The sequence below is a fragment of the Cololabis saira genome, chromosome 16, assembly GCF_033807715.1.
Source record: "Cololabis saira isolate AMF1-May2022 chromosome 16, fColSai1.1, whole genome shotgun sequence".
NCBI lineage: Eukaryota > Metazoa > Chordata > Actinopteri > Beloniformes > Belonidae > Cololabis > Cololabis saira.
The window spans coordinates 35,549,806-35,693,984 of NC_084602.1; the positions used below are offsets into that span (position 1 = coordinate 35,549,806).

General features: G+C 42.2%; 4 protein-coding genes and 1 long non-coding RNA gene across 5 annotated transcripts in view; 3 read left to right on the plus strand and 2 right to left on the minus strand.

The window, feature by feature from the left end:
• Positions 1–10,729, plus strand: part of rdh12 (retinol dehydrogenase 12) — a 17,669-nt gene extending 6,940 nt beyond the window's left edge. Inside the window, exons 3-7 of the mRNA XM_061742942.1 lie at positions 4,688–4,843; positions 4,930–5,034; positions 7,208–7,417; positions 8,557–8,746; positions 10,511–10,729. Of these exons, the coding sequence (XP_061598926.1) occupies positions 4,688–4,843; positions 4,930–5,034; positions 7,208–7,417; positions 8,557–8,746; positions 10,511–10,613 (764 nt within the window). The 3' untranslated portion in view covers positions 10,614–10,729. The remainder of the gene's footprint in view (positions 1–4,687; positions 4,844–4,929; positions 5,035–7,207; positions 7,418–8,556; positions 8,747–10,510) is intronic.
• A 497-nt stretch (positions 10,730–11,226) lies between these two features.
• LOC133462548 (uncharacterized) lies at positions 11,227–11,868 on the plus strand. The gene is made up of 2 exons (XR_009784258.1): positions 11,227–11,308; positions 11,339–11,868. It is a non-coding gene; the product is annotated as an uncharacterized LOC133462548 (long non-coding RNA).
• A 7,563-nt stretch (positions 11,869–19,431) lies between these two features.
• zfyve26 (zinc finger, FYVE domain containing 26) lies at positions 19,432–108,980 on the minus strand. Its single transcript, XM_061743328.1, has 42 exons — positions 108,896–108,980; positions 104,961–105,246; positions 104,746–104,821; positions 104,113–104,199; positions 103,900–104,031; positions 100,557–100,890; positions 87,302–87,426; positions 85,369–85,533; positions 85,197–85,285; positions 84,223–84,377; positions 82,517–82,711; positions 81,319–81,474; positions 67,022–67,333; positions 64,518–64,682; positions 62,324–62,475; positions 61,091–61,388; positions 60,308–60,571; positions 59,106–59,381; positions 55,541–55,774; positions 50,176–50,281; positions 46,514–47,433; positions 44,457–44,656; positions 42,659–42,763; positions 42,165–42,287; positions 40,251–40,427; positions 38,647–38,896; positions 38,465–38,563; positions 36,637–36,824; positions 36,301–36,437; positions 35,698–35,726; positions 33,009–33,366; positions 31,679–31,826; positions 29,970–30,179; positions 29,045–29,269; positions 28,142–28,339; positions 27,080–27,160; positions 25,122–25,249; positions 24,853–25,039; positions 23,318–23,377; positions 23,045–23,227; positions 21,636–21,686; positions 19,432–19,786 (listed from the first exon to the last, which is right to left on the minus strand). The coding sequence occupies exons 2-42, from the start codon at positions 105,191–105,193 to the stop codon at positions 19,592–19,594; spliced, it is 7,806 nt and encodes a 2,601-aa protein (XP_061599312.1). The 5' UTR covers positions 105,194–105,246; positions 108,896–108,980; the 3' UTR covers positions 19,432–19,591.
• A 5,713-nt stretch (positions 108,981–114,693) lies between these two features.
• On the plus strand, positions 114,694–120,430 carry si:ch211-10a23.2 (Galectin-related protein A-like). The gene is made up of 4 exons (XM_061743741.1): positions 114,694–114,845; positions 115,127–115,212; positions 117,073–117,253; positions 119,695–120,430. Exons 1-4 carry the CDS (start codon positions 114,819–114,821, stop codon positions 119,836–119,838), a joined length of 438 nt encoding a protein of 145 aa, XP_061599725.1. The 5' UTR covers positions 114,694–114,818; the 3' UTR covers positions 119,839–120,430.
• Positions 120,431–122,258: 1,828 nt separating this feature from the next.
• Positions 122,259–137,768, minus strand: plek2 (pleckstrin 2). Its single transcript, XM_061743704.1, has 9 exons — positions 137,681–137,768; positions 137,439–137,603; positions 132,331–132,515; positions 130,842–130,933; positions 130,573–130,760; positions 128,323–128,424; positions 128,147–128,230; positions 127,098–127,176; positions 122,259–122,681 (listed from the first exon to the last, which is right to left on the minus strand). The coding sequence occupies exons 1-9, from the start codon at positions 137,729–137,731 to the stop codon at positions 122,554–122,556; spliced, it is 1,074 nt and encodes a 357-aa protein (XP_061599688.1). The 5' UTR covers positions 137,732–137,768; the 3' UTR covers positions 122,259–122,553.
• Positions 137,769–144,179: the final 6,411 nt, after the last annotated feature.

Below are 144,179 nucleotides of genomic sequence, written 5' to 3' on the forward strand. Positions count from 1 at the left end.
TATATGTTAACAAGAGCTGTCATTTGTCTATTTACTGGACAGTGAGAGAAAATAACCGAGTCAAATTCCCTGTCTTGTTTGACCTGACTTGGCCAAATAAACACGATTCTGATAATAATAATAATAATAATAATTAAAGCTGCAAGCAGCGATGAACGGGCCCTCGCACTCACGGCCACCGCCCCCCCCATAAGCATATCAGAAACGACACCACCCACGACTTCCTATGTCAAACCATTCAAAAGATATAGCAGAAAAAGGGACAACCAATCAGAAGAAGGGGCGGGGCTAATTCAGGCCAATGAAGGCCAAGGACTCCATACAGAATCTGATGACACCACCCATGACTCTCTATGTCAAACCATTCAAAAGTTACAGCAGAAAATCGGGACAACCAATCAGAAGAAGGGGCGGGGTTAATTTTCACCAATTATGGTAAAGGACTCAATACCGAGTCCCATGACACCACCTACGACTCTCTATGTCAAAACATTCAAATGTTATAGCAGGAAATAGGGACAACCAATCGGAAGAAGGGGCGGGGTTAATTTTCACCAATTATGGTAAAGGACTCAATACCGAGTCCCATGACACCACCCACGACTCTTTATGTCAAACCATTCAAAAGTTATGGCAGATAAAAGTGTTCTAGGGGGCGCTGTTGAGCCGTTAGGCCACGCCCATTAATGCAAACCATGAAATATCAAATTTATCGCCAAGTCTGTCTTGCATGCCAAATTTGGTGAATTTTGGAGAACTATCAAATATGGACCAATCAGATTTCAAAATGGCTGACTTCCTGTTCGGTTTTGGCCATGGCTCCAAGAGACTTTTCTTTAAGTTGTGCCATGATACAGGTGTGTAGCGATTTTCGTGCATGTACGTCAAACCGTATTGTAGGGCTTGAGGCACAAAGTTTTCCGGGGGGCGCTGTTGAGCCGTTAGGCCACGCCCATTAATGCAAACCATGAAATATCAAATTTATCGCCAGGCCTGGCTTGCATGCAAAATTTGGTGCCTTTTGGGGAACTATCAAATATGGACCAATCAGATGAAGGGGGGGCACGCTTTTTGGCGTCTAGCGTCGCCACGGTAACACTTTTGAAAGAGAAAAGTAATGCGTGTAGTCGCAGGATGGAGACGCACATTTGTACGTATAACACATCTGGGTTCACGATACGGTTCGGGCCGTATTAATTCTCGAAGGAATGGCATATATTGCTCCAAAATTACGTGATTAATTCAGAATGTTCAAAATGGCCGACTTCCTGTTCGGTTTCGGCCATGGCGCCAAGAGACTTTTCTTTAAGTTGCGACATGATACAGGTGTGTACCGATTTTCGTTCATGTACGTCACACCGTATTCTGGGGCTTGAGGCGCAAAGTTTTTTCGGTCTGAACCAACCAGATGAAGGGTGGGCGCGCTTTTTGGCGTCTAGTGTCGCCACGGTAACGCTTTTGAAAGAGAAAAGTAATGCGTGTTGTCGCAGGATGAAGACGCACATTTTGATGTATAACACACTTGGGGGCACGTTATGGTTCGGGCCGTATTAACTGCCGAAGGAATGGCATAAATTGCGCCAAAGTGACACGATTAATTCGAAATGGCCGACTTCCTGTTCGGTTTCTCGACATGACGCCCAGAGACTTTTCTTTAAGTTGCCCCATGATACAGGTGTGTACCGATTTTCGTGCATGTACGACAAACCGCATTGTGGGGCTTGAGGCACAAAGTTTTCAAGGGGGCGCTGTTGAGCCATTTTACCACGCCCATTAATGCAAACCCTTAAATATAAAATTTTTCGCCAGGCCTGACTTGCATGCAAAATTTGGTGACTTTTTGGGCACGTTTAGGGGGGCAAAAAGGCCTTCCTTTTGTCAGAACAATAAGAAGAAGAAGAAGAAGAATAATTCCTGCAATTACAATAGGGCCTTCGCACTGCAAGTGCTCGGGCCCTAATAATAATAATAATAATAATAATAATAATAATCTCAATCATATGATGTAACAATGCACCTTTCAATATCCATGTCTACCTCATACTGCTGCACCTTTCACTTTAAAAAAAAATTGTATACTAATAAAAGCTACATTTGTCTATTTACCGTACAGTGAGCGAAAACAACCGGAGTCAAATTCCCTGTCTGGCATGTTCAGACTTGGCCAATAAAGCTGATTCTGACTAATCGGATTATGAATCTCATAATTAGGGCCCGAGCACTGTCAGTGCGAAGGCCCTAATGTATCTGTAGGAATTCTCGTTGTTTTTATCGTTTTTATTTTTCAGACAAAATTAGGGCCTTTTTTCCCCTAAACGTGCCCCAAAAGTCACCAAATTTTGCATGCAAGCCAGGCCTGGTGAAAAATGTGATATTTAATGTTTTGCATTAATGGGCGTGGCCTAATGGCTCAACAGCGCCCCCTAGAAAACTTTGCGCCTCAAGCCCCATAATACGGTTTGACGTACATGCACGAAAATCGCTACACACCTGTATCATGTCGCAACTTAAAGAAAAGTCTCTTGGCGCCATGGCCGAAACCCAACAGGAAGTCGGCTATTTTGAATTAATCGTGTAATTTTGGCGCAATTTATGCCACTTTTTCGGCAATTAATACGGCCCGAACCGTAACGTGCACCCAGGTGTGTTATACATCAAAATATGCTTCTTCATCCTGCGACGATGGGCATTACTTTTCTCAGTCAACAGCGTTTCCGTGGCGACGATAGACGCCAAAAAGTGCGCCCCCCCTTCCTCTGATTGGTCCATATTTGATAGTTCCTACTTTCTGCCATATTTTTTGAATGGTTTGACATAAAGACTCGTGGGTGGTGTCATCGGACTTAGTTTTGAGTCCTTGATCTTTATGGGTGAAAATTGCACGCGCAAGGGCCCGTTCATCACTGCTTGCAGCTTTAATTATTAAATGGCTTTTATTTTAAATTTGAAGGAGGTTGTTTAACTGATGTGCTAATTAAAAATTAAACCCAATAAGATGGAGGCCTCATTTAAAAATACATATCTTAGTGAACTTTGCTGCAGGCATATTGTTTACCTGGGGCTGTACTCCACTGGGCATGTGCAGCTCTCAGCAGAGATAGGGATGAGAAAGAGGCCTCACTCTGTTGAAATGTTTTTCAATAATAGTCGATAATTCAATTGGTGGCTATTTTAATTATCGATTTTTGTTGTCAATGTTGACTAATCATTACACCCCGACTATGGAGCCTAAAACCTTTAAAATATATACAAATAAATCAGTTAATTTCTTGGACATGTTGATTTTTGGAGTCAGTCCCTGGTGGTCGGTAGAGGAACTGCAGCTTGTCATACTTCTGGGCTGGTACCGGGCCGGGACCCTGAACCTGAACCCCCCGACCCCGTCACTCAGAGCAGTCCCACGGTGGGGTAAATGGGAGAGTTGTGTCAGGGAGGAAGGGTCATAAATTATGGAATAAAATCTAAAAATAAAAATTGGCAGAACGTGTTTCAGTAATCAGAACCGCTTCAACGCCGCTCAGAAACCCTCAGAATTATTATATTGTTATATTATAGTATGGTGATATCATTTTGTTATATGTTATAATCAGTACTCGAGTTGTAAAAAAAGATCAGGGGGGATGGTGGATTTTATCATATGGGGACAGATAATTTGTGCTGATTACAAATAATATAATATATTACAAATAATAGCAGTGACCAAAACAGCTGCAGAAATACTGCAGGAATGACATAGCAGCAGTTAAATGCAGCCTTCTGTAAGCTTTAAATATCCACTGGGCTTACATCAAATACATCAAAACACAACAATAAAAAACACTTTTCTGAACTTATCAATATGACTCTGTCCTTCACAGGATAAGTAAAATGGATCACTGCAAAAACTCACAATCTTAACAAGAATATTTGTCTTATTTCTAGTTAAAATGTCTCATTTTAGTAAAAAAAATCTCATTACACTTAAAACAAGACTCATCACTGGAGAAAATAACAATTTTCACCTGTTTCAAGTAGATTTTCACTTAAAATAAGTAGAAAATCTGCCAGTGGAACAAGATTTTTTTGCTTGTAATAAGAAGATAAATCTTTTTCCACTGGCAGATTTTTCTACTTATTTCAAGTGAAAATTTACTTGAAACAGGTGAAAATTGTCACATTTTTCTGGTATTATTTTTCTGGTGATGACTCTAAATGTTGAAATAGCAGTAAAACCACATTCATTGATGAAATGACATAAGGGATGGAAAGGGGGGATGGCAGTTTTACAGGGGGGATGATTTGGACCGTTTTTATTTCAGGGGGGATGCCATCCCCCCTCATCCCCCCTCATCTCGAGTACTGGTTATAATACTATAAAAAATATGATGTTATATTAGGATATTACTATATTATTATATGCTATTATAGTATTACATATATTACTTTATATTACCGTATATCGTGCTATATTATCTCACTCTATATGATAATTATTTATTTATTTTTCAAATTAATATTTACTTTCATTATATTATTCACACACACACACACACACACACACACACACACACACACACACACACACACACACACACACACACACACACACACACACACACACACACACACACACACACACACACACACACACACACACACACACTTTGTTTTATTCACGGCGGTTCTGGGCGTTTATGTCTGGGTTTAGGGGCGCGGGTGATCATGGCCTGCAGAGACGTGGTGAAGGGCGAGGAGGCGGCCGACAGCATCCGGGTGGCGATCGCCGGAGCCCAGGTGGAGGTCCGGGAGCTGGACCTGGCAGATACCGGCTCCATCCGGGCCTTCGCACAGACGTTCCTGAGAGGTGAGCGGAGGGACGGTTCCCTGGAGGTTTGGGTCTTCAGTTAACCAGCGTGATTTATGTTTGGTTGTGACGTCTGGTCTCTGCAGAAGTCCACCAGCTGCACGTCCTCATCAGCAACGCCGGCGTGATGATGTGTCCCTACATGAAGACGGTGGACGGCTTTGAGATGCACATCGGGGTCAATCACCTGGGTAGGTGTTGGGTTTAGGTAAACTTATTTACAATAGTTCCAACAGTAGGACTCGTTTAACCTGGTACTGTGTTCGGGTCAAAATGACCTAAATCTCCTGTTCCTTCTTTCCTCCTGCTCTCTCCTTCCTTCTCCTTTCCTCTTTTCTCTCCTCGTACATTCTTTCCTTGTTTTCTTTCTTTCCTCCCTTCCTTCCTCCTTTCCTCCCTTTTTTTCACCCTTCCTCCCTTCTTTCCTCCTTCCCTTCCTTCCTTCTTTCCTCCCTCCTTTCTTTCCTTCCTTCCTTCTTTCCTCCCTCCTTTCTTTCCTTCCTTCCTTCCTTCTTTCCTCCCTCCTTTCTTTCCTCCCTTCCTTCCTCCTTCCTTTCTTTCCTCCCTTCTTTCTTTCCTCCTTTTCTCCCTCCCTTCCTTTCTTCTTTTTCCCTTCCTTCCTTCCTTTCTCCCTTCTTTTCTCCCTTCTTTTCTCCCTTCCTTCTTTTCTCCCTCCCTTCCTTCCTTCTTTTCTCCCTCCCTCCCTCCCTCCCTCCCTCCCAATGGCAAAAGTAGTATTTTTATCCCCAAACTGGCAGAAATCCGAACTTCCAAAACAAAGTCGGCTCGGCAGCAGCTACAACCCATAGCTACAACCGCGGAAGCTTTTTGTTTATTTATCTTAAGCGGAAAACTTTTTGCGCACCGGATTTGCTGAAAGGTGTGTCGGAGGAGGAAACGAGCAGCCAAGCTTAACAAGACAGCTCCCGCAAGGATGAAAACGTCAGTTACGTTGCTGTATTTGTGTGAAAGTTGCAGCAACAACCAGGTATCAGCTCTAACAGGACTTGGTCCACGTAGCTCCTCCGTGGACACATCTCTAAAAGACAGGTTGTCTCCTCCTCCTCCCATGATGCTTTGCTGCATCCAGATTCATTCTTATTTGAAAATGTCTCCGTCTCCCAGTCTTGCTGTTGCCGTTGGTCTTAAAAGGCATGGCGACATGAAAAACACATTTTCTTGATTTTTTTGTGTTTTTTTGGGTGTCTTAACATCAATTACACCCAAAAAACAACGAACTTTTAACATTCAGTGTATTGTGTGCTTTCTGGGATTTTCCGCATAACTATGCAAAAACGGCGCATCTGGTTTGGTGGCGGGTCGTTACGTATAGACCCGCTAAATCACCGCCCCCTCCACCCAGCTCCCTGTCTCCTCTCCTCTCCTCTCCAGCGCACCATAAAGGCTGATTTATGGTTCCGCGTTACACCGAACGCTGAACCCTACGGCGTAGGCTCTGCGTCGATTTAACGCGGAACCATAAATGAGGCTTAACACGGAGCTGTTTAGAGCCTCTTTTGTTCTCATCACCGGAGGAAAACTGCTAAAAAGACCCGCGGCCACTGACTGGACTTAATATAAGGGGACAGTGCTGCTTGCATGCCTTTATTTTTATGATTGTTTGCTGTGGTTCTCCCTGCTCCTTTTCCGTGCATGTTTCGCCTGTCGCTCCCGGCTTAACTCTCCGACGCCGCTGTGAGCGTATGGCTGGAGGAGGAGGAGGTTTGGAGGAGGAGCGGAGCAATGATTGACAGGAAAGGGGGGAAAGGAACCGTTTTTCACGGCGCAAAAAAACACTGTAATAAAAAGCCAGGAAAAGAGTACTAGAGTGAAGTTTTTCTTGTTACACTCTTTTAGACACATTTGAGGGATGTTGGCCAAGACTTTTAATAGTGTTAAAAGCATGTTAAAAATGATGTCACAATACCTTTAATAACTCCGCCCCCTCTGCTGACGTAAGCGGTTCTTTCCTCTAGACCAGTAAAGAGTTGGTGCTACCTTGGAACCGGTTCTTCTGACCTGGAGCCACGTAGATTTATCGTAATTTACCGTTGGTTTTGGGGTGAAATGTATTCTCGTGATTCTCTCTGGGTAGCAGGTGTCACTTTTACAACTGCTTAACCATTATACGATAAATAAACAGCCAAGCTTAACAAGAAAACTATAGCACACCTTCTTCTCACTGTTCACTTATTTATTAGGCCAACGTTTCGGTCATAGACCTTTTTCAAGGCAGTTTTAGAATAGTCTGGCGTTTCATTCGTAATTCTCACCTAAAAATATTGAAATGAACTGAAGTTGAACTAGTTGATGAGAAGTATGAACTTGCAACAACACTGCTGAACACGCCTTTCCTCCCCGCAGGTCACTTCCTGCTGACGTACCTGCTGATCGGGCTCCTGCAGCGCAGCGCCCCGGCCCGGATCGTGGTGGTCTCCTCGCTGGCCCACAACTTCGGCTGGATCCGGTTCCACGACCTGCACAGCCAGGGCAGCTACAACAGCGGGCTGGCGTACTGCCAGAGCAAGCTGGCCAACGTGCTGTTCGCCCGGGAGCTGGCGCAGCGGCTCGCAGGCACGTAGAACCACACTCAGAACCACACAGACCCAGAACCACACAGACCCAGAACCACACAAACTCAGAACCACACAAACTCAGAACCACACAAACTCAGAACCACACAAACTCAGAACCACACAAACTCAGAACCACACAAACCCAGAACCACACAAACCCAGAACCACACAGACCCAGAACCACACTCCCAATTGATACTGTGCAAATATCAATAATGTACATATTGAAAGGGTGTATGAAAATACATTTCTGGGAGTGATACTGGATCACAAAATCTGCTGGAAACCCCATATAAATCATATAAGAACAAAACTGGCAAAGAGTAATAAAAAAATAAAAAGTAGCAATATTGGGGAGAACAAGATACATGCTGGATTATAAATCATTGCACATTCTGTATTCATCACTAGTATTACCATATCTGGATTATTGTGTGGAAGTTTGGGGCAACACATAAATAAGCAATTTACAACCGCTATTCAGACTGCAAAAAAAAGCAATCAGGAAACTTCACAATGTGGGTTATAAGGATCACACTAACGCACTGTTTTTAAAGTCGCATGTGTTGAAATTCTGGGACATTGTCAAACTAAAAACTCTATTCAAAGCGAGAACTGATTCATTTCCAGGCAATTTACAGAAAATGTTTTGTGACAGGGAGGGGGTTATAATTTAAGAGGAAAATTTAACTTCGAAAAACAATGTGTTCATTCTAAAAGGAAAAGCATGTGTATCTCAGTTGTTGGAGTGGATTTATGGAATGGGTTGGGTGATGGTTGAAGCAATGTACAAATATAAATCGGTACAAAAAGGAAATTCTGGGAAGTTATTTGATTGAGGAGTTATGTTAAGGAAAGATTGTGTTTGTTAGCTGGTTAGGTGCAAAGGCACAACCAATGGGAAAATCTGTAGCCTTATAGGCAAACTAGCAGCTATTTATTATTAATATTTTATTTTGTTATAGTTTATTTTATAATAGAGGTAACAAAGGGGCAGGGTTAAATAAGTTTTACTTCTACAGTACCTGCTCCTTTTCGAAATAAACAATTCAATCAATCAATCAACCAACCAACCAATCACACTCAGAACCACACAAACCCAGAACCACACACACGGCTGACGGTTGGCTCCCACAGGCACCGGCGTGACGGTGAACTCGGTCCACCCGGGGACGGTGAACTCGGACCTGACCCGGCACTCCACCCTCATGACGGTCCTGTTCTCGGTCCTGGCCACGTTCCTGAAGACGCCGCGCGAGGGAGCCCAGACCAGCGTGTACTGCGCCGTGGCCGAGGAGCTGCGCTGCATCTCCGGGAAGCACTTCAGGTACCAAGCTGCTCCGGGGAACGTGAACAAGTAAAACCCGTCCGGAGATCTGTTCCCGTTTATCGTTTAAAGGAGACCTATTATGAAAAAAACAGGTTTTTTCTGTCTTTAACATATATAAAGTGGTCGCCCCTCAGCCTGACAACTCAGAGAAGGAGGAAAGCAACCAGATTCTGCAGTGTCTGTACAGCCGCCCGGATGATCCGTCCAGTGTGATGTGGATCTACGAGCCAATAAGATTCTGCTCCCGTCGTTACGTAACCAAAATGCGATTTTTGTTGGTCTCCGTTGCGTGAAATCACGCCCACAACTAACTCTGGCCGGAACAACAACAACAAAAACTCTGCCCACCGGAGCTTCGTGCCATTTTTTCGCAGCGGCGTATCGTGATGGCGTCTGTTCGAGCTAGACATGCAAATTGCTCTGTTGTTGGTTGTAAAAACCAACACAAATGTCTGTATTCTGTCTTTGTGCCCTCCCCTGCTACGCATCATTCAGGCAGCCAATCAGCACAGTTCCTCATTATCATAGCCCCGCCCACTCAGAATCCCTCATAGATAAGGAGGTTAGAGAATGGGAAGATAAAGACATGGATCAGAGGCTGAATTTCTAATTTATTTAGCAAAAAAAATCAAAAGCTTGTTTTTAAGACATTCAAGGCCTGTTTAAAATAGGTATTAGGTGCCATAATAGGTCTTCTTTAAAAACGTAAACTGGCTGCGTCAGCCGTTTATGTCTATGTAGCAGTACCAGGTCCGACACCACGGGGGCTCGCCTGGCCAGCTATCGTAATGATTAGTCCGGTTCCATTTCCCCTCGGGATCCAGGGGCGGTACAAACTAACAGAACCGGCCCAGACGTCACTGGACAGAAATAAAACCAATTAAAGCTGCAAGCAGCGATGAACAGGCCCTCGCGCGTGCAATTTTCACCAATAAAGGTCAAGGACTCAAAACTAAGTCCGATGACACCACCCACTAGTCTTTATGTGAAACTATTCAAAAGTTATGGCAGAAAGTAGGAACTATCAAATATGGACCAACCAGATAAAGGGGGGGCGCGCTTTTTGGCATCTATCGTCGCCACGGTAACACTTTTGACTGAGAAAAGTAATGCCCATCGTCACAGGATGGAGACGCACATTTTGATGTATAACACACCTGGGTGCACGTTACGGTTCGGTACGCATTAACGGCCAAAGTGGCAAAAATTGCGCCAAAATTACCATATTAATTCAAAATGGCCAACTTCCTGTTGGGTTTCGGCCATGGTGCCAAGAGACTATTCTTTAAGTTGCGACATGATACAGGTGTGTACCGATTTTCGTGCATGTACGTCAAACCGTATGGTGGGGCTTGAGGCACAAAGTTTTCTAGGGGGCGCTGTTGAGCCATTAGGCCACGCCCATTAATGCAAACCATGAAATATCAAATTTTTCGCCAGGCCTGGTTTGCATGCAAAATTTGGTGACTTTTTGGGCACGTTTAGGGGGAAAAAAGACCCTCATTTCGTTGGAAGAAAAAAGAGAAAAACAAGAACAATTCCTACAGATACATTAGGGCCTGCGCACCGTCAGTGCTCGGGCCCTAATTAGAGGAAGAAAATGTGACGCGGGCCGAGCGACACCCAGCTAGCATCAACGAGAGACACGTCCAGTGACCTCGGTGGTTTTGATGAGAAATGTCACATGTTGAGTTGCAGAGACGAGCGGCGGTCGAAGGTCGTGAGCTCTTTCGTAACAACCCTCTCCCCCTCTGGTTTCAGTGACTGCAGCCCCGCCTTCGTGGCCCCCCAGGGCCGGAGCCAGGAGACGGCCAGGAGGCTGTGGGACGTCAGCTGTGAGCTGCTGGGCATCGAGTGGGCCTGACTCAGCAGAACCGCCGTCATCCTGCTGAATCATGCTGTTCCTGAGGCCGACGGGCCGGCGGGTCGGAGAGAGGAGGCACCCGGCCGTGGCGGCCATGTTTCGGCCAGAAAGTACGGTGGCCGAGACCCGCCATTGCTGAAAATAAAAGTAACGCTGCAAACAGAAACAAACGCCGCTGCAAATAAAATAAACGCTTAGCAAATAGAATAAACGCTGCAAACGAAAAGAAACGCTGCTGCAAATAAAAGAAATGCTGCAAATATAAAGAAACCCCACTGCAAGTAAAATAAAAAAACGACGCAAATAAAAAAGCCACAACGGAAGTGAATTACCGGGGACTATTTTTGCTGATGCACCGGTGTTGCACATTAAAAATTACACGTAGCGACGTTGAACACTTTTCACTTATTTTCTCGTTCGTTGTTCTTCTTATTCCTCGCTCTTCATATTTCTTCCTTTTCACTTACGTCCTCTTCGTCTTCTTCTTCTCCTCTCACGTAAAAAACACCGGTGCATCAGCAAAAATAGTCCCCGGTAATTCACTTCCGTTGTGGCTTTTTTATTTGCGTGTTTTTTTTTTTTATTCGAAGCGGCGTTTATTTATATTTGCAGCGTTTATTTTATTTGCAAAGCGTTTATTTTATTTGCAGCGGCGTTTCTTTTTATTTGCAGCGTTTCTTTAATTTTCAGCAATGGTGGGTCTTGGCCACCGTACGAAAGCCAAGATCTCAGCTGTATTATTATGTAAACATACTTTTCTCATCCCATCATTTTGTGACATAATGTGAACTCAGAGTAGGCAAAAAAAAAAAAAAGCAACGCTGTGAAGTGACGGGTCGACGCAGGGTACCAGACCAGCATCTCTCTCAGACATCAGTTCCAGTCGAGCATCGCGACTTCAGTGCCAGCCTTTCTAACTTGCCTGCAGGGGTTCTTACACTTTACTAAAGATGTGAAACAATGAGCCGCAGCTACAGCTCCTACTTTATACATGTATTTTGTGATAACGACGGCCGTAAACGCCGCAAGGAGGTTTTTCTATTCAACGTTCAGAGCCGGGAGTCGCCCGAGGTCGCGTTTCCCGCCTCACGTTTTTAAAAGAGTTCACCTTTTCACGTCTTCTCCGCAGCATTCGCATCTGCCGAGTTTACGCCGTATTTTCTACGAGTCAGACTTGCCTTTTACTGCCGCAGCATTCATGTCCAGAGTTGAATGTTTACATCGTTATGTAAATAAACAGAAATATTACGATCAACCTGCTTCTGTGGATCTGTTTACTGGACAGCGTTGAACATCTTCTAGAGCAGAGGTCGGCAACCCGCGGCTCTAGAGCCGCATGTGGCTCTTTAGCGCCGCCCTAGTGGCTCCTGGAGCTTTTTGAAAAATGTTTGACTTTTTTTCCTTTTTTCTTCTTTTTTCTCTTTTTTTCTTCCTTTTTCCTTTCCTTTTTAATCTTAACATTTCGACTTTTTCTCGAAATTTCGACTTTTTTCTCAACATTTCGACTTTTTTCTCAAGATTGTACTTCAACATTAATCTTGACATTTCAACTTTTTTCTCGAAATTTCGACTTTTTTCTCGAAAAATGCATAATGAAAAAAAAAAATCTTCCCCCAGTTCTAACTGATATAGAAACATGCAGCATGTGTTGTCTTCATTCTAAGGCTGATACAAGACTTTTATTTTTTGTGGTTCCAGACATATTTGTTTTTTGTGTTTTTGGTCCAATATGGCTCTTTCAACATTTTGGGTTGCCGACCCCTGCTCTAGTAAGACATTGTAAGGAATCATTTATGAATGTCTTGAATATTTTTTGTGTTTTTTATATACTGGTGCCAAACACAGGAAATTATTTCATTCCTTATTATTATATCATTACTCAACAACATTTAATCTACTCGGACAGGTTGTTAAAGGACAAATGTTAAATGTCGGTCTCATATTAAAAGAGACATTTTTCAGAAATATTTGTATGTCCTTTTATGCTTATTTTATACATTGGTGACATTGGAGAAAAACAAAGTCATATGTATACAGAGTAAACCAAAGAGAAATGTATCAAAAAAACATAATTAATGTTCTTTTTTTCAATTAAAGACTATTTTGGTGCTAGTACGTACGTGTCGGGGGGCCTGGCTGGTCGTAGACACAAGTAAGGGGGGCTCCAAGGAAAAAAAGCTTGCGAACCACTGGTCTAGTAGCCCTTTTCCACCAAACTGGTTCCAGGCCAGAGCTGGTTCTAGTTCACAACTAGTTCAACTTGCGAACCAGCTGAAAACCGGTTTGATTTTTTCATAGCTCGTATGTTTACATGACTGCACATTTTAAAGTTTCTTTCCTTTCTTTCCATTTGCATTCCCCTCCCTCAGCTGAGGCCGTGGTGTTGCATCAGAGAAGTGTAGATGGACAGAAAAACATTACTTTTTTATCTCTAAATGACTTTTTTCTGCACCTTTCAGAGCCAATAAGAAGCAGGGTGCTGTGACATCACAGACCCAGCTCAACGAGCATCCATCCATCCTCTTTGTTCCCACATGACCCGAACGTCACATCCTGGCAGTGAAACTTGTTTATTAAAAGGTGATCTTCAAGTGGTTGCCTGAGAAGCAATATTTCATTTAATTCATAAGACTTAGCGAGAGTGGGAAATCATCCTTAAACATGACAGAACTAATCATGTCTACCGTTGTGCCCAGGAAAGAGAGGGTGCGATCTAATAACTGGAATGAGGTGATGACAGTGATGCATACGCCAGCCTGGTTGCTTCTGGTAATGGAAAAAATAGTTTAAAAAAAATGTCCCATTAGCTTTTTTAAGGAAAAAAAGGGGGTCTCCCGCACACTGTAAGGTCAAGTGCAAAAAACTTTAATAGGGTAAACAAAAAAGCAACGTTTCGGTCCACAGGACCTTTCTCAAGCAGAGATTTTTTAAAAGAAAGAACATTTCAGGTACATATAGATGGGACAGCCAATCACCGGCTGGGTCAGTGGGGGGTCGCAAGAGGACCTGCAGCTGTAGACCACTAGTGGTGATTGTATTGCAGCTCCGCCCAGGGGTTGTACCTGTAAAATTAATCTCACCTCTGTCAAGACAGGAACACTCACAAGTGTATATTAACACAATAGCGGACAAATAAAGAGTAGAAAAAGTAAAGATACAATGCATGTACTATACCAAGGGAAATAGCCTTGATTATTTTAAAAACTTACAATAACAGTGCATGGAAAGGAGGATCATAGTCATCGTAAGACCATGCCGGTCATAAAGTTACAGTACATATGTTAATACGGTTTTAAACACAAAAAACCTCACTGTGCATGGATGAAAGAAAGTAGTCATAGTAAGTCCATGCCTGGTATCCTAAAAGTCACATAGAGGTCGGGAGGGGGGTGGTCCCGTAGGGTTTCAATACCTGGTGATAGATGCATGTAATGATGAGCAGAATAAATAAGATCTTTGTTGATCATAAAAGTCGTATACTACTAAGTACAAAATTATAGCATCACATTCAATAAAAATTCATCGTTAAGACCTTTAGGGGATAAAGTCTGTAAGGTGAAGATCCAGAATGCTTCACGTCTCTTCAAAAGGAGGTCATGATCACCTCCACGAGGTGGTGATTTAACCAGTTCAATGCCATAGAATCGCAAGGTTGCGATGTCATGCTTGGCCTCGTTGAAGTGTAAGGCCACTGGTGAGTTTCTGTCCTGTCTGCGGATGGCACTCTTGTGTTCACTGATTCTTACTTTTAATTTTCTGATGGTCTTGCCCACATAGCATAAACCACAGGGGCATTTTAACAAGTAAACGACATGAGTAGAGGCACAAGTGATAACACTTTTTATGGGAAAACTTTTTCCTGTGTGAGGGTGGCAAAAAAATGAAGCTTTGGAGGTGTTGTTACATTGTGCACAACTGCCACAGCGATAATTTCCATTAGGGAGGGGACTCAAGAGAGACTGAGTAGGTTGAGGTGAGCTACTCTGTGTGAAGTTGGCATGCACCAGATGATCTCTGAGGTTACGGTCCCGTTTGAACACAAAAAGAGGGGGATCTTTGAAGAGAGGGGCCAGTTCTGGATCAGAATTTATGATGTGCCAATGTTTTTTGAAGGCTGATTTTATCACATGTGAGTTAGGGGAGTACGTAGTGATACAAGTAAAGGAGAAGTTCTTACTCTTCTTTTGTCTGGCGCTAAGGAGTTCCGAGCGAGGTTTGTGAAGTGCTGCATTATATGCCTGCTCCACCCAGGTGATCGGGTAACCCCTTTCCAGAAATCTGCTTTTCATCTCCATAGCTTTTTCTGTAAAGTCTTCGATTGAGTGGCAAATTCTCCTTAATCTGTAGAATTGACTTTTGGGGAGGCCCTTTTTCAGGGGGACAGGGTGTGAACTGTTAGCTATCAGGAGAGTGTTTCTATCTGTATCCTTTCTGTATAGAGTGGTAGACAGCCCGTTCTCCCCTTTAGACACCCACATATCCAGGAAATGCACTCTTTTATCGCTGTACTCCATAGTGAACTTAAGGTTACAATTGAAACTGTTAAGTAATGTGAGGAAATTATTTAGGTCTTCAATCTTGCCCTGATAGATACAAAACACATCATCTATGTAGCGATACCACTTCAATATATTGTTGAAGTGGTGGTTTTCTTCGGGATTTAAGACAACCATTTTTTCAAAAAAGCCCATATACAGATTTGCATAATTGGGGGCACAAATTGTGCCCATACTTGTGCCAGACGTCTGGAGATAAAACACATTGTCAAAAGAGAAGTAGTTGAGTTTCATTACAAAGTTTGCCAGGTCTAAAATTAGGTCATTTGGAGGGTTGTTGATGTCTTCTCGATTTTGTAAAAAGAATTTAAGAGCCTCAAGGCCACCTTCATGTGGTATGTTGGTGTACAAACTTGTTACATCTAGAGTTATCAAGAAGATGTCGTCTGGGAGAGCATGAAGGCTAGAGATCTTATTGATGAAATCAGTGGAATCTTTTATGTAGGACGGCAACGACTGTGCAATGGGTTTAATATGGTAGTCTACATATTCAGATAAAGGAGATAGTAGAGAATTGATTTGGGACACTATAGGTCGTCCTGGAGGACGTTTAAAACCGTATTAACATATGTACTGTAACTTTATGACCGGCATGGTCTTACGATGACTATGATCCTCCTTTCCATGCACTGTTATTGTAAGTTTTTAAAATAATCAAGGCTATTTCCCTTGGTATAGTACATGCATTGTATCTTTACTTTTTCTACTCTTTATTTGTCCGCTATTGTGTTAATATACACTTGTGAGTGTTCCTGTCTTGACAGAGGTGAGATTAATTTTACAGGTACAACCCCTGGGCGGAGCTGCAATACAATCACCACTAGTGGTCTACAGCTGCAGGTCCTCTTGCGACCCCCCACTGACCCAGCCGGTGATTGGCTGTCCCATCTATATGTACCTGAAATGTTCTTTCTTTTAAAAAATCTCTGCTTGAGAAAGGTCCTGTGGACCGAAACGTTGCTTTTTTGTTTACCCTATTAAAGTTTTTTGCACTTGACCTTACAGTGTGCGGGAGACCCCCTTTTTTTCCTTGATTCACTCCTACCTACTCCTACGCACCTGTTTCAGCAAGTCTTTTTTAGGTGTGCATCAGCCTCCAGACCTTTACTGCCATTAGCTTTTTTGAAAATAACTATTAGTTTCTCATCAAGGCACACAAGCAGTGGGGGGTTGCAAATTTTTTTTGTTTACATTTTCTTTTTTTTCCCTTTAACGACACTGGTCCCATTGGGAAGTAAAACTGTACAAACTACAGAAGTAAAAAAAAAACAGACAGCTCAGGATAGTATGGAAGCATATTGCATTCACTTGACAAAAAAAAAATTTGCTCTGTTTTTCTGAATGAATGAGATAATTATCTCAGAATTCTGAGAAAAGTTTTAATGAAAAAAAATAATTCTGCTCTGTTTTTCTGAATTAACCAGATACCTCACAACTTACACAAAGCTGTCATTCACTTGAGAGCTGGATTTCATGGAAGCAAACATGTTCCTGTCCAGTTTAATCCAATTTTATTTTGCTTTTGGTTTGAAACATTGGGAGATACTCTTGTCTTTATGTTATATAGATGGTATTGTTATTAGTTTGTCGACTTTTTTTTTTTCATTAAAACTTTTCTCGGAATTCTGAGATAATCATATTGTTAATTGAGAAAAACAGAGCAGATTGTTTTTTTTTTTAATTAAAATTTTATCTCGTTAATTCAGAAAAACAGCAGATTTTTTTTTTCCTCAAGTGAATGCAATACGCTTCCTTAGGATAGGGCTTTGCAGGGCAACCAAAGGAAAATAATTCAATCAATAATGTACAGGGAAACTGATGATGAAGAGACGGAACAGCGTTACAATTTCCCATTTTTATTTCGACATGGAGGAGAAAACATTCAACATCACGAGTCCCTGCGTCATCGAGCAGTTACGCGATTCACACGTTTCCCCCCAGAGTTTCTGTTTCAGTATAAAGTGCGGCAGTGGCGAGACACGACAGTGGGAGCTGAGGAGGACCGGCCCGGGTCCGGGTCCAGGTCCGGGTCCAGGTCCTCCAGAACTCCACCAACGCTGCGTGATTGTCAGAGAAATCCCTTTAGGTCAGTTATGAACACAAACACGGACGAGGACGTCGTCTCTCAAGGGGGAGACGCAGGATTCAAGCACAATTCAGACCAACAGTTAATCACCGAACGGTTATAAAACAGCTGGAGGGGGTTCGTTGAGGGGGAGGTTCTGGGAGATGCTCTGTAGCACCCTATAATGTAATAAATTCCTATAATGTAATAATTTCCTGAAAATGTAATAACGACTGAAAATGTAATAAAACCCAATAATGTAATAACTTCACCAATAATGTAATAAAATATCCTGACGGATATTGTAATAACATTCTTACCGATAATGTAATACCTTATTACATTATTGGGAATTTATTACATGGTACTCAGAGTCTGCAATTTAACCCAATAGTCATTCTGGTGTTTCAAATCCAGCGTATATAACATTCTTAGATACTTAAAACACTAAATGTAGAACTCTGGACATATATATTACATTATTTGTCAAGTATTACATTATCAGTTTTGGAAGAAAAAAAAAGACCCACCTGAAAATGTAATAAATTCCCAATAATGTAATAAGGTATTACATTATCGGTAAAAGTGTTATTACAATATCAGTCAGGATATTTTATTGTTATTACATTATTGGGTTTTATTACATTTTTGATTGAGTTAAGTGCAAATTTTATTACATTTTCAGGCGTTATTACATTTTCAGGCAATTATTACATTATAGGAATTTATTACATTATAGGTGCTACATGCTCCCTTTCTGCATCCGACCCAAAACGTTAGTAAACATGGTAAATGCCCTGGTTCTTCACATCGTTGATATTAGATCTAACAATAATAAAAAAAAAAGGGGGGGGGGGGGGGGGGGGGGTGTCACATTCTGCCCAGGTGAGACGGGTGAGACAGGTGAGACAGGTGAACGGTGTCTGAGTTTCAGGTCGCCAGACTTCTTCTCAACTTCTTTAGGCAGTTTCTTAGTTTGTAACGTTCGTCCACCGACGGAGACGTCAGTCCAGCTGCTCACTCATTAGCAAACACTTTTTAGTGGAACAATATTAATTATATTAATTATAATATTAATTATCGTATTTCCCGGGTCAGACTTCTCTTGGCAGGTTCTTGTTCTGGTGACCCGTTCTCTTAGAGATCCAGCCCGCTGAGCGGTGTTTCCTTCAACGTCATCAGCTGCTTCACAAAAGTACCTTTGAAATGTGGCATCGATCCCTGAACATCGTCCACAAACATGTTGGAGCTTCAGTCGAACCTGCGCCGGGTCTCAGGAGAACCGGAACAATTCTGGACCCGTCAGGTCCGAATATACGAAAGAGGAACACGGGAAACCCAGAGGAGGTTTCTCTGCACTGGTACCGCTGGTACCGCTGGTACCGCTCTCCGGAGGAGTTTACAGTCTTTACAAGTGCAAGGAGCTAGGGAGCTAACGGCCTAAGGAGCTAGGGAGCTTAGGAGATAAGGAGCTAGGGAGCTAAGGAGCTAGGGAGCTAAGGAACTAAGGAGCTAATGGCCTATGGAGCTAGGGAGCTAAGGAGATAAGGAGCTAGGGAACTAAGGAGCTAGGGAGCTAACGGCCTAAGGAACTAAGGAGCTAGGGAGCTAACGGCCTAAGGAACTAAGGAGCTAGGGAGCTAACGGCCTAAGGAGCTAGGGAGCTAACGACCTAGGGAGCTAGGGAGCTAACGACCTACGGAGCTAGGGAGCTAACGACCTAAGGAGCTAGGGAGCTAACGGCATAAGGAACTAAGGAGCTAGGGAGCTAACGGCCTAAGGAGCTAGGAGGCTAAGGAGCTGAGGAGCTAGGGAACTAAGGAGCTAGGGAGCTAACGGCCTAAGGAGCTAGGGAGCTAACGGCCTAAGGAACTAGGGAGCTAAGGAGCTAGTGAGCTAAGGAGCTAGGGAGCTAACGGCCTAAGGAGCTAGGGAGCTAATGGCCTAAGGAGCTAGGGAGCTAATGGCCTAAGGAGCTAGGGAGCTAATGGCCTAAGGAGCTAGGGAGCTAAGGAGATAAGGAACTAAGGAGCTAGTGAGCTAAGGAGCTAGGGAGCTAATGGCCTAAGGAGCTAGGGAGCTAAGAAGCTAGGGAGCTAACGGCCTAAGGAGATAAGGAGCTAGGCAGCTAAGTAACTAAGGAGCTAAGGGTGCCACCACCAGGAGGAGGTGGCCCCTCAGGACTGTTCCAAAGACCGTCAGCTTCTCCTGGTTCTGTCAGATTCTCCTCTCCTTCATTTCCACCTCGGCTGCAGCTCCTCTGTGCTCCGTCGCCGCCGTAACCGGCCCTCACCGGGCGCTCCGTCGCCGCGGTAACCGGCCCTCACCGGGCGCTCCGTCGCCGCGGTAACCGTCCCTCACCGGGCGCCGGCGCGGCCCTTGCCGTCGTGCTCGGAGAGCCACTGGCCGCAGATGTTCTGCATGACCGAGTCGCCGGCCTGCTCGGCGGCCCGGAGCACGTCCTGCACCAGCGGGCCGGCCCGGCCCGGGTCCAGCTTCACCGCCAGCAGGTACGCCGGCCGCAGCTTCCCGCACGCCAGGTACGCCTTGATCTGTGGAGGAGAGGACGGACCCGGTTACGGTTCTGGTGGGGGGTAAAGTTGCTTTTGTCAATGAAAATTCTGACTACCATATTTCCTGGACTATAAGCCGCATCCGCTCTATTTAAAAAAAAGATATGCAAGCCACAGATATTTATGTTGTTAGATTAGATATTTACTACATGTACAGAAGGATTTTGAACTGTAAATGATGTACATGTTTGTACCTATTATTGTTCTATTATTTTTCTATTGATTGATTTGTTTTGGTGATTGTGTATTGAGGGGGAGGATTTTTTATAAGCCCTTCGGGCTTCTTTTCCTCTCCTGCACAATTTATTTGTCCTTGTATGTTAAAAATTACTGTGTTATCATTGTGCAAATAAATAAATAAATAAAAAATAAAAAAAAAATACCTAAATAGATCCTTTCCTAACAGTGTCTTTTAACACGGCAGCAACTTTGCTGATTAAAACAGGACAGAACCAAGAGAAAATAACCAGTATTTATTTATCTATTTATCTGTTTGAAATCTGCTTCTACCTACTTCTATCTGCTAAAGTTAGAGCGCCCCGACCGGTGGAAGAAAAAGCCACAGAATAGCGGCACCTTTGTATAAGCTGCATGGTTGAAAATCTATGAAAAAAGTAGCGGCTTATAGTCCAGAAAAAAATACGGTAAATATCGTCGTCAACGAACCTTTATCACCTGAGGAAAACGTTGCGTCTCGCAACGAAAACAATGGTCATGTGACGATGACGATAATTAAATATATAATGCGTAGAGGAATAAAAACTCTGTTAAAATGTGTCTCCATTTATAATTTCCATTTTTTAAGTAGGTTTAGTCGCTGCAGCTGAGCCTGATGCCGTTAACGCAGAGCTCTAGGTTCATGTCAATTAAAATCTGCGGGGATCTGCTCTGGGGGGAGAAGAAGAAGAAGAACCATCTTTGGATACACGTGAAAAAGATGTGTCATCGAAAAAGAAAAAGATGGGGAGAAATGCAGAAAAATCATTATGTTGTAAACTCTAATTAGAGTCCTCTGTATCTGGAATGAATATATTCTTGAGTCTATGAGGTAACAACAATATAATAAGACAGGTAGGTGTATGTATATATATACACACACACATATATGTAGGTATGTATGGGTATATGCGTATGTATGGGTATATATATGTGTGTGGTGTGATTATGTGTGTAAGTAGATATATACATGGATATAGAGCAGATACAGTATAGTGTAAATAAGTATATTTATATAAATATTTATATGGGCATGTGTGTACAAATATATAGAAATATTCAACTATGTGTATGCATGTATAAGTATGTGTGTGAGTATAATTACAGTATATCATAATAATAATTACTGTTATTTAGTGTGTGAATATTTATAAATACAGGTTAAATGATCAGTGAATGGGGGTAGGACTAAATAAATTTACACTTTCTCGTACTCCTTTTTTTGGCACATGTAAATCAAGATAGCAAGTTTTAAAGGATGAAATTCTTTGTTTTGTTTTCTTAAACTTCTCATGAAGTGTTATTTTTTTTTTTTACATGTACAAAAATAAAATAAATTAAATCAAATCAACCTTGTTTGAATTGTAAAATGGGTTTGGCTAAATACAATCTTTGACTAAAACTAGACTAAAATGATCCTGGACAATTCTGACTAAAATAAGACTAAAATGACTTTTAGTCGACTGAAACTTGACACAACTAAAAGGAGAATGAACGTGACTAAAACTAATAAAAACAAAAATGATAGCTGGACCCAAAGACTAGACTAAAACAGACTGAAACAGGGTGACAGAAACAACACTAGTGTGAGGGAACTAAAGGGTCACGGCACCTTGTTCTCGGCGCTCCGGATCTCCAGGATCAGCGTCTCCAGCTCCTTCGCCTGAAACAGAAACACGACACCGTTGTTACCCTGGATTCACACTGAAGCGCCACAGGCGTCATAGGCATCCGGTAGCCATTCATTGTCTGTGAAAACGCTGCGAGAGGCGTCGGGAGCGCTGGAGGCATCGGGAGTGTCAATTTGAAGTTGAAAAATCTGAACTTTATGCAAATGAGCAGCGGCGACGCCGAGGCAGCATCCAATCACAGACCGGGATTCCTGAAGCGAGAACCCTCAATGCAGATTGTACTTTCATGTTCTCACAAACGTACACTCATTCACACATGAGCAGAGCTGTGCACTAACAAACTTATTTTATCAGGAATTAATATATTTCATCCAGCAAACTGACATTTTTGTTGATTTGACTGCCGTTTTTACCTGAACTAAATGTTTCTACCTGAACTAAATGTTTCTACCTGAACTAAATGTTTCTACCTGAACTAAATGTTTCTACCTGAACTAAATGTTTCTACCTGAACTGCTCATGTGAAACAGTAACTGATGGTTGAGGAGCTGTATGGTCCCAACGATTTTATTTGCTACATCGATCCAACGCAAAATAATTAAAAACCGTGCTTATTAATCACAAAACAGTTTAAACAATATGACCAAATCCGGTCCGACCCGGTGTGTCAGTGTTCACCGCAGACAGACTGCAGCTTCACCGGGACCAACCTGGTTAAGGAGCATCAAACTCACTCTTATCTAGTGGAAATAACGCTAAAATATAAAGAAGGCTTCCCAAAGTGCGATCCATGGTGAAATAGGAAACTGAAGATTTGCACGCTATACAGGACTGTCTCAGAAAATTTGAATATTGTGATAAAGTTCTTTATTTTCTGTAATGCAATTAAAAAAACAAAAATGTCATATATTCTGGATTCATTACAAATCAACTGAGATATTACAAGCCTTTTATTATTTTAATATTGCTGATTATGTCTTACAGATTAAGATTAAGATTCCCAGAATATTCTAATTTTTTAAGATAGGATATTTTAGTTTTCTTAAGCTGTAAGCCAAGATCAGCAATATTAAAATAATAAAAGGCTTGCAATATTTCAGTTGATTTGTAATGAATCCAGAATGTATGACATTTTTGTTTTTGTAATTGCATTACAGAAAATCAGATTATTCTAATTTTCTGAGACAGTCTTGTATATAGATATGTGTAGGCTACATGAACTTGTTTCCCTCCAGTTCTGCAGCTTGAAAGTTCCGCCCAGTGCAGGCGTCGCCAAGCAGCGATGCAGGCGTCCCGAACCTCCACAGGAGATTTTTGACGCTTTCAGTGTGAATCCACCGTTAGTCCCGGTGGGCCGGACCGTCGGCGGTTCCTCCTGCTGGACACTTACGTCGGCCGGTCCCTTGTCGGCGACGGAGAGCAGGTTGAGCAGGAGGGCGTCACAGTCGCCCCTGGTGGCCGTCCCCGACTCGCCCACGCACTTCAGCAGCTGCCGCACGGCGCCGAACTGCCGCAGGCGGACCAGCCGCTGCCCCGCCCGCACGTACACGGCCTGGGCCTCCAGCTGGAAGTCCTGCAGGAGCCGAGAGGGGGACAGAAGACCCACCGTGAAGACTGAGACCTGGAACACCCCAGACCTGCAGCTCTGGTGCTGAACACGTACCTGGATGACCCGGTAGGCGATGCCGAACCCCTCCTCGATGTTTTTGCCTCCGAGCAACGTCTGCAACGAGACAAACACAATCATGGCGCTGACTAGACCTCATATATCCCTTTTCCAACGAACCGGTTCCAGAGCCAGCTCTGGAACCGGTTTGGTGAAAAAAGGGCCGAATATAAGACGGTGTTTTTTGCATTGAAATAAGACTGAAAAAGTGGGGGTCGTCTTCTATTCGGGGTCTAGACATTAGACCCACACTAGATGGCGCCAGATATCTTTAAAGCAAATGCTGAACTTAACTTCCCAGGCCAAAGAGTACGGAAGAGTATTAGGGCCAGGCAGGAGAAAAATAAAAATAATATTTTAGAGGAAGATTTTTTTTTTTCCATTGTGCACTTCGAGAAAAAAAGTCGAAATGTCGAGAAAAAAGTCGAAATGTCGAGATTAATGTTGAAGTACAATTTCGAGAAAAAAGTCGAAATTTCGTTAATAAAGTTGAAATGTTGAGAAAAAAGGCTAAATTTCAACTTTATTCACGAAATTTTGACTTTATTCTTGAAATTGTATTTCAACATTAATCTCGACATTTCGACTTTTTTCTCGAAGTGCACAATAAAAAAAATCTTCTCTCGAATATGTTGTTTTAATCATTTGTTTCAGATGTACTGTAATTATTTTCTGTATAAAAATGGAATTTGGTGTTCAAAAAGTATTTTTTCAAACTTGAGTCTTGAAAAAGAGGGAGTCGTCTTATAATCAGGGTCGTCTAATATTCGGGCCAATAGGATATCATTCATGCTGAGAGCTTCAGACTGACGGGTAACATTAGCGGGGGGGGTGACTCATTAAATTTGCTCCATGATATGACTCGGATCACTTTCTTACAAAAGAATGTGATCCGAGTCATATCATGGAGCAAATTTAATGCTCCCTCTGATCCTCTTTTTTATGGATATAAGCTTGTTTAACATTTTCCACAATGCCTGTGTAATGTATAATGTAGTGTTTAGACTCAATGATAGACTCTGTCATCTCATCCCCATTTATGCTCCCACTCATGAACACACCACAAGGGGAAAACAACTTTTAAAAGGGAAGAAAAGGAAACTGAAATGTACAAGTTTCAGTGTAACCTGCAAAGGTCCAAAAATTTGGAATGAGATTGATAGTTGCTATAAAAGAGTCTGGATCTCTCTCAATTTTCAAAAAGAGACTAAAACAAAAATTGTTATTAAATTATGTCTCTTTTTATTAAATTATGTTTATGTTCCAATACCTGATGTATTATTTTTTACAAGAATATCTTTGTATCTAGGAAATCTAAGGAGGTCTCAAGGTTTTATTGTGTTTTTTTTTAGGTTATTAAAAGGTATATGTATTATCTGTGTAATTTATAGTTGTTTTGCTGTGTGACTGGGCCCCTATTCATAAGCTACAGTAGCTTCTGGGGAATCCCATCTTACAAACCAATTGATTGATTGTTATCTGTATTTGTGTTTTTTAAATTATTTGTAAACTCTGTGAATCTGTGACTCCACCTTGCAGGCGACTTCCACCTTCATGGGGCTCCCCCCGAACAGCGTGGGCGGGGGTCCGGCCCCGGGGGCCCCAGAGGCCCCGGGGGCCCCAGAGGCCCCGGGGGACCCGGCGTTGGGGGCCGCGGCCGACTCGCAGCGGTGCAGGAACCGGGTCACCTCCAGCTGCAGCTCGATGGTGTTCATGTGCCTGGAAGAGAAGCGCTTTAGAGCCACGGCACCAGAGAAGAAGAAGAAAAGTCCCCGAGACCGAGGAGGAGACGAAGAGCCACCTGGACACGTCGCTGGAGGACATGGTCTTCCTGAAGGAGCTGACCGACGACCTCCTCCTGCCGGCCGCCCGGCCCTGCTGCTCCTGCAGGAACGTCCTCAGGTGCTCCTTGGCCCGGACCAGCCAGCGCTGCGGGGAGACACGTCGTCATGGTGATTATTCAGGGCGGAGACGCGTCGTCATGGTGATTATTCAGGGCGGAGACATGTCGTCATGGTGATTATTCAGGACGGAGACACGTGTCGTCATGGTGATTATTCAGGGCGGAGACACGCGTCGTCATGGTGATTATTCAGGGCGGAGACGCGCGTCGTCATGGTGATTATTCAGGGCAGAGACACGCGTCGTCATGGTGATTATTCAGGACAGAGACGCATCGTCATGGTGATTATTCAGGCTGTCTACAGGTTTTACTGAGGTAAATTTAAGACTTTTTAATACCATTTTCAATCTAAATTTAAGACCCAAAAGACAGCATTGAGGTCCAGGTTGCCAGATCTGACAGGTTCCAGCCCAAACTCGAATAATGAAAAAACAGCTAAAATCCTACATTCTCTATGTTAAAACCGTAAATTATTAAATGTGGAATAAATTTCAAGCTTCACAACACTACTAAATAGCCAAAAAAAGTTCAGGCTCCAAACAAAGACTATAATTAAATCAAGTAGATTAAAGCTAATTTTTCTACTTTTCTCTGCCATAATGGAAACTTTTTTGTGAATAATTTCTCCTAAATATTTAGTAAAAACCAGGAAAAACAGCTCATTTAATACCATTTTAAAACTAAATGTAAGACCAAAAAGACAAGCCACTAAGAAATCAAGCGCTGAGGTCGAGGTTGCCAGATCTGGCTGACAGGTTTATAATGAAAAACCAGCCCAAATAATACGTCCTCTATGTTAAAACCGTAAATTATTAATTGCGTAATACATTTCAAGCTTCACAACACCACTAAAGAGCCCAAAAAAAGTTCAGACTCCAAATAAAGACTACAATTAAATTGAGTAGATTCATGCTAATGAAATAGAAAGTTTATTGTGTATGTTTCTACTTTTCTCTTTTTTTTGTTAATAATTTCTCCTTAATATTTAGTAAAAACCAGGAAAAGCAGCCCAAATTTTATCAACCCGTCCAGTCCTATATTTTTCAGCCTAATTTATTTCTCCTCAAAACGATGAAATAAACTTTTCATTTTCAGTGTAAGAAAACTTTTAACTTTTAATGATGACTGGATACATTCCCTCTAAAATTAAGACCCTTGGATGGAGATTTAAGACAAATTAAATACGGAATTAATTTCAAGTCATAAGCAAAGCAAAAACAAGCCAGAAAAAGTTCAGGCTCCAAACAAAGACTACAATTAAATTGAGTAGATTAAAGCAAATATAACATTGGTGAGTTTATTGTGTAAGTTTCTACTTTTCTCTGCCATAATGAAAACTTTTTTGCTAATAATTTCTCCTAGTTAGTACACTGCAAAAACTCAAAATCCTACCAGGAATATTTGTCTTATTTCTAGTTATAATGTCTCATTTTTAGTCAAAAAATCTCATTACACTTAAAACAAGAGTCATTACCAGAAAAATAAATTGTTATTTGACAATTTTCACCTGTTTCAAGTAAATTTTCACTTGAAATAAATTGAAAAATCTGCCAGTGGGACAAGATTTATCTTTTCATTACAAGCAGAAAAATCTTGTTCCACTGGCAGATTTTTCTACTTATTTTAAGTGAAAATCTACTTGAAACAGGTGAAAATTGTTGTTTTTTCCAGTGATGAGTCTTGTTTTAAGTGTAATGAGATAGTTTTTGACTAAAAATGAGACATTTTAACTAGAAATAAGACAAATATTCTTGTTAAGATTTTGAGTTGGATTGAGATTTTTAGGTTTAAAGGCCTTATTTTAGCAGAAAAGGAACTTTTTAAGGACCCGCCGCCGCCCTGGGTCCTAAAGTTACCTGCTGCTCGCCCAGCTGCAGGTAGGATCCGGCACCGTGGGTGAAGAACCTGATGCAGGTCATGGCGGCGCGAACGTGGTCCTGCACAGGAACACAAACAAAAGTAAGAGCAGGTCATGTACGAGAACATCAGGGCTTCTTCAGAGTCCCGGTTGAGCCGCATTTTGTAATAACGGTGCATTTTGTAATAAACGTCCAAAATGTAATAACATGCTGCATTATGTAATAACAATTCTAAAGCATAGTTTATTTATTTGTTATTGGCCTATATAATTCCAAACTAAAGTTATATTTGGAGTATTATACATAGATTTATTGGGCTACATAGCTCTAAGGGAAATATCATAAAAAACAACAAAAGTCACTCTTGTATAAATTCATTGTTAAAAACAACAATAATAGGTATTATTACATAATGCACCATGTTATTACATTTCCTAGAAAATAAAAAAGTTGCAAGTGCATTTTATAATAATATTCTCAAAATGCAATAATCTATTACATAATGTGGCAAAATGTATTACAAAATGGGGCAGTTAATTACAACATGCAGCTTTATTACAAAATGAAATGACAAAGTTATTACATTTTGGACGTTTATTACAAATTGCACCGTTATTACAAAATGCGGCTTAACAGGCCTGGTGAGGCCCCGTGAAATCTCAAAATCTTAACAAGAATATTTGTCTTATTTCTAGTTAAACTGTCTCATTTTTAGTCAAAAATCTAATTACACTTAAAACAATACTCATCACTGGAAAAAACAACAATTTTCACCTGTTTCAAGTAGATTTTCACTTAAAATAAGTAGAAAAATCTGCCAGTGGAACAAGATTTTTTTTGCTTGTAATGAGAAGATAAATCTTGTCCCACTGGCAGATTTTTCTACTTATTTCAAGTGAAAATTGTCAAATAAGTTATTTTTCTGGTAATGACTCTTGTCAGTGTAATGAGATTTTTGACTAAAAATTAGACATTTTAACTAGAAATAAGACAAATATTCCTGGTAAGATTTTGAGTTTTTGCAGTGAGGCCCCGGTGAGGCCCCGTAAAAACCCGTACCATCATAAACTGCTGCAGCTGGTACAGCGAGTGGAAGTAGCCGCGCCGCTGCAGGAACTGGCAGGAGGCGATGAGGTAGCGGCTGCACGAGTCCAGGCCCGGGTCCAGCTTCTCCAGGACGCCCTGCAGCGCGCCGAGCCGGCCCCGCTCCAGGCTGGGCTGCAGGACCCCCTCCAGGAACACGTCATCGGGGCAGTCCTGGGGCAGAACCGGGGGGAAAACACAACTTCAGACACGGGACGACCTTCTGAAGGTCTGGTGACTAAAAAGACTACAGAAAACTACAAGGGACGAGAAAAGGACCACAAAAGAACTACAAAAGGAAGACAAAGGGACCACAAAAGGACTAAAAAGAACTACAAAGGGACTAAAAAAAGACTACAAAAGGACCATAAAAGAACTAAAAAAGACTACAAAGGGACTACAAAATAACTACAAAAAAACTACGAAGGACTACAAAAAACTACAAAAGAACTACGAAGGACTACAAAAAACTACAAAAGAACTACGAAGGACTACAAAAAACTACAAAAGAACTACGAAGGACTACAAAAAACTACAAAAGAACTACGAAGGACTACAAAAAACTACAAAAGAACTACGAAGGACTACAAAAAACTACAAAAGGACCACAAAAAACTACAAAGGACTAAAAAAAGACTACAAAAGGACCACAAAAGAACTACAAAAAACTACAAGAGGACTAAAAAAAAAAGACTACAAAGGACTACAAAAGAACTACGAAAGACTACAAGAGGACTAAAAAAAAAAGACTACAAAGGACCACAAAAGAACTACAAAAGACTACAAGAGGACTAAAAAAAAAAGACTACAAAGGACTACAAAAGAACTACGAAAGACCACAAAGGTCTGGACCTGGTGAACTAACCCCAACCTCAGTACCTTGTTGAGCAGGAAGGCCACGGCCTCCGCCATGCCGTCGTGGCGCATGTAGAACCCGACCAGCGCCAGGTGGGTTCCGTAGGTGTGCAGGTAGTACAGCACCTCCTGGTGGGGGCCGCCCTGGGGCCCCCCCTGGTGGGGGCCCTCGTGCCGCTCCGCAGGAACCACCTCGGCCAGGGCGTCCTCCAACTCCCGGAGAGACGCTAGGATGTCCTCGCCGTAACTCTGTCGGGAAACAGACACTCCATCAGCTCACGGACCAATCACAGAGAGGGAACCGGACCAATCGCAGAAGAGACACCAGAACTTCTCAGACTCGGCTGATTTAAATTCTCCTGTAAAATCTGGAGCTTTTATAATAACCTTCCTCCATTTTCTTCTGGCCTAAAGGTGTTTAGAAGAAGACTGTTATCCATCCATCCATCCATCCATCCATCCATCAACAATCAATTCATCCATCCATCCATCCATCCATCCATCCACACATCCATCCACACATCCATCCATCCATCCACCAACAATCAATTCATCCATCCATGAAAATCTTCCCTCCAACTTCAAAAACTTCAAAGTGAAGTTCAAATAAACTGATCGGAGGCCGTTCAACCACTTTTCACTAAATCTGGGAGACTTTGAACTCTGAAGACAAAAAACCTGATAAAAGAATTCTGATCAATCAATTATACAGTTACACGCCAATCAAGGTTGTGGGCGTGGCCCAAACATACAGTAGTGTTTTTTTTTTGCTGGAATCTCGATGCAATTATAGAAAGTTAATGACGATCAGATGGAAATTATTGGCAAACCGACCAAATCTGATCAAATCTGATTAAATGTGATCCTTCGGGAAAACACATCAACTCTCTGGGGCTTAGACTGTCTGATAGGAAGCGTCGGTGAGAGTTTTGCCGGCGGCGGCTCGTACCGGCGAGGGTGCGGGCCGCACCGAGGCCTCCAGGTGCTGGACGATCTCCTGCAGCAGGGGCGGGCCCAGGCTGAGCTGGTTCCGCTCCAGCGGGGCCTTCAGGCAGCGGCTGAACTTCTCCCGGGCCCCCGACAGGTTCCCCGCCTTCAGCGTGGCCAGAGCCCAGGCCTGCCAGACGCCCGTGGGGTCCAGGCCGCTCTTGGTGGACACCTAGGAGAGGGGGGGGGTGTGAGCTAACGACACAGGAAACACCAACCAGGACTGGTAGGGCTGGGCGATTTGGCCTTTTACTAATATCTCAATATTTTTAGGCCATGTCACAATATATGATATATATCTCGATATTTTGCCTTAGCCTTGAATTAACACTTTGATGCTACAATCACACCAGTATGATGATTCTATATGTTACATTAAAACATTCTTGTTCATACTGCATTAATATATGCTCATTTTAAACTTTCATGCAAAAAGGGGGAATAAGTCAAATTTACCAAACCTGTATTTATTAAACAGTTACTAAGCAGTGAGTGGCACAAACAAAAAAAGTGTCATTTCAAAACAGAAAGTGCACGTTGCATCTCTGTTAAGAACTTTATATGAAGACTAATGGCGCTTTTCCACTACTACCTACTCAGCGTTGCTCGGGACGTCTCGTCCCGGCTCCACCCGCTTTGGCCTCGTTTGTTTTTCCACATCCAGGTGAGAAGTGGGCAGGTTGGGGTGAAGCTGCTGTGACGTACTCGATTGCGCAACCGCTTTGTTCGTGTCGACGCTGATCAGAAATCAGCTGGAGCCGCGAGCGGCTGAGAGTAAAACAGCCCGTCTACATCCCTTTTTTAATTCTCTCCTCAGCCACCAGGTTTATGAACATCTGCACCTCAGAGTTGGATCACCAAACAGACGTTTGCGCTGTATAATAAAATCGCCGCAAGTCGCTCTCGCGCTGACTCCCGCTTCCTGATTCAAACGTCTGACGGCCCCGCCCCCCGACCAATCAGTGGCGAGGAGGGTGGTGACGTCAGTTCCAGGGCCGGCTCAGCCCGGTTAGAACCTCGGCAGCCTCATTCCAGAAAAAGTATCTGCTTGGCACGACTCCACCCGCCTCGGCCCGTAGTGGAAAAGCGCAAGACGGGGGCGTGGCGGGTAGAAGCGAGCTGAGGAGGTACTAGTGGAAAAGGGCCATATTGTAGGTGTAGGGACTGCAATGTTTCATCCTCTCCTCCTTTACTTTGCATCACTTTCACTAACTTTTAGAAATATGACGTCATATAGTCTTGTTTGACTTTGTTTCGATGATAGTGATTGATTTCATGTGGCCACATTTAAGCAACACTAGGTGATGTTTCTCAGCTCTGGAAGAGAAAGGCTCAGCGGCGCGTGGACGCGTGTCGCACTGAGCGGATAGTTGGAGCTGCATCAGCGCGTCGTGCGAGGAGAAAACATCCCCTCCCGTCTTTACTAAACCGTCCCAGTTTGCTTTGAAAAGAGTCCGTCGCGCTTGTTTTACGTCTCCGAGGAAAGACGAGACGAGAGAGTGAGAAAAGCCTGTAATTTAATGCCAATTAAAAGCAATGGGTGACAATGTATACTTGAATATTCACGATAAAGTAATTTTGTACATCGCACAGAGTAGAAGCCGAGCTACATCGAGTATACTGGATATATCGCCCAGCCCTAAGGACCGGTCCGAGGTCCGAGGTCCTCACCTCCACGGCCAGCTGGTAGTGCTCCGCCTCCAGCAGACGGTTACGGAGTCGCGTCACCTCCGACGTCTCCACGATGTCGTCCAGGGAGGGAATGTACTTGTAATTGGCCAAAACCAGGATCTTCAGCACGTCTATCTTGCTGATGTAACTGCAGGCAAACAGGAGAAGAGGAATAAGGACATTAAAGATAATCAAGATAGTCACCTCAGATCAATAACAGCACGTCAGTCTTAATCGGAGATTCCAGCATCGTTGTGATTCATTTCTGAGGATTATTTTCTCCTCCTCTTCTTCTTCCAGTTTCTATCCAGTTTCACCCGACTGGACTGGAAGGATCCAGGTCACGTGGCTGTAAAACGAGCCCTAACCATGATCCTTCCATCACCGTGCTTCACTGTTGGTGAAGCGTCTGCCCCTCGCTGCACATCGCAGTTGAAACCAATTTCAGCTTTGTTAACGTCATCTACGTGACTCACCCGGGGGGGCGGAGCCTCGGAGACGCCCCTCCGTCGGTCAACATGCGTTAAGCCATGAGATTACGCAGTGAAACCACAGAGCCTGATTTACTTCTGCATTTCTCCGAAGCCTCTAGTCTACGGAAGAGTATTAGGGCCAGGCAGGAGAAAAATAAAAATAATATTTTAGAGGAGGAAGATTTTTTTTTCATTATGCACTTCGAGAAAAAACTTGAAATGTCGCGAAAAAAGTCTAAATGTCGAGATTAATGTTGAAGTACAATTTCGAGAAAAAAGTTGAAATGTTGAAAAAGTCAAAAATTTGAGAATAAAGTTGAAATGTTAAAAAAAAGTCGAAATGTTGAGAAAAAAGTCGAAATGTCGAGAAAAAAGTCAAAATGTTGAGAAAAAAGTCAAAATGTCGAGATTAATGTTGAAGTACAATTTTGAGAAAAAAGTCGAAATGTTGAAAAAGTCAAAAATTAGTGAATAAAGTTGAAATGTTGAGAAAAAAAGTCGAAATGTTGAGAAAAAAGTCAGAATGTCCAGATTAATGTTGAAGTACAATTTCGAGAAAAAAGTCAAAATGTTGAAAAAAAGTAAAAAATTTGTGAATAAAGTTGAAATGTTGAGAAAAAAGGTGAAATTTCGACATTATTCACGAAATTTCGACTTTATTTTTGAAATTGTATTTCAACATTAATCTCAACATGTCGCCTTTTGTCTCGACATTTCGACTTTTTTCTCGAAGTGCACAATAAAAAAGATCTTCCCCTCTCAAATATTTTTTCTCCTGCATGGCCCTAATCCTCTTCCGTACTCATCACCCAGCTGTTTCCCATCAGGCGTGGGAGCGGAGCGTCGTAGCGTCGTACCTGTCGCACACGGCCAGGTCCTGGTTGCGTCCCACCTTGACGAACATCAGCTTGGCGCTGAACAGCAGCTGCCGCATGATGTCCGTGAGCAGGCAGGCGTCCACCTCGGGGTTGGTCAGCTTCCTGGAGAGGGCGCGGCAGTGCTCGATGAGGCGGCGGCCGCACGCCGCCTGGTCGCTGTGCAGCGCCAGCACGGCCACGCACAGGTAGGCGCTGGGCGCCTGCTCGTAGTAGAACTCGGCCCGCAGCAGCTGGTTCTCCGCCGGGCTGGTGCTGAGCTGGACCTGGTGGTGGACGACCTCCGGCAAGTGCAGCATCCCGTCCAGAGCCTCTGCCGTGGGGACGGGGCTCCCCGCCGCTGTAGACGGATCAGCAGAGCGGGATCAGAACTCAGGGTCCCCAAATAATTTATTACACAAGCAAGTTCACATTCATGACTTAACCCTTGTACTGTCTTTGGGTCAAAATGACCTAATTCTCCTGTTCCTTCTTTCCTCCTGCTCTCTCCTTCCTTCTCCCTTCCTCTTTTCTCCCTTCCTTCCTTCCTTGTTTTTTCCCTTCCTTCCTTCCTCTTTTCTCCCTTCCTTCCTTCTTTCCTCCTGCTCTCTCCTTCCTTCTCCCTTCCTTCCTTCTTTCCTCCTGCTCTCTCCTTCCTTCTCCCTTCCTTCCTTCTTTCCTCCTGCTCTCTCCTTCCTTCTCCCTTCCTTCCTTCTTTCCTCCTGCTCTCTCCTTCCTTCTCCCTTCCTTCCTTCCTCCTGCTCTCTCCTTCCTTCCTTCCTTCCTCCTGCTCTCTCCTTCCTTCTCCCTTCCTTCCTTCCTTCCTCCTGCTCTCTCCTTCCTTCTCCCTTCCTTCCTTCCTTCCTCCTGCTCTCTCCTTCCTTCTCCCTTCCTTCCTTCCTTCCTCCTGCTCTCTCCTTCCTTCTCCCTTCCTTCCTTCCTTCCTCCTGCTCTCTCCTTCCTTCTCCCTTCCTTCCTTCCTTCCTCCTGCTCTCTCCTTCCTTCTCCCTTCCTTCCTTCCTTCCTCCTGCTCTCTCCTTCCTTCTCCCTTCCTTCCTTCCTTCCTCCTGCTCTCTCCTTCCTTCTCCCTTCCTTCCTTCCTTCCTCCTGCTCTCTCCTTCCTTCTCCCTTCCTTCCTTCCTTCCTCCTGCTCTCTCCTTCCTTCTCCCTTCCTTCCTTCCTTCCTCCTGCTCTCTCCTTCCTTCTCCCTTCCTTCCTTCCTTCCTCCTGCTCTCTCCTTCCTTCTCCCTTCCTTCCTTCCTTCCTCCTGCTCTCTCCTTCCTTCTCCCTTCCTTCCTTCCTTCCTCCTGCTCTCTCCTTCCTTCTCCCTTCCTTCCTTCCTTCCTCCTGCTCTCTCCTTCCTTCTCCCTTCCTTCCTCCTGCTCTCTCCTTCCTTCTTCCTTCTCCCCTTCCTTCTTCCTTCTCCCCTTCCTCCCTCCCTCTCCTTCCTTCCTCGTTTTCCCCCTTCCTTCCTTCCTCGTTTTCCCCCTTCCTTCCTTCCTTCCTTCCTCGTTTTCCCCCTTCCTTCCTTCCTCGTTTTCCCCCTTCCTTCCTTCCTCGTTTTCCCCCTTCCTTCCTTCCTCGTTTTCCCCCTTCCTTCCTTCCTCGTTTTCCCCCTTCCTTCCTTCCTCGTTTTCCCCCTTCCTTCCTTCCTCGTTTTCCCCCTTCCTTCCTTCCTCGTTTTCCCCCTTCCTTCCTTCCTTCCTTCCTTCCTTCCTTCCTTCCTTCCTTCCTTCCTTCCTTCCTTCCTTCCTTCCTTCCTTCCTTCCTTCCTTCCTTCCTTCCTTCCTTCCTTCCTTCCTTCCTTCCTTCCTTCCTTCCTTCCTTCCTTCCTTCCTTCCTTCCTTCCTTCCTTCCTTCCTTCCTTCCTTCCTTCCTTCCTTCCTTCCTTCCTTCCTTCCTTCCTTCCTTCCTTCCTTCCTTCCTTCCTTCCTTCCTTCCTTCCTTCCTTCCTTCCTTCCTTCCTTCCTTCCTTCCTTCCTTCCTTCCTTCCTTCCTTCCTTCCTTCCTTCCTTCCTTCCTTCCTTCCTTCCTTCCTTCCTTCCTTCCTTCCTTCCTTCCTTCCTTCCTTCCTTCCTTCCTTCCTTCCTTCCTTCCTTCCTTCCTTCCCCTGAAGACAGCACAAGGGTTAAGAGGAACCACGACCCTGGCGGCTGCAAGACGGTCCCGTATCAACAACCCACCGCTGGGGCGAGACGTTCACACCCTCATATTCAGCAGAAATCCCCATCAAGCAAAACTTATGACAGACGTTATGAGACATTTAGAGCTGGAGAAAATCAGATTCTTACTGAAAAATCAGGAAAAGAAGTTGTATAGAATTTGGCAAACGTTTTTTGAGTATTTTAACCACAACACATACCCTGATGGCCGGTTTTAGAAATGCTCTTAACCCTCAATAGAAGGAAAAAACGTACTTTTATATGATTAGATAGATCGATAGGTCCTTGTTTTTTAAGTTGGGCCCCTTTATCTGTCAATTTTTCATTGTGATATATTTATACAAGTTAATGTAACTTAGATTACTTTTCTATGTAAATGTGTATCATGTACAGTATGTATGACTGTTATGTCTTATGTTCAAAATGAGAAAAATCAATAAAGAGAGAGAGTTGAAAAAGAAATCCCGAAATGTTTCCTAAACTGAAAAATACTTAAGGAGTGAAAATGAAATCAGGTGGTTTTTATTTACCTTCAGCAGGTTCGAGCTCGTTATCAGAACTGAAAACGGGAGACAAAAGGAAATGTTATTTAAAATCACAAACATGACTGATTTTAAACTTTAAACTTCTTTTTTTAATACTGACTTCTTATCTAAATGTCCTTGTTTAACAAAGTTTTAAAACGATTTAAAAGAAATCATTCTGTTCTTCTTGTTTAAGTTGCATTGCTTATGAGACGTGCACGTTGGATGGATGGATGGATGGATGGATGGATGGATGGATGGATGGATGGATGGATGGATGGATGGATGGATGGATGGATGGATGGATGGATGGTTGGATGGATGGATGGATGGATGGATGGATGGATGGATGGATGGATGGATGGATGGATGGATGGATGGATGGATGGATGGTTGGATGGATGGATGGATGGATGGATGGATGGATGGATGGATGGATGGATGGATGGATGGATGGATGGATGGATGGATGGATATCTTATTGAAGGAGTCGGTGCCTCGCCTGCTGTCATTTATCACCATTTTAGTTCAGTTTCTGTAGTTTTAACTCTGATGTTCCGGACAACGGTCCCCGTCCCCCCAACCCTGCGAGACACGGCGGGCTCTTACTCTGGGTTGAAGTAGGCGTAGCACTGGTCGCAGACCCGCACCTCTTCCTCCGGACATCCGTCCACCTGCATCGTCCGCTCCGAGCAGGCCTGGCAGACCAGCCGGCCGCAGCGCCGGCAGTGGTGCCGCCGGTTGAACTGGACCGGGAGGGAGGGAGACGGTTACCACGGAAACCAGAGACCACCTCGTCCCTACGAACCCGAGGAGAGCAAACCTGCTCCCTTTTCTACGAGATTATATCCTTACATCGAGACATGACCCCCCTATTTCTGTCCATCTTCAAAATGAGAGATAGCATTTTTAAATTTACAATAAAACTGTGTTTCTCATCGTTACCATGGTGAACCTCTCGCGCTGGCAGACCATGCACAAGTCCCGGTGGGTGTCGGGGACCCAGTCCTTGCGGGCCGGCGGCTGCTCGGGGGGCTGGAACTTGGCGGACGAGCGGCGTTTTTTCCCCAGAGAACTTCGGTCCTTCTCCTTGTCGCTGCTGCCGGCCGAGGAATTGTGGCTCGGGGTGCTGTCTGAGATGAAACACAGGTGAAAGAATCTTAATCATTTGCTTTGGACATGGTTTTGAGCCGAGGAAGGTACCAGCTAGAGACCTGCTATAGCGGGACTGTTTTCTTCATCCTGGTCCCGCCCGCATCCGTAAAACTTTGAGAATTTATGCCCGCACGGCGCACAATAGTAGAGATGCATTCATTTTGTGTCTTCTCCCATCCCGCAAGAGAAATGTCCAGGACAAATCTATCTGATTTAATGTTAACATGATTATTGTGGAGTTTGATGGATAATTGACAGTTCATAGGTCACCTGACTGAAAGTTAGATGCAAATTCATCATTGTCATCATCGCACATCATCGCGCCTTTCACGCTGCATCAATTATGATTGAGGTTATAGCAACAAGAGTAGGCTGTGAGTGGCTCAAATAACACTCTTAAATAACATAAAATAAACAAAGTTAACAAAGGAAACAAATTAATTTAACAAATGAATCGCTTGGCCACTACATTGCTGTGGAGGAAGAGAATGCTGCTGACAGACTGCTGGTTCCAATCCCCCATCTCTCTTCCAAGATGCTCCACAGACACAAACGCAGTTTCTCCAAATATCTGACTTTCCTTGCTTTGTCTTTGTTTTGTAAAGACCTTGTTTGAGGTTATTTTCCACGTCATTGATTTCTTGTCGCTAGACTACCGATCCTGCTGTATTTTTTTTAGCCGCCTGCAGCAAAGTTCAAACCGCCCGCTCCCGCCAGATCTGCGTTGGGTCCCGCGGGACCAGATCCCAACGCAGCCCTGTACTTTAGAGATTGAACATTTTGCAGTGTGCCTTTGTGTGTGAATGAGAGATAGGTTGTAAGGCTCTCAAGGATTCAAATCTACTATCTCCTCTATTTAGGAGAAACTGTGTCATAAGCATCTGAAAATCTGTGTTATGAAACATCTAAAATGGGAAACAGCTGTTGTGCGATCGACTGTACTCATAGATTTAGCAAGAAATCCGAGTTATCGTTTTACAGACTGCTGAAAAATAAGCTTAAGAGAGACAAATGGATCGTTGCAATTCTCAATAACAACTGGATTCCAGTCACCGAAACATGGATTTGTGGTTCCCATTTTGTATCAGGTAATGTTGGATTTGTGGGTAGCTAACGTTAAACGGTCCAATCTAGTTCGGTGTTTCGTCACTTTAATTTTGCCAACAAATCGCCTACAAACTTTTGTATGCCTTCAAACTTTGCTTCGTGTATTTCCCCGGCGTAGAAATTAAGTACATATAAATATCAGGAAACTGGATTCGTGGCCAAATATTAATGTCCATGGACCACTGGTTCTTGGTAACTGTACCAAATATTAATGTCCATGAACCACTGGTTCTTGGTAACTGTACGGGTCACTGTCAAGTCTCCACTAGTTGCAGCCATTTTTGCTGATGTTTTGCCACTCAGTGCAAGTAAGGGGGCTGGTCCAGTGGGGAAGTGCAGACCCTCTATTGTGGCTTGTAAAAGGAATCCAGGGGTCAATTGGAATTCTATTTGCTTCCAATTGGCCTCATATTCCTCATTACACCAGTTTAGTAAAGGGCATAGCTGTGAGGCCTCACTGATATTCAACTGCACATGGAGGAGTAAAGTATGATGATTGTTCATAACTCACTGGTGGAGGACGCTGGGGACTCGATGCGGCTGGAGGACTGAGAGCTGCTCTCCTGTGCGGGACACTGCGTCAGAACGTCCTGCAGGCTGATCACAGAGGCTGGAAGACAAACACAGATGTTTAAAATCACAACAAGGATCCAGCAGAGCTGAAAGAGTCCTGGTCCTCCAGCAGGAACCCACCGGAGCGGGACCGGGCCCTGGGGGCGCAGGAGAAGTCCAGGGCCTTGCAGGCGTAGTCGTCCAGCAGCTGGTCCACATCCTCGGACCCAAAGCCGGCCTCCCGGCCCACCAGCAGGCTCCGCAGGGTCCGGACCGCCGCCTCGGCCCAGTCCACCTTCAGGTTCATCAGCAGCTGCTCCAGCATCAGCAGCGGCTCAGAGAGGAGGGGGAAGTAATCCTGCCGGGAGGCCGGGGGGAGAGTCAGCAGCACCTGGGGGGAAACGGAGGAGGAGGTGAAGAACTGGAGGAGGTAAAGAGATGGAGGGGGGTCTGAACCTGAATAAAGGACTATCTAATCCAGGGGTCGGCAACCCGCGGCTCTAGAGCCGCATGCAGCTCTTTAGCGCCGCCCTAGTGGCTCCTGGAGCTTTTTCAAAAATATTTGACCTTTTTTTTCCTTTTTTTGCTTCTTTTTTCCTTTCTTGCTTCTTTTTTCCTTTTTTTGTTCTTTTTTTCCTTTGTTTCCTCTTTTTTTCTTTTTTCTTCTTTTTTCCCTTTTTTTCTTCCTTTTCCCGTTCCTTTTTAATCTCGACATTTCAACTTGTTTCTCGAAATTTTGACTTTTTCCTCGACATTTCGACTTTTTTCTCGAAATTTTGACTTTTTTCCTCGACATTCTGACTTTTTTCACGAAATTTTGCCTATTTCCTCGACAGTTCGACTTTTTTCTCAAAGTTTTGACTTTTTTCTCGACATTTTGACTTTTTTCTCAGGATTGCATTTAAACTTTTTTCTCGAAATTTTGACTTTTTCCTCGACATTTCGACTTTTTTCTCAAAATGTTGACTTCTTTCTCGACATTTTGACTTTTTTCCTCGACATTTCAACTTTTTTCACGAAATTTTGCCTATTTCCTCGACAGTTTTACTTTTTTCTCAACATTTCAACTTTTTTCTCCACATTTCGACTTTTTTCCTCGACATTTCGACTTTTATCTCGAAGTGCATAATGAAAAAAAAAAAATTCCCCCGGTTCTAACTAATATAGATACATGCAGCATGTGCTGCCTTCATTCTAAGGCTTATACAAGACTTTTCATTTTTTGCAGCTCCAGACATATTTATTTTTTGTGTTTTTGGTCCAATATGGATGGATGGATGGATGGATGGATGGATGGATGGATGGATGGATGGATGGATGGATGGATGGATGGATGGATGGATGGATGGATGGATGGATGGATGGATGGATGGATCCTAGGAGGTCGACTGTACTGTACATATTTTTCTCATTTCATCAAGATGCACAGTATTGATATGGTGTCAAATATCCTATATATTGTTGATTGCCATACAGAAATAATATGATACTCAATGTAAATGTATAATTGATCATGTTCTACTGTCCCTTACCCCCTAATAAAAATATTAATTAATTAAAAAAAAAAAAAAAAAAAAAAAAAAAAAAAAAATATAGAGGAAATGTCGTCACATCTGAAGACAGAAGTCTTCAGAAACAAAAGTGAAGTCGTGTGGCAACAATAACAACTGCAAACGTGGTAAACACATAAATAAACCCTAATGAAAGGTTCCGGGTGTGTGTCTGGTGTCTGCAGGCTCCTCTACCTTGGAGCCCAGGTGCAGGGCGTGGATGTGCCGGCGTCGTGCCGGAGACACCTGCGTCTGGAAGTGCAGGGTGAGGTAGTCGGACAGGAAGTGGCAGGCGGCCAGGCCGGGCCGGCGGTCCAGAGCTCGCTCACACACCTCCAGGCCCACGGGCCAGGACGACACGGCCTCCAGCAGCTGAGGAGGAGCAGAGCAATCAGTAAATGGGTCAATGACGAATAAGGATTTTCAACAGGTCAATTTTAAAATAATATTTAAAAAAAAAAAGTAATATCTATTGCAGTAGTTCAAACATTAAGAATGTTGTGTACACATAAATTCATATAAATATTTTAAATTGAGTTTTTTGTCAAGATGAATTGGCACTAGCCTTAAAAAAGGTCATGTGGTGCATATTAAAATAAATTAATTTCCTTAACATCTTGACATCTTTTTTTTTTTTACAAGTTTTCAGTATTATACAAAAATGATATTTCATAAAATGGACATCATCAGTCAAACTTGTATATTATGATGGAAATATAAATACAAATGTGTTGCAATCTTACACACAAGACATTTCAGAAATCATGCCAGATAGGGCAGAAGATTGATTTAAATACATTTAGAGTGATTTCAAAAAAAGTTTTCAAAACAAGAGTCATGGTCGGGCGGTAGCACCACATGACATTTTGACGCTTAAAACGACAACCAAATCTCAAATAACTAGTATTTTTTGTAAAATTCAAGTGAGTCCATATGTGGGACAGGTAGGTCATATATCTGGTATTTTTTTTTATCCATTTAAACCTTTCTTGAATTGAAAGAAAATCTGTTTTTCAGAAAATATAGGCGTCACGTCATTGACCCATATACAGTCATTAGTTCAACAGAACTCAGCATCAGGAAACACAGTCAGTAGTTCTCACACATCTACACGAGTGCAACAGGGCGTAGATGAGTCAGGATTCACTAAACAGAGCGTCTACAGGTTAGACCGAGGTAAATTTTAGACTTTAATAGCATTTTCAAACTAAATTTAAGACAAAAAAGACAGTCACTAAGAAATCCAGCGCTGAGGTCGAGGTTGCCAGATCTGGCTGACAGGTTCAAGCCCAAACGCGATGTAAAACCCGCCCAAATCATACATTCTCTATGTTAACACTGTAAATGATTAAATGCGTAATAAATTTCAAGCTTCGCAACACCACAAAAGTTCAGGCTTCAAAAATGGTAGATTTCTTCCCTCCTAAAGGGGAGTTTTTCATGCCACTGTTTGGCTTAAGGTTTTTTTTCCCCACTAGGGGAGTTTTACCTGCCATTGTTTATTTAATAATTGCTCGGGGGTTTATGTTCTGGGTCTCTGGAAAGATCCTTGAGACAACTTCTGTTGTATTAGACGCTATATCAATAACATTGAATTGAAACAAAGATTACAATTAAATTGAGTTGATTAAAACAAATAAAATATCAGTGAGTTTATTGTGTACGTTTCTACTTTTCACTGAAACTAAATATTTAGTTAAAACCGTGAAAAGCTGCCCAAATATATATTTTTCAGCCCAATTGGGCTAAAACTTGCCCAACCTGGCAACACAGGTTTAGAACCGCCGCAGGAGTTTCTCCTCAAAACGATGAAATAAACTTGTTAATGATGACTGGATACATTCCCTCTAAAATTAAGACCCTTGGATTGAGATTAAAGACAAATTAAGACAGCCCAATTGGGCTGAAACCCGCCCAACCTGGCAACCCTGACTTAGGCGTCTAACAACCGGAAAACAGGTTTATTTCTCCTCAAAACGATTAAATAATCTTTGCCTTTTCAGAGTGTAAGGCCGTTTAAATACTTTAAGACTTTTTAAGGACCCGCGGCCGCCCTCCTGCTGAAACTGAGCTTCCTGCAACATGCATGAAGAACAACAACAAGAAGACCTGGAAGGCTTCGTCCGTCTGTCCTGCCTCCAGCAGGTGCAGCAGATGCTCCGTCTGCAGCTGCAGCCTAAGCTGCTCGGAGACGGGGTAGAGCTCGGCCCAGCGTCCACACAGACCAAACTCCTGCAAGACAAAGGACAGAAACTTTACTTTTCCACACTTTAACAGTCGTGGATTCTACATATAACATATAACTATAAATCAATATATATGAATAGAGATATAGATACACAAATACTGTATGTATAATACTGTATAACTCAATATATCTATGTACATACCTACTTATAACATATCTATATCCATAATATAAATCTATATATCTACATATATTAATAAATGTACATATACATGTTTATTCGCATCTGTATTTTGAATAAAATGTTTCTTTGTATCTTTTTTTAAATTGTGATATGTTTTGACTTTGTTTTAGCTCCATGCTCAGGCTGTTCCAGAGAGTGAAGAGTTGCACGAGTTGCACGAGTGTCACCCACTTTGGTCTGCAGGATCATGGAAAACACGGATTCGGGGTTGGTTTGGGACTCTGTTCTCAGCTCCTGCCAGGAGGCCCAGGGCAGAGGAGGACGCAGCGCAGCCATCTGTGAGGAGACGCACAGATTAATGTCAGATACGGACAAAAAAAGAACATTTCGTGATCACAGCGTGATCTTAGGACACGGTTAGTTGTGGGCGTGGTTTGCATTTTGGTTCCGTAACGACGGGAGCAGAATCTGAACGGCTCGTAGATCCACATGACACTGGACGGCTCATCCGGGCGGCTGTACAGACACTGGAGAATTTGGTTGCTTTCCTCCTTCTCTGAGTTGGCAGGCTGAGGGGAGACCACTTTGTACAGATGGTTAAAGTTCCATGCGATGCCACTCACGCATGATTCTCATGAGATCTCATGTGAGAATAACGTGTAGCGACACACCCACCAGGGGCATCTGTGAGCAGGAAGACACCGCTCAGCCCACAGCAGCAGGGAGCCAGAATTATTATTATAATTGCGTGAATCTTGTATCCCGCAAGTGAAACAGCCATGTTAATTTAGCACCATCTGTATATGTTAAAGCAAGAGAAAACCTTTTTCTTAATAGGTCCCCTTTAAGTAAAAAAGTAACTACTGTATTTTCCGGACTATAAGTCGCTCTGGAGTACAAGTCGCACCAGCCATAAAATGTATAATAAAGAAGGAAAAAACATACCATATTTTCCACACTATAAGGCGCACCTAAAAGCCTTACATTTTTTCAAAAGCTGACCATGCGCCTTATAATCCGGTGCGCCTTATATATGAATCAATATTGAGCTGCAACAGGTCTCGCAACCATGGACATATATACGTAGACGCCTCATGACATGCTGGAACGTAATCCAGCGTGGCCGCCATATTGGATGAGTCTCCTCACTCCAGGCAAAATTAACTACACTGGAGTTACAGAGTGCCCGGATCACAATAATCTTCCAATTTAGAAATAAAATATTAAAGAACTAACACAAATAAAATACACTTCAATTAAATACTTAGTTGTCACTCGGAGCCGCAGTATAAGGATGAAAGAGCCGCGGGTTGCCTACCCTTGGTCTAATGGATGCAGAACGTAACTCCAGCCTCTACTGTAGTGCCTTATAATGCGGTGCGCCTTATAGTGCAGAAAATACGGTATATAAGTCGCATTTTGGGGGGGAAATTTATTTGATAAAATCCAACACCAAGAACAGACATGTCATCTTGAAAGGCAATTTAAAATAAAACTAGAATAGAGGCTAGAATAGAGGCACCGCGTCAAACAGGAAGTGATACTAGTAGCTGATTGGTCGATATTTGATAGTTCCTATTTTCTTTTGAACTTTTGAATGGTTTGACATAAAGAGCTGTGGGTGGTGTCATCGGACTCTGTTTTGAGTCCTTGACCATAATTGGTGCAAATTAGCACTGCCCCTTCTTCTGATTGGTCAATATGTGATAGTTCCTATTTTCTGCCATATTTTTTGAATGGTTTGACATAAAGAGTCGTTTTTGAGTCCTTGACCTTTATTGGTGAAAATTTCACGCGCGAGGGCCCGTTCATCGCTGCTTGCAGCTTTAATCATTTTTAATTATCTTATGTTCCTGTTTTGTTTTTGTCTCTTGTACATTCAGTTGGTCTGTAACTTTGTGTTTTGCTGCTGCCGCTGCCTGAAACAGGTCTCTCTTGTAAATTAGAACCTGGTCTCGATGAGATTTTACCTGATTTATAAATAAAAAGGTTAATAAAAACTAAGCCGAGCCGATACTGGTCTGGTTACCCTGTGGTAGATGCTCAGCTCCTGCTGCTTGAGCTCCAGCTCCGTCCTCAGCGAGGCGTCCGTGTCCGGGTCGTTGAGGCAGAACTCCAGCAGCTCCAGGCAGCCGGACAGAGGCCAGCGCTCCAGGGCCTGCAGGGCCACCCGGGCTCGCAGGTCCGGGTCTCGCACCCGGAACAGCTGCCCCATGCCGGCGTCTCCACCTGGATGCAGAACGGGGTTTAGATGGAGAACCACGCCATCACGAGGCCGTGCTGGTAAAGTTGCTGTCGTCAACGAAAATTAGGACTAAATATCGTCATCAATGAACCTTTATCAACTGAGGAAAACGAGACGACGCAACAAACATGCTGGTCATGTGACGATAACGATAATTAAATATATAATGCAATATCGTAGAGGAATAAAAACCAGACTAAAATGTAGATTACAAAATAAAAACTACCACGCGGGGATCTGCTCTGGGGCTGGGAGGAGAAGAAGATCCATCTTTGGATACTTTCCTACATAGACGTGGAAAAGAAAACTCAATGTGTTGTGGAAAAAGAAAAAGACGGGTGGGTAAAATCCCAGATGGACTTATGGCCCAGGACAACTACCTCTATAAAGTGCTCTTGGTTGCGAGCAAGAAGGCCGTTACACGGAAATGGCTGTAGACAAATCTGCCATCAAAGGACGGCTGGAGCACAATAGTTGAGGATATACGTCGCATGGAAAAACTGACCTTCTCCTTAAAAGGAACCCTGGTTATTAAGACTTGTAGGCCCTAATAAGCCACAATTGTTCTCTTATACTAAAATATGTTACACATAAAATGTGTAGCATGTGTTACACATAAAATAATGTAATTGCTTTAAAAATCTACAATGTTTATTACATATTTTGACCTGCGGGAGGCGCCATGTTTTACCTGCGTAATGCATTCTGGGGGCGATGACGTGGTTCGGTTGCTCTGGGAAGATAAGCTAGCGTTTGTTTAACTGCGACAGGTATCTAAAACATCAGTACAATCCCACATTGCTGTGCATTTGGGTGTAATTTTCAGGCGAAAGGCAACAAGGGGAGTGATGTGAGTTTACACACATTTTTGTCCTGATGCATTTGCTCTGCTGACAATTTTCCCTCATAAGGAATCTAAACGGCCTCGGGAAGCGAGTGAAATGCGTGCTAAAAAGCGCCAAAAACAAGAGACGCTGGACGCTCTCCTGTTCAAACAACCCGCTCCCCCCGTCTATATACACACAATCACACACACCTTTATATATATATATATATATATATATATATATATATATATATATATATATATATATATATATATATATATATATATATATATATACACACACATACCGTATTGGCCCGAATATAAGACGGTGTTTTTTGCATTGAAATAAGACTGAAAAAGAGGGGGTCGTCTTACATTCGGGGTCTAGACGTTATACCCATTCACAACACTAGACGCCGGCGCCAGATATCTTTAAAGCGAATGCTGAACTTAACTCCCCAGGCCAAAGCAAACCCCCGTCACGAAGAAGAAAAATTTAAAATAGAGCTAAGAAAGAAAAGAGAAGAAAATAAGAGAAGAGATAACAGAAGATGAAGAAACGAGAAAAGTGGGTGGAAGATCTGCAGGTAAACCGGCAGCTGAGGAGAAGTTATGATGCAAACTTCAAGATGATGATTTGAATGAGGCAAAATAACATGCTTTTTCTCTTGAATATATTGTTATAATCATTTGTTTCAGATGTACTGTCATTATTTTCTGTATGAAAATTGAATTTGATGTTCAAAAAGTCTTTTTTTCAACCTTGTCTGCACACAAAAAAGTATTTTTTCAAACTTGAGTCTTGAAAAAGAGGGGGTCGTCTTATAATCAGGGTCGTCTTATATTCGGGCCGATACGGTACATAAGACTAAAATGCTCAGACTTTTAGTCGAGTGAAACTTGACATGACTAAAAGGAGAATGAACGCGACTAAAACTAATAAAAACTGAAATGATAGCTGGACCCAAAGACATGCTGCCAGAACCAGCACCAGTACGGGGTTTCTGCTCACCCTCCAGGGCGGCGGCGGCCAGCAGCCGGTCCCGCAGCGCCCCCTGCTGGCTGCAGCCCGGCCCGTACAGCTCCAGCAGGCGCAGGGCCCGGCCCAGGTCCCGGGTCGCAAGGGCGTCCCTGAAGGCCTCGGCGGCGGCGGCCTGCGCCGCCTCGTCCTGCGGCCCGGACAGCAGCAGGCCGACCAGAGGTTTCCCAACGACCAGTCCGGCGGGGGTCTCATCCCCGTCCCCCGAGCCGGGACCCGAGCTGGGGCCCAGGACCGGCCCGGCCATGGTGTGCAGGTAGGCCCGTAGGACGGGGAACTCCTTCAGGAGGCCGTCGGCCTCCCGTGAGATCTGCTCGCCGTCCAGCGCCGCGTCTCTGCGGCCGCTGCTGCGGAAGTAGCCGGACCAGCCGGAGGGCGGTGCCCGGGCGGCCTCGCCCCGGCAGGCGCCCAGGCAGGCCAGCCCCGCCAGCAGGGGGGAGCGCGACTTCAGGAAGGACAGGGCCGATGCCGTGAGGAGGAAGGACGAGGAGGAGGAGGAGGAAAGGGAGGAGAGGGAGGAGGAGGAAGGGGGGGAGGTGGAGAGGCTGGTGGGCGTGGTGGAGCGGTCCTCCGTGGAAACCTCTGACTCAGAGCTGCCCTCCGACGGAGGCTCCGCCAGGCCCAGGACCGGCCCGAGGTCCTGGAGGTGCTGCTGGAGCAGCAGGGCCAGGGCGGCCACGCTAAAGGGCCCGCCGGCGTCTCCAGAGTCTCCAGTCTCTCCGGCTTCCCCACTGCCGGCCTCTCCGGCCTCTCCGGCCTCACTGGTCTCTCCGGTCTCCCCCCTGGCGTCTCCAGGGCCGGAGCTCCACACCGGCAGAGCCTCGCAGCAGCGCTGCACGATCACCTGCTGGACGCTCAGCCGCAAACCCTCCTGCTGCAGCAGCGACAAAACTCTGGGAAACACGAGACGAGACACTTTCACACAGAAGTACACTGCAAAAACTCAAAATCTTAACAAGAACATTTGTCTTATTTCTAGTTAAAGGAGCTTGAGGCTGGATTGAGGCAGGATTTATGAAAAAAAATCTGTATACATTTTAAGTTTTCTAGTAATAATGTCAGATGAAGCGTTCCAAACCCAAAAGAATGATTCCTCTAGTGTATCTCTCCTTTGCCTTGAACAGGCTGTTTGCTGCAAAATGTGCTGCAATTCGGTCCCGATTTTCCCGCGCTGGGCTGCGGATGTGACGTCACATGACGCTGCATGTGCGTTCTCCCCGTTCTCCCGTGCCGGCTTCACTGTTGGCTGCAGTACCCCCAACGGCCGTCGTGGTGAAGGGTGGCGCTAGAGAGTCTCATTTCTTTAAAGCGACACTACGTAACTTTTCCACCTTAATATCATATTTCCAGAGTCATTGTGATGGTACATCAACTTCCAACAGGTTTAATGACACCTCTGTCATGATCTGAGGGAGTCTGTATCGCCTTCACTGGCACTATGTAACTTTGAGGAGCATGGTAGGAACCCTGCCCCACTAAAAAACTACAAATTTTACGGCTTTGACTGCTTTACGGCACATACGTCACTTCCCCCTCCTTCCCGATTCGCAGTCGAGACGAAAATGGGCGGGGCTTGGAGCGCAGAGCTCCGCAGAAGCTGGTAACCTGTTGCTGCAGCAGCAGCAGCAGCAGCTCCACATATAACAGACCAGGGAAAAGATCCTAATGGTTTAACTTTTCAACGGTTTCCTGCTCGGAGGCAGAACCACGCAGGCCAAGTATCTGATATAACGGAGTAAAAGAGTGAAAGAGTCGTCGGCTCGCTTTGGATCGCGGCTGTAACGACCAAACACACAGTAAAGCCTGAATTATGGTTCTGCGTTAAATCGACGCACACCTACGGCGTAGGGTACGTGGCGACGCGCAACGTACGGTGCGTGTCGCCGCGTACCCTACGCCGTAGGCTCTGCGTCGATTTAACGCAGAACCATAAACAGCCTTAAACCACAAACACTCACACAGACGGGCGTCGGATCAAAACACGGGTTTTATTCCCCACTTCTCCAGCTAAACGCAGTTGCTGGCCAGCTCTCTGCGGTGCAATTAACCCCAATCTTCAGATAAAACTAGTTTGTTGAGGAAAAAATATTAACTCTTATTTGTAGCTGCAGAGGAAAAAAATAATCTCACGAGGAGCCTCTTCAGCATAATACAGCGGTCAAAAAAAAAAGAAAAGAGAAGTAAGATGGATACAAAACATGTACTGTATGTTGTATTATACAAATTTATTGAAACATATGGCTCTTCAGTAGAGATTTCATATGGATCCAGACCGTTAATAATCATTATTTTCTCCATATACCGCTCCCTGGCTTCCTTGTTTAAGGTATCCCGGTAAATTCCAGTTCCTTTCCAGCAGTTTAACATCTTTTTTTTGCGTTCCGTCTGTTCACTTGGTGAAACAGAAAAGCATCCAGTCTCCTCTCATCAAAACAAATGCAGCGACGGGACAGGAGTTTTCCTGCAGTACGCGCTGGTGCTCATGGGAAACGTAGTGTTCTTTCTGGTAAAACACTACCGCTTTTGTCCAAAAGATGCCGCCAAACTCAGAAAAGCTGAAAGTTACGTTGTGCTGCTTTAAAGGAGCCTCATGCTCCTTTAAAATGTCCCATTTTTAGTCAAAAAAATCTCATTACACTTAAAACAAGACTCATCACTGGAAAAAACAACCATTTTCACAGTTTCAAGTAGATTTTCACCTAAAATAAGTAGAAAAATCTGCATGTGGAACAAGATTTTTTTGCTTATAATGAGAAGATAAATGTTGTCCCACTCGCAGATTTTTCTACTTATTTCAAGTGAAAATTTACTTGAAACAGGTGAAAATTGTCAAATAACTTATTTTTCTGGTACATTTTTCTGGTTTTTCTTGTCACAATGCAGTGCACACACTAGCATAACAACAGGCACCATCTCCATAGCAACGGCGGCCCGAGCCCGGTGCAGTCTTTACATGATCAATGAAGAGAGAGACGTTGCAGTACTTTTTTTACGATGGTACATTTATTATTTAGTGATTATTATTGTACTTTTTTTATGTTATTGATTTATTCTGCAGTTTTTTAAAAATTAATTTCTTTTGTGCTTATCAAATGAAATATCAAATGATCGCTCTCTAACAAAGCCGTCCATGTGCATCTTTTAGTGGAGCTATTTTTGTGTCTTTAATATGCAATCAAACATAAAAGCACATCTTAATTTATAATTTTCTTTGCATGCAAGCTAAAGTTTTTGTCTGAAAGTGTTGACGGCTTAAATCTTAAGGTTTTTTGTAAAAGATGTGAAACATGTCCCGACTGCAACGGCAGCTCAGGAACGACCCGCTTCTGTGGTGCTTTAATCACAGACGGGGGGATAAAAGAAGTCTTCAGATGTTCAAACGCGACGCTCTCGGCAGCAGGAGGACAGGAATGTTGTGAAAAACACACCGTTTACTGGAATAGCTGCTGCTTTTCCAGGATTGATGTCATGCATGTTGATATTCAACTGGTGATAAAAGATTTTTAGTATATTTTAAAGCTCTAATACATGACAGAAATGCTGCAGGCCCTCAACAACCTGTCTTCACTTTAAATTGCAGCTAAATCCCCTTTGTTTCCATCACAGACAGAGATTTGACAGCTGGTGATACGTACCTGTCAGGAGAGACCTGTCTGTCGAACAGCAGGTGTGAAAGCAGCTGAGACGGCGGCTGAAGCAGAACCAGTAGCGGATTCCCCAGCTTCACCTCAGCGCTTTGTTCTGAGACCGACAGGAAGAAAAGCTAATCAGAACCAGGTGAAGAGGAGAGAAGACGGTCCTGCTGGAACCCTGCAAGCTTCAGGGGGAACCGGCTGTAACCCAGATTTACTCTCCGAGGAAAAGAAGTCTGCATTTGCAAGTTATAAACAGTTATAAACAGCACCAATGGGAGTGTGAGGTTCTGAAGGCGAGGTGTTAAACTGCACCGATTTATAAATAAACCCACAACCAGCTCATCGTAGCAGCGACCAAAGCTTTCCTTTCGACCAGAAACCCCTTTTATTTGGTTTCCTCAAAACTTTTAACTTTAACTGTATTTTAAAACGTTATTGTTTAATGGTTCAGGAGGTAAAGATAACGATAATCACTCATCTGATAGCAGCTACATCTGCTACTGGAGCTGGATTTCTGGAAACATGAAGCCATGTGACTATAAACCTGCTGGTGCATCCCCGCAACCCAACCTTTTGGTAATGTTTTTTTGTTTTTAAACATATATATGAGGGGCATCGGATGGGGGGGTTAGGGGTGGCATCCGCTGTTAGTCTGAAATGAGAGAAACACAGGAAAAAACACAACGGGCACACAAGCCTTTGGAATCTGCAAGAGAGAAAACAAACAAACAGAAACAGGAACAAGCAGAGACACAAACAGCAACCAGTCCAGGGGCCTCATGTACTAAGAGTGCGTGGATTTCAACGTGAAACCGTGCGTGGAATTTACACGTACGCAAAAATTCAGATGGAGTGTTGGTATGTACAGAGCAACCTGCGTGGATTTGGGCGTACGCACAGTTTTGTAAATCTGAATTTTTGCGTTCATGTAAATTCCATGCACGGTTTCACGTTGAAATCCACGCACTCTTAGTACATGAGGCCACAGGTCTCTAAAACTGAATCAGGACTAGGCTACTGCGATTATCTGTGGGGTGAACGAGTGAGTGAGCGTTTGGTAATGTTATGTTCCTACTGTACGTGCTCGGTTACACCAAACAAGCTGGATTAAAACAGAACAAATTAAACTAAACAGGATAAATATACTGTATAGTAATACTAATAATAATAATAATACTATTAATAATACTAATAACACATTTAATTTATTTAAGGCGCCTTTCAGGGCATTAAAACATTGATTAAAAGAGCAAAACAAAAGACAAAAAAAGGCAATAAAATCAGAAATAAAATAAAAGGAATCAGCAGTAGCCGGGGTGAGGTGGGTTTTTAAGATGGGATTTGAAAATTGTGAGTGAGTGAGTTACTGTTCCAGATTATTATTATTATTATTAATTACTATTATTATTAAAAGGGGAAATCCAACAACCTGCAGAGTTTTGGTAAACTCCTCTAATCCATTCACGCGGGATCAAAGTTATCTAGGGACCTGATTTCTAATACTTACTGTCTGTCATTTTAATTCAGTGCATTTTTGTGATTTAATGTATAAAAGTAAAAATTCTACTAGCTTCTTTCAGAAAACACAGAGGTCATGACATCATCGTGATCCTCGGTACTTCAGAGACTCGCAGGTGGGAATCTTTCTAATCATATCTCTTTAGTCCCCTTTCCTGCCTCTTTTCCATCATAATTATGACCGCTGCGGTACGTTGTGTGATCTGACATAATGACGTCCGCGTATGGCGTAATGACAAGACAGAAAATACAAAGCAATGATTCAACTTTGAGCTTCACATAGAAAAAAAATATAAAGATATGAGTTCAGATCGGCAGGATGAATGAGGTCCATCCACCAATGAGATGACGACTGCTTGGCATCACAGACAGAGGTGTCAAAAGTATTCACATTCATTACTCAGGTAAAAGTATAGATACTACAGTTTAAAAATACTCCTGTAGAAGTTGAAGTATCATCTCAAGTGTTTTACTCGAGTAAAAGTATAAAAGTACTGGTTTCAAAACTACTTAAAGTATAAAAGTAAAAGTAATGTAAGGGGGAAATTAGCCATTAAGGACAAAAGCCATTGAAAATGAATGTATCTTAGTATAATGCAAATATATTAAAGAACCATATACAGTTTGATCATTTTCAAGATTTTCCTTTATAAATCATTGGTTGTTGGGATCAGCAATTTCAGTTAAATATATCATATGGCAGACAAACAGTGCTATTTGAGAAGTGAAATGAAGTTTATAGGATTTACAGAAAGTGTGCAATAATTATGCCGCGTTCCATTTACCACGGAAATCGGAACTGGGAACTGGGAATGGCAGCCATCTTGGAATGGTAACTCGGGGGTGGTGAAGCTTCTCCCACTTTCCCAGTAGGAAATCCCACTTCGAGGGGCGTTCCAGTTGAAAATTCCGACTGGGAACTGGGAAATTCCGACTTCCGAGGACAAATGGAACGCGGCATTACTTAAACAAAAGTAGGCAGGTGCATACATTTGGGCACCTTTGTTGTTTTATTGATTTGAATACATTTAGCATTAATTATTGGAACACAACAGTTGTTTGTTCAGTTCATCGACCCTTCACCTACATACACAGGTGAGGCCAATCATGACAATCAAGGGTATTTAAGGTGGCCTGTTGTAAGTTGTTCACCTCTTTGCATCTTCTTTGAAGAGTGGCAACATGGGAGCCCCAAAACAACTGTCAAAATACCTGAAAACAAAGATTGTTCAACATCATGGTTTAGGGGAAGGATACAAAAAGCTAGCTCAGAGATTTCAGCTGTCAGTTTCCACTGTAAGGAACATAGTGAGGAAATGGAAGACCAAGGGCACAGTTCTAGTTAAAGCCCGGAGTGGCAGGCCAAGAAAAATCTCAGATAGGCAGAGGCGAAGGATGGTGAGAACAGTCCAAGTCAACCCACAGACCAGCTCCAAAGACATACAACATGATCTTGAAGCAGATGGTGTCACTGTGCATCGTTCAACTATTCAGCGCACTTTGCCGAAGGAGATGCTGAATTGGAGAGTAATGCGGCGGAAGCCTTTTCTGCGCACACGCCACAAACAGAGTCGCTTGAGGTATTATCATTATATTATTATTATTATATGTTACAGCACATCTTGACAAGCCAGCTTCATTTTGGAATAAGGGGCTGTGGACTGATGAAACTAAAATTGAGTAATTTGGACATAACAAGCGGCGGTATGCATGGCGGAAGAAGAACACAGAATTCCAAGACAAACACTTGCTACCCACAGTAGGGGTGTGCAAACAAGGGTACCTCACGATTCGATTCGATTTCGATTATTGGAGCTTCGATTCTTCGATTATAACGATTGTCGATTCGATAATTGGTGATAACACGATTCTTCGATTATTGTGATTTTTAATGCTTTTTTCCATACAAGATTGATTTTGTCTTCATCTGTGACTACATTTGTAAATAAATAGCCAATCAATTAACTCAGTTCCTCTAACAACACTCATTAAGTAAATAACAAGGTTTTTTAAACAAACATGTATTTTTCAAAGACACAAAATAATTTATTTTATGACTATGTAAAGATTTGCTCTTTGACTTACTTAACTTTGACCAGGGAAAGCTGCACTTGCATGAGAGCGCCCTCTATTGGCGGAAAACACTGAAAACGGTCAAGCCCTGGATTTAATGAGTTCATTAATTCAAGTAAACAGGATATATGTACTTCCATCAAATTTATTTAGCGTAAACATACCGTTGCCTTGAACAGGCTGTGTGCTGCAAAATGTGCTGCAATTCGGACTCCGAATTTCCCGCGCTGGGCTGTGGATGTGACGTCACATGACGCTGCATGCACGTTCTCCCCGTTCTCCCGTGCCGGCTTCACTGTTGGCTGCAGTACCCCCGACGGCCGTCGTGGTGAAGGGTGGCGCTAGAGAGTCTCATTTCTTAAAAGGAGCCTCATGCTCCTTTAAATTTTTTTTTTTTTTTAATTAATCGATTCCAAATCGTCACGTGACGCATCGCGATGCATCGACACGTCGATGAATTGCACCCACCTCTAACCCACAGTCAAATTTGGTGGTGGTTCCATCATGCTGTGGGGCTGTGGGGCCGGTGCAGGTACTGGCAATCTCGTTAAAGTTGAAGGTCGCATGGATTCCAGTCAGTATCAGCAGATTCTTGCCAACAATGTTCAAGAATCAGTGACAAAGTTGAAGTTGTGCCGGGGCTGGATACTTCAACAAGACAACGACCCTAAACACTGCTCAAAGTCTACTAAGGCATTCATGCAGAGGAACAGGTACAACGTTCTGGAATGGCCATCTCAGTCCCCAGACCTGAATATTATTGAAAATCTGTTGTGTGATTTAAAGCGGGCTGTCCATGCTCGGAAACCATCAAACCTGACTGAACTGGAGATGTTTTGTAAAGAAGAATGGTCAAAAATACCTTCAACCAGAATCCAGACCCTCATTGGAAGCGTTTAGAGGCTATTATTTCTGCAAAAGGAGGATCTACTAAATATTGATGTAATTTTTCTGTTGGGGTGCCCAAATTTATGCACCTGCCTACTTTTGTTTAAGTAATTATTGCACACTTTCTGTAAATCCTATAAACTTCATTTCACTTCTCAAATAGCACTGTGTTTGTCTGCCATATGATATATTTAACTGAAATTGCTGATCCCAACAACCAATGATTTATAAAGGAAAATCTTGAAAATGATCAGGGGTGCCCAAACTTTTTCATACTGTATGTGTACTATTGAGCAAAAAGTCAAACTTCAGAGGCATGTTATCATTTATCCTAACCTTTATTGGAATGTACATCCAAGTTTAGTTGCAGGAATCTGAGGGAACGGATGTAAGAACAAAACTGGACAAGAACATCTGAAACAACCACAACCAAATTCACTCTATCCGGATGGAGCAATTTAACTAGATAGTTTTTTTTTTAAAGGCCGAAATGAAATAGAGTAACGAGGCTGTTTTTAAAATGTGAGGAGTAAAAAGTACAGATAATTGCGTGAAAATGCAAGGAGTAAAAGTAAAAAGTCATCTGAAAAATAATTACTCCAGTGAAGTATAGATAACCAAAATTTCTACTTAAGTAAGGTAACAAAGTACAAATACTTTGTTACTTGACACCTCTGATCACAGAGCAGGAAACTATTCTGGATCACGCGCAAAAAGCCTTTTTGGCAAAACTTTTAGGCTTCAACGAAAGCTCTGGTTAGAGATTAGCATCGCCATGGCAATTTAAGCACAATGGTGTGGTCTGAAAAACTCATATTCTCAATAAAACTGACTTTTAAAGAGCTTAAACCTCCAGAGGTCTGACAGCAGCAGGTCGGTGTCTCACCGTCTGAGCCGAGGCTCCGCACCAGCACCGACGCCAGCGTGTTGACGTAGTCCAGGAAGCTGCGTACGTAGTCGGGTCTGGCCAGGTCTCCGTCCGGCTCGAAGGGGCAGAGCTGGTCCAGCGAGCGCAGCAGCTGCTTCATGCCGGAGCGGACGGGGTGAGCGTCCAGCTCCGCCTGCTTCAGACCAGCCTGCTCCACCAGCAGCGCCAGCAGGCCGCTACCCACGATGCCCTCTGTCGGAGCAGAAGCAAGAGAACACAACAGTGGGTCGTGATGCGGAAAAACGGTCGGGGTTACAGTTTCTACTACAGATGCACCGATCAGGATTTTGAAGGCTGATCACCGATCTCCAAAATCAGTATCTGCCGAATTATTGTAGTAAGTTATCATGCTCGCTATTAACAGAACGTATGATAACTTGCTTACGCCTGTGGCACACTGATAAGACAATGCTGTGTTAAGTGCCCGCGGCTCTCTTCCTTTTTACTTTTTTAATCTCGACATTTTTCTCGACATTTCGACTTTTTTCTCTACATTTTTACTTTTTTCTTGACATTAACTTTTTTCTCGACATTTTTACTTTTTTCTTGACATTGACTTTTTTCTCGACATTTTTACTTTTTTCTCGACATTTTGACTCAACATTTCGACTTTTTTCTTGAAATTTCGACTTTCTCGAAATTTTGACTTTTTTCTCGACATTTCGACTTTTTTGTCAACATTTCGACTTTTTTGTCAACATTTCGACTTTTTTGTCAACATTTCGACTTTTTTGTCAACATTTCAACTTTTTTCTCTACATTTTTACTTTTTTCTCTACATTTTTACTTTTTTCTTGACGTTGACTTTTTTCTCGACATTTTTACTTTTTTCTTGACATTAACTTTTTTCTCGACATTTTTACTTTTTTCTCGACATTTTGACTCAACATTTCGACTTTTTTCTTGAAATTTCGACTTTCTCGAAATTTTGACTTTTTTCTCGACATTTCGACTTTTTTCTCAACATTTCGACTTTTTGACTTTTTTCTCAACATTTCAACTTTTTTCTCAACATTTCAACTTTTTTCTCAACATTTCAACTTTTTTCTCAACATTTCAACTTTTTTGTCAACATTTCGACTTTTTTGTCAACATGTCGACTTTTTTCTCAACATTTCGACTTTTTGACTTTTTTCTCAACATTTCAACTTTTTTCTCAACATTTCGACTTTTTTCTCAACATTTCGACTTTTTTCTTGACATTTTGACTTTTTTCTTGACATTTCGACTTTTTTCTCAACATTTTTACTTTTTTCTCGACATTTCGTTGATTAAAAAGTGCTGCACAAGAAGTTTCCTGATTATCAGCATAAAGCAGAAATCTGCAGAGAAGAGGAAACTTCTTGTTGCTAAACAAGAACAATCTATACCTGTCCACTGACTGCGACCACTCCCTTTCTCCCTCCCTTTAGGGGTACAGTCAGCTATGTAATCTAGGGTACTCCCAGAGTGAATAAAAGCAAGGAAGCAGAGAGACGAATTTAGAGTAGGTTTGAGATTTTACATGTCTCGACTGCTCTCCTTGCTGCAAGTCATTTAACCGTGCTGTCTCTTTTGTCTCCAGAAAGTTTGATGATACAAATGTTAAGTGCATGAACCTAACAGCCGGTCACAGAGTGAAATCCATAAATTCTTCAATATTGTTGTCTCATGTACAACACTGACATTGTATTATTAGGTAGAAAAATTAGGAGATGAGAAAGTATCATGAATTGTCTGTTTTATTGCAGGCTGAGGCAATATGCAATATTTCACCCTCTAGAGATTCTTAGAGACTACTTAGACTCGGCTCACAAAGAGTAAGTGTAGTTTAGTAGCTTCAGCTTCCTGTGGTAATAAATGTGTACAACATGTGCAGCAACACAGACAACAGCAGACATGTCACTCTCTAAAAGTTGATACAAGTTGTAAACTATAAACCTTATTTTTCCTGTTTAAAGAGGAATTATATCTTAAAATAAAAATTAATTATGAATTATTAAGCTTTGTGAAAGCTTTAGTGATAGCATCTGTCGCGTGTGAGGAAACTATTGAGTGAAGCAAAATTCTTCACACTAGAACTCCAGATGTCACTCATGAAGCGGACTGACATGATTTTTGTCCCGCGTAAGGTTTTGGATGTGATATATAGTTTGGTAAAACTCCGGTGGTCATTTATCAGTGAAATATTTAAGACTTGCAGCGCGTACCGCAGATCCAAGCTGCTGACGACGTGTTTAAACCCGATGTCTTCTACAACAGAAAGCGGCTGATAATCAAGGCATATTAATCCATTACCTTACGGTGTAGTTCTTTATTTTTCTTGCTGTCGTTTATAGGTCTCTGTTACGTTCAGCTGAGTTAGCGGTGTTGCTCCTTTTCTTTCTCTGCCTTAGCGGCAGCCGACTTTAAATACTCAATATACTACTTCGTGTGAGAAACTTTCAAATGTCTTATCAGTTTTGTTGTGTTGAAATTCTTTTATAACATTTCTCCTCTGGGTATTTCCTTTAGACACACCTTGCAAACTGCAAATTGGTTGTCCTATTCGGACATTGTAAAACTCCCATAACAGCGACGCCATTTTCAGTGTTGAAGGTTCTAGAGCAGGGGTGTCAAATGTGCGGCCCGCGAGAAGTTTCCAACGCAAAAAAAACGAAATGTTAATTTACTAAAAAGGAAGGCATAAATAATTGCCATGAATCGCAGCATATCCGATAATACATTTCTTCTACAAATCCATCGTTATTCCACAGAGACAGCAGTTTGACATTTTTTTAGTTTTCTAGAATGCATTTGCCGATTTTATTTCTTTGTAGACGGTCGTTTATTTTTATTAACTGACTACTATTATATATTTTTTCAGGAAAAATATCACTGCTAAAAAAAAATGATAGAAGATATTTATTCGGAGAATTTCAGTTTTGAATACGAGGATAGCGACAAAGTAAAACAGTTAAAAAAGAAGTGCTGACTTTTTCGGCACACTGGCGTAAATATCCGCGCCAATTTTTAAAAATAAATGCACTTAATTGTACTGGAAAAATCTGTAAATCACAAAGAAACACTCTCGGATGTAATAAGAAAGATTTTGCTTTTAATTCAATTTCCTATAAAAAAACACAGTTGTTTCTGTTTATCTTTGTAAAATTATATTAAAAGTATCTTACATAATTTGAAAAAAAATGAGAAATTTCAAGAAAATATCCTGAAGAAATATATTTTACATAATTAGAGTGTAAACAAAGTGCATATTTCCTTTAAAATTAACTAAACTGATATTGGATTAGATAACAATAGTAAAAAAAAAACAATTAGAAAAAAAAATTTTGCACCGTTTTTGTTATTTTGAGCGTGAGGACCGCAAGAAAAAAATTGGTCAAATCCGGCCCGCCAAGCAAAATGAGTTTGACACCCCTGTTCTAGAGACTGCTACTAGATACTTTACTGCTTTGATCTATTATTTCCGATCTCCGATCAAAACCGATAGGGCCATTATTGGCCGATACCAATCGGTGCATCTCTAGTTTCTCCGGCTGCAGACCTGCTCCGCTGGTGGCGGCGCTCAGGCCCAGCACGGTCTCCTCCAGGCGCTGGCTCAGGCCGAGCCGCGAGGCGATGCACTCCTGGCTCAGCGTGGGGTGGCAGCAGAGCAGCACGTCCTGGATGCAGCAGCCGAAGGGGCTGGCGGACGCCGGGTCCTCGCCAGAGCCGGCCTTGGGAGACGGCGAGTGGTTGAGGATCCTGCTGATCCGCTGTAACACCGCGGGGAAGCCGCAGATGCCCTCGGTGTGGGGCACCTTAGGGTCGGCTCGCACTCCTGGGGGCAGAGAGGGACACAGTCAGACCTGAGACCTGGGACCTGGTCCTGAGACCTGAGACCTGAGACCTGAAACCTGGTCCAGAGAGACCTGGTCCAGAGAGACCTGGTCCAGAGAGACCTCAGGAGTCGGGTTTCTGGACCAACTTTCTCACACAATTCATATTAATGGATAAAATGTTGGCCTTTAAGGAAACCTGGAATCCATTTCTCACTCTACTACCGTAGTAAAACAGCCTACGCACATCTCCACAAGCCTATAGTGAACTCTTCTTCTTTATTTCCTCCTATATTTATTTATTATTCAAGTAATTTTTCTTTTTCTAGTATTAGGGCCATGCAAGAAAAAAAATATTTGAGAGGGTGAAGATTTTTTTTTTTTTATTGAAATGTCAAAATTAATGTTGAAATACAATTTCGAGAATAAGGTTGAAATTTCGTGAATAATGTCGAAAATTTTGCCTTTTTTCCCCAACATTTCAACTTTATTCACGAAATTTTGACTTTTTTCTCGACACTTCGACTTTTTTCTCGAAAAAAAAAAAATCTTTGTCCTCTAAAATATCATTTTTATTTTTCTCCTGCCTGGCCCTAATAGTCTTCTGTACTTTATGTATACATGTAAACTTGAATTTTGGTTTTATCTTTGTGTCTGTGAAGAGTCTTTGAGATCTTTTAAAAGCGCTATATAAATAAAAATGGATTATTATTATTATTATTATTATTATAATAAATAAAATGTATTATTATTATTATTATTATAAAATAATACATTTTGTTACTTATTTAATTGATTGATTGCCCCCTTTTACTTTATTTATAAGTTATTAATTAACTAACTATTATTTTATTTATTTACTTTCTTTTTTTGGCTGCTGTCACTCTCCTAAAATAAAATAAAAATAAAAAGCAGTGTGTTTCCGTGCCTCTGGCCTCCAGGCTGCAGCCCAGCCGGCGCTCCGCCGTGTCCAGCAGCTGCCGCGAAGTCTTCCAGAGCTGGCAGTGGCAGCAGGCCAGGTCGAAGGCGGCCATGGCGGCGGGGCTGAGCTGCTCCAGCAGCGCGGCCGGCAGGGCCGGAGCGTTGGGGGGGCGGCGGGCCAGCCAGTAATCCTCCTCCAGCGACGGCAGCGGCTGGGACGCCGTGCTGAGCAGCCGGTCGGCGATGTCCGACACCGAGTAGAAGGCCACGCCTGCAGGGAGTCGAGTCAGGCTCAGCAATCAGCAAAAAAGGCTTGAAAAATACAATAAATGGAATTTGTTGTTATACAAGATTAATATAAATATATAAGTTGAATATTTTTAGCCCAAAAACCCCAACGTGTCCTTGATATCACTTAAATACACACCAGCCGTTACTATGGAAACGTGGTTCATGTGATTAGTGAGTTTAAAATCTATATGGATGGATGTTGGGATGGAGGGATAGAGGGATGGATGGAGGGATGGATGGAGGGATGGATGGATGGATGGATGGATGGATGGATGGATGGATGGATGGATGGATGGATGGATGGATGGATGGATGGATGGATGGATGGATGGATGGATGGATGGATGGATGGATGGATGGATGGATGGATGGATGACAGAAGCCAAAACTGACACCACGGTTGAATAATGATTAATCTGCAGCTCAACTACAATCACAGTCATAAATCGTCATGTGATTTAAGTTAAACAGTTTCAGGTCTGAGAGCAGAAGTTCGGACCTGCAGCCGCGGCGCTGCCAATGGCCTGCAGGGTGGAGCGTCCGCTGCTGCCCAGCCGGGTCCTCCCTGGACCTGGACCTGGACCCGGGGTCCCCCCTGGACCTGCCGGGGCCCCCGGGGCCCCCACCGGGCCCCCCAGGCCCCCCAGGCCCTCCGAGGACGAGGAGGACGACGACATGGACCGGCTCTCCATCTTCTGCTCCACCTGGCCCAGCTCCACCAGGACCTGCTGGTACCGCTCCATGAACACCAGCTCCCCGCAGCAGGACGTTGAGGCCAGGTCCAGGACCACCGACACCTGGGGAGAACCGGGGGGTCAGAAACGAGAGAGAACCGAGAGAACAAGAGAGAACAAGAATATTTGTCTTATTTCTAGTTAAAATGTTTCATTCTTAGTCAAAAAAATCTTAATACACTTAAAAGACTCATCACTGGAAAAAACAACAATTTTCACCTGTTTCAAGTAGATTTTCACTTAAAATAAGAACAATAGGAACAAGATTTTTTGCTTGTAATGAGAAGATAAATCTTGTCCCACTGGCAGATTTTTCTACTTATTTCAAGTGAAAATTTACTTGAAACAGGTGAAAATTGTCAAATAAGTTATTTTTCCAGTAATGTCTCTTGTTTTAAGTGTAATGAGATTTTTTTGACTAAAAATGAGACATTTTAACTAGAAATAAGACAAATATTCCTGGTAAGATTTTGAGTTTTTGCAGTGCAGGACCCTGAGAGAACCGGAGGGTTCAGAAATAGGCCTGTGTTGAAACGCCTGTGGTGTGAAAGTATCAAACAATAAACATGGCGTCGAAGAGTAGCAGCAGCGTTAACAAATCACTGGTTTTTTAAAAGCCAGGGACAATGCTAAAATGATTTGTTTACTGCACGAGCTGTTGCAATTTCTTTCTTTTTTTGCACTTTAAATGGATGTTGAAAGGCCTGAGTTATTTATTTCTTAGTTATTTCACAATAATTATTGTGAAATTATTATTTCACTAGTTATTTTACAATCATATAATTCAGGCAACAGCTCAAAAAACATTTTTAATATCACTAACCCACATCAATATCGGATCGAATGGTGATAATTGATTCTGAATCTTAAGTATCGGAATCGAATCGATTCTTGACATTTGAATCGATACCCAGTCCTATTCAGAACCCCCGAGAGAGAACTGGAGGGTTCAGAACCCTGGGAACCGTTTCTGGGGCGGTTCTTAGCCCGGCACAGACCTGATGCGCCTCCATGAAGTTCCCCCGGCGGATGCAGGACACCAGCAGGGACTCTGGAGGAGACAGCATGGCCGGGACCAGCCAGCTGTGTGGACCCCCACACGGGCAGAACTCCAGTTCTGGGGATCCTGCAGCCGGACCAGCGCCACCATCTGACAGGAAAACACAAAACAACCATTAATGAGCTTTAACAAAAGCAAAATCAACCATTAATGTGCTTTAACAAAAGCAAAATGACTCAAGATTCCTTTAAGAAGGCTCAAGCATACAACAAGGGCCGTGGTCACAACTATATATCAATATATTTCAAAAATTTCATATAAACCTTTAGCCCTAGATCAGGGGTCGGCAACCCAAAATGTTGAAAGAGCCATATTGGACCAAAAACACAAAAACAAATGTGTCTGGAGCCGCAAAAAATGAAAGGTCTTGTATCAGCCTGAGAATGAAGGCAGTACATGCTGCATGTATCTATATTAGTTATAACTGGCAAATGTAGCTGCTAATGTCTTTCCACATAACTCTTTTTGTTACGCGAATATATGGAAGAGTATTAGGGCCAGAAATGTTGAGAAAAAAGTCAAAATGTCGAGATAATGTTGAAGTACAATGTCGAGAAAAAAGTTGAAATGTTGAGAAAAAAAAGACGAGGTTTCGACTTTATTCTTGAAATTGTATTTCAACATTAATCTCGACATTTTGACTTTTTTCTTTCGACATTTTGACTTTTTTCTCGAAGTGTATAATGAAAAAAAAAATCTTCCCCTCTCAAATATTTTTTTTCCTGCATGGTCCTGATACTCTTCCGTACAAATCTTCGTTAACAGAAATGTTGAAATGTAATATTTATTCTACACATTTTTACAGCATTGTAAAACATTCAGAATGTTTGTGTCATGTTTGTCCTCCTACAGAAACCACATTAAAACCAAAAATATATTTCCCTCCGCATTGATTTCTATTTTCAAACATTTTTGAAAAAGCTCCAGGAGCCACTAGGGCGGCGCTAAAGAGCCGCATGCGGCTCTGGAACCGCGGGTTGCCGACCCCCGCCTTAGATGCAATATGGAGAAGGTACTGGGACCCAAATTTTAACTGGAATGAAGTATGGACCAATATAATATCTTCCAGAAACCCAGATCATCAGCTTATTCATTTTCAATTTGTACACAGAACTTATTTAACACCTTGCAAGCTTTACCATATGAAGATCCTGGTTAGCTCTTTATGTACATGATGCTCTCAGAATAAACCAGGAACCTTCATGCGTCTGGTCTGGGAATGCCAACCTGTTGCAAATTTCTGGCAACAGGTTGCAACTGCATTATCCTCGATAACAGTACAGAATATTCCAATACACCCTCAAACACTTATTTTAAATAATTTATCAACAATCAATGCTTCACTATGTCAAAAACGAATTTTGCTCTCTGGCCTAACAGCAGCAAAAAAGATAATTGCAGTAAGATGGAAACCTCCACACACACGCTTAACATCTCCCATTGGTATTTTACTTTTCTTGAAATTATCTACCTGGAAATATCTACAGCCCAATCCATAATACAAAACAACAAAATATTTTATTTTGGTATAGGGCAGCAGATAAAATTAAGGCCAAACTTGAAAGATGTATTTAAAATTGATATAGACTATCTTGTTGCAGCTATCCTTGTCCAGTTTTTGATATTACTATGTTTTGCCTTTGTTTTATTTTGTCCTTTGTTCTATTATCTTTGTAGTATCTGTTTTTCTTTATTATCAATTGTTTTCATCGAATGGTTAGGTCCGAGGGGTGGGTTTGGAAGGGGCTGAGAATATGTGTTAATGTTTGTTTAACATCATTGTGGATGCCACCGTTGATAATAAGAAAATCATGAAAAATAAATAAAAACATTTGATCACAAAAAAGAAGGCTCAAGCATAGACATATAAACATAGAGCCAGTTGGCCCGTTGCTAGGATACGTCACAGCGTCCGCCATAGTGGATGTGGCAAATTTTCCAGTAAACTAAAACATTGAAATGGACCGGACTTCATAAAGTGTTTTTCAAAGTGTTTAAAGCTAATGTCCGTCATTGATCCATTCAAACACCAATGACATTTCTATTAATTATTTTGTGAAATATCATCATGGTTTTTGAGAGATTAGGGCGTCACTTCCTGGTCATGTGACTGTACATGAAGGTCAGCTTACCTGACGCGCTGGTGTTGACCTCCCCGTTGTGCTTCTCCGTGGACGTCTGCCTCTCTGCCGCGTGTCTCCCTGGTTTCCTCCTCTTCCTCAGACTGGAGCCCCTGCTGCGTCCCGGAGGAGCAGCGGTGGAGCCCAACCCCGACATCTGGACCGGACCTTCAGAACCTGCAGGAACCAACAGCCAGAGTCTCAGGGGACGGAGGCCTAGTGTTGTTTCTGTCAGCCTGTTTCAGGTCTAGTTTTAGTCTTTGGGTCAAGCTATCATTTGAGTTTTTATTAGTTTTAGTCACGTTCATTCTCATTTTAGTCGTGTCAAGTTTCAGTCGCCTAAAAGTCTGAGCATTTTGTTGAATTGTCCATTTTAGTCTAGTTTTAGTCAAAGATTGTATTTAGTCAAACCCATTTTACAATTCAAACAAGGTTATCTTATTATTATATTATTGTTACCTTATAGACTCAAGAATATATTCATTCCAGATACAGAAGACTCTAATTTGAGTTTACAACATATTTATTTTTCCGCATTTCTCCCCATCTTTTTCTTTTCCACGTCTATGTAGGAAAGTGTATCCAAAGATGGTTCTTCTTCTTCTTCTCCAGCCCCAGAGCAGATCCCCACGTTTCTCTATGTAACTTTGTTTTTTTAATAACGTGAACCTAGAGCTCTGCGTTAACGGCATCAGTCTCTAACTCTGCAGCTGCATCTTCTGGATCTGATTCCCCGCTGCAGCGACTGGAATTGAGGACTAACGTCACCCAGCAGAACTAAACCAGAGAAACTACTGAAAACATGGACATTAAACCAGAGGAAACTACTGAAAACATGGACATTAAACCAGAGAAACTAATGAAAACATGGACATTAAACCAGAGAAACTACTGAAAACATGGACATTAAACCAGAGAAACTACTGAAAACATGGACATTAAACCAGAGAAACTACTGGAAACATGGACATTAAACCAGAGGAAACTACTGAAAACATGGACATTAAACCAGAGAAACTACTGAAAACATGGACATTAAACCAGAGAAACTACTGAAAACATGGACATTAAACCAGAGAAACTACTGGAAACATGGACATTAAACCAGAGGAAACATGGAGATTAAGGATCTTTGGTAGAACATTTCGTCTCATTTTGGTCAACGAAAATGAAGACACATTTTAACAGAGTTTTTATTTTGTAATTTACATTTTAGTCTCGTTTTTACGACGGAGTATTAGAGCCAAACTAAGACAAAAAAAAATTGGAAATAAAAAAAAGTCGTAATATTACGAGAATAAAGTTGTAATATTACGAGAATAAAGTCGTAATATTATGTGAATAAAGTTGTAATATTACAAGAATAAAGTCGTAATTTATGAGAATAAAGTCGTAATATTACGAGAATAAAGTCGTAATTTATGACAATGAAGTCGTAAAATTACGAGAATAAAGTCATAATGTTGCGAGAATAAAGTCGTAATATTACGACTTTATACTCGTAATATTATGAGAATAAAGTTATAATATTATGAGAATAAAGTTGTAATATTACGAGAATAAAGTTGTAATTTATGAGAACTCTAACAGGAAGAGCACATCCGTCTTTTGTGGAAGAGGAGCTGTCTGGTATAGTATAGTATAGTATAGTATAGTATAGTATTGGTGACTGCAAGGCTAGCGGTGGTTACATCTGCTGCCGTTCAAAGAGGTTTTGTTGTTTCTCAGGAAACAATGAGGACGATCATAAAGATTTTCCTCTTCCACAAAAGACGCAATTTCTTCCAAGTCTGTATGGTTCCTTCTTCGAAATAGACGCAGTCGTTTGCACAATCGTTTTAAAGTCCTTATACTGATAATAATTCCATGCTGATGTGCCAAATGATTGTAGTATTTCCTTGTGAAACCGATACCAAAATATAACTTCACAAGACTTTATTCTCGTAATATTACAACTTTACTCTGGTAATATTACGACTTTATTCTCATAAATTACGACTTTATTCTCGTAATATTACGACTTTATTCTCGTAATATTACGACTTTATTCTCGCAGCATGACGACTTTATTCTCGCAGCATTATGACTTTATTCTCGTAATTTTATGACTTTATTTATTCTCGTAATATTATGACTTTATTCTCGTAATTTTATGACTTTATTCTCGTAATATTCCGACTTTATTCTCGTAATATTACGACTTTATTCTCGTAATATTACGACTTTATTCTCGTAATATTACGACTTTATTCTCGCAACATAATGACTTTACTCTCGTAATTTCCAATTTCTTTTTTAGTCTTAGTTTGGCCCTAATACTCCGTCGTACGTTTTTATTCCTCTACGATATTGCATTATATATTTAATTATCGTTATCGTCACATGACCAGCACTTTCGTTGCGTCTCGTTTTCCCTCAGGTGATAAAGGTTAGTTGACGACGATATTTGGTCATAATTTTCTTTGATGAAAGCAACTTCCCGCAGGTGTAGAGATGACTGAGGCTCGTGTTCTCACCGTCTCCGACGCCGTGGTTGCTGGTGACGATCTGCAGCCTCCACTGAGCCTCGGCCGTGCGCTTGGACAGCCGCTGCAGACGGGGGCCGAAGGTGTCGGGTGTCACGGAGCAGCCCAGAGCCTCCTGGGGCGGGAGTGGTCCGTCCCGCTGGCCCACCACGCACATGCCCTCCAGGCTTTCCTTCAGCAGCCGCAGAAACCCCTCCACGGCTGCCACGTCGGCCAGGAAGCCCCGGCAGCCCCGGACCAGGTGGCCCAGGTCCAGGTGGCCGCGGTGGGACGATGCTGCTGAGCCGGACTTCTGTTTCCTCACTGCAAAAACCCAAAATATTAAGAATATTTGTCTTATTTCTAGTTAAAATGTCTCATTTTTAGTGAGAAAATCTCATTACACTTAAAACAAGACTCATCACTGGGAGAAAAAACTATTCCACCAGTATTTTCTCTGTTGTTAGTTGGACTGCCCCTTTAAAATATTATTAATTTGCAGTTCTTTTTGGCTATTTGAGGGAAGGGGAAAAATAAGTGGTGAAGAGGGAGAGAGGAAAAAAAAAAAAAAAAAGCTTTTCCAATTTACCTATAAGTTTTGTAATAATTGTAAGCTGTTAACCTTACTTTTACGCTGCTTAAGTCGGACGTTTTATATTTTATATTTTTGTACAAATATTTCTGGGCTCATATCGGGACTTCCAGGTCAAGATTTGAGAGGGTACTTTCAGTCAGCTCCAATACTTTCAGTCAGCTCCAAACTCGACCAAACGCGGCTCGCGGTCGAGGACCATGGCCAACGTGTTTCGTCCCTTGAACTCGCCACAGAAGACCTCAGCCAGCGAGTTACGGACCTTGAAGGCATCTGCTCGACTCTACGAGAGGATAATGCTCGGCTGAAGGCTAAGGTGGTGGATTTGGAAAGCCGAAGCAGAAGGCAGAACATCCGTATCCTGGGCTTACAGGAGTCGACCGAGAGCGGGTCTCCTGCGGCTTTCTTCTCCAAGCTGCTGTGTGAGGTGTTCGGGAGCGATACGCTGCCGTCACCGCCAGAGATAGACAGAGCGCACCGCTCTCTCCCCGCCAAGCCGGCCCCGGGACAGAGACCGCGCCCGGTCATCCTGCGCCTTCACCGGTACCAGATCAAGGATCTCCTCATCAGGGAAGCGCGCCGGAGAGGAAAGTTGGAATATCGCGGCCACCCCATCCGGGTCCTGGAGGATTACAGCCCCGAAGTTGCCAGCCAACGAGCGGAATACAGCGGAGTCATGTCGGAGCTCTACCAGCTGGGTCTGAGGCCGGCTCTGCTCTTCCCCGCCCGGCTCCGGCTCACGCTGTCCGGGGGAGCCAGGAAGTGGATCGGCTCCGTGGATGAGGCGCGCAAATTCATCACGAGTCGCAGCAAAACTTCAAACCCGCCGTAACGGGACTGTTGGAAGCTTTCACGGCTCCGCCTGCAGCCCGGTGCGGCTCACTGACGCTCACGGACTGACTTTTTTTCTCTCTCTTTTTTTTTACGTGAGTCACATTATTCCTGAGGGGAGGGTGAGTACCCCGCGACAACCAGTATTTTCTCTGTTGTTAGTTGGACTGCCCCTTTAAAATATTATTAATTTGCAGTTCTTTTTGGCTATTTGAGGGAAGGGGAAAAATAAGTGGTGAAGAGGGAGAGAGGGAAAAAAAAAAAAAAAAAAAAAAAGCTTTTCCAATTTACCTATAAGTTTTGTAATAATTGTAAGCTGTTAACCTTACTTTTACGCTGCTTAAGTCGTACGTTTTATATTTTATATTTTTGTACAAATATTTCTGGGCTCATATCGGGACTTCCAGGTCAAGATTTGAGAGGGTATTTCTTTTTTTTATTTATATCTACACGTTTTAAGGTGCTAATATGTATACACCCATGATACGGGAGCAAAAGCTATTAGTGTGTAGGATAGGAAGATGCGTTATTGCACTTTGTTTGTTTTGAAGAGCTTGCTGCTTTTTTTTAATTTTTCTATAGCAGCTGTCTTAGTTGGGGTGGGTGGGTCGGGGGGATATGTCACTGCCAGAAACTTTGCATTAACTCTTTTCAACTCATTACTTAATGTGGGTCACATTCAACCTCCTTTCCGTTCTCTTTTTTTTTGCCTAGGTCATTGTGCACACCTAATTTTTCTTCTTAGATATTATGAGTAGATACTTGAAGTTGGTGAGCTGGAATGTTAAGGGTCTGAATCACCCTGTTAAAAGGAAAAGGATCTTCTCACATCTAAAACACCTTAAAACAGAAATAGCCTTTCTTTTTTTAATTCAAGATCTTTTTATTGGAATTTTCACAAAGTAAAAAAGGTGAAATGCTGCATGTCGATTACAAATATTTTGAGTAGGCATGGGCATGTTAATCATAGCATACACCAGTGTACAAAATATAAAAAACAGTTAAACAGTATGAAAAAATATAAAATAGTAACAAAAACAAACTACAGACCAAACTAATCCCTCCCCTGTCACTGCCAGATTACTAATCACAATATGAGGTCACTCTATCATCAAAAGCCTGCACTAGGAATACAAAAGAAATATGAAGTATAGTTCACGGGGTCTGGAATGCTTCTAGAAAAGGTCCCCACACTTTCTGGAACTTATTTGATTTCTGAAGCGAGTATCTAATTTTCTCCAGTTTTAAGCAGGACATGATGTCTTCCAGCCATTGTGCATGAGTAGGAGGGAAGGGATCCTTCCACCTGAACAGAATTGCCCGACGAGCCAAAAGGGAGGCAAAAGACAAAGTGTGCCCCTGTGCAGTGGTTAACTTCCTTCCTCCCTCCATGACCCCAAACAGGGCAGTCAGTGGGTTTGGTTCTAATCTGATTTTAAGCACCAGAGAGAGAGTATGAAATACTTCCATCCAGTACTTATTTAGACATGGGCAGGACCAGTACATGTGGATGAGAGAGGCTTCTGCTACTTTACATCTTACACAGTATGGACTAATATCTGGGTATATGGAGGATAACTTTCCCAGGTATCCTCTGATAAGGGAAGCCCTAAGTCCTGCTCCCATGCTGCTTTGAGTTTATCTGTAGGGGCACTCTTAAGATCCAGCAACATGCCATAGAAAGACGAAATGAGCCCCTTTTTGAATGGGTCTGTGGCAAGAACTTTGTCAACTGTGGTCAAGCCTATCGATGCACCAGGGCTGGGTGTCTGGGAAAGAACAAAATGTCTAGCCTGAAGATACCTAAAGAAATGTGATTTTGGAAGGCTGAATTTACTACTTAACTGCTCAAAAGATGCCACGGTGCCGTCTATGAACATATCTCTAAAACGAATCATACCCCTCCTGTGCCATTTCTGGAAGGTGGGGTCCTCAAGGGATGGTTTGAAAGAGTGATTCGATGCAATGGGGCTAAGAAGAGAGAAGCTGTGAAAACCAAAAAACTTCCTAAATTGGGCCCAAATTCTAAGAGAATGTTTAACCACTGGGTTTTTGATTGATTTAAGTGAAGGAAGTGGAAGTGAGGAGCCGAGTAGGGCAGGAATTGACAGGTCATCAGTTGGATGCAACTCCATCGCCACCCAATCAGGGCGGTCAGCGCCGTCGCAGTACAAGGACCAGAATGCAAGGCAGCGCAGGTTAGCAGCCCAATAATAATAACGAAAGTTTGGGAGGGCCAGACCACCTGCAGACTTAATTTTTTGAAGGTGAGTTTTGTTCAAACGTGGCCGTTTACCTCGCCATAGGTATGAAGATATAACTGAGTCAAGGGACTGAAAAAAAGAACCAGGAATAAAGAGTGGTAAGGTCTGGAAAAGGTACAAAAATTTAGGTAAAATGGTCATTTTGACTGAATTGATGCGACCCACAAGAGACATTGACAGGGGTGACCATTGTGTAAGGGTTTGTTTGGTCTCATTTAACAATGAGATAAGATTCTCTTGGAGCAGGTCTTTGTGTTTCCTTGTCACAGATATGCCTAAATAGGAGAATTTGTCATTTGCGATTTTAAAGGGAAAATTGGAAAGGTCTAAAGCATGCGATTCGAGATTGGTAGGGAAAAGCTCACTTTTGCTGAGATTCAGTTTATAGCCTGAGAGTTTCCCAAACTGACTGAGAAGTGACAGCGCAGGGGGTAATGAGGCCAGAGGGTGAGAGATGAAAAGCAAGAGGTCATCGGCATAAAGCGAGACCTTATGTTCCCTGCCACCTCTCCAGATACCGGACACATCCTCACAAGATCGGAGCGCTGTGGCAAGCGGTTTGATAGCCATGTCAAAAAGCATGGGACTAAGGGGGCACCCCTGACGGGTTCCACGATGCAGATTAAATGGTTTTGACCGTTGAGAGTTAGTACGAATTGAGGCTGTTGGGTGTAAATAGAGAAGTTTAATCCACAGAGCAAAGTTCGGACCAAAACCAAACCTGTCCAGCACAGCAAAGAGATAATCCCATTGGACGCGATCAAATGCTTTCTCCGCATCCAGAGAGACAACGCATTCAGGGATAGCCTCAGAGGCAGAGTAGATAATATTGAACAGTCGCCTTGTGTTGAAGTAAGACTGCCTACCTTTAATGAAGCCAGTTTGGTCTTCAGATATAATTGTGGGGAGGGCATTCTCCAGCCTATGGGCTAGGACTTTAGCTAGGATTTTAGCATCTGTGTTTAAGAGGGAGATGGGCCTGTAGGAGGCGCATTCAGTAGGATCCTTCCCTTTTTTAGCTATGAGGGTGATGCAGGCCTCCGAAAAAGAAGGAGGGAGGGAACCGTGGCTGAAGGATTCTGAAAGAACTGAAGATAGCAATAGGGAAAGCAAAGTAGAAAATTTCTTTAGAAATTCCGCCGGGAAGCCATCAGGGCCAGGACATTTACCCGACTGCAGTGAAGAAATGGCTCGAGTAATTTCCATCAGGGATATCGGTTCTTCTAATGTCTTCCTTAGATCTGGTGAAAGACTGGGAATACTAAGACTATTTAAAAAGTCCGCAATCTCATCTCGATCAGTCTGAGATTCCGAGGTGTATAGCTGGGTATAAAAGTCCCTGAATGCTTCATTTATGAGTAAGTGGTCTGTAGTTACATGGCCATTTGGTAATCGAATCTTAGAAATATTTTGTTTAGCCTTAGAGCCTTTAAGTTGGTTGGCTAATAATTTGTCAGATTTGTCTCCATAAACATAAAACCTGGTTTTACTTTTCAGAAGTGACTGTTCACGTGGGTGAGTGGTAAGCAGGTCAAATTTAGTTTTAAGTTCTAGCCGCTTTTTGTAAAGATCTGGGGATTTAGTCCGAGAATATTCTTCATCGACCTCTTTAATTTGGCGGGCAAGGTCTGATCGCTCCCTATAAGATTTTTGCCTCACCCTAGCAGGGTAGGATATAATCTGTCCCCGGAGATAAGCCTTGAGGGAATCCCAGACAGTTAGACTAGACATTCCTGGAGTCATATTCGTGGATAGGAAAAAGGCTATTTCCGTTTCCATTGATTTAACAAAATTTGTGTCCGACAGCAGAGTTGAATTGAATCGCCACTGTCTGTCTCTCTGAGGTAGGTCAGGAAGGGACATGGTTAGAACCACAGGAGCGTGGTCGGAAATGACAATGCTCTGATAAGCACAGGAATGAACCAGGGGAATCAGTTGATTATCAATAAAAAAATAATCAATCCTCGAGTATGTGTGGTGCACTTGTGAGAAAAAGGAGTATTCTCTGCAGGGATTAAAGCAAAACAAATATTTTTGACTGAAAAAAAATTTTCACGCCAGTTCATATGCGGTCGCTTCTCAAAGGTTTCAAGTAAAAAGGTTAATGCTGTATTAGCCCTTCTGTTTTCTAATACAGCATTTAAGGTGTAATAAGACTTTTAACCAACACTATTTAAATACTCAAGACCAATAGCATTTTATAGGAGGAAGGTGTTTTTGAGCAGTTTTATTATTGTTAGTTTGCTTTTAATTTATGGTCCACATCAATTGGTCATTAAAGCCTTAGGCCTGTTCTCCTAGATCTGAGTCGACCTGGTAAACTGCACTTCTTCATCCAGTTGACCCAGCTGCTCTGATGTCACTGCACTTGGCAAGGCTTTGGCCAAGGTGATGAAAGCATCCTGGACTGTTTCATGGACAATCAATGATGGTGTTAGTGCAGACAAAGAGATGATTTTATTGTTGAGAGGAAGGTTTTTCTAAATCACATGGCGTCAACACCCCCCGTGGGCCTTCGCAATGCTTTGTTTTAATTAAACAGTGGGATTCCCCTGGTCCGCACCAGTTCTAAGTCAGGTGCTAGGCACCAGCCGAGGTGACAAGGCTCGCCACCCATCCCTTGATATGCGGAAATGTTACGTAATTGTGAATTAAAAGTTGCGTTCCCTATTGAAACAATACGGACATATATTATGCTCTTATTTATTGATGACATAATCTACAGGTGAAGGTCGGAAAAGTTGAATATATCACAAAACTTCATTCGTAGTAAATTCAACTAAAGGTGAAACAAATATCTTATTTCCCACTACATTTAAAGTAAGATACTTCAAGCCTTTATTTGTTATAATTTTGGTGATTATGGCTCAGTTTATGAAAACCCCAAATAAAAATCTCCAAAAAATTGAATATTTTATGAAATCAATAAAGAATTTAACCGTCAAAATTATAACAAATAAAGGTTTAACATGTGTTGCTTTGTATGTATTGAGACTATGTAATATATTAGTTTCACCTTTTAAATTTAAATACATTTACACCATATTCTAATTTTCCGACCTTCACCTGTAGCTATATTCTACATCTGGGCTGATGTGGATTTACAGTAGCATAGGAGCAGAGGCTATGGTTGTCTGTATGTACAGTCATGCAAGTTCAATGCTATTAAAGCACTTTAAACTTTAGATCAAAGCATTTAGTTTTTTCATATAAAATAAATACATTTCTATGCAGTTTAGAAGTTTTGGGGATGTCGCCTGCGCTGCTGAAATCAGGCGTTCCTTATTTCTATTTCTGAAAGGTGGCAGCCCTATGGGGACCCGCCGGGGGCCCGCGTTAACGGGTCCCCGACGGGCGCCGCAGCTGGGGAGATCCGCGAGAAGGGCCCGGCGGCGGCGCGCGTCCAGAGTCGCCGCCGCTGACCGCCGTACCCGATCCCCCCCACCGCCCCGCATGAAAGACCCCCGCCCGACGACGCGCGAACGCCGCCGGACAGAGGCCCCCCCGCGAGGCGGGCCGGGCTGCCGAGCCTCCGGCGGCGGGGAGAGGAGGGCGACGGGGCGACTGCTCCCCCAGCCGCGGCTCGAGCCCAGCCCCGCTTCGCACCCCAGCCCGACCGACCCAGCCCTTAGAGCCAATCCTTATCCCGAAGTTACCGCCTCCTCTGCTATGATTGGCTAATCCAAGGCTCCGGCAGTTTTATTGGTTTACAACAGCGTCAGTTTAATGCCTAACATGATTTCATTGGATAGTCTAAAACTATACCACAACAAAACTCACATGCAAAGTTTTTTTTGGTTTTTTTTTTCCCCTCATTTTCCAATTGACGGAAATCCGTCCAGAGACGGAGAACTTTAATCCCTGTCTCTGTCACATGGATGTAAAGAACGCCACACATCAAAAACACCGTAGTCAGAAAGGAACGCCTGAATAAGACGGGCTGACTTACTTGCTGTGCCGGGGTTGGTAGAGGATCGGTCTAGGACTGGGTCGAGCCAGCAATTAAAATCACCACCAAGTATGAGAGAATATGTATTAAGGTCAGGGAGCAGTGAAAACAGTCGTTCAAAAAAGACTGCATCATCTGAATTAGGGGCATAAACGTTCACAAGTACGACCAATGTATTGAATAATTTCCCAGAAACGATCACGTAGCGACCAAATTAGTCAGAAATCACATTGTGCTGCTCAAATGAAACATCCTGACTGATCAGAACTGAAACTCCTCGGGCCTTAGCTTGAAAGGAGGAGTGAAATCTCTGCCCTGACCACCTCGGGAACAGGCGGCTATTATCAGAACTGCGAATATGAGTTTCTTGTAGAAAGGCTATTTCTGTTTTAAGGTGTTTTAGATGTGAGAAGATCCTCTTCCTTTTAACAGGGTGATTCAGACCCTTAACATTCCAGCTCACCAACTTCAAGTATCTACTCATAATATCTAAGAAGAAAAATTAGGTGTGCACAATGACCTAGGCAAAAAAAAAGAGAACGGAAAGGAGGTTGAATGTGACCCACATTAAGTAATGAGTTGAAAAGAGTTAATGCAAAGTTTCTGGCAGTGACATATCCCCCCGACCCACCCTCCCCAACTAAGACAGCTGCTATAGAAAAATAAAAAAAAAGCAGCAAGCTCTTCAAAACAAACATAGTGCAATAACACATCTTCCTATCCTACACACTAATAGCTTTTGCTCCCGTATCATGGGTGTATACATATTAGCACCTTAAAACGTGTAGATGTAAATAAAAAAAAGGAATACCCTCTCAAATCTTGACCTGGAAGTCCCGATATGAGCCCAGAAATATTTGTACAAAAATATAAAATATAAAACGTCCGACTTAAGCAGCGTAAAAGTAAGGTTAACAGCTTACAATTATTACAAAACTTATAGGTAAATCGGAAAAGCTTTTCTTTTTTTTTTGTTTTTCTTTGGGTTTTTTTTTTCTTTCTCCCTCTCTCCCCCTTCACCACCTAGTTTTCCCCTTCCCTCAAATAACCAAAAAGAACTGCAAATTAATAATATTTGCAAAGGGGCAGTCAAACTAACAGAGAAAATACTGGTTGTCGCGGGGTACTCACCCTCCCCTCAGGAATGCTGCGAGCTCACCCTCCCCTCAGGAATAATGCGAGCTCACCCTCCCCTCAGGAATAATGCGAGCTCACCCTCCCCTCAGGAATAATGTGACTCACGTAAAAAAAAAGAGAGAGAAAAAAAAAAAAAAAAAAAAAAAAGTCAGTCCGTGAGCGTCAGTGAGCCGCACCGGGCTGCAGGCGGAGCCGTGACAGCCTCCAACAGTCCCGTTACGGCGGGTTTGAAGTTTTGCTGCGACTCGTGATGAATTTGCGCGCCTCATCCACGGAGCCGATCCACTTCCTGGCCCCCCCGGACAGCGTGAGCCGGAGCCGGGCGGGGAAGAGCAGAGCCGGCCTCAGACCCAGCTGGTACAGCTCCGACATGACTCTGCTGTATTCCGCTCGTTGGCTGGCAACTTCGGGGCTGTAATCCTCCAGGACCCGGACGGTGTGGCCGCGATATTCCAACTTTCCCCTCCGGCGCGCCTCCCTGATGAGGAGATCTTTCGTCTGGTACCGGTGAAGGCGGAGGATGACCGGGCGCGGTCTCTGTCCCGGGGCCGGCTTGGCGGCGAGGGAGCGGTGCGCTCTGTCTATCTCCGGCGGTGACGGCAGCGTATCATTCCCGAACAACTCACACAGCAGCTTGGAGAAGAAAGCCGCTGGAGACCCGCTCTCGGTCGACTCCGGTAAGCCCAGGATACGGATGTTCTGCCTTCGGCTCCGGCTTTCCAAATCCACCACCTTAGCCTTCAGCCGAGCATTATCATCCCGTAAAGTCGAGCAGATGCCTTCAAGATCCGTAACTCGCTGGCTGAGGTCTTCTGTGGCGAGTTCAAGGGACGAAACACGTTGGCCATGGTCCTCGACCGCGAGCCGCGTTTGGTCGAGTTTGGAGTCGAGCTGACTGAAAGTATTTTTGAACTCGGCGGCCAGGGCAGCACGGTGTTCCTCCAGCAACGTGGTAATGGCCGCCAGGGTTAAGACAGCGCCAGCATCGTCCTTCTTGCCCGACTTGCCGCTCTTCGAAGCCATCTCGGAGGTAAGTGGGCTCGTTCGAGACAAAAAAAAAAGAAAAACAGCAACAGGGAATCCTTTTTAAAGGAAAAAGTTTGAAAGTTTGAGGGCTTGGTGGTTTAAAAAGTTTGGCATTCACGGGAGCACTCACGAAACACGTCTACTCCATCTGCTCACCAACCGGAAGCCCCAGAAATAGCCTTTCTACAAGAAACTCATATTCGCAGTTCTGATAATAGCCGCCTGTTCCCGAGGTGGTCAGGGCAGAGATTTCACTCCTCCTTTCAAGCTAAGGCCAGAGGAGTTTCAGTTCTGATCAGTCAGGATGTTTCATTTGAGCAGCACGATGTGATTTCTGACAAGTTTGGTCGCTACGTGATCGTTTCTGGGAAATTATTCAATACATTGGTCGTACTTGTGAACGTTTATGCCCCTAATTCAGATGATGCAGTCTTTTTTGAACGACTGTTTTCACTGCTCCCTGACCTTAATACATATTCTCTCATACTTGGTGGTGATCTTAATTGCTGGCTCGACCCAGTCCTAGACCGATCCTCTACCAACCCCGGCACAGCAAGTAAGTCAGCCCGTCTTATTCAGGCGTTCCTTTCTGACTACGGTGTTTGTGATGTGTGGCGTTCTTTACATCCATGTGACAGAGAATACTCCTTTTTCTCACAAGTGCACCACACATACTCGAGGATTGATTATTTTTTTATTGATAATCAACTGATTCCCCTGGTTCATTCCTGTGCTTATCAGAGCATTGTCATTTCTGACCACGCTCCTGTGGTCCTAACCATGTCCCTTCCTGACCTACCTCAGAGAGACAGACAGTGGCGATTCAATTCAACTCAACAAATTTTGTTAAATCAATGGAAACGGAAATAGCCTTTTTCCTATCCACGAATATGACTCCAGGAATGTCTAGTCTAACTGTCTGGGATTCCCTCAAGGCTTATCTCCGGGGACAGATTATATCCTACACTGCTAGGGTGAGGCAAAAATCTTATAGGGAGCGATCAGACCTTGCCCACCAAATCAAAGAGGTCGATGAAGAATATTCTCGGACTAAATCCCCAGATCTTTACAAAAAGCGGCTAGAACTTAAAACTAAATTTGACCTGCTTACCACTCACCCAATTGAACAGTCACTTCTGAAAAGTAAAACCAGGTTTTATGTTTATGGAGACAAATCTGACAAATTATTAGCCAACCAACTTAAAGGCTCTAAGGCTAAACAAAATATTTCTAAGATTCGATTACCAAATGGACATGTAACTACAGACCACTTACTCATAAATGAAGCATTCAGGGACTTTTATACCCAGCTATACACCTCGGAATCTCGGACTGATCGAGATGAGATTGCAGACTTTTTAAATAGTCTTAGTATTCCCAGTCTTTCACCAGATCTAAGGAAGACATTAGAAGAACCGATATCCCTGATGGAAATTACTCGAGCCATTTCTTCACTGCAGTCGGGTAAATGTCCTGGCCCTGATGGCTTCCCGGCGGAATTTCTAAAGAAATGTTCTACTCTGCTTTCCCCATTGCTATCTACAGTTCTTTCAGAATCCTTCAGCCACGGTTCCCTCCCTCCTTCTTTTTCGGAGGCCTGCATCACCCTCATAGCTAAAAAAGGGAAGGATCCTACTGAATGCGCCTCCTACAGGTCCATCTCCCTCTTAAACACAGATGCTAAAATCCTAGCTAAAGTCCTAGCCCATAGGCTGGAGAATGCCCTCCCCACAATTATATCTGAAGACCAAACTGGCTTCATTAAAGGTAGGCAGTCTTACTTCAACACAAGGCGACTGTTCAATATTATCTACTCTGCCTCTGAGGCTATCCCTGAATGCGTTGTCTCTCTGGATGCGGAGAAAGCATTTGATCGCGTCCAATGGGATTATCTCTTTGCTGTGCTGGACAGGTTTGGTTTTGGTCCGAACTTTGCTCTGTGGATTAAACTTCTCTATTTACACCCAACAGCCTCAATTCGTACTAACTCTCAACGGTCAAAACCATTTAATCTGCATCGTGCAACCCGTCAGGGGTGCCCCCTTAGTCCCATGCTTTTTGACATGGCTATCGAACCGCTTGCCACAGCGCTCCGATCTTGTGAGGATGTGTCCGGTATCTGGAGAGGTGGCAGGGAACATAAGGTCTCGCTTTATGCCGATGACCTCTTGCTTTTCATCTCTCACCCTCTGGCCTCATTACCCCCTGCGCTGTCACTTCTCAGTCAGTTTGGGAAACTCTCAGGCTATAAACTGAATCTCAGCAAAAGTGAGCTTTTCCCTACCAATCTCGAATCGCATGCTTTAGACCTTTCCAATTTTCCCTTTAAAATCGTAAATGACAAATTCTCCTATTTAGGCATATCTGTGACAAGGAAACACAAAGACCTGCTCCAAGAGAATCTTATCTCATTGTTAAATGAGACCAAACAAACCCTTACACAATGGTCACCCCTGTCAATGTCTCTTGTGGGTCGCATCAATTCAGTTAAAATGACCATTTTACCTAAATTTTTGTACCTTTTCCAGACCTTACCACTCTTTATTCCTGGTTCTTTTTTTCAGTCCCTTGACTCAGTTATATCTTCATACCTATGGCGGGGTAAACGGCCACGTTTGAACAAAACTCACCTTCAAAAAATTAAGTCTGCAGGTGGTCTGGCCCTCCCAAACTTTCGTTATTATTATTGGGCTGCTAACCTGCGCTGCCTTGCATTCTGGTCCTTCTACTGCGACGGCGCTGACCGCCCTGACTGGGTGGCGATGGAGTTACATCCAACTGATGACCTGTCAATTCCTGCCCTACTCGGCTCCTCACTTCCACTTCCTTCACTTAAATCAATCAAAAACCCAGTGGTTAAACATTGTCTTAGAATTTGGGCCCAATTTAGGAAGTTTTTTAGTTTTCACAGTTTCTCTCTTCTTAGCCCCATTGCATCAAATCACTCTTTCAAACCATCCCTTGAGGACCCCACCTTCCAGGAATGGCACAGGAGGGGTATGATTCGTTTTAGAGATATGTTCATAGACGGCACCGTGGCATCTTTTGAGCAGTTAAGTAGTAAATTCAGCCTTCCAAAATCACATTTCTTTAGGTATCTTCAGGCTAGACATTTTGTTCTTTCCCAGACACCCAGCCCTGGTGCATCGATAGGCTTGACCACAGTTGACAAAGTTCTTGCCATAGACCCATTCAAAAAGGGGCTCATTTCGTCTTTCTATGGCATGTTGCTGGATCTTAAGAGTGCCCCTACAGATAAACTCAAAGCAGCATGGGAGCAGGACTTAGGGCTTCCCTTATCAGAGGATACCTGGGAGTCCATACTCAAACTGGTTAATACAACCTCCCTGTGCGCACGTCACTGCTTAATTCAGTTTAAAGTGGTACACAGGGCTCATATTTCCAAAGCAAAGTTATCCTCCATGTACCCAGATATTAGTCCATACTGTGTAAGATGTAAAGTAGCAGAAGCCTCTCTCATCCACATGTACTGGTCCTGCCCATGTCTAAACAAGTACTGGATGGAAGTATTTCATACTCTCTCTCTGGTGCTTAAAATCAGATTAGAACCAAACCCACTGACTGCCCTGTTTGGGGTCATGGAGGGAGGAAGGAAGTTAACCACTGCACAGGGGCACACTTTGTCTTTTGCCTCCCTTTTGGCTCGTCGGGCAATTCTGTTCAGATGGAAGGATCCCTTCCCTCCTACTCGTGCGCAATGGCTGGAAGACATCATGTCCTGCTTAAAACTGGAGAAAATTAGATACTCGCTTCAGCAATCAAATAAGTTCCAGAAAGTGTGGGGACCTTTTCTAGAAGCATTCCAGACCCTGTGAACTATACTTCATATTTCTTCTGTATTCCTAGTGCAGGCTTTTGATGTTAGAGTGACCTCATATTGTGATTAGTAATCTGGCAGTGACAGGGGAGGGATTAGTTTGGTCTGTAGTTTGTTTTTGTTACTATTTTATATTTTTTCATACTGTTTAATTGTTTTTTATATTTTGTACACTGGTGTATGCTATGATTAACATGCCCATGCCTACTCAAAATATTTGTAATTGACATGCAGCATTTCACCTTTTTTACTTTGTGAAAATTTCAATAAAAAGATCTTGAATTAAAAAAAAATGTCTCATTTTTAGTCAAAAAAATCTCATTACACTTAAAACAAGAGTCATTACTGGAAAAATAACTTATTTGACAATTTTCACCTCAAGTAAATTTTCACTTGAAAATAAGTAGAAAAATCTGCCAGTGGGACAAGATTTATCTTCTCATTACAAGCAAAAAAATCTTGTTCCACTGGCAGATTTTTCTACTTATTTTAAGTGAAAATCTACTTGAAACCGGTGAAAATTGTTGTTTTTTCCAGTGATGAGTCTTGTTTTAAGTTTAATGAGATTTTTTTTGCCTAAAAATGAGACATTTTAACTAGAAATAAGAAAAATATTCCTGGTAAGATTTTGAGTTTTTGCAGTGCTCTCAGCCTCGTCCATCCATCCTTTACCTTCCGGTTCCTTCGCCGCCGGCGGGGCGAAGTCTGAGGTGGACAGGAAGAGGAGGGAGAAGATGTTCTCCAGCAGCTCCAGGCGGAGCATCGCCGGCACCGTCTCCAGGTAGAGCTGACACTCCGACAGGTAGTGCTGGAACAGAAACCTGCAACCTGGAAACCAAGGACCGTTAACTCAGGAAACACGTCTACTCATCTAGAATTTTTAATACCGTTTTCAAACAAGACTACGACGACTAAGAAATCCAGCGCTGAGGTCGAGGTTGCCAGATCTGACAGGTTCAAGCTCAAACATGAAGTAAAACCCACCGAAATAATGAAAAACCAGCCCTAATCAAACATTCTCTATGTTAAAACTATAAATTATTAAATGCGTAATACATTTCAAGTCATAAGCAAATAAAGCTTCACAACATTTAGAGGAAAACAGGGTGTCTACAGGTTAGACTGAGGTACATTTAAGACTGTTTAATACCATTTTCAAACCAAATTTAAGACCAAAAAGACAAGTCACTAAGAAATCCAGTGCTGAGGTCGAGGTTGCCAGATCTGTCAGGTTCCAGCCCAAACGCGATGTAAAACCCCCCTAAATATTGAAAAACCACCCCAAATCATATATTATCTATGTTAAAACCGTCAATTATTAAATGTGTAATACATTTCAAGTCATAAGCAAATGAAGCCAAAAAAAGTTCAGCCCCCCAACAAAGATTACAATTAAATTGAGTCAATTAAAGCAAATAAAATATCAGAGGGTTTATTGTGTAAGTTTCTACTTTTCTCTGACATAATGGAAACTTTTTTGTAATTTCTCCTAAATATTTAGTAAAAACCAGGAAAAGCAGCCAAAACTTTATCAACCCGCCTATTCCTATATATTTTAGCCCAATTGGGAGGAAAGCAGCTCAATCTGGCAACACTGACTGAGGAATCTAACAACTGGTAAACAGGTTTATTTCTCCTCAAAACGATTAAATAATCTTTTCCTTTTCAGAGTGTAAGAAAACTTTTTAATGATGGCCGGATAAATACCCTCTAAAATTAAGATTAAAAAATTAAAACTTGAGATTTAAGACTAATTAAGACATTTAAAGGCCTTTTTTTTTTTTGGAAAATTGAATTTAAGACTTTTTAAGTCCTGACGTGTATTCCAACATGTGAGAATTAGGATGCAGGACGGCGTTTGCCTCCGTACCGTCTGAGGACGCCGAGTTGTTCTGGTCCCCTTCTGCAGGCTGCTGCTGCAGGAACTCACACTCGCGGCAGTTGGAGTACTTGTGTGAGTTGACGCAGAGCGCATAAATGGCGTACTTCATGGCACAGAACCCCTGGAACAGAACCACGTTCCTCTGCACGGCCGGGTTCAGGGCAGCAGCTGCATCCGTGTCTCCTGTGAGCAAGAAGAAGAAAACAACTCAGAATCTCCCAGGAAAGCTCAAAATTTCACCTAAACAGGCCTATCCAAATTAAATCAACAATATCTCCACAATTATAAGGACAATATGCACATCTTGGTCTAGATGGATAGCTAAGACCTCACAGCATACATTTCCAGTGTCAGAAAAATTGTGAATGTCCACATGCCTGAGCAAATTGTGATAAACCAAAGAAAAAAAAAAAATATTTTTATTCTCGTCTAATTCATTTTAGTTTGCACAGTGGAAAACACCATGATAGCAATGCATATAATTATAAAGAGACTACTGCCTGGAATCAGCAACTCTTGACCACAAATGTACCAAGTTACATGAGAATAGCTTAAAGCACATAGATTTTATAAAGGTTTTATAAGACTTTCGTAGATAAACTCACAGCATTTCTACCCTTAGAAAAACTCACCTTGGAAAAAATACAATCGTGGCATCTTTTTCAAGAATTTTGGTTCCCATTGTTCTCTGGTTTAGAGAACATCATTGTACGCTGATTGCTGTGTTACTGCTGTCATTTACTTTATGTATCTTATGTATCTGTAGGTATTTGAGTTTTTGAGTCCCCTATTATTATTTACTGATGTTATTTTCCATATTTTTATTCACTTATTTTTTATTTTATTTTTTGTGTATGTTTTTGTGCTTTTTTTTTTTTGGGGGGGGGGGGGGGGGGGGTTGAAAGATGGTGTGGATAGACTGAAAATGACAACGAAACGGTAAGGAAATAAAATATACTGCTTTTGGTGGGAATAGTTTTGTTATTTGCTGACGTAGTGAGCGATGAACAATCTGATGTGCTTGCTGTTTTTTTTCAGATTGGCACAAAGTGGTCGGCTCAGAGAAGATTATGTTCGGTATCATCTGAAAGTGTAGCTTTTTCTAGTTTCATATGATACCCACTACGTTGGGGCGGAGAAAGTTGATCTTTCGTTCTGTTGCGTTTTGTTGCGGGTGTTGCTCCTGTTGGGGGCGCCATCTTTGTTGCATATGTATTTTTAAGTTGTTATAAATCAAATACTTTGTTGGAGTTTTCACATATTGGCTTTACGGCTTCTTGTGTGAGAAACAGTTGAAAGAAAATACTCTGACAGCACTGGAGTAATTTTTTCCACACATGAACTGGTGCAAACAGCTGCTGGAATGGGGGGAACGGTTAAAATCACAAAGTGCTTCATAATAAAACAGGACAAAACATAAAAACTAAGCAAAAGCAAGTTTAAAAGGACGCTTTTTAAAATTTAGGAAGGGGACTCCAGAGGGATATTTAAGTTAATGCAAATATATGAATTGACACAATATAAATAAAACATAGAAATGTGTCAATTATTGCATATATACATAAATTAATGTAAACGTTTAAGGATTTATTTAAGTAGTTTTTTGACCGTGTGGGTCTAAAAAGGAGTTAAACCATTTCCTTTTTGTTGCAAACAGACGCAGGATTGTGTTATTATTTCACGTGAGTGTGAACCTGGTTCTGGTCGGTCCGGCAGCTGCTGTTGTAGCAGGTTTAAAATCCTGCGTTCCTCGAACCGAGGCAGAGGCGTGAGGGAGTGCAGGACGTAGAGCGCCGAGTGGCCGTCCAGGGAGTGCAGCTGCGCCAGCAACGCCTCGGTGGAAATGCCGCTGCAGAGGGAGACAGAGCAGTGACGGTCAGACCAGCCGGACCAGAGTCTGAAGTCTTTTTATTGGATTTTCAGCAACAACATTCAGTATATACACTTTTCTCTATCCAGCTGTAGGTGACAATTACGGTATATCCAAATTAAGGTTACAACCAAATGGGGATCAAACAGAAACAAAACAAAAACAAGTATCTACTCCCACATTAGTACATTAAATATATTAAATCTTAATGGCCTTTGTATCGCTTATGGAAATTCAGATGCATTAGGTTATGCAACAATTGTGGAACAGAGGGTGAGATGAGAGAAATTGTGATATTTTTGTGAATGTACGGACCTTTGTGAAATCTTATAAATAAAAAGAGAATTAAAGACATCATATGTCTAGGAAAATAATCACTGCCCTGGATTTGTGTTTACTGCTTGCAAAAAGAGTCATAGAAGAGTACCAGTAAACCTAAATTAATTAACTGGATTGTTACAATTTCAAAAATAAAGTCGAAATTTCGAGAATAAAGTTGAAATACATTTCGACTTTTTTCTCAAAATTGTATTTCAACATTAATCTCGACATTTCGACTTTTTTCTCGAAGTGCATAATGAAAAAAAAAAAATCTTCCTCCTCTAAAATATTATTTTTATTTTTCTCCTGCCTGGCCCTAATACTCTTCTGTACAAGTGAATGTCTAATGCTGAATGTCAATAAAAATAAATAATAAGAAGAAAATAAATACTGTAAAATTTACTTTCCAAAAATCAATTTTCCATCTCTATTTCCTGTTTGTACTTTAGTCTCCAATCTTTTATCGGCGGTGCTTACGGGTTGTTGTCTTTGCACCATTCCAGTATCCCGAGCTGAGACGACAGCAGATCAGCGAACTCCTGCAGCACCGAGTCTCCGGCTGCAGCCTGGAAGAGTTGAGCAGCAGACGAGGCGTTAAAACGGCGGGTTCCAGAGATCCCAGGGAGTTTTACGTGTGGAGAGTCCTGACCTGCTCCCGGTGGAGGATGCTGAGCAGCATCTGAGCCGAGCTCAGGCTGCGGCACTGCGTCCATCCCAGCAGCAGCAGCAGGCGGCTGAGCGGCTGGAACTCGTGCTGCAGCAGCTCCTTCAGCCGGCCCAACTCCTCCAGCCGGACCAGGTCCAGCGCCGTCACCTGCACAGGTTATCACTGCATCAGTGGATGCTATGGATGGGCGGTATGGACTAAAAAATGTATCACGATAATTTGTGGCATTTATCCCGATAATGATAAAAATGCAGATAAAAAAAAATACCAATTCAACTCCATAACTATAAATATATCACCACATTCAGTCTTTGGAGCCCCCAAAACACTGCTCTAAAAGATACTAAATACTAAACTACACCAATTAAATTGAATTAATAAAAACCAATTAAATGAGTTACACCTGTACTGCAAAACTGGAATGACTCAGATCCGCCATGTTTGTTACACAAACACGTATCAACGGGAATTCTTCCTTCCTTTCTTTCTTTTCTTCCTTTCTTTTCTTCCTTTCCCTTCATGCAATCTCAATTTAATAGGAGTGATTGTTCTCTCAATCTGTTGTACTTATTTTTACCGCGAGATGACAAATTCTTACCGTGGGGAATTTTTTTGACGGTATATCGGGAACGGTAAAATATCGCCCATTCCTAGTGGACTTCAGCACAAACTTAACCTGTCTGTCAAAATCCACCAGGATTCATGAGGAGAATGAGTAGCTTTTACATGGGAAGTTTAATTCCTCTTTAATTCATAATTAAAATAAAATCTGATTTAAAATGATTAAAAATGACCATGTAAACACCTAATTCCAAATGAAAATGGCCATTCCGAATTAAACTTAATTCCAAAGTAAATGACTGGTTTATTCCGATTTTAAATCCGAATAGAATAATTCCACGATCATGTATACACTCATTCCACTTTAAATTAATTCCGGTGTTCTGCCAGTTTCTGCTGCTTTGCCAAAAAATGCTACCTAATGGTTTTCTAACTTTGTAGAGCTACAATTTTACTGTTTTACTCCCTAAACCACTTCCTTTCCCCCCAAGTGGTCCTTGTCTCTTGCCAGGCCGTCATTGTAAATAAGGATGTTATTAATGACTTGCCTGGTTGAATAAAGGCGAATGACTGAATGAATATCAAATAAAGCGATAGAATTGTTTTTTTTTTTTCCTCTTTATCCTATAATGTTCACAAAGTGTAATGCAATTCATGTCATGGGTAGTTGTATTTTGAAGGATCAAATATGCAACATCCCATATTATCAATTTTACATCGTGCAAGAAATGATGGGCGTGGCAATCAAACTTTGAAAATCGACTGTGCGCGTGCGCAGAACCACAAAGTAGCATTTCTCGGCAGGGAGCAAGGATTGGCAGAACACCGGTCTTTCTTTCTGCTCGTTCCCTCGCCCGTCTGTCTCCATGACGCTTATATTCCGCGCTGGGCTGGTTTTCCAAACAAAGTTTCAAGATGGCAGCACGCAGTAAACGCTGGTCAAGAGCAGAGACCATTTATTTAATAAATAGCTTGGAGACCTGGAAATAATTAAAAGAACAGATGGCAGAAAAGATAAAAATTGTGAGCTTTTCAAAGTTGTAGCGGCTAAGTTTGTTTTTCTTCCGGTAGACGTAACTTCCAGTCCGCCCCCTATCCAATCAGAACCTTCCCAACCCCCAGACCTGAAGAGGAATTGGAAAAAGCCGATCAAACGTGTTTTCCATGTAAACCTCAATTCGGAATTACTATTTCCATGTAAACTCGAAGGAAAATAGTTTAATTCTGAATTATTTAATTCGGAATAATTCATTCCGAATTAAAAAACAGCATGTAACCGTGGCCAACGTCCTCGCTCATTAATTCAAATACGGTAACCAGATTAGTCGTATCGCTTCATGGAGACCCGACTCACCAAGACCTGCTCCAGGAAGTGTTTCCCGCTACTAAGGCACTCGAAGAAGATGGACCTCCATGCAGATGGACGGTCTTTGTGGCAACACAGACTGAGAGCAAGTTTCTCCGCTTCAGGAAGGTCCGCTGCAGGAGAGACACCAAAAAGAATAACAAACTATTCAGAAACAAGACTTGCCATTTTACTCTCCAGATTAAAACCCACATAAAAACCCACAGAGCGTAGAAGTGGTTTACTTTATTTTTATGCAATATTTGGGATCAGCCCTCTTCCTCCTCCACCAAGAGACAGGCAGCAGAGCTGATGTTAAGATGTTACTCGGTAGTAAGATGGACAGGTTTAAGACAGGTTTTAGCCCTGAATGCAGGCATTGTGACGTAGAATTGTCAAATTGGTTTGATTCATCGCAAAAATCGGCACAGATTACTTTTGTAATAATTTATTTGACCCGGTCTTTGTACGTTTTGACCGTATAGAAACGTAATTCTTGCCATTTTAAGAATGAGATGTACCTGCTGTACTCTACTGCCCTTACTTTTTAACAACTTGTGCTTTTTATTATTTTACCTCTTTTCTTATCATTTTATTTCAGTTTATTTGTAATTTACTGTTTAATTGTGTCTTGCTGCTTTTAATGTTGATGTAAAGCACTTTTAATTACCTTGTGTTGAATTGTGCTATTCAAATAAACTTGCCTTGCCTAAGAAAGAAAGACATCAGAGGAGCAGCTGGTGCGGTTAAACGGTTCAAAGACGAGGTTGAGAAGGTTTGGACACCCGAAGGAGGTCGGAGGGTGAATACAAAGAAAAATGGGGAAGTGAAAGAGAAGATTTGTAGATGTGGAGACAGAAGACAGGGAACATGGAAACCAACCCTCCCCTGCTGGTATCCCTGCAGAGAAAAAGCTGAAAGGTTTCTTCTGTCCTCACAACAAATAACAAATAAAGTGCCGGAGTGATAAACGGTTAGAGTTTAGCTCCTTTCTGCTGCAGCGGCTTTAGATTGCAGACAACAAGCAGAAGGAGTGCAGTTATGAGACTCGGTTGTCAGCTGATATGGCATCCCGTAAAGAAACCAGCTCTTAGACAAATATAAACTGGAAATTGGCAAACAGGTCTTCAGGAAAGAGAGAGAGAGAAAAGAAATGCAGGAGGAAAGAAAGCAGAATCTAAACCTCTTGCCGGAGCTTTAACACCTCGTTCCGAGGAAAACAGGTTAAAAAGAAGTTAAATTTAATACAATTTTCAAACTAAGAAAATCCAGCGCTGAGGTCGAGATTGCCAGATCTGGCTGACAGGTTTCAGCCCAAATGTAATGTAAAACCCGCCGAAATAATGAAAAACCAGCCTAATCAAATATTCTCTATGTTAAAACTGTCAATTATTAAGTATGTAATACTTTAAGTCATAAGCAAATGAAGCCAAAAAAAGTTCAGGCTCCAAACAAAGACTACAATTAAATTGAGCAGATTAAAGCAAATAAAATATCAGTGAGTTTATTGTCCACATTTCTACTTTTTCTCTGCCATAATGGAAACTTTTTTGTTAATAATTTCTCCTAAATATTAAGTAAAAACCAGTAAAAGCAATGGAAATGTTATCAACCCGCCCAATAGGGCTGAAACCCACTCAACCTGGCAACCCTGACTGAAGTGGCAACAACTGGTAAACAGGTTTATTTCTCCTCAAAACAATTAAATAAACTTTTCCTTTTCAAAGTGTAGGAAAAAAATTCCCTCTAAAATTAAGATAAAAAAATTAAGACCCTAATAATTTCTCCTAAATATTTGGTAAAAACCAGGCAAAGCAGCCCAGATATATATTTTTTAGCCCAATTGGGCTGAAACTTGCCCAACCTGGCAACACAGATTTAGAACCTCTGCAGGAGAATCACCTCAAAACAATTTAAACTTTTTTTTTTTTTTTAATGATGACTGAATACATTCCCTGTAAAATGAAGACCATTGATTGAGATTTAAGACAAATTAAGACATTTAAAGGCCTTATTTTAGCAAAATGGGTTTTAAGACGCTTTAAGGACCCGCGGCCGTTCTGGAAAAAACAATGAAAGGAGGAACCGATGAGGAGGAACTTCTGTCAGGAAGACGTCTAGTCAGCTAAAAAGGGAAATCTGTCACGTTTAATTCCTGCGTCACAAATCGTGCTGAAGTCTAACAGACGTCCGAGGAAGCTCAACGCCGACTTCCTGCCCACAAGTTTAGAAAAAATAATGTATTTATTAAATAATAAGAATCAGTTGACTGGAATCACGTGCAGCTTCCCTCCGAGATTTATTAAAGCACTTTTCATTTAAAACTCAATTAAGTTCATCTCCACGTGTCTCCAGAGCACAACATGGAGTTATTAACGCTGCCACCGCTTCAGTTAAACCGGATCAGAGCATCTGACATGAAATTCAATTATTGACAAATAGTTTAAACAAAAAAAATAAATTAAAAGGTTCAGGACGTCTCTGATGCTCTAAAATGTGGAAAAAAACCAGAAAGAAGCTGAATCAGCACGTGAATTATCCTATGAGTTCATTCCTGCACGTTTGAGTGTGAAGATAACTCATGAATTTGTCCAGAAACGTCACTTTTCAGACATTTCCAGCTTAAACGTCCTTTAGGGGCCAAAACAACGTAAATCAAGGCAGTTTTAAGGGAACAGAATTTCTCGTTATTGATCCAATGCCTTTATGTTTTATTTTTTTTCCAAATTAAATTAAGAGTTATTTTAAGAGTTAGTTTAACCCAAAATAAATTATACCACTGTAATTCAAGAAATTCAAAAGAATTAAACTATTTTGAAATGACTAATTCCATTAAGATCACATAAATGTATTAAATAAAGAACCTGGGAGGAAACTTAACTTGCAAAATAAGGTGTTTGTACTTTGACATTTGGACACGTCAGAGGTCTGAATGTCCATCGTTTAACTGTCTGCGCTTCTTCTAGCTGACAGGAAACGTGTTGGGATGGCTCAGCAGCGTCAGAGACGTGTTTCTGACCCGGGAGACTGAACCACATCTGCTCCAGATGTTCGGTTCCGGAGCCAAAACCAACATTTTTGTCAATGACTGACAGGATCCGGGACCAAGAATCCCGGTTCTGCTATTCCAGATTTGCTGCTGCGATTCCTCCGTCTTTGACGTAATAAAACTGTGTTTTTTCACGTTAGAGGTCCAAAAGTCTGCTTGTTAAATGCTCGATAAGGTTCATTCGTTGCCACTTCTGGACTCTTCAGCCCTTTCATAACTGCCATATCGCCGTTTTCCCCCATAATGCTTGGTAGCAGCTCAATCCAACAACTGCGTTACAACAAAACATAGACGGAAGTGACGTTTGCAGCGACGTAAATGACGTTTGCAGTGACGTAACTGACGTTTCCTAGGGATGGGAATTGATAAGATTTTTTCGATTCCGATTCCATTTTCGATTCTGCTTAACGATTCGATTCTTTATCGATTCTCTTATCGATTCTCATTTGGAAAAAAGCAATTTTAGTATCAACTTTGTTTTATATCTTTGAACAAAAAAATATAAGTGAGGTCTTAAGACACCCCCAGCCTTGGGCTCCTTGATGGTGTGCCAGGGGATCCCCACAAAATGTTGTAATATAAAATATGTATTCAATATAAAATAATAATAATAAAATAAATATTCTTCTGTAGAAATTAACTAAATACAACAAATTATTTTGTGGCAATTACACAAGAATATCCAGTAACATGTTCAACACAACAAACTTAGTCACTGCTGGTAACATCCATCTATTCTGGCCTGATTCTCTTCCCTGCCTTGATGAAAGGAGAAGGTAGCGGTAGAAGCTCTTTAACTTTTCCATAGATGAGCTGATGAACTGCAACTGCCGCTGTCCGACGGAGCGCGCCCGGCACGTCCGCGTGGCCGAGCGTGCAGCTCTTCTAAAGCATGAAGTATGGTTCCGCGTTACACCAACGCAGAGCCTACGCCGTAGGGTACGCGGGGACGCGCGCCATAAATCAGCCTTACCATACGCCGGCTGACTCCGCGCTCCCAGCGCACCAGCCGGCCGAGTCCTAACAGTTTCCCCCCTTTGTTGAAATGTCCACATTGCAAGTATTGTCGGCCTGTTGTCATCCTTTTTTTTTTTAATTCAAGATCTTTTTATTAAAATTTTCACAAAATAAAAAATGTGAAATGCTGCATGTCAATTACAAACATTTTGATTAGGCATGGGCATGTTAATCATAGCATACACCAGTGTACAGAATATAAAAAACAATTAAACAGTATGAAAAAATATAAAATAGTAACAAAAACAAACTACAGACCAAACTAATCCCTCCCCTGTCACTGCCAGATTACTAATCACAATATGAGGTCACTCTAACATCAAAAGCCTGCACTAGGAATACAAAAGAAATATGAAGTATAGTTCACAGGGTCTGGAATGCTTCTAGAAAGGGTCCCCACACTTTCTGGAACTTATTTGATTGCTGAAGCGAGTATCTAATTTTCTCCAGTTTTAAGCAGGACATGATGTCTTCCAGCCATTGTGCACGAGTAGGAGGGAAGGGATCCTTCCACCTGAACAGAATTGCCCGACGAGCCAAAAGGGAGGCAAAAGACAAAGTGTGCCCCTGTGCAGTGGTTAACTTCCTTCCTCCCTCCATGACCCCAAACAGGGCAGTCAGTGGGTTTGGTTCTAATCTGATTTTAAGCACCAGAGAGAGAGTATGAAAGACTTCCATCCAGTACTTGTTTAGACATGGGCAGGACCAGTACATGTGGATGAGAGAGGCTTCTGCTACCTTACATCTTACACAGTATGGACTAATATCTGGGTACATGGAGGATAACTTTGCTTTTGAAATATGAGCCCTGTGTACCACTTTAAACTGAATTAAGCAGTGACGTGCGCACAGGGAGGTTGTATTAACCAGTTTGAGTATGGACTCCCAGGTATCCTCTGATAAGGGAAGCCCTAAGTCCTGCTCCCATGCTGCTTTGAGTTTATCTGTAGGGGCACTCCTAAGATCCAGCAACATGTCATAGAAAGACGAAATGAGCCCCTTTTTGAATGGGTCTGTGGCAAGAACTTTGTCAACTGTGGTCGAGCCTATCGATGCACCAGGGCTGGGTGTCTGGGAAAGAACAAAATGTCTAGCCTGAAGATACCTAAAGAAATGTGATTTTGGAAGGCTGAATTTACTACTTAACTGCTCAAAAGATGCCACGGTGCCGTCTATGAACATATCGCTAAAACGAATCATACCCCTCCTGTGCCATTCCTGGAAGGTGGGGTCCTCAAGGGATGGTTTGAAAGAGTGATTTGATGCAATGGGGCTAAGAAGAGAGAAGCTGTGAAAACCAAAAAACTTCCTAAATTGGGCCCAAATTCTAAGAGAATGTTTAACCACTGGGTTTTTGATTGATTTAAGTGAAGGAAGTGGAAGTGAGGAGCCGAGTAGGGCAGGAATTGACAGGTCATCAGTTGGATGTAACTCCATCGCCACCCAGTCAGGGCGGTCAGCGCCGTCGCAGTAGAAGGACCAGAATGCAAGGCAGCGCAGGTTAGCAGCCCAATAATAATAACGAAAGTTTGGGAGGGCCAGACCACCTGCAGACTTAATTTTTTGAAGGTGAGTTTTGTTCAAACGTGGCCGTTTACCCCGCCATAGGTATGTAGATATAACTGAGTCAAGGGACTGAAAAAAAGAACCAGGAATAAAGAGTGGTAAGGTCTGGAAAAGGTACAAAAATTTAGGTAAAATGGTCATTTTAACTGAATTGATGCGACCCACAAGAGACATTGACAGGGGTGACCATTGTGTAAGGGTTTGTTTGGTCTCATTTAACAATGAGATAAGATTCTCTTGGAGCAGGTCTTTGTGTTTCCTTGTCACAGATATGCCTAAATAGGAGAATTTGTCATTTGCGATTTTAAAGGGAAAATTGGAAAGGTCTAAAGCATGCGATTCGAGATTGGTAGGGAAAAGCTCACTTTTGCTGAGATTCAGTTTATAGCCTGAGAGTTTCCCAAACTGACTGAGAAGTGACAGCGCAGGGGGTAATGAGGCCAGAGGGTGAGAGATGAAAAGCAAGAGGTCATCGGCATAAAGCGAGACCTTATGTTCCCTGCCACCTCTCCAGATACCGGACACATCCTCACAAGATCGGAGCGCTGTGGCAAGCGGTTCGATAGCCATGTCAAAAAGCATGGGACTAAGGGGGCACCCCTGACGGGTTCCACGATGCAGATTAAATGGTTTTGACCGTTGAGAGTTAGTACGAATTGAGGCTGTTGGGTGTAAATAGAGAAGTTTAATCCACAGAGCAAAGTTCGGACCAAAACCAAACCTGTCCAGCACAGCAAAGAGATAATCCCATTGGACGCGATCAAATGCCTTCTCCGCATCCAGAGAGACAACGCATTCAGGGATAGCCTCAGAGGCAGAGTAGATAATATTGAACAGTCGCCTTGTGTTGAAGTAAGACTGCCTACCTTTAATGAAGCCAGTTTGGTCTTCAGATATAATTGTGGGGAGGGCATTCTCCAGCCTATGGGCTAGGACTTTAGCTAGGATTTTAGCATCTGTGTTTAATAGGGAGATGGGCCTGTAGGAGGCGCATTCAGTAGGATCCTTCCCTTTTTTAGCTATGAGGGTGATGCAGGCCTCCGAAAAAGAAGGAGGGAGGGAACCGTGGCTGAAGGATTCTGAAAGGACTGTAGATAGCAGTGGGGAAAGCAGAGTAGAAAATTTCTTTAGAAATTCCGCCGGGAAGCCATCAGGGCCAGGACATTTACCCGACTGCAGTGAAGAAATGGCTCGAGTAATTTCCATCAGGGATATCGGTTCTTCTAATGTCTTCCTTAGATCTGGTGAAAGACCGGGAATACTAAGACTATTTAAAAAGTCCGCAATCTCATCTCGATCAGTCTGAGATTCCGAGGTGTATAGCTGGGTATAAAAGTCCCTGAATGCTTCATTTATGAGTAAGTGGTCTGTAGTTACATGGCCATTTGGTAATCGAATCTTAGAAATATTTTGTTTAGCCTTAGAGCCTTTAAGTTGGTTGGCTAATAATTTGTCAGATTTGTCTCCATAAACATAAAACCTGGTTTTACTTTTCAGAAGTGACTGTTCAATTGGGTGAGTGGTAAGCAGGTCAAATTTAGTTTTAAGTTCTAGCCGCTTTTTGTAAAGATCTGGGGATTTAGTCCGAGAATATTCTTCATCGACCTCTTTGATTTGGCGGGCAAGGTCTGATCGCTCCCTATAAGATTTTTGCCTCACCCTAGCAGTGTAGGATATAATCTGTCCCCGGAGATAAGCCTTGAGGGAGTCCCAGACAGTTAGACTAGACATTCCTGGAGTCATATTCGTGGATAGGAAAAAGGCTATTTCCGTTTCCATAGATTTAACAAAATTTGTGTCCGACAGCAGAGTTGAATTGAATCGCCACTGTCTGTCTCTCTGAGGTAGGTCAGGAAGGGACATGGTTAGAACCACAGGAGCGTGGTCGGAAATGACAATGCTCTGATAAGCACAGGAATGAACCAGGGGAATCAGTTGATTATCAATAAAAAAATAATCAATCCTCGAGTATGTGTGGTGCACTTGTGAGAAAAAGGAGTATTCTCTGTCACATGGATGTAAAGAACGCCACACATCACAAACACCGTAGTCAGAAAGGAACGCCTGAATAAGACGGGCTGACTTACTTGCTATGCCGGGGTTGGTAGAGGATCGGTCTAGGACTGGGTCGAGCCAGCAATTAAAATCACCACCCAGTATGAGAGAATATGTATTAAGGTCAGGGAGCAGTGAAAACAGTCGTTCAAAAAAGACTGCATCATCTGAATTAGGGGCATAAACGTTCACAAGTACGACCAATGTATTGAATAATTTCCCAGAAACGATCACGTAGCGACCAAACTTGTCAGAAATCACATTGTGCTGCTCAAATGAAACATCCTGACTGATCAGAACTGAAACTCCTCGGGCCTTAGCTTGAAAGGAGGAGTGAAATCTCTGCCCTGACCACCTCGGGAACAGGCGGCTATTATCAGAACTGCGAATATGAGTTTCTTGTAGAAAGGCTATTTCTGTTTTAAGGTGTTTTAGATGTGAGAAGATCCTCTTCCTTTTAACAGGGTGATTCAGACCCTTAACATTCCAGCTCACCAACTTCAAGTATCTACTCATAATATCTAAGAAGAAAAATTAGGTGTGCACAATGACCTAGGCAGAAAAAAAGAAAACGGAAAGGAGGTTGAATGTGACCCACATTAAGTAATGAGTTGAAAAGAGTTAATGCAAAGTTTCTGGCAGTGACATATCCCCCCGACCCACCCCCCCCAACTAAGACAGCTGCTATAGAAAAATAAAAAAAAAGCAGCAAGCTCTTTAAAACAAACAAAGTGCAATAACGCATCTTCCAATCCTACACACTAATAGCTTTTGCTCCCGTATCATGGGTGTATACATATTAGCACCTTAAAACGTGTAGATATAAATAAAAAAAAGAAATACCCTCTCAAATCTTGACCTGGAAGTCCCGATATGAGCCCAGAAATATTTGTACAAAAATATAAAATATAAAACGTCCGACTTAAGCAGCGTAAAAGTAAGGTTAACAGCTTACAATTATTACAAAACTTATAGGTAAATCGGAAAAGCTTTTTTTATTTTCTATTTTTATTTATTTATTTTTTTTCTCTCCCTCTTCACCACTTATTTTCCCCCTTCCCTCAAATAGCCAAAAAGAACTGCAAATTAATAATATTTGCAAAAGGGCAGTCAAACTAACAACAGAGAAAATACTGGTTGTCGCGGGGTTACTCACCCTCCCCTCAGGAATAATGTGGCTCACGTAAAAAAAAAAAAAAAAAAAAAAGAGAGAGAAAAAAAAAAAAAGTCAGTCCGTGAGCGTCAGTGAGCCGCACCGGGCTGCAGGCGGAGCCGTGACAGCCTCCAACGGTCCCGTTACGGTGGGTTTGAAGTTTTGCTGCGACTCGTGATGAATTTGCGCGCCTCATCCACGGAGCCGATCCACTTCCTGGCCCCCCCGGACAGCGTGAGCCGGAGCCGGGCGGGGAAGAGCAGAGCCGGCCTCAGACCCAGCTGGTAGAGCTCCGACATGACTCCGCTGTATTCCGCTCGTTGGCTGGCAACTTCGGGGCTGTAATCCTCCACTATCCGGATGGGGTGGCCGCGATATTCCACCTTTCCTCTCCGGCGCGCCTCCCTGATGAGGATATCTTTCGTCTGGTACCGGTGAAGGCGGAGGATGACCGGACGCGGTCTCTGTCCCGGGGCCGGCTTGGCGGCGAGCGAGCGGTGCGCTCTGTCTATCTCTGGCGGTGACGGCAGCGTATCGTTCCCGAACACCTCACACAGCAGCTTGGAGAAGAAAGCCGTTGGAGACCCGCCCTCGGTCGCCTCCGGTAAGCCCAGGATACGGATGTTCTGCCTTCTGCTTCGGCTTTCCAAATCCACCACCTTAGCCTTCAGCCGAGCATTATCATCCCGTAGAGTCGAGCAGATGCCTTCAAGGTCCGTAACTCGCTGGCTGAGGTCTTCTGTGGCGAGTTCAAGGGACGAAACCCGTTGGCCATGGTCCTCGACCGCGAGCCGCGTTTGGTCGAGTTTGGAGTCGAGCTGACTGAAAGTATTTTTGAACTCGGCGGCCAGGGCAGCGCGGTGTTCTTCCAGCAACGTGGTAATGGCCGCCAGGGTTAAGACAGCGCCAGCCTCGTCCTTTTTTCCCGACTTGCCGCTCTTCGAAGCCATCTCGGAGGTAAGTGGGCTCGTTCGAGACAAAAAAAAAGAAAAACAGCAACAGGGAATCCCTTTTAAAGGAAAAAGTTTGAAAGTTTGAGGGCTTGGTGGTTTAAAAAGTTTGGCATTTACGGGAGCACTCACGAAACGCGTCTACTCCATCTGCTCACCAACCGGAAGCCCCGTTGTCATCCTTTTTGGTAAAATTTAACCAAACTTTTCGAACTTTATGCCGCTTTTGTCCCCGTGTTTTCCTGCTGGGCTGAATCTGGAATCCATAAGGGAATTGTTTGCAAAAAAGGCAAACGATTCCAAGGAATTGAAACACTGGGAACCGGTTCTCAACAAGAACTGGTTCTCGATTCCCATCCCTAACGTTTGCATAGAGTAACTGACGTTTGCATAGAGTAACTGACGTTTGCATAGAGTAACTGACGTTTGCATAGAGTAACTGACGTTTGCATAGAGTAACTGACGTTTGCATAGAGTAACTGACGTTTGCATAGAGTAACTGACGTTTGCATAGAGTAACTGACGTTTGAATAGAGTAACTGACGTTTGAATAGAGTAACTGACGTTTGAATAGAGTAACTGACGTTTGAATAGAGTAACTGACGTTTGAATAGAGTAACTGACGTTTGAATAGAGTAACTGACGTTTGAATAGAGTAACTGACGTTTGCATCGAGTAACTGACGTTTGAATAGAGTAACTGACGTTTGCATAGAGTAAATGACGTTTGCATAGAGTAACTGACGTTTGCATAGAGTAACTGACGTTTGCATAGAGTAACTGACGTTTGCATAGAGTAACTGACGTTTGCATAGAGTAAATGACGTTTGCATAGAGTAAATGACGTTTGCATAGAGTAAATGACGTTTGCATAGAGTAACTGACGTTTGCATAGAGTAACTGACGTTTGCATAGAGTAACTGACGTTTGCATAGAATAACTGACATTTGCAAAAAGCTCCTGGTTACTCAGCAAGACGGTCCAGAGCTGCCGACCCGCTGCAGATCACGCAGATCACAGCAGCTGATTGTTTCAGTGTTTATTTCACTCGAGGCACCTTTATCTCTAGAGGTCACGGCTGGTTGAAGATCTTGCTTCCTCTCGCTGGCAAATGTTTTTCATTCCACCTCAGAGATAAACTCCCCCCTCACCACTCGTCATCACCTGGCTGGTTCCTGTACAGGGTGTCTACAGGTTTGACCAGGTTAAATTTAAGACTTTTTAAATACCATTTTCAAACTAAATTTGAGACCAAAAAGTCACACACCGGCGGTGCAAAAGACGCTGCTTTGAGGCTTCTCCACTCTGCATATGAGACCTCACTGTCATCTTTGGGCATCGTAGCGCTCAGCCGCCACGAGAAACTGCCATTTTTGAGTCATTTGTTGCTAAATTTCCATTTACCCATATTTGCTTGCTTTGTCTCGAGACTACGCCGACTAAAAAATCCAGCGCTGAGGTCGAGGTTGCCAGATCTGACAGGTTCCAGCCCAAACGCAATGAAAAACCCACCCAAATCATACATTCTCTATGTTAAAAACCATAAATTATTAAATCCGTAATAAATTTAAAGCTTCACAACACCACTAAATAGCCCAAAAAAAGTTCATGCTCCAAACAAAGACTACAATTAAATTGAGCGGATTAAAGCAAATAAAATATCATTGAGTTTATTGTGTAAGTTTCTACTTTTCTCTGCCGTAATGGAAACTTTTTTGTTAATAATTTATCCTAAATATATAGTAAAAACCAGGAAAAGCAGCCCAGATTTGATCAACCCACCCAATTGGGCTGAAACCTGCTCAACCTGGCAACCCTGACTGAGGCGTCTAACAACCTGTAAACTGGTTTATTTCCCCCCAAAACGATTAAATACATTTTTCCTTTTCAAAGTGTGAGAAAACAAAGTGTGGTGACCGGATAAACTCCCTCTAAAATTAAGATTCAAAAATTAACACCCTTGGATTGACATTTAAGACAAATTAAGACATTTAAAGGCCTTATTTTAGGAAAATTGGATTTAAGACCTTTTAAGAAAAAGAAACGCTCTTCACCTGCCGTACCTTCATGACATCACAGTGACATCCCGTACACATGAACCATTATGCAACATTTTTGGAATGCTATTTTCGTGGATATTAATTGGCACAAGGCGTGGCTTGTTCCTTTCAAATTCTGTTACAAACAAAATCAGAGAACTACATTTAAAAATACTACATAACATATACCCATCTAACACATATATCTCAAAATTCCTTGACATCGATAACAAATGTACCTTCTGCAAAACTGAACCTGAAAGTGTAACTCACTTGTTTTACGGTTGCTCATATAGCAGCACAGTTTGGAAAGAACTTGAGAGCTATATACTATGTAAAACAACACATAAAATCAACATTGAAGGGAAGAGCATTATTACTTATTTTGAATTCAAAGAAAAGAAGTACTATTGTCAATCTTTATATTTTATTAGGAAAATTTCACATCCATAAATGTAAATTCCAAAACTCTGATTGAAGTTGATTATTATCTCAAGTCTCTTAAGTTAATTACAAATAAGAAATGTATATCAATGATGGATGTCCATTCTGAGATTTTCAATCATTAAGCTGTCACAAATATAATTTTCATTTTATGCGAAATATTATAAAGTCTGTCACAGCAAAGTTTTTTTCTTTTATGTATTTTTTTTTTTTTTTTCTAATTTTCTTATTGTTGATGCATGACGGTGCTCTGTGCTGCTGATGTTGCACAGGTTGTGTCTGATTGTTGTACATTGTTTGTATATTGCAAACTTTCAATAAAACAAACAAAAAAAAACATTTTGAAACTTTGAAACAAAGATTTACTGCTAGATTTTAAATATCCAGCCTTAAGTGTGTGGGTTGCTGTTCAGGTGTTTTTAGGAGCTTTGTTAACATCTAATGCGGGGATCGGCAACCCGTGGCTCCAGAGCCGCATGCAGCTCTTTAGCACCGCCCAAGTGGCTCCCTGGAGCTTTTTCCTTTTTTTCTTCTTTTCCTCTTTTTCTCCCTTTTTCCCTTTCCTTTTTAATCTCGACATTTTGACTTTTTTCTTGACATTTCGACTTTTCTCTCGACATTTTGACATTTTTCTCGACACTGACTTTTTTCTCGACATTTCGACTTTTTTCTCAAGATAGTACTTCAACATTAATCTTGACATTTCGACTTTTTTCTCGAAATTTTGACTTTTTCTCGACATTTCGACTTTTTTCTCGACATTTCGACTTTTTTCTCGAAGTGCATAATGAAAAAATCTTCCCCCAGTTCTAACTAATACATGCAGCACGTGTTGCCGTCATTCTAAGGCTTATACGAGACTTTTCATTTTTTGCGGCTCCAGACATATTTGTTTTTTGTGTTTTTGGTCTAATATGGTTTTTCAACATTTTGGGTTGCTGACCCCTGCTCTAATGTATCTAAGGTCTGTGTGTCCTGGTCGGTGCTCCCACCTCGTGTCTCCGGCGAGCTCCTCAGCAGGTGATCCCTCTGCAGCCTCAGCGCCGTGCAGCAGTAGGTGGAGACCAGGACGTGGGACCGGGGCCGGAGCAGACAGCTGAGGACCCGCTCCTCCTTCAGGGGCCCGTCTCTGGACGCCCACAGGGCCTCGCACAGGGCCTCCACCTGGCCGCCGCCGGACCCCCCCGGGACCAGAGCCAGCTCTGCGTACACCTCCTCCACCCACCGCTCCGCCCTCTCCGGGCTCCTCTCCGGTCTCTCCAGCTTCTTCATCAGGTGCTGGATGAACGTGTGCTGCAGGTTATGGCTCTCAGAGCCCGACTGGTCCTACAGGAGCACGGGAAATAAAGATGGAAGAGATTAAATACTTGCAGAAGCTCAAATTAAGTTGTAATAAAAACAATGACTGTGTTTACATGCAGTCAATAACCCTTTTAAAACCGGAATATTAGCAATAACCCGGTTTTGCACGGCAATAACCCCTTTGAATAACCGGAATTTGCTCATATTCCGGTTTTTAAAAACCTGAATATGACCCCTGGGTTCCTCCTTTTCTAAGCCGAATATTTGGTCATGTACAGCCTAACGCAGTGGTTTTCAAACTTTTTCAGTCAAGCCCCCCCTTGGGGAATTGGAAATATTTTCGAGCCCCCCCCCACCTAACACGGTTCCCACCTAGATTGGTAGAATTGTATATAATTGTACAAACATTACTCTACTATTAATAAGACACAAAACCTAACTATAATGTTACATTGTATTGTTAATTGAACATTAACAAAAGTGCTTGTATTGGCAAATGATTCGGTGACACTGAAATAATGAGAATAATAAAATAATAATAATAAAACTTTATTTGTATAGCACTTGTGAATTCATATACCAAACAACAATTATGATACTAACAATAATAACTAGTAATTGAAACAAGGCCTTCTTCCCTGAGTATTCTTTTTTTTTTTAGAACTTATTTTATGAACATATATTAATAGACATGAATTCCTATTTGTACTGCAGGTTGCAAATAATCACATCACTATTCCATTCCTATTCCACACTCTATCAATGACTTGTGTGTGCTTGCTTTCCCTTGCAGATCAATTCATATTCAATGTTCAGCTTTGATCTGTATTTTGTTTTGATGGCAGCACAGCAGAAAAGCCTCTCTCACACAGGTAGGATGTTGCAAAAGGCAGCAGTTTGCCCACAGCTCTCTGACCAATGAGAGGGGACTCCTTCTCCACTCCAATCCCAAACCCAGCCATGGTCTTGGAAGTGAACTGCAGCCTCATTGTTGGCTCTGAAGTCATTTCAATGTACTGTTCCTCTTCTGCAGTGCTGAACGTGGCAGGTGGAGTTGCAACAAACGGATCTCTAATCCAGTCGTATTCGGCACTGCCATCCAGAGCCCTGCGCGGGACTGTTTTCTTCATCCCCCTCCCGCTGAATTTCTGACCATTACCGCCCACACATGTGTGTTACACGGCTGGCATGACCGCAGTCCCGCCCGCACCCACAAAACTCAGAGTTCATGCCCGCACAATAATAGAGATGCAATCATTTAGTGTCTTCTCCCGTCCCGCAAGAGAAATGTCCAGACAAATCTATCTGATTTAATGTTAACATGATCATTGTGGAGCTTGATGGATGATTGACAGTTCATAGGTCACCTGACTGAAAGTTAGATGCAAATCCATCATTGTCATCATCGCACGCTTTTTCGCCTTTCGCGCAGCATCAATTATGTGATTGAGGTTATAGCAACGAGGCTGTGAGTGGCTCAAGTAACACTAATGGCCCTTTTCCACTAGTACCACCTCAGCTCGGTTCTACCCGCCACGGCCCCGTGTTGCGCTTTTCCACTACGGGCCGAGGCGGGTGGAGCCGTGCCAAGCAGATACTTTTTCTGTAACCATTCTGCAGAGGTTCTAACCTGGCTGAGCCGGCACTATATCTGCCGTCATCACCCTCCGCGCCACTGATTGGTCGGGGGGTCAGACGTTTGAATCAGGAAGCGGGAGTCAGCGCGAGAGCGACTCGTGGCGATTTTATTATAAAGCGCAAACGTCTGTTTGGTGGTCCAACTCTGAGGTGCAGATGTTCATAAACCTGGTGGCTGAGGAGAGAATTAAAAAAGGGGATGTAGACGGGCTGTTTTACCCACAGCCGCTCGCGGCTCCAGCTGATTTTCTCATCAGCGCGACACGAACAAAGGGGTTGCGCAATAGAGTACGAAGCGTGACGAGCCGAGTCGGGCTGAGTAAGTACTAGTGGAAAAGCGCCATAACTGGCCTTACGGGATATTACGGAAGAGTATTAGGGCCAAAAATAATATTTTAGAAGATTTTTTTTTCATTATGCAAGTCGAAATGTTGAGAAAAGAGTCGAAATATCCAGATTAATGTTGAAGTACAATTTCGAGAAAAAAGTTGAAATGTTGAGAAAACAGGCAAAATTTCGACTTTATTCACAAAATTTCGACTTTATTCTCGAAATTGTATTTCAACATTATTTTCGACATTTCAACTTTTTTCTCCAAGTGCACAATAAAAAAAAAAATCTTCCCATCTCAAATATTTTTTCTCATGCATGGCCCCAATACTCTTAGCACTACATAGTAGTACACAAAAATAACAAAATAAAAAAAACAAGGACTTCCAGGAATTTAGGCCACGTTTACACATGCGTATTTACAAAAACTGATATTTCCCCCTCTACTTTTTGAAAAATACCATCATTTACATGAACCCACATAAATATGCTGTTAAGGTGCTATGAGCATCCAAACCTGCAGGGGGCAGTGTAACGAGAAGATAAAGTCATGCTAGCCAATCAGAATCCTGGAAAAAACATCAACAAATGACACGAGTAACTTCCAGTTACTTCCAAGATGAACCAGAGTCTTTCGTTTGGAGTGACAGAGAAGTGGAGTTACTTTTAACTGTGACTTTAGAATATAAAACAGGTAAATAAGAGAAAATATTGACCGTGGCCAAACAAATTGTAAACACAGGTCGCACACATGACACTGGTGACATTTCTGTCACATAATGTGACGTTCTGAAGCCTAAATGTCCGTTTCCCTCTGTTTACAAGCAAACATGAAGACAGAGTTTTTTCAAATCTCCACTTTGGCCGGAGTTTATCCAAAATTATCGTTTTTGGTGACTTTGAGCTTCGTTTTCTTGTAAACGAACGTCCAAAACGCATGAAAACACCACCCTTTATGCTATGTGTAAACTGGGCCTTATACAGAGCCAAGAAGCATCCAGGATTAGGGATACATGTAAATACTGAGATTGTATAATTGATAGTCACGTCGGTTCTTAGTCCTACCTGTAAGAAATGTGCCAACGTGTGGGCGAGTCTCGGCTTCTGCTTCTCCAGAAGCGTCCAGAGACACGACTCCACCGCAGCGACCGTTGCTCCTCGCTCCGACTCTGAAGCCAAGAAAGCTTGTTGCAGCTCCTGCCAGAAGGTACGGCACAGGTAAGCAAACGAGGACAAGGAAAACACTTCCACCTTAACAAAAATCAATAAATCAACAACCTTAAGAGCAGCCTCCGATATGCCCTCCGACCCCAGCTCCTCCAGCAGCAGCAGGAACTCCAGCTCCCGGCGGATGTGAGGAGAAACCTGAAAAAGAGACAACAAAAATAATCATCTGTTTTGTGAAAGCTGAAGGAGAATTTTTTATTTTTAGGGTCTGAGCACTGACCTATTGTATCTGTAGGAATTTTTTTTTGTTTTTATTTTTCTTCTGACGAAATGAGGGCCTTTTTCCCCCCTAAACGTGGCCCAAAAGTCACCAAATTTTGCACGCAAACCAGGCCTGGCGAAAAATTAGATATTTAATGGTTTGCATTAATGAGCGTGGCCTAATGGCTCAACAGCGTCCCCTAGAATATTTGTCCCAGTTTGCTGTCGTAGTGTCCTTGGGCAAGACAAGTATTATATCACTGTATAGAACAGTTATTAAAGTAGGTATGGGTGTTTTATAAGTATGTTTATTGAAACTCGTCTTGTTATACACAGTAGATATATATAGAATGTTATATGTAAGGATGTATCTAAGATTCAGGGGTAGGACTCGATTTTTTACTTTTTTGTACTCTTTTTTTTTTTTTTTTTTTTTTAACATGCATGGTCGAAATAAAATCTTCAAATCAAATCAAAGATTACCTGTTCTTCCGTCCATTTCTCCAGAACCTGCAGCCAGAACCAGGCCAGTCTGTGAGGGCTGCCGACGGTCTCCCATCTACCAAACATCAATCACACAGTTAAAAACCTCTGCATTTTTCAAAAGAGAGGAAAATCAAATCATGTTCCAAATTAGAAAAAATGCCAAAATATTCTGCGCAGCGTTTTAATTGTTTGACCTATTTCATGTGACTCACTTTAAACTGTACGGATGGCAGATAATAGCTTTGATGATGTCCCGCAGGTTTTTGGAGAGTGCTGGCGAACCGAGCAGCTGGGGAACGCAGGCGCTGGCCAGCTCCCACTCGGCCTCCCGCAGAGCCGTCTGGAAGTACCGGAACAGGTCCTGGAGGGAGGATTCAGCCTCACGGCCGAAGGGAAACGTGGTCGCCGCGGCGACGGCTGAGGCCGTCTTCCCCTCGGCGGTCATCGCTGACGAGGCACTTTCACCACCGTGAAGACAAACAAAACCCTGTGCTTAACCTGGGACACAAATACAATAGTTAAGGCAAATTGTTTCGTATGACTTTCAAACTAATTCAATAAAATTATACAGTAAACAACAAAAGTACTTCAATATTCTATTTTAGGGCCCGAGCACTTACAGTGCGAATGCCCTATTGTATTTGTGTTTTTTTTCTCGTTTTTCTTCCGACAAAAGGAGGGCCTTTTTGCCCCCCTAAACGTGCCCCAAAAGTCACCAAATTTTGCACGCAAGCCAGTCCTGGCGAAAAATTTGATATTTCATGGTTTGCATTAATGGGCGTGGCCTAATGGCTCAACAGCGCCCCCTAGAAAACTTTGTGCTTCAAGCCCCACAATACGGTTGACGTACATGCACGAAAATCAGTACACACCTGTATCATGTCGCAACTTAAAAGGTATTCTCCCTGATCCGGAAGAGCTAGCAATAATTTTGAAAGAGGCACCTCTAAGCCCCGCCCATTCGGTCCGAATGATACGGATTGGTCCAGGTCCAGGAAGGGAAAGAACCAATCAGATGCCTTCATTTTAAACCACGCCCCCCGGCCCTGTCCCATGCGCGCACTCGCTTCCAGCCGCCCCCGTGTCCACTTCCCACGGGTCCTCCTGGGCTCACAGTGTCCCAGTGTAACCCCCCTCCCTCCCCTCTGCCACGGAACCCAGTAGTTATTTCCAGAGCGGCTCGGTCCCGCTGTGTGTGACCAGGGAGCAGAGCAGCTAGACCGGGCTGCTGCTGCTGCTGCTGCTGCTGCTGCTGCTGCTGCTGCTGCTGCAGGACTCTGCCCAGCAGCAGCAGCAGCAGCAGCAGCCCGCGGGGACACGAGCAGCCGCAGCAGCCGTGAAGAGCCGCCGCAGCTCCGGCTCGGAAGCTGTATGGGGTCCGTGGGGATGTAGGCATCTCCATCACGGCGAGAGCGGAGAGCGCCGGTGCACGGCACGGCAGCGCGGCTGGCGGAGCGCTGCTGTGCCGTGCAGGCTCTGTTGCCACAGCTACGCCGTAGGGTACGCCGTAGCCGTGGCTCTAGAGACTGCACGGCACCGCAGCGCTCCGCCACCCGCACCGGCGCTCTCCAGGATGGAGACGCCGGTGGGCAGGATGCACGTTTGGGTGGGCACAGCCCCCCCCTGCCCCCCCTAAAACCGGCCTCGTTTACAGGTGAATGAGACATGGGGTAGTTTTGCTGTAAATGTGCTGTCCAAAATGTTTAATAATCATATGCGTGTTCGTGTTTGTGGGGGCGTGGCTTTGGACGGAGCGCTCGTGGGTGGGGGCGGGGCTTAGAGGAAGCACCACTTTCAAATCTTGCTAGCTCTAGGAAGTTGCATAGAATAACTTTAAAGAAAAGTCTCTTGGCGCCATGGCCGAAACTGAACAGGAAGTCGGTTATTTTGAATTAATCGTGTAATTTTGGTGCAATTTATGCCATTTCTTCTGCCGTTAATGCGGCCCGAACCGTAACGTGCAGCCAGGTGTGTTATACATCAAAATGTGCGTCTCCATCCTGCAACGATGCGCATAACTTTTCTCAGTCAAAAAAGTTACGTGGCGACGATAGAGGCCAAAAAGCGCCCCCCCTTCATCTGATTGGTCCATATGTGAAAATTCCTACTTTCTGCCATAACTTTTGAATGGTTTGACATAAAGACTTGTGGGTGGTGTCATCGGACTTAGTTTTGAGTCCTTCACCTTATTTAGTGGAAATTAGGCCCGCTCCTTCTTCTGATTGGTCCATATTTGATAGTTGCTACTTTCTGCAATAACTTTTGAATGGTTTGACATAAAGACTCGTGGGTGGTGTCATCGGACTCGGTTTTGACTCCTTGACCTTATTGGTGAAAATTGCACATGCACAGCTTTAATTCTTTTTTTTCCACAAATAGACAAAGCAGTACAAAAACAAAATAACAAAATCAAAGTTTTTGCTCAGATTTCTTCTTATATGTGGGTGTGTATGAGTATGATGGTTTTTCTAGAATGATGGTTATTTTAGGAGAGACGGCAGAAAAAAAAACAAATACGATAAATTCAAAAAAATATATAAATAAGGAAAAATGATAAATAAATAATAATTTAAAAAATAAGGTTAAAGGGGGAGTCAGTATTAACGCATGAGGAAATGAGAGAAAGGGATGAGGGAGGAGAGAAGAGAAGAGATGGAGAGAAAGACAAAGGGGAAAAACAAACAAGCAAACAAACTTAAAGATTCTTGTTAACAAGTTACTTTGTTTTTTTTTACTTTAACAACAATGAAACTGCAACTGAACCCTAACTTGAATCTTATCTTAACTTTAAATCATTGTTATGTACTTTTAATCAAATCAAACTTTATTTATAAAGCACTTTTCATACAATAGTAACGCAAAGTGCTCTACATAATAAAATCAACAATTAACATAGAAAAACTCACACACTCATGGTTAAAAACACACATTTGGTCTTGAGGTTGATTAACCCCGCATAGACATTAAAACATAATCATCAACATAATAAATAAAAATCAGAAATAAATAAATATCTGGCTTGACACTGAGGTGAAAGGTGAACTCTTTAAAAGCCATTGATTGTCATTTAGAGTCAAACCCCCTTATAATTATTGAATGGTTGGTAGTTTTGAGCAGAACTGAAGTGGTTTATGAAATTTATACAGAAAAAGCAGACAAAAATATTGATATGATGATTTTATAGCAGTTTTTCGTGAACATTTTTGCCTCAAGGGTAATTAGAGAGAAGAAGGGAGAGACGGAAAGAAAGGCAAAGGGGAAAAACAAACAAACTTTGTTTTTTTTACTTTAACAACAATGACACTGCAACTGACTCATAACTTGAATCTTATCTTACATTTAAATCATTGTTATGTACTTTTAATCAAATCAAACTTTATTTATAAAGCACTTTTCATACAATAGTAACGCAAAGTGCTCTACATAATAAAATCAACATTTAACATAGAAAAACTCACACACTCATGGTTAAAAACACACATCTGGTCTTGAGGTTGATTAATATAGACATTAAAAACTTACATAATTATGAACATCATAAATAAACATCATAAATAAATAAATAAATACTCAAACAAATAAATACCTAAATAAATAAATACCAAAATAAACAAATAAATACCTAAATAAATAAATACCTAAATGAATGGCTTGACGCTGAAGTGAGGAAGAAAGGTGAACTCTTTAAATGACTGGCATTTAAAGAGTCAAAATCCTTAAAATTATTGAATGATTAGTTTTGAGCAGAGCTGAAATTGTTTAAGAGATTTCTTCAGAAAAAGCAGAAGGAAATATTGATATATAATGATTTTATAGCAGTTTTTGGTGAAGATTTTTGCCTCGAGGGTCATTAGAGAGTCTGAGAGTTTCAGCCTGACATCTGATTCATAATTATGTCAAACATGGAAACAGTTGTGCTATGAGTTGTATTACAGCCATAATGATACCCAAACCGGTAAATAAGAATCATTTAACGTTAAACACGCTTTTGAAAGTCAGTTTCTTTAACTCTTTCATATTTGAACGTTTGGGACAGCTAGCCGAGCTAAAGTGCTTCTGACTGCATGAAAGTGACACGTTTCCGTATCAGCAAACCGTACAAATAAAGCCTTCACGAGTTTAGCATAAAAAGAATAAAGATACTTACTCATTATTTGATGTTGTTTGTCCCCAAGCTGCGGATTATTTGCGGCTTCTTATCTCCTTTTTCACGACTGTCCCTCAATTTGTTGTGCTAGCTGCATGACAAGGTCATGTGACTGAGTCAGCTGATTCTCCGGCGCTGATTGGCCGAAGCGCGAGGTGGGCGTTCCCTTTATCTCCCATGGTGCCTTCAGTGTCGTCGTGAAAACGAACACATTCTCTCCCATGTATGGAGGAATTTTTGTGCCAAAATTAAATAAATAAATAAATACACCATTAATTAATTAAAATGGGAATCAAATATATCATTAATTCATTAAAATACAATTCATTTTAAGTAAAAAAAAAATATTTATTTATTTATTATCTCAGCATTTAATAAATTAATGACACATTTAATTAATGATTTTGTATTGCGTGTGAATCATGAAATGTAAAACTGCATTTAATTAATTAATGACACATTTAATGTAGGATTGCTATATGGAGGATTATTTGTGCCAAAATTAAACAAATAAATACATAATTAATTAATCAAAATGGGAATTAAATATATAATCAATTAATTAAATATGTCATGAATTAATTAAAATGGGAATTAAATATATCAATCATTCATTCATTCATTCATTCATTCAAATGTGTCATTAATTAATTAATATTAGAATTAAATATGTCATTAATGAATTAAAATACAATCCATTTTAAGTAAAAATATATATTTATTATTTCAGCATTTAATAAGTTAATGACACATTTAATTAATGATTTCGTGTTGCGTGTGAATCATGAAATGTAAAACTGTATTTAATTAATTAATGACACATTTAATTAATGATTTTGTGTTGCTGTATGGAGGACTTTTTGTGCCAAAATTAAATAAATAAATACATCATTAATTAATTAATATGGGAATGAAATATATCATTAATTAATTAAATGTGTCATTAATTAATTAAAATGGGAATTAAATATATCATTCATTCATTAAATTGGTCATTAATCAATTAAAATTAGAATTAAATATGTCATTCATTAATTAAAATACAATTCATTTTCAGTAAAAGAATATATTTATTATTTCAGCATTTAATTAAATATCCAACTGTCTAAATTAGGCTGTCCTCAATCGTGAGTGACCACATTTATTTTCTTCTCTTCTTTGTTCATTTTCTTTGTTTTGTTTGTTCATTTCGTTTTCTTCTTATTAGTATCTTTTTTTTTCCTTTTCTGTAGTCTGCCTTTTGTTGAAAAGGATAGGCAAAATAAGCCATGACGCTTCAAAAAATAAAATGTATATATATATATATATATATATATATATATATATATATATATATATATATATTTATATATATATACCTGTGTGTATACATACAGTATAAAGTGTGCATATGCAAATATCTTTAATGTAAATTACCAAAACAAAATAAACTGCTACTACTACTACTACTACTAAAAATGTAACAAAGCTCAGATGGTTAAACCAAAATGTTTCAGCTATTTTATACAGTTAAAAGGTTAAAAAATAGTATTTCAATTTTACCCATATGTAGAGCCTCGTTCTACTATGTGTGGCAACGAGCCTTTCTTCCTTGTTTGAGATTCAATGTCCAGAGTTTGTTTGTATTTAGATATGCCGATCCATTTATTTGCATATCAGTCCAAAAATAATATTGATTCAACTCCAAACGTGAAAAGATATGAAATGTCAACACAGCCCATCAAAACCACGATCACGGTGGAAAACTATTTGCCTTCTCGCTCACTGCCCACCTGAGGTCAATCACGGCCAGGTTTAAATCAGTTACCATGACAACCAATAAAACATGACATCATAGCAGAGGCACATAAAATAGAGAGACTGAAAAGGAGAGCTCCATCTTCTGGAAGCAGAGGGCATAAAACTAAACTAAACTAAACTAAACTACTAATGTATTTAGGCTCCAACACCAGTTTACTTGGGAAAAACTCTGAATCGCAGCCGTTTCAACTGGTTCATAATGTACCGGACCAATCCCAACGTGATTCATACAGGAGCATCCGAGGGTCCCCTTAAAAACCACCTGGATCAATAACATATCAATACGTTTTTATTGCAACAGTCTGGTTGTTGCTCCGACTAAATCCCGTGTTTCATTTCTCTGGCTGAGTTTCTACAGAAGTGCAAAACTTAAATATCTCAACGAACGACCTGCGGTGGAAACACCAGACCAAGTCTTTGTAACAAAAGGGAAACATTTAGATTATGAAAATGTCTTCTTATTCTATGATTTCACGATGCGAATTTGGGTAATTCTAACCTCATGACTATTAATAATGATAATAATAAAGTTGGTGTCTTTTTCCGAGCCATCTATAAACTTCAAATATATACTAATAATATATAATATATATACCTATATAATATAATATAATATAATATATGGTTATATAAAGTTTATATACCTATAAACTTTAAAATCTTGCTTAGAAATGTTGTATTTATCACCAAACATGAATATGGACTCAACTAGCTAATTTCATCCTGTATAAATGCAGAGCCGGCATGACTAGGTAGAAACCAGAAATAATTGTTATGATTGTAGAAATAGAAATAAAAGCTGTAAACTAAATTGGAATAATAATCTTATAATATCTAATATAATTAGCTATTTTAGATGCTTCAGTCCTGAACCCCATAGATTTTAATTAAAAGTACAACTTTAGGTCTGCTCTTGCGGCTGTATCAGTATCTGTGCTCAGTTTTAAAGTTTTGTCCTTTTAAGAAGGCTTTGTACCAAAGATCTTTCTGTGATAACTTTGTAGTCGGAGTATTTTTTGGAGTCCATTTTTTACTATGTAAAGTCCTACTTTACATAGTAACGCTCTGCTTCCCGTCTCTGGAATTTATTACCACCCCAACTCAGAAACATTGACTCTTTTTCACTAATTTCAAAAAATAAACGTGCCACAAAAGTCACCAAATTTTGCACGCAAGCCGGCCTGGTGAAAAATGTGATATTTAATGGTTTGCATTAATGGGCGTGGTCTAATGGCTCAACAGCGCCCCCTAGAAAACTTTGTGCCTCAAGCCCCACAATACGGTTTGACGTACATGCACCAAAATCGGTACACACCTGTATCATGTCGCAACTTAAAGAAAAGTCTCTTGGCACCATGGCCGAAACCGAACAGGAAGTTGGCCATTTTGAATTAATTGTGTAATTTTGGCGTAATTTATGCCATTTCTTCTGCCGTTAATGCGGCCCGAACTGTTAAGTGCACCCAGGTGTGTTATACATCAAAATGTGCGTCTTCATCCTGCGACAACGCGAATTACTTTTCTCAGTCAAAAGCGTTACCGTGGCGACGGTAGATGCCAAAAAGCGTGCCCCCCCATCATCTGATTGGTCCATATTTGATAGTTCCTACTTTCTGCCATAACTTTTGAATGGTTTGACATAAAGACTCGTGGGTGGTGTCATCGGACTCGGTTTTGACTCTTTGACCATAATTGGTGTAAATTAGCCCCGCCCCTTCTTCTGATTGGTCGATATTTGATAGTTCCTATTTTCTGCCATAACTTTTGAATGGTCAGTGTTGGGACTAACGTGTTATTTAGTAACGCGTTACAGTAACGCCGTTAGTTTTGCGGTAACTAATACTCTAACGCATTACTTTTCCCCCTTTTTTTCCCCACACAGAGACCAGAGTAAACGTAGTGGGCGTGTGAGCATTCAAAAACATGACGGTCATGAGCCAAGAGAAGGCCAGTTTCGCAACGTGGAGATATTGTCATTACAGTAATCCCTGGTTTTTCACAGGGGTTACATTCCAAAAAGAGCCCGTGATAAGTGAAATTCTTTTTACAATTATTATAAAAGGCTTCAAATTGCGGAGATCAGCCCCGCCTCGCACGTATTTCACTGCTCTTCTGAGCCGCTAGATCCTGACTCGCTCTATAGCGTCTTTTTCTCCTAAAGCCCGCGGTGCAGGTGGGTTTTTTCGAGAGAATAAAATAGTTATAGGTCGTTGTTGACGCTCTTTTTTCATTCTGGGCAAAAAGTTTCTTATAAACCGACATGCCACCGTCTATTATATCTGAGACTGTAATGAACGATTCATCAAAGGCTCCCGTTCTTGAGCTGCTGCTGAAGCTCATTAGCCGTTCTCAGCTTGTTGCTAAGCAACCAACGTTATTGACACAGGAAGTGAAGAAGCGGGGAGACTGTTTATAATGCAGAACACGATGCACAATGCAAATCCATACAGTACCTGCTGAAATGAAGGCTAGAGGGGTGTTAATGGGAGCATTTAAAATAATGTTTTTATTTAAAGTAACTAAAAAGTTACTTTTCATAGTAACGCATTACTTTTTGGTCTAAGTAACTGAGTTACTAACTGAGTTACTTTTTAATGAAGTAAGTAATAACGGTAACTAGTTACTATTTTTCAGTAACTAGCACAACACTGTGAATGGTTTTACATAAAGAGTCATGGGTGGTGTCATCGGACTTCGTTTTGAGTCCTTGACCTTTATTGGTGAAAATTGCACGCGTGTTCATCGCTGCTTGCAGCTTTAATTATTATTATTACTTTTGGGTTATTTGTGGTTTATTAGCATGAAGTTTCCTCCCTCAGGTGAATCCAGCCTTGTTGCTGTGCAGCATTTCTGATGTTACCTGGAAAATCCACCATGTCACCTTCAATTAAGTCCAGTAAAAGACCGGTGCCAGGAAACCTGTTTGACTAATGATGGCTCAGCGGTTTGAGGAGGTTAACCGCGGCCCCTGAATGCATCCTGAGGTTGATTAGCCCCCTGAAAACGCTGATGCGGCAGCCCGGAGGGAGAAGAGCCGCTGACCTCTGACGGGGAAGTGGACGGATGGAGCCGCTGCAGCTCCGTCATCCACATCCTCCAAAGTGATTGAAACACATGTGATAGACCTACGGTCGCCACCCGTCCCTTGAAATACGGAATTGTTACGTCATTGGGAATTAAAACCTGCGTTCCGTATTAACCCAATACGGACATATATTATGCTCTTATTTATTGCACTGCAAAAACTCAAAATCTTAACAAGAATATTTGTCTTATTTCTAGTTAAAATGTCTCATTTTTAGTCAAAGAAAATTTCATTACACTTAAAATAAGACTCTTTTTTTTGTAGCACTTTGAGATTCTCCGAATGGAAAGTGCATTATAAATTAAATGTATTATTATTATTATTATCATCACTGGAAAAAACAACAATTTTCACCTGTTTCAAGTAGATTTTCACTTAAATAAGTAGAAAATCTGCCAGTGGAACAAGATTTTTTTGTTTGTAATGAGAAGATAAATCTTGTCCCACTGGCAGATTTTTCTAGTTATTTCAAGTGAAAATTTACTTGAAACAGGTGGAAATTGTCAAATAACAAGTTATTTATCTATTGATGACTCTTGTTTTAAGTGTAATGAGATTTCTTTGACTAAAAATGAGACATTTTAACTAGAAATAAGACAAATATTCCTGGTAAGAATTTGAGTTTTGGCAGTGTGGTTGTCTGTCCGTACAGTCATTCAAATTCAATGCTATTAAGGCACTTTAAACTTTAAATCAAAGCATTTTGTTTTTTTCATATAAAATAAACACATTTCTATGCAGTTTAGAAGTTTTGGGGATGTCCCTTTTTTTTGGCGCCTGCACTGCTGAAACCCGGGGGTCCCTTAATTCTATTTCTGAAAGGTGGCGACCCTATCACATCCTCCAGAGTGATTGAAACGTGTGTGATAGACCCCTCCCCCCCGTCTGTATCCGTCTCCCACCATCATCACCAAACCGGGAGCCAGTCTCTATGGCAACCTGGTACAGGAGGGGTTTGCCAGCTGGAGGCAGAAACAATCAGTCCTCAGTCGGTGCCGCCGCTCGAAACCTCCACAACTGCAACACGCCCTGAGTGGAATGGAGGACCAGGACAAGAAAGATCACGTACGTAAGCCTCCTTCTTTTTTGTCCTCTGATCCACACGCTGCGGCATTTCAGGTCAGGCAGGTCGTCGTCATTCGATCACAGATGTGTGAATATTCAGAAGGGTGAACAGGTCGTGATGCAGCTGAGTCACGGATTGGTTTTTTAAATGCGGATCAATAAAGCTATTGTTTGCATCGGTGATGGAGATCAGGACGGTGACACGCCGGCGTTTTTCTACACCCCAACGCCCTGCAGGCCCCCCTGCAGAGCTGCTCACTCACGTCTCTATTGTCTGACAGGGGGAGTACGTCGGGGAGATCAAAGGTGGCCTGCGGCCGTCCATGAAGCTGGTTGTCATGGGGATCGTCAACAAGAAGCCCAAGAGGTCAGTGCGTGCAGACCCACCCCCCCCCCCCCCCACACACACACACTTTAGAGACCTGTTATACGTCTGAATGATGAGTCTGAGCTGCTGTTGCACCGGCGATGAGCAGGGCCGTCTCCAAAAATGTTTCCTAGGGGGGGCCAGATCCATTCTTGGGGTGGACACCAAAACTAAAAGCCATCATTACAGGATTTTATTATACTGTTGTAGTATACAGACTCAGAAGTACTTTTTTTTTTACTTTCTAACTTGTCTGCATATATATTAATGGTTAATACACTGCAAAAACTCCAAATCTTAACAAGAATATTTGTCTTAATTCTAGTTACAATGTCTCATTTTTAGTAAAAAAAAAAAAAATGTCATTACAATTAAAACAAGACTTATCACTGGAAAAGCAACAATTTTTATTTTTTGCTTGTAATGAGAAGATAAATCTTGTCCCACTGGCAGATTTTTCTACTTATTTCAAGTGAAAATTTACTTGAAACAGGTGAAAATTGTCAAATAACAAGTTATTTTTCTGGTAATGACTTTTGTTTTAAGTGTAATGAGATTTTTTGACTAAAAATTAGACATTTTAACTAGAAATAAGACACATTTTCCTGGTAAGATTTTGAGTTTTTGCAGTGTACCATGTTGGTAAAAACCTAAGGCATGCATTTTTAATATATAATATAGATCATATATATTTTAATATATCATATATATTTATTTTATTAATATATATATATATATATTTTTTTTTTATTTATTTACTTTAGATTTATTTATTTTTTATTATTAGGCTCCGAAATACTTAAAGAAACGCCGACTGATATGCATTTGGCCCAAATGATTTGGGACGAAACACATAACTGACGATAGAATCTATGTGACCGGCAACAAGTGTTTTTTTTTTTTTTTTTTTATTGAAGCAAGTGGGGTGACCAGCAAATTTGTAGGGGGGGCCGTGGCCACCCCTGCCCCCCCCCCTGGTGGCGGCACTGGCGATGAGGCAACGTCGCCCACATCCAACTAAATCTGCATTTCAAAGAGCTGTTGCCTGTGCCGAGCATACCAACCGTGCACGATCTGTGCAGAGCTTTTCCTAATTAGGGATCGGCCTGCAGACGTGCGTGGATGATGGGGTGCACGTCCCATGAAGCCCTCAGTCCCTGTGGGAAACACTCGCCTGATAACATCAGCATGCTCTGTTTTTGTGGTAAATAATGACAACTGCAGCAGATTTCACACGGAAACACAAAAAGAAAAAAAGGGGAAACTTTCTTTTGATGTCAAAGAACTTCTTTTTGCTCCTTCAGGGGCAGTTTTTGAGGTCTTGTCCCAGATCCTGGACATGACGCAGCTTTGTTGCTATTCTAGATTTAGAGTTAATGTGTCTGGGATTGATGATGTGCTATTCATGTCATGATGAGGCTGTATTTTCTGAATTCTGCAGGAAATCTGCTAATAAAAGCAACAGTTCTCTGTTAAAATGGTGATAATTTGACTGAATATCTGATAAACAAAGATACAGAAGTCTGGGGAGAGAAAGGTGGAATGTTTTCCTCATGACATGAAAACAATCTGCCCCAGTTGCAACTTCAAGTAATCAGATTATGATTGATTTTCTTTCCTTTTATCTTCTATCTTCATCTTATTGACTCTGGGATTTGCTGCACTCCCATTTGTCAACTTCAGTGTATCCAGTTGCCGCTCTCTGATCTATCCACGTTCATCAGCATTATCCAGTCTTCTGCAAGTGCCTCATCATCGTCTAGTGTTTGTAGACCAGCCCAGAAGAGTTCACTGTTCTGGTGGGAGCCCGGCGTGTAAGTCAGGTCCTCACGGCCCCCCGTGTTTGTGTGGCCCCTGCAGCATGGAGGTGACCCTGTCCAGTAAACCCCGGGAGGAGGACGCAGAGGCCGACGTGGGTCTGCAGCTGAAGGTCTGCTTCAGGGAGAGGGCCGTCCAACGCAACGCCCGCCTGGCCGGGCGGTGGGGCTCGCCGGAGAACACCCTGTCCTTCTTCCCTTTCGCTGCCGGAGAGGCCTTCAAGGTACGGCTTTGGGTTTTTACGACGGAGTATTAGGGCCAAACTAAGACAAAAAAAATTATAATTGGAAATTACGAGAATAAATTCGTAATATTAGGAGAATAAAGTCATAATATTAGGAGAATAAAGTCGTAAATATTATGAGAATAAAGTCGTAAATATTATGAGAATAAAGTCGTAATATTAGAAGAATAAAGTCGTAATATTAGGAGAATAAAGTCGTAAATATTATGAGAATAAAGTCGTAATTTATGAGAATAAAGTCGTGATATTATGAGAATAAAGTCGTAATATTAGGAGAATAAAGTCGTAAATATTATGAAAATAAAGTCGTAATATTAGGACAATAAAGTCGTAAATATTATGAAAATAAAGTCGTAATATTATGAGAATAAAGTCGTAATATTAGGAGAATAAAGTCGTAAATATTATGAGAATAAAGTCGTAATATTAGGAGAATAAAGTCGTAAATATTATGAAAATAAAGTCGTAATATTATGAGAATAAAGTCGTAATATTATGAGAATAAAGTTGTAAATATTATGAGAATAAAGTCGTAATATTAGGAGAATAAAGTCGTAAATAATAATAACGCATTTAACTTGTAACGCACTTTCCATTCACTGAATCTCAAAGTGCTACACTTAGACCATTATTCATCCATACACATTCTCACTGGTGGTGGTAAGCTACGTTTTGTAGCCACAGCTGCCCTGGGGCAGACTGACAGAAGCGCGGCCCCTCCGACCACCACCAACATTCACACACATTCAAACACATTCACACGGGGCAAGGTGGGTAAGGTGTCTTGCCCAAGGACACTACGACAGTAACTGGGATGGAGCGGGATTCGAACCGCCGACCTTCGGATCATTGGACGACCCGCTCTACCACCTGAGCTACTGCCGCCCCATCTATAAAGTCTATAAAGAATAAAGTCGTAATATTAGGAGAATAAAGTCCTAATTTATGAGAATAAAGTCGTAATATTAAGAGAATAAAGTCGTAATATTAGGAGAATAAAGTCGTAAATATTAGGAGAATAAAGTCGGAATTTATGAGAATAAAGTCGTAATATTACGAGAATAAGGCTGACTGTCCCAAAGTCGTCCTGCAGAATGGGATTTTGCAATTGTGGTTTGAGGAGGTTCTGGTGACTCTGTTGCTGTTTTGTCTCTCAACAAATCGACAAAAGTGGCTCAGGTGCTAAATACACTTAAAAATTAATTTAAGAAAACATAAATCACTAAAGCTTTCAAAGCTTAGTAAGTTATATTTTTTGAGGATGTGGCAGTGGTGGTATCTGACTGGTTTTCTATCCATTATTTTTAAAGTTTGATTATATAGAAAACAAATGTGTTTGGTCCATTCCATATGTCCATATGAAATGTGAATAGAGGGTCTGCATTGACGTCACTCCCCCACTGGACCAGCCCCCTTACTCACACTGAGTGGCAAAACATCAGCAAAAACAGCTGCAACTATTGGAGAAGACGAGATAACAGCCGATTATGGGCTTAAATTAAAGGCAGTTGGACTTGACAGTGACCCGTACAGTTACCCCAAGAACCAGTGGTCCATGGACATTAATATTTGGTACAGTTACCAAGAACCAGTGGTCCATGGACATTAATATTTGGTACAGTTACCAAGAACCAGTGGTCCATGGACATTAATATTTGGTACAGTTACCAAGAACCAGTGGTCCATGGACATTAATATTTGGTACAGTTACCAAGAACCAGTGGTCCATGGACATTAATATTTGGTACAGTTACCAAGAACCAGTGGTCCATGGACATGAATCCAGTTTCCTGATATTTATATGTACTTAATTTCTACGCCGGGGAAATACACGAAGCAAAGCTTAAAGGCTTACAAAAGTCTTGACGCTTGGTCCGACTTCAAGGCAGGATTTGTTGTAGAAATTAAAGTGATGAGGACACCGAACTTTATGATTTGACCGTTTAACGTTAGCTACCCAAAAATCCAACATAACCTGATACAAATGGAACCGCAAATCCACGTTTCGGTGCCTGGAATCCAGTTGTTTCTGAGAATTGCAGCGATCCATTTGTCTCTCTTAAGCTTATTTTTCGGCAGTCTGTAAAACGATAACTCCGATTTCTTGCTAAATCTATGACTACAGTCGATCGCACAACAGCTCAAACTGAAAGTTTACGCTCCCACTCAGTCTTTCTGACACTCAGTCTTTCGGACACTCAGTCTTTCTGCCACTCAGTGGGCGAAACCCGCTGTGAAGTCGCAACTGTGACGTGTATTTGCATAATGTATCGAATCAGTAATGTATCGGATTGGAAAGGAAATCGTTGGTATCGAACATCACTAGGGAGCCTTCGCGCTGCCATAGCAACAAGTCCATTCCATATGTCCATATGAAATGTGTATATTTCTGCCCTGATCTTGTTTCCCTCCACCGGCAGATGGAGATCGTCTGCGAGCACCAGCAGTTCCGTATCCTGGTGGACGGCCAGCCCCTCTGTGGATTCTCCCACCGGATCGTCCAGCTCCACTCTCTCACCGCCTTACGCGTTTTTGGGGACTTCCAACTCACCAAGGTGGCCTGACGGCGGGCCGACGGGGGCCGGGCCGCCGACCCGAGGACGCCCCTGGGACCCCCCCGAAACCCCCCGGGACGCCCCTGGGACCCCCACCCCCGGGACACCGTCAGTACAGAAGCTTAGAGTAGATCCTTTCGAGTGAATAAGTGTACCCGCCGCGGGAGTTTTGTGTTTCCATTTCCTGACCAGCCTCGTAATCCTGCGCTAAGACCAAGTGCCTTCACTAAGATTACCGGTCCGGGGCCTCGGAGGTCCAAACCGACCGGCCGACGACAGTCGTTAACGACTCAAACACGGACTGTGATTTGGACTGATTTGTTATTTGATCTAAGCTTTAATGTTGCTGCTGTGTGGACGTGATCTGGGCTCCACGAGTGACTAAAACAGGGTGAGGCGTCCGCCCCGGGTCGGCCCCGGGTCGGCCCTGGGTCGGCCTCGGACCACCCCGGCGCCGGCCAGGTCCTGCATGAAGACGAATGTCTCCGGAGATGAATGTCGGAGATGAGATGAATGTCTTAATCAATGCAAGAGGTGTATCCATGTAAACCCATGTACGTGCACTAGTGCATGCCATTAAACACACGCCCTGTTTCCTTTCTCACAATCTGTGTCCGGATCAATCACAACGCTCTGGTTCTGGTGTTGTTTGACCCACTTTGGCTTCAAACTTTTTTAGCCCAGGGGCCCCTTGGATGAGAGAAAACAGAGCAGGGACCCCCGCTTGCCATTCTTATTTTTTCCCTTTTTTTATTAATGTGTCAAGTTTTAAGTCTGGCTTCTAATAACTTTTGAAGAGGGGTCTTCAAGCGGGGGTCCTCCAACTTCAAAAGAAATAGAGGCAATTTTAACCAAAATAATTTGTGAGCGTTAAAAAAAAAAATAATATATATATATATATATATACACATGATTGAGATAATAATCTACTTTTGACAATAACTATTTAATCTACAAACGAGTTAGCTAGCTGTTTAAGAAAAGAAAATTCTCTGCGAAATTGACTTGGCTATTTCATATTTAACGCTAGTTAGACCTGATGGATACATTTGTGACAATCTGAAATTCCAGTAAGACCTACGGAAGAGTATTAGGGCCATGCAGGAGAGAAAACATTTGAGAGGGGAAGATTTTTTTTTTTTATCGTGCAAAAGCTGAAATGTTGAGAAAAAAAGTCTCTTTTTTCTCAACATTTCAACTTTATTCACAAAATTTTGACTTTTTTCTCAACATCTCGACTTTTTTCTCGAAATTGTACGTCAACATTAATCTCGACATTTCGACTTTTTTCTCGTCATTTCGACTTTTTTCTCGAAGTGCATAATGAAAAAAAAATCTTCCTCCTTTAAAATATTATTTTTATTTTTCTCCTGCCTGGCCCTAAAGATACTCTTCCGTATAGACCAGAAAAGAGCTTTTATAAACATCACAGATACGAGGAGTAAAACTCCGTGAAGGTCAGCGTTCCCACCTGTGACCCTGACCCGGCCTTTATACCTCACCCTGATTGGACGGTGAGAATTCTGTCGTAAATGAGAGTCCAGGTTCGGGACAGTTGGTTTCATCGTCTTCAAACGTCGTCTTCAAGGTTAAACTAACGGGACTAAATACTTCATAATTAATTGTTCCCTCCAAAATCACATTTTTATTCACCTCGAAACCCGGTTCCTGACTCTAACCCTGTATTTCTGGGAAGAAAAGTTAAATAAAAATGTTCTTTTTCACAGGTGGACAAAACTTCGTAATCAGAAAAAGGTTTATTGCCAAGTACGATACTGGACATACAAGGAATTTGTTTTTGCGTAGTTACAACAGATTTTTCTAAATATGGATATATGGAACAGTAATATTATTAGCAGTATAAACAATATAAAAACAAAAAAAATATTAAAAAAAAATATAAAAATTCCCTGTGAGCTCCAAACCTTACTAAGTTTCATTTGACCTGTGCAGGTCTCCTGCATCGTCGTCTCTGATTAAAGCTTCTCTCAGACATGCAGATTATTAACCATCAGAATTTATATCATATACAGTTATTTCAGACTTTTAAACGCCTCGACCAAGACCTAGACCAAAGGCCTCTTTTCTATATTTATCAGGTGCCAACAAAACACAAAAATATCTTGTTTGTTTCTGTAAAAATCAGTAGAAAGCAGCATTTCACTGTTAAAGGGGCTCAAGGTGGAAAACCCTTTTAAATATCTGTCAGATAGTTTTTACCTGCTCAGGTGGCATTAAGAATAAATATTAGGGGGTAAGGAAATTTGTAAAAGGGGTTAAAAAGAAGAAAATACTGGCTTGCTTTTACTTTTAATAACCTTTTATATTCATAATAATCTCATTGTTATTTAAGAGTAAAGAGTCAAAACGTTGTAGCTTAAGTTTAATGCTTTTTAAAGACTGTTTTCTACAAACAAGCAAACATATCTGCAGTAAAGCAGCATCGTAACTTAATAACCAACATTTTACCCTGAATAGCCATCAGAAGCATGAAGCAGCAGAAGATAATAATTTCAAAGATGCTTCAGGAGCTGATTTGACCTTACATTTAAAATAAAGTGGAAATAGTGGATATATTGTGTAATGGGAAGCAAAAATACTTATAAAAACAAAATAACACACAGAGACAACGGTTCCGAGAGAAGCTGCTGTTGATGCGGTTCACCTCGGTCCCGCTAACATACATTCATGGAATGAAGCAAAGCTCCTCATCACCGCTCCTCTCTACGTCTCGACCCTGATGGCGTCGATCCAGTCCATCTTCTCCTGGTGCGTCGGCGCCTGGATGAAGTAGTGGGTGTCGGCCTGGGTGATGATCTTAAACAGGTTCCCCTGGATGTTGCCCTTCACACCTGAGGGGGGGCGGAGTCACGTTAGTGAACCGATGAGTCTCGTTAATGAACCGATGAGTCACGTTAGTGAACTGATGAGTTCCGTTAGTGAACCAATGAGTCACGTTAGTGAACTGATGAGTCACGTTAGTGAACCGATGAGTCCCGTTAGTGAACCGATGAGTCACGTTAGTGAACCGATGAGTCACGTTAGTGAACCAATGAGTCACGTTAGTGAACTGATGAGTCACGTTAGTGAACCAATGAGTCCCGTTAATGAACCAATGAGTCCCGTTAGTGAACCGATGAGTCACGTTAGTGAACCGATGAGTCACGTTAGTGAACCGATGAGTCACGTTAGTGAACCAATGAGTCACGTTAGTGAACCGATGAGTCACGTTAGTGAACCGATGAGTCCCGTTAGTGAACCGATGAGTCACGTTAGTGAACCGATGAGTCACGTTAGTGAACCAATGAGTCACGTTAGTGAACCGATGAGTCACGTTAGTGAACCGATGAGTCCCGTTAGTGAACCGATGAGTCACGTTAGTGAACCGATGAGTCACGTTAGTGAACCGATGAGTCACGTTAGTGAACCGATGAGTCACGTTAGTGAACCGATGAGTCACGTTAGTGAACCGATGAGGAGTCACGTTAGTGAACCGATGAGTCACGTTAGTGAACTGATGAGTCACGTTAGTGAACCGATGAGTCACGTTAGTGAACCGATGAGTCACGTTAGTGAACCGATGAGGAGTCACGTTAGTGAACCGATGAGGAGTCACGTTAGTGAACGGATGAGTCACGTTAGTGAACCGATGAGTCACGTTAGTTACCAATGAGTCCCGTTAATGAACCAATAAGTCACGTTAGTGAACCGATGAGTCACGTTAATGAACCAATGAGTCACGTTAGTGAACCGATGAGTCACGTTAGTGAACCGATGAGTCACGTTAGTGAACCGATGAGTCACGTTAGTGAACCGATGAGTCACGTTAGTGAACCGATGAGGAGTCACGTTAGTGAACCGATGAGTCACGTTAGTGAACCGATGAGTCGCGTTAGTGAACCGATGAGTCACGTTAGTGAACTGATGAGTCACGTTAGTGAACCGATGAGTCACGTTAGTGAACCGATGAGTCACGTTAGTGAACCGATGAGTCACGTTAGTGAACCGATGAGTCACGTTAGTGAACCGATGAGTCACGTTAGTGAACTGATGAGTCACGTTAGTGAACTGATGAGTCACGTTAGTGAACCGATGAGGAGTCACGTTAGTGAACCGATGAGTCACGTTAGTGAACTGATGAGTCACGTTAGTGAACTGATGAGTCACGTTAGTGAACTGATGAGTCACGTTAGTGAACCGATGAGGAGTCACGTTAGTGAACCGATGAGTCACGTTAGTGAACCGATGAGGAGTCACGTTAGTGAACCGATGAGTCACGTTAGTGAACCGATGAGTCACGTTAGTGAACCGATGAGTCACGTTAGTGAACCGATGAGTCACGTTAGTGAACCGATGAAGAGTCATGTTAGTGAACCGATGAGTCATGTTAGTGAACCGATGAGTCACGTTAGTGAACCGATGAGTCCCGTTAATGAACCGATGAGTCACGTTAGTGAACCGATGAGTCACGTTAGTGAACCGATGAGTCACGTTAGTGAACCGATGAGTCACGTTAGTGAACTAATGAGTCACGTTAATGAACTGATGAGTCACGTTAGTGAACCGATGAGTCACGTTAGTGAACCGATGAGGAGTCACGTTAGTGAACCGATGAGTCACGTTAGTGAACCGATGAGTCACGTTAATGAACCAATGAGTCACGTTAGTGAACCGATGAGTCACATTAGTGAACCGATGAGTCACGTTAATGAACCAATGAGTCACGTTAGTGAACCGATGAGTCACATTAGTGAACTGATGAGTCACGTTAGTGAACTGATGAGTCACGTTAATGAACCCTTGAGTCACGTTAGTGAACCGATGAGGAGTCACGTTAGTGAACCGATGAGTCACGTTAGTGAACCGATGAGTCACGTTAGTGAACCGATGAGTCACGTTAATGAACCGATGAGTCACGTTAATGAACCCTTGAGTCACGTTAGTGAACCGATGAGTCACGTTAGTGAACCGATGAGTCACGTTAGTGAACCGATGAGTCACGTTAGTGAACCGATGAGTCCCGTTAATGAACCGATGAGTCACGTTAGTGAACCGATGAGTCACGTTAGTGAACCGATAAGTCACGTTAGTGAACCAATCAGGAGTCATGTTAGTGAACCGATGAGTCATGTTAGTGAACCGATGAGTCACGTTAGTGAACCGATGAGTCACGTTAATGAACCGATGAGTCACGTTAGTGAACCGATGAGTCATGTTAGTGAACCGATGAGTCACATTAGTGAACAGATGAGTCCCATTAGTGAACCGATGAGTCACGTTAGTGAACCGATGCGTCACGTTAATGAACCGATGAGTCGCGTTAGTGAACCGATGAGTCGCGTTAGTGAACCAATGAGTCACGTTAGTGAACAGATGAGTCCCATTAGTGAACCGATGAGTCACGTTAGTGAACCGATGAGTCATGTTAGTGAACCGATGAGTCATGTTAATGAACCGATGAGTCACGTTAGTGAACCGATGAGTCACGTTAGTGAACCGATGAGTCACGTTAATGAACCGATGAGTCACGTTAATGAACCGATGAGTCACGTTAGTGAACCGATGAGTCACGTTAGTGAACCGATGAGTCGCGTTAGTGAACCGATGAGTCACGTTAGTGAACCGATGAGTCGCGTTAGTGAACCGATGAGTCACGTTAGTGAACCGATGAGTCGCGTTAGTGAACCGATGAGTCACGTTAGTGAACCGATGAGTCACGTTAATGAACCGATGAGTCGCGTTAGTGACCCGATGAGTCGCGTTAGTGAACCGATGAGTCGCGTTAGTGAACCAATGAGTCACGTTAGTGAACAGATGAGTCCCATTAGTGAACCGATGAGTCACGTTAGTGAACCGATGAGTCACGTTAATGAACCGATGAGGAGTCACGTTAGTGAACCGATGAGTCACGTTAGTGAACCGATAAGTCACGTTAGTGAACCGATGAGTCGCGTTAGTGAACCGATGAGTCACGTTAGTGAACCGATGAGTCGCGTTAGTGAACCGATGAGTCACGTTAGTGAACCGATGAGTCATGTTAGTGAACCGATGAGTCACATTAATGAACCGATGAGTCACGTTAGTGAACCGATGAGTCATGTTAGTGAACCGATGAGTCACATTAGTGAACCGATGAGTCATGTTAGTGAACCGATGAGTCACGTTAGTGAACCGATGAGGAGTCACGTTAGTGAACCGATGAGTCACGTTAGTGAACCGATAAGTCACGTTAGTGAACCGATGAGTCGCGTTAGTGAACCGATGAGTCACGTTAGTGAACCGATGAGTCGCGTTAGTGAACCGATGAGTCACGTTAGTGAACCGATGAGTCATGTTAGTGAACCGATGAGTCCCGTTAATGAACCGATGAGTCACGTTAGTGAACCGATGAGTCACGTTAGTGAACCGATGAGTCACGTTAGTGAACCGATGAGTCCCGTTAATGAACCGATGAGTCACGTTAGTGAACCGATGAGTCATGTTAGTGAACCGATGAGTCACGTTAGTGAACCGATGAGTCCCGTTAATGAACCGATGAGTCACGTTAGTGAACCGATGAGTCACGTTAGTGAACCGATGAGTCATGTTAGTGAACCGATGAGTCACATTAGTGAACCGATGAGTCACATTAGTGAACCGATGAGTCACATTAGTGAACCGATGAGTCACATTAGTGAACCGATGAGTCACATTAGTGAACCGATGAGTCACGTTAGTGAACCGATGAGGAGTCACGTTAGTGAACGGATGAGTCACGTTAGTGAACCGATGAGGAGTCACGTTAGTGAACCGATGAGGAGTCACATTAATGAACCGATGAGGAGTCAAGTAAAAAAGAAAGTGAACCCTCTTTCAGTCATATGGACACAATATATATAGAAATATAATCCAGTTGTTACTGGGTAATAAGATAATATGCAACTCCTTACCTTTGTTGGTTTTACTTTTCCGGTTTTGAATGAATAAAGGAGCAGTGGTTGCTAAATAGATAATAACTTAGTTTACATTTATCCCGTTAGAGGACATTGTTGTCCTCTCACTTGAACCCTTATCAATTGAAAGAGGGACAATGGGACACTTTCATGAGGTTATATATTAATAGAAGTGTTTTTGGACTGGGATGTGTCACCTGAGCTTCATGAGTCATAATAACAGGAAGCTGCAGGTACGTTATAATGAACCTCATCATGTCATCATGGCTCATCGTCTCCACGTCACCCCCGGTCTGGTCTGGTCTGGTCTGGGGGGGTTTACCGGCGCTGACTCACCTGAGGGAACTCCGTTGTCGTCCAGAGAAGACACCAGACAGCCTCGCAGCGTGAAGCCGCCCACGGGGCTGATGTCATCCTGCCAGGAGACATGAGAGCGTCAGTCCGACATGTGGAGACACTTCTGAGAATCACGAGCAGAGCAGCCCGAGGTGTTGAGAAACACACCAGCTGACTGGTTTGGGGTTCCTGCTTTTGTTTTTTTTTGTTTGTTTTGTATTTTGGATCCCCATTAGCGGAGGCAAAACGCCAGCTAATCTTCCTGGGGTCCGTCATATCATACTTTACACTTTAAATATATGAATACATAAATAAATACAATTACATCACTCCATTAACCCCCCCACTAACCCCACCCACATCATTACATTAGCAACGTCACTATAGTGGTAATTATCACAATTTCTAACTACATTGAGTTGTATATTCCATACACTATACAGTACATCACAAAATGTATATTAAGCATATATATTAAACATTGTGTATGTCTGTACTCAAAAGGAACCTTTTTAGTTGCTTTTTAAAATTGTCTCTGCTTGTTGCTTTAGTAACGGCATAAACCTGTTACACTGTGAGCTGAACCTGTACATAGAAGTTCTTTTCATTGCATTTGATCTTGGTAAAGGAATGGAAACATGACCCCTGCAAACTTGTCTTGTCTTGTCTGTCTTGAGAAAAAGTTATTTTTGAGTACAGTCACTTTGGTTGTTTAGACACAGTTATTTTCCTGAATAATGTTAGTAAGCTGTGTGTTAATCTGTCCTCTACTTTCATCCAGGCAAGATCACAATGCATTTGGTCAACAGCCTTTTCTCCTAGAACACCCGAGTGCAAGGCCAGCTGCTCTATTTTGCACTATCTGAAGTTTCTTTACTTTTTTCGCTGCACTTGACCTGTCGCAGAGTAAGTGGTGTTAATAAAGAGGAGTATCTTCTAATCATAGATATAGCTTTCCCCATTTTACCTGTTATCTTGTCTATGTGATTCTGCCGCGACAAATGTTAAAGGTTTTAGGTTCTGGTTGGGGGTGACGTCTCAGGCCTCACCTTGGTGGGGTCGTAGTAGTGCAGGAACGCCGGCTCCGAGCGCAGCACGAACAGACGCACCTTCCAGTTCTTCCTCCGGTGGCCCTGGTTGATCAGTAGCCGGCGGTTAATCGATCATTTCCAACAGGAGATGCTGGTTATACGTTCAGCATCGCGGTGCACAGGTGTGTGTTTACCTGTTTCAGCAGGTATCCTCTCTTCATCACCTTCCCACTCAGCTCCACGGCCGACAGTGACGTCTCCGCCTTCACGTTCGCACGTTTCTTCAGACTGTCGGACTGAGAGGGAACAAGAGCACGTCGTCAGCACGGGTGGGGATTGATACGATCTTTACGATACAAGTTTACTTGCGATTCTGCTTAACGATTCGATTCTTTATCGATTCTCATTGGGAAAAAAGGACAACAATGAGGCAATCTGCGCTAATATGATAGGCAGTGTTCCTTAAAGGTATTGTGACATCATTTTTAACATGCTTTTAACACTATTAAAAGTCTTGGCCAACATCCCTCAAATGTGTCTAAAAGAGTGTAACAAGAAAAACTTCACTCTAGTACTCTATTCCTGGCTTTTTATGACGGTGTTTTTTTGCGCCGTGAAAAACGCTTCCTTTTCCCCCTTTCCTGTCAATCATTCCCCCGCTCCTCCTCCAAAACTCCTCCTCCTCCAGCCATACGCTCACAGCGGCGTCGGAGAGTTAAGCCGGGAGGGACAGGCGAAGCATGCACGGAAAAGCAGCACGGCGAACCACAGCAAACAATCATAAAAATAAAGGCATGCAAGCAGCAGTGTCCCCTTATCTTAAGTCCAGTCAGTGGCCGCGGGTCTTTTTAGCAGTTTTCCTCCGGTGATGAGAACAAAAGAGGCTCTAAACTGCTCCGTGTTAAGCCTCATTTATGGTTCCGCGTTAAATCGACGCAGAGCCCTACGCCGTAGGCTCTGCGTCGGTGTAACGCGGAACCATAAATCAGCCTTTATGGTGCGCTGGAGAGGAGAGGAGGCAGGGAGCTGGGTGGAGGGGGCGGTGATTTAGCGGGCCTTGACGTAACGACCCGCCACCAAACCAGATGCGCTGTTTTTGCATAGTTATGCGGAAAATCCCAGAAAGCACACAATACACTGAATGTTAAAAGTTTGTTGTTTTTTGGGTGTAATTGATGTGAAGACACCCAACAAAACACAAAAAATCAAGAAAAATTTGTTTTTCATGTCACAATACCTTTAATTAATTAGTTACCTGCAGTATTATTAACTAAGGACATGTTTTAGCATGTTGGTAATATTTCCTCCCTTTGACAAAATATTCACTTGGCAAGTATTGAAAGTTGCCCTGTTGTCGTCTTTTTTACTGAAATGTAACCAGACTTTCGAGTGTCTCTATCGCTTTGGCGCCACATTTACTAGTGGTGTGTGCGGATCAATACTGAAATATCGATACTTCCGATACCAGATCTCTATGGTACGGGAGAGTATTAGGGCCATGCAGGAGATAAAATATTTGAGAGGGGAAGATTTTTTTTTATTGTGCACTTCGAGAAAAAAGTCGAAATGTCGAGAAAAAAGTCGAAATGTCGAGATTAATGTTGAAATACAATTTCAAGAATAAAGTCGAAATTTCATGAATTAAGTCAACATTTCAACTTTATTCACGAAATTTTGACTTTTTTCTCGAAATTGTACTTCAACATTAATCTCGACATTTCGACTTTTTTCTCAGCATTTTGACTTTTTTCTCGAAGTGCTTAATGAAAAAAAATCTTCCTCCTTTAAAATATTATCTTTATTTTTCTCCTGCCTGGCCCTAATACTTGTCCGTAGTACGCTCTAAAATCGATTCTCAAACTAAAATATCGATACTATTGATACTTCAGTCATTTGTGGTGATGTATATCGTTAACAGGAATACGGTGGAAAGTAAATAAACTATTCAGATTATTTTTCATTTTTATTTTTATAGTAGTTATTATTTTTGTTTATTATTCTCTTATTTATTTTAATGGTTTTGTTATTTTACTTAGGATCTTTTCTAGTGACACCTTTTTCAAATTATATTTTTTCTGTTATTATAACAGTTCGGCTACCTCAGTAAACTTCAAATCAGTATCATATCAGCCTTAATTATACTCAATATCCGATCGGAAAGGAAATCGGTGGTATTGAACATCACTAACGTTTACTGCTGGCTTACACACGTTATTCAACATCAAGGATGTGGGTGGTGACGTCATTCGCGCGAACTACAATCGAAAATGGAAAATTGCAAATTTATATTTGCAAATAGAAAAAAAAAAGTAAAAAATATTTGCAAATTGCAAATTTTGAAAACGATTCCAAGGAATCTAAACATCAAGAACCAGTTCTCGATTCCCATCCCCAGTCGTGAATAGAAGAAAACCGGCGACCAAAACCAGCCGAGTTTAACGTACAAAGCTGTAGAGGGCGGTGGAGTCGTCCACGAACTGCTCGCTGAGGCCGGCCGTGCGGAACGCCTCCACGCTCCTAAGGCCCACGGTCCGCAGGCAGCCCATCTCCAGCAGGGCCGAGGCCAGCGTCACGGCCTCCACGCGGGTCAGGGCGAACTGGGCGAACACCAGCCAGTCGACCACCGCCGAGCCTGGAGGAGGAGTGAGCGTTTGAGCCTCATCGGCAGCCAGATCTCAGATCGGTCTCAGGTGAGGACCAGGGGAAACGTTACCTGAGAAGCAGTTGCTGTAGGTGCTGCCCTGCTCCACGTGGCTGCTCAGCCTGATGCCGCTGTGCACGTCGTACATGGCGTCCAGCACCTTGCTGTGGGAACCAGAGAGGAGAGTTTTACCCCTTTTCCACCAAACCGGTTCCAGGGCTGGTTCTGGTTCACAAATAGTTCAACTAGGAACCAGCTGAGAACCGGTTTGTTTTCCACAGCTCGGGTGCTAAGAGGAGCCACGTCATTACGTTCCTGCAAACGTCAGTTACGTCGCTGCGTTTGTGTGAAAGTTGCAGCAACAACAAGGTATTTGCTCTAATAGGACTTGGTCCACGTAGCTCCTCCTATCCCTTTTCCACCAAACCAGTTCCAGGCTGGTTCCGGTTCCGGTTCTGGTTCTGGTTCTGGGCCAGTGCTGAGTTTGGAACCAGACTTTCTGTTTCCACTGAAAAGAACTGGCTCTGGGCCAGAAAACCCAGTTCCAAGGTAGCACCAACTCTTTACTGGTCTAGAGGAAAGAACCGCTTACGTAAGCGGAGGGGACGGAGTTATTAAGACCAATGGCCACCTTACTCACACTGAGTGGCAAAAATGTCTGCAACTAGTGGAGAAGACGGGATAACAGCTGATTATGGGCTTAAATTAAAGGCAGTTGGACTTGACAGTGACCCGTACAGTTACCCCAAGAACCAGTGGTTCATGGACATTAATATTTGGCCACCAATCCAGTTTCCTGATATTTATATGTACTTAATTTCTACGCCGGGGAAATACACGAAGCAAAGCTTGAAGGAATACAAAAGTCTTGACGCTTGGTCCTACTTCAAGGCAGGATTTGTTGTAGAAATTAAAGTGATGAGGACACCGAACTTTATGATTATGATTTAAGCTTATTTTTCGGCAGTCTGTAAAATGATAACTCCCGATTTCTTGCTAAATCTATGAGTACAGTCGATCGAACAACAGCTCTTTCCCATTTTAGATGTTTTCGAGTTGCTCAAACTGAAAGTTTACACTGCCACTCAGTCTTTCTGCCACTCAGTATTTCTGACACTCAGTGGGCGAAACCCGCCATGAAGTCGCATCTGTGACATCATGCATTCCCTCTATAGCAAGACTGGGAGACAGAGACATTTTCAAATAAGAATGAATCTGGATGCAGCAAAGCATCATGGGTCTGAGGAGGAGACAACCTGTCTTTTAGAGATGTGTCCACGGAGGAGCTACGTGGACCAAGTCCTGTTAGAGCAGATACCTGGTTGTTGCTGCAACTTTCACGCAAACACAGAGACATAACTGACGTTTGCAGCGACGTAATGACGTGGCTCCTCTTAGCACCCGAGCTGTGGAAAAACAAACCGGTTCTCAGCTGGTTCCTAGTTGAACGAGTTGTGAACCAGAACCAGCACTGGAACTGGTTTGGTGGAAAAGGTGTAAGTGAGACCGAATAAAAGCCAGCCCTCGGGGGGGGGGGGGGACTATGCCAGACGAGGCCTACCTCAGATTGACGTCGTGTAATTGGGACTCGTCCGCATCCTTCGGGTCCTTGGCGTCAGCACCGTCGGCCACCGCCAGCTTCTGGACCGCGGCTGTGATGTCCCCCGCCCACTCGTCCCTCTCCTCCCGGGAGCAGGCCTCCAGGAAGTGGTCCACGCCGTGCTTGGTGTGCAGCCTGAACACCAACTGTGGGAGAACACAGAGGGGAGGGAGGTGTCTGAGGATGGGAATCGAGAACCGGTTCTTGTTAGGAACCGATTCCCAGTGTTTCAATTCCTTGGAATCGTTTGAAAATTTTGCAAACGATTCCCTTTTTCGATTCCAGTGGGAACGAACGATGTCATTACACACAGCAGTCAATAGTAAACATGGTGTCCAAGCAATACAAACGCTCAATAGTCCGGTTACATTTCAGTAAAAAAGAGACAACAGGGCAACTTGAAATACTTGCTAAGTGAATATTTCATCAAAGGGAGGAAATACTACCAACATGCAAAAACATTTGTGTACACAGCAGCAATAACAATCCATGAATGTCGCGTTTTTGATCCACTCCGGAGTAATGTCAGTAACTCTCAGCCCAGCAGCAGCAACGTTAGCTAGTCCTTAGCTAATAATATTGCTGGTAACTAATTAACTAACAAACGCTGCCCATCATATTAACGCCATTTGCTTCATTGTTGTCCTTTTTTTTCCAAATGAGAATCGAGAAGGGAATCGATAAAAAACCGAAACGTCAAGCAGAATCAAAAATGGAATTGGAATCGTAAAAAACTCATTAATAGAGGGAATGTAGGGCAATATCACATTCAAAGATAAACAAAGCGTCAGGGCCAGACGGATTTCCAGCAGAGTGGTACAAAGAGATGAAGGACTTACTCACCCCTAGAATGAAAACCACATACAACCATGTGCTTAAAACTGGCATTGTTCCTGTCTCTTGGAAAGAAGCAGTAATCTCCGTGATACCGAAAGAGGGTAAAGACAAGTTAGACTGTGGAAACTATCGGCCGATAAGTGTTTTGAACCAAGACTATAAGATCTTTACCCACATTTTGGCTAAAAGAATTGAAAATATTCTTCCTCAGATAATAAGTCTAGATCAAACAGGTTTTATACAGCAAAGACAGACCCAAGATAGCATTCGCCGAACGCTTCATGTGATTGATGAGATAAACAAAAATAAACTCCAGGCAGTAATTTTAAGTCTTGATGCCGAGAAGGCTTTTGATCAGGTTAATTTGGAGTTCCTATTTCGACTATTGGACAAATTTGGATTTCATCAAATTTTTATTAAAACTATTAAAGCACTATATAATAAACCGAAAGCTAGAGTAAAAATAAATGGATCAATTTCAAACCAATTTGGCCTGGAAAGAGGGACCAGACAGGGCTGCCCATTGAGCCCATTGTTGTTTGCATTGTTTATTGAACCGTTAAGTCAGGGGATTACTCAGAACAATAATATTACTGGAATAAAAATATTAGACCAAGAATACAAGATTTCTTTATTTGCTGATGACGTTTTAATTAGTCTGTCAAACCCCGAAAACTCAATTTTGAAGCTACTATCATTCTTAGATGCTTTTGGCTCGGTCTCAGGCTATAAACTTAACATTCAAAAGACCCAAGTACTAAACTTCAATTACAAACCTAGCCAAAACATTACTTCTAAGATTCAACTGAAATGGGATCTGGAGCATATGAAGTATCTGGGAGTCAACATCCCAAAAAATTTATCAAACTTATACAACTTAAATTTTGATCTATTGAATAAGAAATTAAAAGAAGACATGAAAAGATGGAATCTCATTCCAATATTAAGTTTTGAATCTCGAATTGAATCGGTAAAAATGAACATCTTGCCAAGGATATTATATCTATTTCAGACCCTCCCAATTGAAATTAATGATAAACAATTCAATGAATGGGATAAATTATTGTCACGTTATATTTGGCAGGGGAAAAAACCGAGAATAAGGTTCCAAACTCTTCAATTATCAAAAAATAAGGGTGGACTGGCTCTTCCCTGCCTAAAAGATTATTATGTATCGGCCCAGCTAAGGATCCTTTTCTGTTGGTGCGTCTCAGATTACAAGGCAAGATGGAAGGAAATCGAGGAAAACATATCGGGGACGATGCCAATTCAAGCAAGAATAGGAGATAAAAGACAAATTAAAAGTTTGATGGAAACAGGAAATAAATGGATCAACTTATCACTGAAAACATGGTTAAACGTTATCACTAGAAATGATATGTTAGAAGAGGTAAAGATTTTGAAATGGTGCTGCTACGATCTTGACTTTGCCCCAAATAAGATGGATGCCAATTATAGGGGATGGGTTAGCCGGGGTCTCTCCTCATATTGTACCTTGTTCAAACAGACAACACTGAAGAGCTTTGAGGAGTTGAAAAGACTACATGGTCTCAATAATAGTGACTTTTTTAGATTTCTTCAGGTACGCCACCATCTAAACAGCACTATATTAAAAAGTCAAAAGACATTTGACAACAGTTTATTAAAAGTATTTATCAGTGCGTATAGAACAGACTCCAAGCTTAAAGTAATCTCTAGACTCTATAGAGGCCTGCAGGAAATGAAAAAAGTGAATACCACATATATAAAACAAAAATGGGACAGGGAAACCAACAGCTGCCTTTCAGAAGATACCTGGATTAAATACTGTGAATTTCAGTGGAGGATATCATGCTCAAACTCATGGAGATCTTTCGGCTGGAAGTGTCTCACCAGATATTTCATTACACCTGCTCAGCATGGCCACCATACAGGATCTTCTAGCTGTTGGAGGTTGTGTAGTTCTCAGGAAGCAAATCACTATCATTTGTTCTGGGCTTGTCCAAAAATAAATATATTCTGGCGCAAGGTATATTCAGAACTAGTAATTGTATTTGGAACTGACATTACATTTAAATGGGACGAACTTTTATTTGGGCTGGTACACTCGGCTAATGCAAATGTGAAAAATAGATATATATTGGGAATACTGAGTCTAGCAGCAAGGAAAGCAATTACAAAGAAGTGGCTCAAGCCAGACGCCCCATCTATAGATGAATGGTATGATATTATTTATGATCTGTATGTAATGGAAAGAATCACTTTTTCAATGAGGCTCCAGCAATCAAAATTCAACGACATCTGGAAGCAATGGAAAATGTACATCTCTCTGAAACGTCCTTATTTTGTTTAAGTTTCTTTTGTACTTGATTGGTTAATTACTTTGCTGTAAATTGTGACAGAAAACACCCCATGTTCATGTTGTTATTTTATAAAAATGCTTTGTAAAAGGAAAAACAATAAATATAAAAAAAAAAAATAAGACAAAAAAAAAAAAAAAAAAAAAAAAAAAAAAAAATAATAGAGGGAATGTGCATGACGTCACAGATGCGACTTCACAGCGGGTTCCGCCCACTGAGTGTCAGAAAGACTGAGTGGCAGAAAGACTGAGTGGCAGCGTAAACTTTCAGTTTGAGCAGCTGGAAAACATCTAAAATGGGAAAGAGCTGTTGTGCGATCGACTGTACTCATAGATTTAGCAAGAAATCTGAGTAATCGTTTTACAGAATGCCGAAAAATAAGCTTAAGAGAGACAAATGGATCGCTGCAATTGGCAGAAACAACTGGATTCCAGACACCGAAACGTGGATTTGCGGTTTTGTATCAGGTAATGTTGGATTTTTGGGTAGCTAACATTAAACGGTCAAATCATAAAGTTCGGTGTCCTCATCACTTTAATTTTTACAACAAATCCTGCCTTGAATTCGGACCAAGCGTCAAGACTTTTGTATGCCTTCAAGCAGAGCCGTCTGGGAGATTTGCGAGGCCCTGTGTGAAATGGCTGGGGGGGGTCCTCGAAATTTTTGTTTTTTTCGGGTCGGATCAGGTGTCTATATGCTCAATTTTAACTTTCCAATTAGCAAAATACTGGATACCTTCCCCTGCCTCATCATCATCTCTTGCCTCGACGCGGGGCCCCACGGCTGCTTGAGACCCGGTCGGATCCGTGGTTTTTGTAACAAATTTATCAAACGAGCCTTTCAGAGAGGCATTAAACTCTTCCATTTTCTTTAGTTTTTTTCTTTTTTCATCCCCTGATGGAAATTTCCTGAATCTGTCTCGTTCTCTCGACATTGTGTGACAGTTTGTTCCAACTCCACCGTCTGGATCAGAGCAGCTTGTGTCTGCGCTTGGTCTGATCAGTTGTGTTGAACAACAGACATGCGCATCATTGCACATATATTTATTGATATGCACAGACTAGTACACATTTAGGTCTGTAATGGAACGTGACTGTTGATATTTATGGGAAAAAAGAAAAAAAAAAAAAACGACCCATAGCGCGAGGCCCCTTTGGGGCGCGAGGCCCCGTGCGGTCGCACGGTTTGCACACCTCTTGCGGCGGCCCTGCCTTCAATCTTTTGCTCCGTGTATTTCCCCGGTGTAGAAATTAAGTACATATAAATATCAGGAAACTGGATTCATGGCCAAATATTAATGTCCATGGACCACTGGTTCTTGGTAACTGTACCAAATATTAATGTCCATGGACCACTGGTTCTTGGTAACTGTACCAAATATTAATGTCCATGGACCATTGGTTCTTGGTAACTGTACCAAATATTAATGTCCATGAACCACTGGTTCTTGGTAACTGTACCAAATATTAATGTCCATGGACCACTGGTTCTTGGGGTAACTGTACGGGTCACTGTCAAGTCCAACTGCCTTTAATTTAAGCCGATAATCGGCTGTTATCCCGTCTTCTCCACTAGTTGCAGCTGTTTTTTCTGATGTTTTGCCACTCAGTGTGAGTAAGGGGGCGTGTTCCAGTGGGAAAGTGACGTCAATGCAGACCCTCTATTCCCATCCCTAGGTGTGTCTCGTCGTAAAAGAGACGGCGGCAGCTCTGAGGCGGGCGAGGAGGGTTCAGGTCAGGGCACAGCCGGAACCCGAGGCCATAAACTTCCTCGCTAAGGGAGGTGTGGAGGGGGAGCCGCACCTTTCCACCGATAACAGGCACAGTCTTGGACTCCTTTGTGAGCTTCGTGAGAAAACTTCAGGTAATGTTTTAATGCTCTGAATCAACTCACCGGCCGACCCTCGTGCTCCAGGAAGGGGCAGGTTATCTGGCAGTCCTTGAGCAGGATCTTGCCCCGCTGGCACGAGTCCCGTCTGCCTCCGTCGTACTTGTAGTACAGCAGCTTGTCTGGCGTCAGCACAAACCAACGGGCCTTCCAGTTGTGGACCAGGTGACCCTGACGACGGAAACACAGACACTCAGCACAGACTTCAGACCTCGACAATCTCTCAACATCTCGTACAAACATCTCACCCTTTTCACCAGGAAGCCCTCCCTCAGAACTTGTCTCTCGTCTGCCTCCATGCTCTCCGTCGGGATGAAAGTGAGATCTGTCTGTTCTTGTCTGCTCAGCTTTTAAATGAGGAGGATGAGTGAGTCACGTTTCTCACACCCACTCACACACACTTAAACACACACTCACACACTCCCACCTTCACACTTGAGGGAAACCTTGTTAAAAAGAAGAAGTACCTTGGAGGCAGAGCCGTCTGGGAGATTTCCGAGGCCCTGTGCGAAATGGCCGGGGGGGGCCTTTGCGTGCTCGCTACGCTCGCGCATGCAAAGTTTTTGGCTTTTTCGGGTCGGATAGGGTGTCTATTAGGGGTGCAACGGTTCAGGTAGCCCACGGTTCGGTTTCGGTTTCGGTTTTTAGGCCACGGTTTCGGTTCGGTTTCGGTTTAAGTTAAACCTAAATTATGGTTCTGGCTTAAATCGACGCAGAGCCTACGGCGTAGGGGTGTGCGTCGCCGCGTACCCTACGCCGTAGGCTCTGCGTTGGTGTAACGCAGAACCATAAATCAGCCTTTATGTGCATGAAAAGAGCTTTTTTTCCCAAAATTATCTGTTTATTTCTCTCATCACTTTTCAAAATGTAAATTACTATAATTCTTTATAGTCAACAGCCTCTTAATCTTGACAACTCAGTACAGTAAGTACATTTTACACTACTAAATACGTAAGGGATAATGCCCGACGAGGTACATTATCAGAAATATATGGGCGTGAACCGTCCGACGCGAGCGGAGGACGGTTTCCCTCCGCGAAAATATTGTAAATTATTATAATTATAATTATTACAATATTACAAAATATTGTAGCTTGATCCTGATATGGGAGAGTTAAAGTTGGGGAGATCAGCCTGAATTCTCTCGTCTCTCTGCCGGTCACAGTAATGCACGTGATGTCATGAAGGAGCGGTGGTGGCAGAGGGAGGGAGGGCTGAACCTCGGGTTTTTTTCAGGTGTTTTAATTTAATTATTGGGGGAGTTTTGCCCGAGACGTTAGAGTTGGAGTCTCCCTTTGTTTATGACTGTAAAGCTGTTTATTTCCTTCCTGTAAATAAACCGGCCCGATCAGAGCCGTCTCCGCCTGCTCAGTGTAACGTTTTACTGACCAGGCGGAGACTCTGATCTTCCACTAGCCGGTCTCAAGCAATGATTACAGACAGTAAAAGCTTTGTTAACTGTTTTCACTCCACCGTCGTTGTAACCAACAGCGAAACCGAAATGATGCCACCGGAGATTTGAATGAAGCCGGCGCTTCTTCAAACTTTTTTTTCTCAACTCCCCCGCTCCGTGTCTGCTCTGTGTGAGCGGGGAGTGGGCGGGGCTACAGCAGTGACTCGCGGAGCGCTGTTCTGCAGCAACTGACAGGCACAAAAACACGCGGATTGTAAAGCATTAATGCAAAATGAATGGCAAAACCGAAAATCCGCGGCACACATGGGCGTATTGAACCGTGGAGGGCGAACCGAACGGTTCGGTTTTATACCGAGAACCGTTGCATCCCTAGTGTCTATATGCGCAATTTTAACTCTCCAATTAGCAAAATACTGGATACAAACACATAGACACGTTTCATTATGAAGCATTGCATTGACAAGACATGACAAGTCAAGATATTTTTTATAGTAATGCCTGTTTATTACAACATTGTTCACACACAAATAATCTTACATGAATCAAATCAGCCTGTTACTGAGAGCGACTTATATATTAGTGACATAGCGGCTCCCCCCCTTCCTCATCACATTCACTGGTCATCATGACTTCCACTGACTCCTCATGACTCTGAGAGTGAGGGGTCTCGGCACAGTCGGCGGCAGCTTCTTCGCCCACATCATCCTCACTCGTTGTGTCTATCATTGCCACCGGCGGCTGACAGTGGGAAGCCCCGCCGCCGGTGCTGCTACCTTCCCCCGCCTCAGCATCATCTGGGTTTGCCTCGACGCGGGGTAACAAATGTATCAAACAAGCCTTTCAGAGAGGCATTAAACTCTTCCATTTTCTTTAGTTTTTTTCTTTTTTCATTCCCTGATGGAAATTTCCTGAATCTGTCTCGTACTCTCGACATTGTGTGACAGTTTGTTCCAACTCCACCCGTCTGGATCAGAGCAGCTTGTGTCTGCGCTTGGTCTGACGCAGTTGTATTGAACAACAGACACGCGCATCATTGCACATATATTTATTGATATGCACAGACTAGTGCACATTTAGGTCTGTAATGGAACGTGACTGTTGATATTTATAAGGGAAAAAGGAAAAAAAACGAGAGAGAGAAAAAAAAAAAAAAAACGGCCCATAGCGCGAGGCCCTTGGGGCGCAAGGCCCCGTGCGGTGGCACGATTCGCACACCCCTTGCGGCGGCCCTGCTTGGAGGGTATAAAGTCTTGTTCAGTTAATGCTAGGATTCAATTAATCCAATACAAGGTTGTCCACAGGTTACACTACTCTAAGGTCAAACTTCTTTAAATGTTTCCTGACTCTTCACCCCTATGTAGCAGATGTAAAGGTGCCGATGGCACACTAACATCTTCTTTGGTCATGCCCGAACCTCCATAACTTCTGGTCTGATATTTTTCTATTACACTCAACTGACTTTAATGTCAACTTATTTCCGGACCCAGAGACTGCTTTGTTCGACTGGTCTGACGCACCAGAGCAACTGGACACTGATGTACGCATCACCCTAGTGAATGGTATGATGATCGCCAAAAGGTGCATTCTGAATCTGTGGAAATCTGACTAGCTTTAAAACTTGGCTCAGTGAACTGACAAATACTTTACATATGGAAAAACTGAGATACGATTTGTCTGGGAACCCTCAAAGGTTCCTCAAGATATGGAACCCAGTTCTGTTACACCTTAGGATGTGATGGATGCTTTCTGCTCAGAGTAACATCTTTCTGTCCTGGCAAATGTATGGTTAGAACTACTGTAAAGCAGTGGAATCTTAACATCTAAGCAGCCCATTATTTGTTTTCCCCTTGTCTTGGTTTTTGTTTTTATATTAGTTCTTTTATTTGATTATTTTTCTGTCCTGTGTGAATTCCTTGTCTCATGGGTGGGAGGAGTGAAGAGGGAGGGTAGGTGAGATTTGTATATTGTCTTGTCTTACAGGTTTTGTACTTATAAGTTACTTACTGTATCCTGTACTCAAGTTGTAAAAAAGAAATCAGGGGGCATGGTGGATTTTATCATATGGGGACAGATAATTTGTGCTGATTACAAATAATATAATATATTACAAATGATAGTACTGACCAAAACACCTGCAGAAATACTGCAGGAATGACATAGCAGCAGTTAAATGCAGCCTTCTGTAAGCTTTAAATATCCACTGGGCTTACATCAAATACATCAAAACACAACAATAAAAAACACTTTTCTGAACTTATCAATATGATTCTGTCCTTCACAGGATAAGTAACATGGATCACTGCAAAAACTCACAATCTTAACAAGAATATTTGTCTTATTTCTAGTTAAAATGTCTCATTTTAGTAAAAAAAATTTCATTACACTTACATTACAAGACTCATCACTGGAAAAAACAACCATTTTTACCTGTTTCAAGTAGATTATCACTTAAAATAAGTAGAAAAATCTGCCAGTGGAACAAGATTGTTTTGCTTGTAATGAGAAGATAAATCTTGTCCCACTGGCAGATTTTCCTACTTATTTCAAGTGAAAATTTACTTGAAACAGGTGAAAATTGTCAAATAAGTTATTTTTCTGGTGATGACTCTAAATGTTGAAATAGCAGTAAAACCACATTCATTGATGAAATGACATAAGGGATGGAAAGGGGGGATGTCAGTTTTACAGGGGGGATGATTTGGACCGTTTTTATTTCAGGGGGGATGCCATCCCCCCTCATCCCCCCTCATCTCCCCTCAACTCGAGTACTGACTGTACCTATATGTTTAAAAAAGTGCTATAAATAAAATATTAAAAAAAAAAAAGAAGAAGTAATTCCTGCTCTCACTCCCAAGGGGGCGCTGCAGGTCCTCCAGAACCCCGGCCAGGCACCGAGCCCTCAGCAGCTTAATTCTCCATCCTTTTAAACTTTTTAATATGCGAGGAATTCAGGTCCTGGAAATGAAACTCTGGGAACATCCTCCTCGCAGACGGGGGGGTTGTTTTTCTCCAGATTTAATGAAGAGGCAGCAGCTGGTTTTCTGGCTCGGCCCCCCTTTTCCTGCAGCAGCTGCAGCCAATGGGCCTGAGATCAGGTCTGAGTCTCCCACATGAGGAACATCCAATTAATGAGAGTACAAGGAGAAAAAAAGTCTTTTTTACTGCAACCTTTGTGTCTGTAGAAACATGGGCCCCTTGCTGGTTTAGTTTCCATCCCTTTTCCTGGTTCCGAGCTTGTCGCCGTGGCGCCCAGGGAAAGAGATACCAATTTGTTTTGCTCTGGTACGAATTTAAGGGAACTTTTGTGTTGTGCAGAAAGTGAGCTGGAAAATCTCAAGACTTGGTTTGATGTTAATAAATTATCTTTAAATATTAAGAAAACAACATTTATGGTTTTTGGGAATCAAAATGAAAGTGATGAAAATATTAAATTAAAAATATGTAATGTTGACATTGAAAGGGTTTTTGAGACTAAATTCCTTGGGGTTGTCATTGACCAAAAGTTAACATGGAAACAACACATTGATTACATTAAAGGGAATATTTCAAAATCACTTGCAATCCTGTATAAATCCAGAAATGTACTGAATTCCCAGGCCTTGCATTTGATCTACCACTCATTGATTCTTCCCTGTTTATCTTACTGTGTGGAATTGTGGGGATCCACCTTTAAAACCACCTTAAATTCAATAATAAAACTGCAAAAACGAGCCATAGGTATCATCAATAAGGCTGATTACGATGCTCACACAGAGCCACCTTTTTCTAAATTCTCCTGTTATGACATTTTATGATTTGTTTTATTATAAAATCATGCAAATTATGTTCAGAGCAAAATCAAAAAGGCTCCCTGACTCAATACAGAGGTTCTTTTCAATTCAGGAGACTCCGTATAATCTTAGAGGTGTCTGCAATTTTACTGTACAAAAAGCTAAAAAAGGTCTGAAAAGGAGACGTGTCTCCATCACTGGAGTTAAATTCTGGAACTGGAATGATGCCAACATACATTTAAAAAGATGTCATTCTCTTTTGGTTTTTAAGAAAATGGTTTGTAAAGCTATTTTTGAAGCTTATAAGTGCGATTGACTATCTGTTAATGTTTCTTTGCTTTTCTGTTGTTTCTTTGCCTTTTGTTGTTTCTTTGCTTTTATGTTGTTTCTTTGCTTTTCTGGAGGTTGGTAGCCAAAAAAAAAGAAAGTTGATAATATAGCATAGACTTTTATAAGCAGTTTGCTTCAGCTTCTGCCTTTTCAGTCATTGTCCAACATGATAATTGGTTTTGTGTGAAATGTTAATGCTGTGCACAATGTTTTTTTGGTGTTGTGTTTTTTTTGTGTTGTCATAATTGAATAAACTTCATTAATTCATTCAGACTGCTGGAGTGAGGCAGGAAATGAGGGAACGCTTAGTATCAGATCAGATTTTTAGCAGAACCAGATCAATTCTAGACAGACCTGACAGTCCTAAGGGCCAAAACCAGGGCCGGCCCGAGGATTTTAATGGCCCCAATCCTCCCCGGGGACAAACACCAGATCACATTGGTTACAACTGACTGCACAGACATATATTTATGGAGGTGGGAAAATTAATTATCAACACATGTCTTTAATTAACCCCAGTTGGGACCCTTTTGATCATGTGGCCCCTCTGAGCCATTGTGCCCCCAAACGACCCCCCAGAGAGTTAATGCCCTGTCAACTATTGAGTTGTAGCTCTCCCTCTGACGGACCATTAGCTTTATATTTATTAATTCTTATCTATTTTGTTTACAAGTGTATATATATATATATATATATATATATATATATATATATATATATATATATATATATATATATATATATATATATATATATGTATGTATATATATATACACATATACATATATATATAGTAGTCGCCGAAACATGTCAGATATTTAAAAAACCTAAATATTTTTGTCCAACGAAAGGAATCAGCAAATTAAATTGTAAAGTCGTGAACAAAATGAAATTTATTAAATAAATAAATCCATCTCTTTTTTTGTGCTTATGATTTCGAAATAAAATAAGATAAAATATCAAGTCAAATCAAACCAATAGCTTGGTATTTCTAGAGGTCTCATCCAGCCTGTGAATCATCACTGACACATCCCTGAACCACACCGTTGCCATGGTAACCTAGACAACATGTACCAGACGCAAACAAGCCGGACTGGAGAAAAAAAAAACCTCTGCAACTTACAAGAAAACGCCAAAGATGGAGAACAGGTAGAGAGCAGGGCGGATGCTCCAGCTCAGGAGGTTCCTCGAGTCCCTGATGACAACGACCCAATGAATCTGGCAATCTGCTTG

Coding starts and splice junctions, on each gene's coding strand:
- zfyve26 (XM_061743328.1), bottom strand. CDS start 105,193: ATGACCGCCGAGGGGAAGACGGCCTCAGCCGTCGCCGCGGCGACCACG. Junction 61,389..62,323: donor ACTTCATGGAGGCGCATCAG/GTCTGTGCCGGG, acceptor GGTTCTCCCCAG/GTGTCGGTGGTCCTGGACCT. Junction 55,775..59,105: donor CGCCGCCACCAGCGGAGCAG/GTCTGCAGCCGG, acceptor CTGCTCCGACAG/AGGGCATCGTGGGTAGCGGC.
- si:ch211-10a23.2 (XM_061743741.1), top strand. CDS start 114,819: ATGGAGGACCAGGACAAGAAAGATCAC. Junction 114,846..115,126: donor ACCAGGACAAGAAAGATCAC/GTACGTAAGCCT, acceptor ATTGTCTGACAG/GGGGAGTACGTCGGGGAGAT. Junction 117,254..119,694: donor CTGCCGGAGAGGCCTTCAAG/GTACGGCTTTGG, acceptor CTCCACCGGCAG/ATGGAGATCGTCTGCGAGCA.
- plek2 (XM_061743704.1), bottom strand. CDS start 137,731: ATGGAGGCAGACGAGAGACAAGTTCTGAGGGAGGGCTTCCTGGTGAAA. Junction 137,604..137,680: donor AGGGCTTCCTGGTGAAAAGG/GTGAGATGTTTG, acceptor TTCCGTCGTCAG/GGTCACCTGGTCCACAACTG. Junction 127,177..128,146: donor ACTACTACGACCCCACCAAG/GTGAGGCCTGAG, acceptor GTCTCCTGGCAG/GATGACATCAGCCCCGTGGG.